The sequence below is a fragment of the Embiotoca jacksoni genome, unplaced genomic scaffold, assembly GCF_022577435.1.
Source record: "Embiotoca jacksoni isolate LCO1_2020_lvr unplaced genomic scaffold, fEmbJac1.0.p SCAF_3, whole genome shotgun sequence".
Lineage (NCBI taxonomy): Eukaryota > Metazoa > Chordata > Actinopteri > Embiotocidae > Embiotoca > Embiotoca jacksoni.
The window spans coordinates 14,288,247-14,432,425 of record NW_027185381.1 but is presented as its reverse complement, the minus strand read 5'-3'; the positions used below and the strand labels follow the sequence as shown (position 1 = coordinate 14,432,425).

General features: G+C 41.1%; 6 protein-coding genes and 1 long non-coding RNA gene across 11 annotated transcripts in view; 3 read left to right on the top strand and 4 right to left on the bottom strand.

Annotated features, from left to right (window-relative positions):
* Nucleotides 1–2,885, top strand: part of etfa (electron transfer flavoprotein subunit alpha) — a 7,940-nt gene extending 5,055 nt beyond the window's left edge. The window contains exons 10-12 of the mRNA XM_069163515.1: nt 36–101; nt 552–632; nt 2,427–2,885. Of these exons, the coding sequence (XP_069019616.1) occupies nt 36–101; nt 552–632; nt 2,427–2,462 (183 nt within the window). The 3' untranslated portion in view covers nt 2,463–2,885. The remainder of the gene's footprint in view (nt 1–35; nt 102–551; nt 633–2,426) is intronic.
* tmem266 (transmembrane protein 266) lies at nt 2,654–30,937 on the bottom strand. Its single transcript, XM_069163512.1, has 11 exons — nt 30,848–30,937; nt 29,278–29,386; nt 21,432–21,620; nt 11,240–11,394; nt 9,281–9,354; nt 8,345–8,401; nt 8,007–8,145; nt 7,169–7,284; nt 6,408–6,600; nt 4,723–4,785; nt 2,654–4,638 (listed from the first exon to the last, which is right to left on the bottom strand). Exons 2-11 carry the CDS (start codon nt 29,289–29,291, stop codon nt 4,001–4,003), a joined length of 1,638 nt encoding a protein of 545 aa, XP_069019613.1. The 5' UTR covers nt 29,292–29,386; nt 30,848–30,937; the 3' UTR covers nt 2,654–4,000.
* Nucleotides 30,938–31,236: 299 nt separating this feature from the next.
* On the top strand, nt 31,237–33,549 carry LOC138206664 (uncharacterized). The gene is made up of 3 exons (XR_011178953.1): nt 31,237–31,327; nt 33,187–33,289; nt 33,515–33,549. It is a non-coding gene; the product is annotated as an uncharacterized lncRNA (long non-coding RNA).
* A 2,111-nt stretch (nt 33,550–35,660) lies between these two features.
* On the bottom strand, nt 35,661–39,214 carry lactb (lactamase, beta). Of its 2 annotated transcripts, none has more exons than XM_069163513.1 (6): nt 38,767–39,214; nt 38,575–38,641; nt 37,408–37,598; nt 36,990–37,308; nt 36,734–36,899; nt 35,661–36,543 (listed from the first exon to the last, which is right to left on the bottom strand). In XM_069163513.1, the coding sequence occupies exons 1-6, from the start codon at nt 39,130–39,132 to the stop codon at nt 36,018–36,020; spliced, it is 1,635 nt and encodes a 544-aa protein (XP_069019614.1). In that variant the 5' UTR covers nt 39,133–39,214; the 3' UTR covers nt 35,661–36,017. The 2 variants fall into 2 exon arrangements, with proteins under 2 accessions (XP_069019614.1, XP_069019615.1); XM_069163514.1 differs by having other exon boundaries at nt 38,779–39,214.
* Nucleotides 39,215–43,126: 3,912 nt separating this feature from the next.
* Nucleotides 43,127–51,670, bottom strand: tpm1 (tropomyosin 1 (alpha)). Its single transcript, XM_069161929.1, has 10 exons — nt 51,434–51,670; nt 50,625–50,750; nt 47,216–47,349; nt 46,815–46,932; nt 46,212–46,282; nt 45,399–45,474; nt 45,102–45,164; nt 44,914–44,983; nt 44,230–44,308; nt 43,127–43,344 (listed from the first exon to the last, which is right to left on the bottom strand). Exons 1-10 carry the CDS (start codon nt 51,545–51,547, stop codon nt 43,341–43,343), a joined length of 855 nt encoding a protein of 284 aa, XP_069018030.1. The 5' UTR covers nt 51,548–51,670; the 3' UTR covers nt 43,127–43,340.
* Nucleotides 51,671–64,333: 12,663 nt separating this feature from the next.
* Nucleotides 64,334–138,645, bottom strand: tln2b (talin 2b). 4 transcript variants are annotated; one of them, XM_069162046.1, is made up of 58 exons: nt 138,540–138,645; nt 110,971–111,144; nt 110,786–110,883; nt 110,464–110,593; nt 109,619–109,774; nt 108,978–109,120; nt 103,977–104,104; nt 103,633–103,696; nt 103,323–103,427; nt 101,173–101,328; nt 100,426–100,527; nt 100,240–100,316; nt 98,881–99,064; nt 98,313–98,426; nt 97,795–97,903; nt 96,918–97,126; nt 96,573–96,671; nt 95,788–95,955; nt 95,159–95,453; nt 93,772–93,938; nt 92,865–92,993; nt 91,525–91,638; nt 91,206–91,319; nt 90,971–91,105; nt 90,648–90,776; nt 90,407–90,509; nt 89,143–89,351; nt 88,617–88,736; nt 87,794–87,991; nt 87,152–87,291; nt 86,535–86,628; nt 85,998–86,087; nt 85,765–85,887; nt 85,045–85,188; nt 84,675–84,836; nt 84,381–84,521; nt 83,511–83,692; nt 82,419–82,551; nt 82,204–82,305; nt 81,918–82,088; nt 81,011–81,157; nt 79,781–79,882; nt 79,533–79,652; nt 78,710–78,856; nt 77,645–77,811; nt 77,117–77,300; nt 76,538–76,663; nt 74,543–74,659; nt 73,791–73,976; nt 73,142–73,249; nt 72,049–72,159; nt 71,178–71,187; nt 70,700–70,824; nt 68,383–68,508; nt 68,225–68,287; nt 67,946–68,128; nt 67,738–67,863; nt 64,334–66,670 (listed from the first exon to the last, which is right to left on the bottom strand). In XM_069162046.1, the coding sequence occupies exons 2-58, from the start codon at nt 111,104–111,106 to the stop codon at nt 66,542–66,544; spliced, it is 7,650 nt and encodes a 2,549-aa protein (XP_069018147.1). In that variant the 5' UTR covers nt 111,107–111,144; nt 138,540–138,645; the 3' UTR covers nt 64,334–66,541. The 4 variants fall into 4 exon arrangements, with proteins under 4 accessions (XP_069018147.1, XP_069018143.1, XP_069018145.1 ...); XM_069162042.1 differs by lacking the exons at nt 64,334–66,670; nt 67,738–67,863; nt 67,946–68,128; nt 68,225–68,287; nt 71,178–71,187 and adding an exon at nt 71,230–71,249 and having other exon boundaries at nt 68,420–68,508; nt 72,054–72,159; nt 84,651–84,836; XM_069162044.1 differs by lacking the exons at nt 64,334–66,670; nt 67,738–67,863; nt 67,946–68,128; nt 68,225–68,287; nt 71,178–71,187 and adding an exon at nt 71,230–71,249 and having other exon boundaries at nt 68,420–68,508; nt 72,054–72,159.
* Nucleotides 138,646–142,049: 3,404 nt separating this feature from the next.
* On the top strand, nt 142,050–143,613 carry c2cd4a (C2 calcium dependent domain containing 4A). The gene is made up of 2 exons (XM_069163016.1): nt 142,050–142,103; nt 142,238–143,613. The coding sequence occupies exon 2, from the start codon at nt 142,267–142,269 to the stop codon at nt 143,611–143,613; it is 1,347 nt and encodes a 448-aa protein (XP_069019117.1). The 5' UTR covers nt 142,050–142,103; nt 142,238–142,266.
* The last annotated feature ends 566 nt before the right edge of the window (nt 143,614–144,179 follow it).

Below are 144,179 nucleotides of genomic sequence, written 5' to 3'. Positions count from 1 at the left end.
ACACTTATCCGACTGTGTTCTCTTCACGTCTATAGGAGTTGTACATCGCCGTTGGTATCTCTGGAGCCATCCAGCACCTGGCTGGAATGAAAGACAGCAAGGTAAAGGTGCCGGAGCCACGCGGGCAGAGATATCCCCAAATGCTCTCCTTACGTGACCTTTTTCTACACGACAAAATGTTCCGATTGTAACGTTAGGTTTACTGAAAATTGATAATGTAAAGTAACCGCAGCTCGCTGAGCTTGGTCACAGAGTTGTGGTTAAAGCGTGTTCCGATTAACGCAAACATGTTTGGACCAGGCAGCATTTGAAACTGCCCGTGCACGCACACGCCTTTCAAACACATCGGATGTTCCTTTACGGCCTGCAATCAAGAATCAAATGTTTTGCTATTTCTGCAGAACTTTATACAAAACCTCTCATTTCTGTGATATTTATGTTTAAATTCCATTTTTGACTTTGTGTTTTTCTTTTTTGGTGTGAAAACAAACACACAGTTAATGTTTTACTGTTGTATTATTTATTGTGCATGTCTTTATATTTTTTTTCAGATTATTGTCGCTATCAACAAGGACCCTGAGGCTCCCATCTTCCAGGTGGCCGACTATGGCTTGGTGGCCGATCTTTTCAAGGTAAGCATCTGGGATTCGTACTCGTACAATAAAGTCTCTCATTGGGGAACAACTGAGCATTGCCTGGACTTCCGTGTATGTTTTGATAGCCGAGAGTCTTGAGTGACAGTCAGAATATAACATTTGCCTTCTCGCTGATAAATTTTGCACGATGCCTTATTCCACCTAATGGAAATGTGCAACTGTTGAATTATTAAATTCATGAATTAATCCGAGGAGAGGTCTGGCTGCAACTTGCTGCGAAGAGAGAAAGGCATTAGCATCCCGGAGAAAATAAAAACTGATCAGCAGTTACGCACGTTGGCCTCCGTTTCTCATTCATCCTTTACTTGCCAGGCCGCTTATACGCTTAGTTGCGTTCTTGTGTCTAGCTGGTACTTGGGGATAGTGAGCCAGGCGTGTTGGCACGACGAACAGCGGAGTCCAGTGCTGCTTGTGAAAGGCTAGTAGGTTATATTTTCAGTTGTGTCCTGTTGGTCATGTTTTATTTAGCCCCTCAGGTAGTGTCTGAGCAGCCCAGGTGTCCTGACAAACTCTGTAGAAGTGATTAGTAATAATAGCTAGTGGCAGCAGAGTTGTGACCTACTGGGTGAGATCATCTTACATGTGATCACTCCTCAGATAACTGATTAAAATGGATGGGCTTTCTACTTTTTCCCCCAAATGGTCAATTGATACCCCCGATACCGACCGAGGCAGTGACTGATGATTCCGTTCTGACGGTGCTCGACTCACAAGGAGTCATTTGAATCATTTTTTCACAAAAGGCCTTTGAATCAGTCTCCTTTAAAACTACACACCTTGTTTTATCAACATCTTTATTTATGGGCCAGATATCTCGCTTGTTGAAACTCGCTTTGCGTTTAGCAACCTCGCAAACAATGATAAATGTTTGTAGACTTACAGCCGCCTATGGTCTTGATAAATCTCAGCGTGCTCATTTATACAGTGAGCCTCAACGCGCACGACGGTTTGTGTAAGGAATTCGTAAATGTACGAATATGGAATACGCCGTGACGGAAAATGACAAATTCAGATTCATATTTACCTTCATAGAAATGGTCTCGGCAGTTGTTAATGCAGAACAGAAATAGTTTGAATTCATGGCTCAATGGTTTCTTACGGGGTGTTGAGGTTTACCTAAGAAGCAAACATTGTGGAGCTGTGTAGAAACGTGTAGTTTTGAGTTGTCAGGATTGCCGTAAACTGCAGTAAGATACACTAAACAGAATACAAAGTGTGATTTAAAAAAAAAAAAGAAAAAAGTTCTGCAACTGTTCCTGTTGTACGTATTGCATCGAGCAGCGGTGAGCTATAAACGTATTCGGCAAGTACTCCCAAGCTCTGTTGCTTGAATGACATCAACACCTGTTCCACTCACTTTTGTGACCCCCAGTTTGTGCACATTTGTGATTTCGCCGTGGACCTGAAAGGTGAACAGACCAGAAGTTTGTGTCCAATTTTTGGGGAACAAAAGGAAGTCGCAAATGCGGCAAGGAGGAGGAGCGGTTGGAGAGCGACGATTGTAGGTGGGTGGGGGGGACAACGCGTCCTGAGCACATTGTCATGTTGGAGAACTCAAACGCCATCACGCCACAGTTCAGGTTCATTGCACTGAATGTTTTCCCTCAAAACGCCTCAGTTGAACTCCGTGTCGGAAGTCTGACCCCGGGGGGTCGGCACGGACCCCGAAGATGTCAAAGGAAACCCACCCGGCACTCCTCGAACATTTCAAGAAGCTTCCCCCCCCGCCCCCCATAATCCTGACAAATGTCCAATGTTTTTCCTCTCAAGGCTGTTCCTGAGATGACGAAGGCACTCGGCAAGTGAGAAGGAAGAAGCTTCCACCGAGGTTTCACCACGCAGCTGCAACATGCTACAAGAATAAATCTGAGAAACGGTCACCGCCTTAAAAAAAAGAAAATCTGAAATAGTGAGTGTGCAGAAATAATTTCACTATCAACAGCTCCTCTGTGACTCTTTCATATATGTACTGAATATGTTTTAAACATCAATAAATAAATTGTACTTACAATGTACTTACAGGGGGTAATTTTTTTTTTTTTTTCAATTGGTAGTACATGCCTAGTAATTTTTATTTAATTGTTTGGTACAGTAAAGAACACGTTTGGAAAAGCTAAACTTTGATTTTGTTGCCTGTAAGATGTAGCTCTTCATACTAACCATATCAAGAATATGTAGCGTTTAAGATGCTTTTGGAAAAATAATGTATTAAAATGAGACAACTAATAACTTGTTTCGCCATGTTTTCCCTTTATTGGGTTCATTTTGCAGTGCTCTCTCTCCATGATCAGGATAGAAAGTTCCTGTTGACAGTACAACAAACATGGTTAGTTTGCAGTATGGTGGAAATCTGAACAATTCATGCTATAATTTTATTTTCAGCATTTTATTGTAGCCTTAAAGTTCCTCACTATTTTTGACGCTGATGACCAAACCCATCCTGAAACTATTTACACAACTTCCAAACGTTAAAATCATTAAAAAAAAAAAAAAAAAAGAAGAAGGGTATTTTAGACCTGAATGATGTAATATCTATCATGTGCAGGTTTAGTTTTCAAAGAATTTGGTGCGCGAGGGTCATGCTGTAGTTTGCAACGACTCGCTGACTCAGCTGGGTTTGGTCAGCTTCCAGTCATGGCACCTGGATTAAAAACTCACGTGAACCATCCACAAGTCAAAAGGATTCTGCACTCGTTCCACTCAGAATTTAGATACAAATGTTAACATGAATATAGAAAGACAAAGATATTAGAAAGAAGTTGAGACTGATCCAATGTACCCTGCAGCAGTCCATCAAAGAGGACTGTTCTTTGTGAGATTAGAGACGCTAGACCGACTACCAAAACGGCTCCTACACCTGAACTTGTGGTGGATCTGTGCCTGGGCAAACTGATTCACAGTTTGCGTCTCGCCATTACGTCCTCATTTTAGTATCCCCGCGTCCTCCAAAGTGTATCGGAGGAACTAAGTCCTCAGCACCATCCTCTCGCTGGCTTCACTGTCGAGAAATCAACCCACAACTTATCAAAAGCCAGATTTTCTGCACAGGCCTGTTGTTTGAAAATGTTGGACTTCAGCCCCGTTTGCTGGTTTCTTTTGGTAAAAGTGTTTTTTTTTTTGTACGAGTGTCAATTCCTGATAAGTGTTGCCTGATAACGAGTCTGTCGTCCATGCCCTTTGTTTGTGCTGCTCCGGCCAGTTCATCCTCTCAGTCCCAGCAGTCCAAAGAGGATGACAGATGTACAGTTTATGTGCCGGTGACTCCCAACAACATGGGAGTTTAGTAGAGCATTAATTGTTGCGGCTGATCCGAGGATCGAGTCCTGTGAAGTTCCACGTGAGTCCTATGTCTCGGACAGACGGTTGACCGGAGCGTCCACCGGCCCCATCATCCTGTACTTCTCCTCTAGAAGAGGCTCGTTGCCCTGCAGATGGATGACTGTCTTAGAGTGGAGCCCGACTCGGCTCTCCTGGTTCCTCTTGTTGTAGATGTTGACCCTGTGCTCCAGCTCGGGGCTGGTTTTTGTGGAGCCCGTCGGGCTCGGCGGTTTAAGGTTGACGGGGTCCAGGCCCTTCTGGGTGAGGCACGAGTCCTCGGACAGGGAGGACAGCAACTCCTGCACCACAGCGCTGGGACTCCCTCGCGGCTGAGTGCCCAGTGCCAGAGGGCTGCTGTAGGGCGGAGGGTAACAGTGCTGGTCGCTGTAGTCTGTGGAGGTGGAGGCCTCGCGCACAGTGGAGCTGCAGTCCATGCTGGAGCCCATCGTGTGGCTGCTGACGCTGTGCTGGCGGGCGCTGAAGCTGGTGCGGGACACCGTGGTTGTGGAGGCTTCGCTGACCGAGCTGCCTGTGCGCCGCAGACGACTGGACGGCGCCGCGTCCGCGCTCGCCAAAGAGGAGGGAAGTTGACTGGGGTTGTTCGGCAGGTGCACGTCTATGGCTGCCGTGGTGATGACGCGCGCCGGGTCTGGGATCCCCATATCTACAAACACAGCACATAATGCACGGGCCTTTACACACTGTGGGTCCACAGATGAGACTGAAGCAGGAGGTTGCGGACGCTCACCGCTGCTTGGCTCGCTGTAGTACTGGCTGATATAGTTGTTCATGTCGTCTTGACCGTGGTGATCTGAGAGGATGGAAGTGAAACACGAGTGAATTTAGCGTGAACGTACGTGTTAAATCAGCGCGAGGTGTGAACAGTAACTTCCCTGAGATGATAAGACAGTAGTGACACTTTAACACTGTCAATATGTTATAAACCGTTTATTCAATGGTTATATATGGTTTTTAAATCCTTAATGGAGGCACTTACTTAGTTGTAGGCCAATAAAAGTCTTAATTACTGTATGTGTCGACAATTAAAGAGTCCCCTTGTGGGAACCCATGAAGCTGGAGATAATGAATGGATATAGATCAAAACACAGCTGTAATAATGTTAAACATGTCTATAGATGAGACGTTATAATACTGTACATTAACAAACAATAAGAAAGCCCTTGAAGGTGTGTACAACCACATCATGTGTTGTAAACTGTTCATCGCATGTTTGTATACTGCTTTAAAAATCTAAATAAGGGTACATAAAAGTGTTACCTTGAAAGCTTGTTGTACCTTAATATTGGGTTCCAACTGATTGTTTTTATTTTTCGTTCAATAATTCTAAATCTCTAAAATGTAAAACAATAGTTTGATTAAAAAGTGATGCCTTGAAATTGCTTTCTATTTCTCCGACAAACCAAACAGTCCTAAATCCAAGGTATTCATTTTACAATTATACAAAATAGACAGCAGCACATCTTCATACAAAAGTTGAAATGCAACTTATTTTCAATTTTTGTTGATCCATTAATATATTTATATAATTGTTTTAGCACTACCTGGTTGAACAGTTGAGGATGTTTCACAGACCACTCAGACCAAGTGTTTCTCCTCAGTGCAGATCAACGTCCCAAAGGACTGCTGTATTTATTTATGCTTGGATTTCTCATATTCATTTTATGAATGTCTCAACAGGGACCCCCCCCCCCCCCCCCCCCATTGTTCAGTCTAAACTGTGACCGGGAACATCCCCACATAATCAATACCAGTGTATAAGGTTCAAGCCCAGTTTAAAGGGAGGTCTGAGTAGAAACACAGTGACTCAGTGATTTATAGCTTTGATAAAGGAAAAGCCTCAGTGTTTTGAGCCCTGACATCACCTGTACTGGCGGTGCTTTACGTCCCGTGAGTTATGACCTGTCAGTGCGTGAGAGGTTTATAGTCCATCTAAAGGCGTGGCACCAGAATTTTGATGCGGACTCTGAAGATGGATGTTTTTGAGAAAAGGAAACCAACGCTGCCGCTGTATGACGTCCATTAATAAACTATCTTAACCTGCAAACAGAAATATTATGTCATATTTCAGACTGATTATTTTTTTTTTTGTTGCTTCTGGTAACCATAAAACTCTGCATTACATATTTACATCCACATATACATAACGTGCAGTACATATTACCAAGGACCACAGGGGATTTCTCATTCAAAATTCCCATCCATCTCGAAAGGCTTTAAACCTACGAGCTCTCAGTCAGGAACCAACTTCTTTTACACCACTTCCTTCCAAGGCATTGAATATCTCCGCATTCAGCCATCCATGTGTGAGTGTGGACAGGATTTACTGTGGAAAGCACAGCCTGAGTTCCCGCTCGTGCACAGAGGTCTTTGATAGCCTGTAATACAAAGAGGTTGGGTGTTCCGGACGGTTACCTGCGGGCCCCCCGGGCTCTCTGGCTTTGGCTGGCCTGTGATGCTCGGAGGCCCCAGGGGCCAGTCCGTCCACCTCCTGGAAACTGCTGCTCTGTTTACCCCACATATGGTGGATCTGCATGGCTGCTTCACGCTCTGCTACCAGATCCAGGTCCTGTTGGGCCAGGTGGGCCCTCAGCTGCCTGATTTCAAACTGAAAGGAAAGAATAAGAAGTGAGAGAACGGGAGAGAACACTTTCTTTTCTTCAGATATATTTAAGTAAGATGGGCAGAAACCTTTAGGACAGAACATATACTGTACATTGTCCTTAATATTACATCCACTTCTGTCCACTCATTTTTTTTTTTTGCATGTAGTTACAATTTAACTCTCAGACATACAGTGGACACTCTTCTCCTCTTCTGGGTCGACATACGAGAAACAGAGAACACTCAGTGGGTGCACTCAGTTACGCTTATAAAGTTAAACTTATTTTTCAGCTGAGTAACGTCACTTCAAAACAATAATTGAACTACGATTATTAAATTGTGAGTTTGCCCATAGATTGTCTTGAGATGATGTATAGTGGCTACCTGATATCGAGCCAGCTGTAAAGGTATTATCTGATGATGTTATGAGATCAGTTTTGTAAGTTACCGTCTATGTCTTTTTGAGAAAGGATTTCATATTTGTTTCTTGCTCAGCACTTTGCTGCCCTCTGCTGGTCACAGGCAGCTATATATTAATATGAAATAGGACTCGGGAGAGGAAGACGTAGTACCGCCTGTTCTTGGCAGATCTGGGTGAGACGATCAAGCTGTTCCTCCCTCACCGCCTTGGCCTTCTCATACTGCTGGATCTCCAGCTCCATTTCCACCTTCACTTGCAGCACATAGGCTAGAACAAAACGACATATTGTACTCAGTTTCGCTTCAAAACAAACATTTAACTTTGCGCATGTCAATACTAAACACTAAATTGATTTCATCTAGTGTTTACTTTAACCCCTGCAGAATTGTGAAAAAGTGTCCAAAGTGATTATTGTTTTGTTAAAGTAAAAGCCTGCAAATGTTCCATGTACATTGACACATGACGAGGGGCTTCTGCCAACAGAGTTTGTGACATAAAAGGCATCAAGAGTTTTATGGTAAGCTTTTAAGCAATAGTTTGTGGTGGTGTTTTTTTGGATTGCATTATATTCCCGAAACAGTTTATGTCTGAGGTGATACGTTCAAACCTTGCTCACAGTCAGTAATCATCCCTTTGAACATGTTCTGTACTATATTCTGAAACCACATGGGGGAGCAACATCGTTAAAATGAAAGGATTATTCCCATCATGCAAAATGCTCTTCATGCTTCTTTATGATAAAGAAATTAGCATTTTTGTGAACACTGAAAACCCAGGTTCACGACGATTGGCGACGTCCCACTATCAGTGCAGGTTAAAAAAAAAAAAAAAAAAAGAAAAAAAGGGAAAAAATAGGAAAATCGAATTGAGCAAACAACCTCCAGATTGAATGTAGCCCGATAGCGTAGAGAGCACAGTGGCGGCATCTATCTCTGTGACCTGACAGTAAAGGACAGGACACAAGGGACGTCAGCCCCTCCCAGCCTCACCGTCAATGATCCTCTTGACCCTCCAGATGCGCAGTGTGATGATGAGACCGATAGCATCCCAGGGGCTGCTGGGGCCGTTGGCCACCGTGGAGGCCACCATGGGGGCCAGAGAGAGTACGATGACAGCTCCATCAAACACCTGAGAAAATATATATATACACACACACACACACATATATATGTATATATATATATATATATACATGCACACACACACACACACACGTACACAGCGGGTTACGCTTCTAAAGTTGCCACACTGAGCTATGACATTGAGGGAATGACACTGCAGTGAAAGGGGCCCTGCATCAGGACTAATGGGACTCCCGGGAGCTTACCTCTACTTTGTTCTCTATGTAATCCCATATCCCCAACACCACGATCCTGAACACCGTCTGAGACAGTCAGAAGGACAGAGATGGAGATGGAGAGCAGGTTACACAGGGGAAGATGGAGGAAAACAAGGACAGCTTGACTAAGAGAGACTGGGAGATGGAGGCAGAGCATGACATTGTTAGTTCCTCCCACAAATAAACCTGATGGTCCCATTTATCAATGACATCATATTCATACACACATCATCCAAACAATTAGACACTGCATTTTACTCTCTCTGCGGTACACGGTAGGCACTGCAGAGAGCAAACAACCCAAAGCCCATTCTCATTTGAGATATTTAGGGTTGGACTGGAGCAAAAGCCGTCAACCTGCTGATTCCACTGCTTCAGTGCAGCACTGAGGAGTAGCCTCTCCTGCTAAATAAAACTCCTACAAAACAAAAGGCAGCAGTTGGGAGGACGAGAATAAGGAACTAAGACAAATGTGTCTGGCTGTAAAGAAAATGGTAATCAATACAGCCCACCCGAGGCCTCGAAATTATTTCAAACTAGCAGCCCAGGAAAGTTCCATCTGCATTTTAAAATGTTTGTGCTGAGGATCAATCGAAAAACCTGAGAGGGATCAACCGTGCCAGCTTCAAGGACAGCAGTTACACAAGTATTTTCAGAATATTGATGCAGATCTTTCTCGTATGATCTCTAATCTTTCGTTCAGACACACTATCAGTGGATATGTACACAAGATCACCTGCACTGGAGTGTCCCATCCTGCCGTGACAGAGGGCACGGGGCGCTTCAGGTTATTGTTAGTATTGTAATGAGAATCTGTCGGTGTACATCAGCGGCCGCACATACTGCACGACAGAGCATTAATCGACAGGCCGCTGCATCAGCTGTAAGTGAGACTGTTTTTGTGTCGAGCGGGAGAAGACTCACCTCAGTGAAGAACACCGAGAGGATGGCCAGGCTGATCCAGTGGATGATGCTGGCAAACTGGAATGCATTATTAACTGAGGGAGGAAGGGAGAAATAACTGATTGTTTTTGAAAGATAGCTATGTGACATGCAGTGGTGAAAAATGGACGCTGCGTTTTGGTAGGAATATATCAAGCAGTTTTTGCCAGCTGCATAACACTGACAAGGTGCAGTAAAGTGAATTCAGCGCATACTGTACATGCGTGTGTCTGTATCCTCCCGTCTATTCGTCAGGCTAAATGCAGACAGCCTCAAACCGCACTCGGCTATCTGCTGTGGCATTTCTCTTCACGCGCCACATCTCCCTCCCATCTGTCTTTGTTTGCTGTGTTCAGTGATCTGTCTATCAGTCTATTCATCTTCTGCCGGTCCTCCTCACAATCATCCAGCAGCCTGCTCTGTGCTGCTCGATTTCTTTGTCCGCCATCTCCCTTCACACATTTGTCTTACTTTTCCTTCGCCTGGTCAATCAGTCAGTCCCCGGGGAGCAACAAAGACTTGACTGCATTTGGATGCTGCCGAAGCAAGACCGCGTGTTTCAGCACTGTGACATCAAACGGGTCATCACCTCTGACCTTCCACTTATGGTCGGTGAGGATTTCTCCATCGCGCTAGATGATGGAGACAAAGGTGACACTGAGGTGACGTGGGTCCGGAGTTTTGACCACCTGACATTCTGTGTTAACTGTGGAATACTAATAGGAAGGTTGTTTCCCCAAGACTGTGATTGGTCAAAGCCTCGGGTCCCAGAATTGATCATCGGTGACATCATTATACAGTAGAGATGGTTAGCAGCTAGTATTTACGGCTTTCTGCACATGCTCACATACACATCACATTGTACATTCATTCTTGTTTCAAATAAAAAAAAAAAACGGACCTGAATTATATCCCAATCAAACATCATTAATTATACTACAGTATATTAAAACCTTTAACCACCCAAGCAAGGGATGGTGACATTGACATGTCAGCAATCCATTAATGCTGACATGGGAAAAAGTTATATCAATGTAAATACAAATAAATCTATATAGACTGGAAAGACTCATCTTTTTGGTCATTGACATCATTTAAAAAAAACAAAAAACACTTTAATTTAAACTTAATCCTGGTAAAAGGCAGAGCATGCGGAAATCGGAACATTATGTTATTTCACTACCTTTCTATGCAATGTTGCAGTCCATTAAAAAAAAAAAAAAAAAAAAATCGGACAAATCTTAAATCCAAATTTAAAGCAAGAGTCTAAGCATAAAACAAAACAAACAAACAAAAAAAAAAAATCCAATAATGTTATATTGTCTGACCACTTAAATTTAAATTTGAAAACAATTATGACTTTAATTTGGCATTGTGCCAAACTGTACATGAACTTGTTAATTATTTTTGGTGGACAAACAATGGAGATGTATTTCCAAATTACCTCCATCACATAATTCATTGTGACATATTAGCTGAGACAACATAAAACATCTTCAAAAAGCTAAAAATGGCTGATCTATTGCCCCGGTAAATTTATAGGTCTAGCACAGTATAATAAGAGTGTGCTTCAGTGTTGATTTTCTATGTTGTAATTTATGCAAACTAACCCCGTTTATCTTATAATTGGCCATAATAAAATAAAGGCATCTTCCACGAGCACATGATCTTTCAGCAGATCTGCTTTTATCCCAATTAAGGTGTAGTGATGTTGCTTCTTCGTCTCAGGTTTTTATATGTCAGTCCGTGCATTGACCCCACTGCCTTGGAATAACAATTAGTAAAGAATTGTGCCGAGTAGTCCACTTTTCTCCCTCTACAAGAATTAAGACGGTAAACAATGAATATAACAAACCACCTCCCCGCTATTATGTTCTCAAACCCCACACAACACACTGTTTCAAGAATCTCAGCCACGTTATGTTGGTTTCCATCACTCACACTGCAACAGCTTGGTGTCTATGAGCAGCTCCAGCATCAGCAGCAGCACCACCAGAATGACGCAGGCGACCAGGAAACAGTTGAAGCCAGCTGACAGCAGACAGACCTGCCACAGCGCTGCCCTTCGTCCACAGCATGGCTTCAGCCAGTTCGACCTGAGTGTGTGTGTGTGTGTGTGTGTGTGTGTGTGTGTGTGAGGAGGGGAAGGGGGGGGGGGGGGGTGAAAGACACGGAGGTGGGACGGGAGAAGAGACGCGAGTGTGAGGATAAATTATAGTTCGGGTTGTGATGCTATTCTGAATGTGATACTGGAGCAGAATGCAAATTTGACAGACAATATGCAAGGTCAAGTTAATAAAACACAAGAAACACAAATTCTGAGGTGTGTTCAACCTTGACTCTACTCAGGTTTCAGTCAGTCAACAATCTTCTAAATATTTTTCAGCAGAGGGCAGTGTTCTGCACACAAATCATACAAATGCGGAGTATGCATGAAGATATTAATTTCCCTTAAATTTATTGTGAAGCATAGATACATGTACTTCTAGCACCGAGATGAAATACGAGTATGAAGTAATTCTGCTCATTATTCATGGGTGTCCCCTTCCTCATCTCCTCATAAAAGCCTTCATTCTGCAACCTTCTCTTCAAATTAAAGCTCTCCTTTTTTTTTTGCCATCATCAAACGGTGTAGTCTACTGACTACAACAGCCATTAGTTTGTTTGAGCCTATTTATGGAAACAGATTATATGACATCTGTTATAATCCACATTCAGGCATTAAGTAATATTGTTTTGTCTCACCAGAACATGTGTATACATACAAATGGTGTATTTAATGCCTAAAACATCAGAACGTCCATAGAAAAGGTGATTTAATATGCGTTTTATATTCATATCAATGAAGTTTTGTCCTATAGAGATGAGTTTCCTGTGCTTGGTTCCCTTCCAGCTGCTTCACTGGGTGAACCAGAAGCGCTTCTGGGTGAAACTGACTAGCTCACTGGCTGGCTTCATGACTGTTTTGCCAACAACCTGGCTGGTAGTTAGCTTCTTGGCTATGGTCTTGTTTGAGCTGTGGATGACAGACTAGCACATGATGTGGCTCTCCTGGCATGACATAATGCTGCACGTGCACCTTCTGGAGGGTGCAGTCGCGCACAGCCAAAAAGATGTTACCGAATGACAATGCCTTCATCTGACAGTGTTTGCACTCTCAATTCTGCGTGCTTGGCAGAGAAAGAGTATCAGAGCGAAGGGATGAAAGAGAAATTTGCATCGGTCATACAGCTCGATCTCAGTGTCGGTATGTTACACATGCTGTAAATCCCACTGGTGATTCTGTTAGTGCTTTGCACAGCCTCCTCCACATTGTTATATTTTTTTCCATTAGCTCGGAGAGTGTCGGTGCCCCTGGTGTGCTCGCGCCTTGTCCGTGTACACTGTGCCTGAAGATGTAACCGCCTTAAATCCATCCTTACCCTCCCCTTCAAGTTCCTCCAATCAGAGCTTGACTGACTGAGACTCCTGGGGATTTATGGTCAATAAATAATGACAAATCTCCGAGAGCCACACAGGGCTTTCCCGTTCTTTTACAACTCTACATTCCACACGCACACTCGCCAGATGTACTCTGGAAAGGAAAGTGTGTGTGAGCGTGTGTGTGTGCGTGCGCGTGTGTGTGTGTGTGTGTGTGTGTGTGTGTGTGTGTGTGTGTGTGTGTGTGTGTGTGTGCGCGCGCGTGTGTGCGTGTGTGTGTGTGTGTGTGTGTGTGTGTGTGTACATGTGTGGGGTTGCTGTCCTTTCTCGGAGGCAACACTGAAAAAAGGCAGTATGGTCCTCGAAAATAGCAGCTATCTGTTGTCACCTGTCCCCCACAGGAGGAAAGCTACGGGCAATGTCTGTCAGAGGACAAGAGAGAATGCAATTTATTCTACACTCCTCTTGCTTCAGCTCAGAATGAAGGAGGCAAACACTGACAGTGGAAACGGGGCACAGCCAGTTCAAAGGCATTGGGATTCATCCAAAAGAGATCCGGAGAGAGAGCCAGAGAGGACGGCGGGGGGAGTTGGAGAAGGAAGTATGAGAAGGAGAAAACAGAGAAAGACGCAGATAGAGTTAAAGATCATTTTGAATTATTATACCTTTTTTTTTTTTTTTTTTGGTTCTCATTTAAGAAAGCTGTACTTCTGTTTTAGTCGTATTTGAGTATTTCAGTTTTATTTTTATGTTGTTTAGATTTTCACTTCCCCATCAATATAAGAGAAAGAAAAACAGGCGCATAAACAAGCAAGCCTTTATCGAAATAGTTGCCAGTGGATGCAGACTGAGTTGAATAACTAATTGAATCCAATAAACTAATTGTTTTGCCTGTATTTGGAAAGGGAAGAATGCAAACGGTCACATTATTACCCTTTAAATTAAGAATGTTCACGTCCAGTTTTACCTGCAAAATCAATGGTCCGTCTTTGCTGCAATGATGACTCGTTTACAACCTGCGTGACTGATTGCATTTATTTCTCGCCCTGTTCCCAGATCTCAAGAAGGGATCCTATATAGTGAGCGGCATCATTTTGCAGCTGCGGCAGAACCTCCGGTGTAACACAGCCACACATCCTCTCCATCCAACACCAAGGTCGGCGGAGTGTCTGGAGCTGGGCTACGTTTTGCCGATGCTCTCCCAGAGTTTAACCGCTGCTCTCAACCCTCTCCAGCAACCCTCTCTACCAGCCAATGCCAACAGATTGGGAGCGCAGCACCTGAGGTGACAAAAAGGTGGCGGAGGATAATGGTATCATTAGCAAATACCATAGATACTTCCCCGAGCACCGATCTGTTCCCAGGGAGCAATGTCAAACCCCATCTGCCAGTGGAGAGGAGCCAAGAAAAAGAAACATTTACCTAATGATATGCTGAACACACACAGTCGCAGGACATTTGTGGACCATTAGTTAAAAGATGGAATGAGCCGCACACACTCCAAGAGAGATACTTCACTTACCTTCAGGTTTGAAAAGCATGATTTAACTCCTACTGTGTGGAATCATAATTCATTCAGACCTTTCCCACAAGCCAGGCAGAAAAGGTATTAATTTAATAAACCTGTAAAGAAAAACCCTGACTGGAAGCAGAGTAAATGGCAGTGATGGATTATTCCAAGCGCAGAAACTTAATTTTAGGGAAATCACTTTAAACCTTGAATGCTGAGGACCTGAAATATTTATGAGGAAGTAAGGCTGCTTCGGTGTTGGAACAAGCCAAGGAAGAAAATCACCTCGCTCTTTCCCGGGGTCAAGGCAGGTTCGTATCGAATGGGCAACGCCTCAAGGATTGGTCATGCACGCATTTGTACATGCACGTAAAAACATTGCACACACAAGACACTTTTAAGGACAGTGTGTGCAGAGGAGATGAAAGATGTAGGACAGCGTGGACTGCGGACAGGTTCATAAAGACATCAACATGCCAGTGGCTGCAGCGGTATTCACTGAGGGAAGATCAAAGCGAGTCTGGCAGCAGAGCAGAGCGAGGGGATTAGATCATGAAACTGATCAATAGTGGCCTGCGATGGAAGTGATGGCATGCTGCACATGGTGCCGGCTGCAGAGTGGCCACTGCAGCCGGACAAAGACATTAAGCAGAAAGACTGGCACGGACAAAAGTGTCTGGTTGCTCTGTTGGGGCCCATTCACACAGACAGGACTGGAGTTTTGGCTCCATCCCCAGCTAAGTAACTCTCACTGAAATGGGGATCCTATCACGAGGAGCATCTCTTTCATTATACTGTCTCCTGTAATTGAGACAGGATAAAATACAATGTAAACTCATTAAGTGCAAGTTAAATGGAAATTAAATCAGAGGAGGTAGTGCTCTGTTTGTGAGTGTGTTTGTGGGTTAACAGATGGAGTTCGGGAGAAGAGGGAAGCTGAAAAGGGGGAAAATTCATTCAGAAGTAATGAGTGAGAGACTATCAACTCCTCTGAGGTATTGATTGTAACACGCACACATGCACGCACACGCACACGCACGCACGCACACACACACACACGCACACGCACGCACACACACACACACACACACACACACACACACACACACACACACACACACACACACACACAAACACACACAAGAAAGCAAACGCTAAAGTGTCTAAAAGGCTAAAATAGTGCCACTCCCGCTGCTGTTCCAGTCCTCTAAATAATTGTTTGGAACTCCTGATTGATATCTTTATTGCACCTTCACGAGCAACTTTACTCAGTGAAAAAGATCCAACACAGTTGGGTACAGACCTCTGGCAGTTACTGTACAAACACCATTAATCATGCCAGAGTTAAAATTAGTTGCTAGATCACTGCCTCGTGGCCACTCATTAATGTGGGCACACCTGCAAATGTCTGAAAAAAAAAGCAAATTATTTCTCGGGAAAAACTTAAAATTTGTTACTTTACGACCGAATTTCCAAACTGTTTAAAATGAAAGAACGTGAGCATTAATTAAAGGTCATGACCTCCGCAAAGTAGGACTTCAACCAAACTTCTGCCTCTCAGATTTATTGTCAGGATCAAAAATTTAACAAACACAAAGTTCTATTGAAAAGTTAGAAAAAAGAACTGATTTTTGTATAATAAAGATATAGTTCTTCTTTCTTGAACTGTAAAATCATCACGTGTGGCTCTTCTTTAACTTCAGGACTCTTTGGAAGAACCCAAAGCTCAGTGACATGCCTCAGTAAGGTGTTAAAAATTAAATGATACACACTTTCATGTAAGTGATTATTTTTTTGTTCTGGTTCAAGAGATGGACATCTTGTGAATGTGTTTGACAGCAAGAGACAAATGAGGAACAGCTTTTGAATCGAATTATTTGAAGGTGTAAAGAACAAATGGCTAATACTACTCCCGCAGTATTTTTCTAAATGATACTACTCGAATCAGGTTGTCTGTCTCCTTTTAGTTTCTCTCCCTCTGTTCTGATATCTATGCAGCCCCGTGGTTCCTCCAGTATAAACTCAAACCAATTCACACCAATCTGCTGAACTCAGCAGGCTTGGGCAGGGGAAAATGGACCACAACTGTGCGCCTGCCGGCTACTCAACAGCAGAGGTTGGAAGAATTCATCTCATTCAGGCTGTTCAAGCGCTCTACATTACTCCTGTTCCAAAACTTAATTTACACAGTTAAAGAAGCATTTAATCCCAGATACATGCGTGTGTTTAATTATTATTTTTATTTTTATACAAGCGGCCATTTCCTGAGAAAGCACAGGTGGAGCCACCGCCCAGGTTGCTTCAAAATCAAGATTAATGCCAACTTAACAACTGACTAAATCCATTCCTTTGTAACCACTGCTGAGTCATTTGTGTTATCGCAGCCAAAATAAGCAGACGCCCTGAGAGAGGAAACCAGCTAAGCGATAAAAATGCGGAATAAACTAAACTCATCACTGATCATTTTAGAGATTTCATTTCTTGATGCCATTAATCTCTTACAGTTTCATCAGCAAACACTTGCGGCTAATTAAGAAATCTAAATAAAGGATTAATCGATTAAATCTGCCAGTTAATAAAGGTAAGGTTCTACTGAGGCACCTGCATCCGTTCTAATCTTCTGTTTCAAGTAGCTTGCCAATGCCTTTCAATTGGTTTCTAAATGCAATCACCTAACATCTCTTCACTCCTTGCATCCTACACAATGATACCAACCAGGCAGCGGGGACTCGGCACTAGTCTCCGCCAGAGAAATGGGTCACAGATACTAAGCAAATGGAGATAGATGGGGCTCCATGTGCAGAGCAGCAGACAAGCTGTCCCTGATAAATGGTTTTTCACCAGGACACTTGATCTCTCTCGCTCTCAACCTAAAAAGCAATCTCACACTTTGCATGTCTGTGAATATTAACAAACCCTCAAACCCTGCACTCAAATGTCATCTATTGTGTCGCACATGGTGCCAGGCAAGGGAGCCAATTTGATGGAGAGGACTGTTACTCTGTGTGTTTGAAATAGAGTCAGAGGGGAGGAAAAAAAAGAGAGAAATCCCGCTTTCTTTTCAGGCATCCATCAACACAGAGCAGGTACAACATGGCACTGGTTCCAAAGCCCCCATGAAATATTGCTGCTTCCAAGATTCATACTTGACTCTGGCAACATCCTTCATAGCTATATTCTGCAGTCTGGATTTCTGTATTTATTACATCTTATTTAAACCTTGACCATAACCAACCTCGGTCAGATTATGTGTGTGTTGACATACGGCTATATTAATGCATTGTAGTGAGTGAAATGTGGCAATAGAACTTTATTTCACTGGGCAAATCTGAGCATCTTGTTCTGTAATGCAGGTAGTCCTGGATGGCCTGGGCACACTTACCTATGCTTATCTAATATCCAACATTTTACCCCTCACCATATCAGCTAGCAACTGTGATCGTCACCAAACAACACAGAAAATGGTTAATCCCACGCTTTTGTCCAACATGGACAGAAATGACATCCATTAAATGGAGTCATTTCTTTATGATCTACAGCTGGCAGCTTTGTGAATGAAATTATGGAGAAAGGTCATCTGCCCCATTCCTCCCGTCTCTTTATCTCCTCCGCCTCCTCTCCTCTCCTCTCCTCTCCAGTCAAAGCGGCAGGTTGACCCATATGAACCATCTGTCATTGCTGCAGTGCCGCACACCTCTCAGCTTGGCCCCTGGGGATCAGCGGCATATGTTGCTATTGCTGTGGACAGCACACTGATCTGGGGATGAGAACCCAAGACAAGCTCAGGGAGTGCAGCCTCGGGTCCAGGCAAGAAACTGCTCGCCAGGAGCCTGGGCTACGGTCGGTGATGTAGTAGAAGAAAATCTCAGTACACCACCTTGCCGCTGTACCACTGATATAACCAGTCACAGCTGGTTTTATATGTGTAAGTAAATGAGAATAACCTGTGATTGAACAGATGCACACTCCACAATGTTGCCAGTTTACTACAGCTTCCTGTAACAATCAAAACACAAAAACAGAAGTGTGATAATACTAATGTTATAAAGAAAAACATGTTGACTATTAAAAGGCTAAATCTTAAAACAAAACAAATGGGACAGTAATAAAGTCACAAATGAAATCACACCATCCTTACCTTGGACTTTCCAGAAAGTTATGGAGAAGGTTGAGCAGCCAAAATCTATTAATAATTCTAACCAGCTCACCGCTGCACATAATCTGCAAGTACTGTGTGCCCCTTAGTCCGCAAGAACATCCACCTCCTACATAATCACCCACGTCTCCTGATAGAGAGCCACGAGAAGCTGCTATGTGAGACTAAATGTGAATCTGTGGTGTGTATTTTTCTGCTGTTTTTTTTCTTAGGTATATGTAACAAAACAAAACAAAATCTTAACCATCAAAGAACTTTGGGCTCAGTTCACAAGTAATGAGGCCCTTTTCCACCATTTCTGATTACTGGTATAAAACTGTTCTGTTGTAGCCTTCACTGTGTGAATGTATGGGTCTGGGTAGACTCCATAAAGAATAGTTTCTAGACGTTGGATTGCACTCCGTGTAGACCTCGGGTTCATTTTGAAACTATTGGAGCCAATCAGCATTCAGCACTGAAACTCAACCACTGTTGCAGCTACATCTGGAAGAAAAAAAAAAAGCCTGACTGACTTAAACGACAGCACAGCAAAGAAATTTGGCTAATTCTAATTTTAGTGCCAGAAATCAATGTAAACTTTCCAAAATGAATTAAAAGTTAACTTTAAGTGTACCCGCTTAGGAATTTTTACAACCACAGGATACAACCACATCAAAAGAAAAGGGCATGACTAAGATACAGTATACTGTAATTTATAGCGTAAGAATGTAAGTCACAGAAGCTTAAGAAAACCGTCTTGCTAATCACTTCAAATGAAGCAGAGAACCACTGCAACACCTGTACTGGGGACGTGAATGCAGGTCCACATTCTTGTACACAATCATTGACAAAAAATGTTCTCACAGCCAACAGAGTAAAATAAATCATTCAAGTCAAGTGATTACTTTTCCATTAGGACCCTTGTTAGTCTTGATTGATCACGCAGCGTACAACACATCCCACCACTTTGTCATTCCTCGGCACGCGATGTAAGTCACAAGGCAGCCGCAAACCTGTGGCTCCGTCGCCTTTTCCACGGGCACTTCCAAGTGACAATGTGTCTATGACACGGTAATGATAGGTATGTCTTGGAATGCCTGTGACCTGAAAATCAGGAATTCCAATCTGAAAAGGTCATTGAACATCCTGCAACACTCACATGGGCAAGAGATTGCACAGTGTTTTGACTAGATTGCTGGATACTTCCGAGACTCTTGGCGTCTGAAGAGGAGGTTAATATGATCACAATAAATGTCCCCTTACTTTTCATGATAGAATATTTGCATTGTTGATTTGATAAATCCCCCAGAACAACCCAGTTTCGCACTAAAGCCAGTTCACTACGGCATACTGTGTTAGAGTCACGTTTTTCCTCGCCTCGGCCTGAAAAACCACGTGGCGAGGGTTAGGCCACCAAACTAAGTAACTCAGTAAGTATTACGAAAACATATCTTGAAAGGAATCCATTTGTTTTTCTCTCAGGCGTTGACAGACCTTTGTCTCCTAGATGAGTCCTGGTTTTGATCTATCAAACCACCTCCAACATGCCTCCCTCCTTGGACAATACAACTTTTGCACTTTGCCAAATGACCCCCATGTGTACTTCTCATAATGAGGCGACACAAAACACAACACTAACATGTTACTCTCTGATGGAGTGATGCGTGCGCACTTTGGTATGGCACTGGGCCATCTAAAGACATGTCTTGGCACTGTATGACTTTTCCACAGCACAATGCCACATCCCAGGGGACCAGAGTATCATATGATGCCATGTGAGGGTTCCCACTGTGATGATAATTTTGCTGGGTTGCCAGGTCCTGCCCTTTGCTGTGGCATTGCTATGTGTTTGGTAGCTGTTCTTTTTTGTGAGCATGAGTGAGGTCGGATGAGAGATTGGGTGTTTAGGACAGGACCCATCTGTCCCCGCCCTCCGTCCCGCAGAGCCATCGGCCTGGACCAGGCCAAACCAGGCAAAGTCCAGCCGGACATGGTCAGCTGACACACTGGGGCTTGGACGGTGAAATGCTGGATGCTCTAATTAAGCTTATGCTGTTTGTCGACTTTTTCTGCATGAATGCCAGCATCGCAGCACGCCAAAAGGGTTGTGAATCATGCTTCCCGAGTGGAGAGCCATGGACACTTGCTACAGGGTGCTCTAGGAGGGGTGTGTCCTGTCCTGAGAACACTGGGCCTGCAGCTCGGCGATATGGTGATAAGAAAACAACACGAACCCAGGACAAGCAGGCCTCATGGGCAGAAACAGTACCGCTGCAGGACTCTGACATTTCAGGAAAGCTATGGTGCTAACAACACGCATTGTTTTCTGCCAGAAATCAACACTGCGAACAGAAGCCTGTCTGGCGGAGAGAAATTGCTGTGTCATTGAGCTGAAATGAACACATCAGTGGAGACATTGTCCATTTAACACGGTGACACTAATAAATGCATTGCCAATATCCTCGACTCCAATATAAAATGAGGAATGATTCAATACGCCAGGTGTAATTACCATGTGCAATAACGAGCAATGGAGAGAGTGACGGTGGAGCTTTTCTCTGCCAGGCTAGATTATAGATTGCAGTAATTGCAATGCTGCCTTAATTATGAATGTAGCACTTTCATGCAAAAAAAAGCAGACACAATGACTCAGACACCATATCTCTGGTATCTTCTTAACTGTGGAGGCAAATAGCCAGAACATCAATCAATATGTAATTGCATTTTGGGCTTTTTAGTATACAAATTAATTATAGAGAGATTTCAGTGATAATCATGCCACTAATTTGTTTCCAGCTTCCTCGAATTGCACAATCTTTGATATCACTCAAATGATATGTGATAATAACAATAATTAAAGTGTTTAGGTTCATGTAACTTCAGAAGGAAATCACGAGCTTCACATTATTTAAATACAGAGCCTCCTTTTCTACGTGACCACACTGAAGTTGCTGTTTTGGGCTATAAAGTGCTCCTTGATTACTTAATCACCTCAACAGACTCCTTTACCATTGGTGGTCACGGTCAAAGCAAAAACAGAGAGTGAGGGGAGGTGTAATGGGACCTACCCCTCTCTGTTGTCGTCTTCATCCAGGTTAGAGATGAGCTGGGATCCGGCAAGGGAGATGTCCAGGGCTGCCAAAGGCAAGTCTCTGTAGGTGAAGCTGACCAGCTGGATGGGGGCCACACCCTGGTTGTCCTCCTCTACCTGCTGAGAGATGACCTCCAGGTCTGAGGCTCCAGCCTGGGGAGGAGCCCTGTGACACACAACACACACATCAAGCAGTGCTATAGTCAGAGAACTGAGGTGTCATCCATGGGTGGTTTTGCATGTTTTAGCTGATAATACAGTGGCTAAATGTGTGTGCGGTGTCACCCTGAGCTGCAGGGTGAGGTCTACAGTACAGACGGCAGAGTTGTTGTGCAAAATTGAATGAAAGTATGCTGTTTATTGCATCTGCTTGGAAAATGCCCCAGGCACTGTGATAATAATCACAATATTTAATTTTGTTGAATAAAAGCATAAATACAGTATGAAATTCCTCATTTGTAGTGTTCATCGGCACCCTCAACAAGAACGCATAGATTTGGTAAAGCATGGCAGGAAGAGAGTTTCAGGTTAACATGGTGATTTCCCTGTTTCAGACCATGACCTCCAGCATTCACTGGGGCGGTTTGCAGCCGAGTGAGAAGCGGCGGGGATGAGGGTTAGCATCTCCAAATCTGAGGCCACGGTGCTCTGCCGGAAACCAGTGGATTGCTCCCTTCAGATGGGGACGGAGTGCCTGCCCCATGCGAGGGGGTTAAGCATCTCGGGGTCTTGTTCACGGGTGAGGGTAGGATGGAGCAGGAGATCGACAGGCGGATCGGTGCGGCTGCAGCAGTAAAACAGGTGCAGCACCCAACCGTGTTGGTGAAGAGGGCGCTGAGCCGGAAGGCGAAGCTTTCAGTTTACCGGTCGATCTACGTTCCGACACTCGTTCCACCTATGGTCACGAGCTCTGGGGCGTGACCAAAAAGAACAAGCGGCCGAAACGAGTTTCCTCTGCAGGGTGGCCGGGCTCAGCCTTAGAGATAGGGTAAGGAGCTCGGACATCAGGAGGGAACTCGGAATAGAACCGCTACTCCTTCGCATCGAAAGGAGTCAGCTGAGGTGGTTCGGGCATCTGATCAGGATGCCTCCTGGGCGCCTCCCACTGGAGGTTTTCCGGGCACGCCCAACTGACAGGAGACCCCAAGGGAAGACCCAGAACACGCTGGAGGGATTGTATATCCCAGCTGGCCTGGGAACGCCTCGGGATCCCCCAGGATGACCCGGAAAATGTTGCAGGGGAGAGGAAAGTCTGGGCCAACTTGCTTGGCCTGCTGCCACCGCGACCCGATAAGCGGAAGAAAATTGATGGATGGATGGATGGATTTCCCTGTTTCACTATACAAATGGTTTATTGATAAAGACATTACATATACCAGCTTTAACTACAAAAAAAAAATCAACTCATATTCCTGCTTTCCGCAGCATTCATAAATGTAGATTGACTTCATACCTCCTAGGCAGCCCTTAGTTTCCATTCATCACTCCAGACCAATGACTTACATCTTGCATAAAATGAAAAAGTGTTCTGTTACAGTGAACAATTGTTTTTTGTTAAACTCATTAGTCATGCAGGCCCACAGTTACAATTCTAAAAACTAATAGTTCAGTCTCAACCGCTTGATATTTTAGTGTCAGCTACTGAAGCAGAAGCCTTTTAGGGCAACAAAATTTGGCTTTTTAAATGCGTAGCAAATAAACTCAGTGTTTGTCGGCAGATAATTCTCACATTATCGTTGTTAGAGTTTTCACTGAATGCTCAAAATGTGTTCCAAAAATAAATTAGAGTTAAGCAAAGATTCAATGAACAATAACTTTCTATTCATTAAAATGAACAGAAAACAATGTCTTCTTGTAGCAAATCAGTAGAGCAACGTGTGGTATAATCAGAAAATCTGAAAATGGTTGGGCTATAAAATGCACAGCTACCAATAAAACTAAATCTTATTTGTCAAATTTGATGAATGCCAAACTGTTTTTTTCAGTTTCCAACCCTTTGGTTTATCCACTTCATGGTCTCTGTGAAGTTAGCTATATTTGGCAGAACCAGACAAGGTGTCATTTATTTCTGCCAATGACTTCTGAAAACCTTAAAGTGTAGGGAGGGCTGTGATTCTCCGAGCTCAGCCAATAGCAGACAAGGAGAAGTCACCCTGGAACAGGACATTCACATTGCTTGGCTGCAGTCCCAGTGCAGCCAGTGTGGAGACATCAATAACTGGAGTACTTAACAGCGGAGGAAGGCATTGATTACAAGACAAAGGGAACAAAAGCCACTGGGTTGGTGAATTCTATAACCTCTGCGCTAGAGGTCAAACAGAGAGGGAGGAACCGGTTAGCAAAAGATCACTGAGCAGACCCTCCTTCCTGTTTAAAGTTAATGTAGGCAGGCCTGGAAAAGAAAATAGGTCTTTTGTTTTCTGATTTACGTCTTGACTGATAGCTGTTTCATGGGCTTTCCTAAAAGGTTATTTTCTTATTTTCACAGAAAACCAATAATCAGCTTAACTAAATTCTTGATGTTGCACATCAGGACAATATAGAACACAAACTTCCGTTATTCTCGTGTCCTCACTGCATAAAATGTTGCACCATTCCTCCATTTAAATCTCTGACCCTTTTGAGTCTGGCCGTAGATTTGTGGTTCAGCTTGAGGGTCAAGTGGGCCATATGATTGATTGATTGATTGATTGATTGATTGATTGATTGATAGATTGATTGATAGATAGATAGATAGTTAGATAGTTACTTTATTAATCCCCAAAGGGAAATGTTTTCGCTACAGCAGCATTTATAGATACAGGAAAGAAATAAAATAACAGTAAAAAATATTAAATATAAAAATGCACAGTATATACAATAAAATAGAATAAAATAAAATAGAATAATTGAATTAAAACTAACTAAACAATAGTGCAAAGTTGTTTTATATATATATATATATATATATTAACATACACAAAATCCCAGTGTTATCTGTGGAGTTGGCACCTTTGACAAGCTACAACAAGGACACTGATCATTCATGACAGACACAAACTGTTCAGTGCATCAAAATCACATTTCCAGACAATCACAAAGCAGGCCAGGAACCATTATATGCGGAGCCCAGAGGAGTGGCCGGTTGCCATCCTGGGGAGCCGGCGGAGGCTTCACATCTGAACGCTGTGCACCCTTCAACGATGCGGGCAAGGACAGCCGGCAGCTTGCTAAAGGCTAGGCTGTTTTCAGAGGCATGCAATATTAGTAAACGCCACAAGGAAGCAAAAAGGTTAACATAGGGCATGCATGGCTGCAGGGAAAACCTCACACCCGTACAGAGTAAGAGTTAAGGCTTACCACAAAGCCCAAAAGGTGACAAGAAATGCTACCCTGACCCGCATTACGTGACACTGTTCTCAGTCATATTTTAAGGCTGCAGTTACATCAAGTTGTCACAAGATGAAGATGTGTCTAGCTCAAATTTTCATGAACTTTCAGGTAAACAAGAGTTATTATAAAAATAAAAAAAAATTAGTCTTAACTGATAATGCTAATTAAACGAAATGTATTGGCCAGTGATATAAATGTTTGTAGGCTTTTGGATTTATTGGTATAAATATAAATCACAGATTAGATTTTGGTGACAGTGACCTCACATTTGTACCATTGTGAATGCGATATCTCAAGAATACCTCATGGGAATTTCTTCAGATTTGCCATATATGTTAACTTGGGACTGAAGGATGAAAACTTTTTTTTTTGGTGATTAAAGGTCAGAGGTCAAGGTTACTGTGACTTCACATTTGTCCCACTCATCTTCCCATTCTTGTAAACACAATATCTCAAGAATGCCTTGAGAGAATTTCTTCAAATTTGGCACAAACACTCACTGGGACTCAAGGATGAGCTGATTATATCACAAAACAAGTTTGTGGCCATAACTCAGGAATTGACAAGTTAATTGTGGAAAATTTTCACAATTTATTGAACTTTCACTGATATTATTGACAATGCCACATTTGGTACAATTTCCAAATAGTGACACGTGACAATATGCCCCAAAATCTCCCAAGACAACTTGCCCCATACTGCCATATTTGCTAACACTTGCCAAAATCTCTGGTTAGCTTTGCACATCAAATTAGTAAAAAGTATAAAAAGACAGTATATAAGCTCCTCTACAAAATACAAATATATTATTTGTAATATTCCTTACTGGAAGAACCAAACTACACAAATTGAAATGCACATGTTTTTTACTCAGGAGTGTGAAAAACAGTAAATTTGCGCTAACTTCAGTTCACAGCATTGCTGACAGCTCCCAGACAAAAATAATTGCATCAGAATGAGTAAATGCACAAAACCTATATACAATTTCTTAGTAGCACCCTCTAGTGTTGGAAATAAAAGCGGTGTGACAACTTACCCTGGTTTCCCCTATTATATGAGTCTGGACAGACATTGATGTAAACTGCGGGGTGGTAATTTCAGTTTATATCCTAGTTTATTTCAGTTAAAACAACACCCGATACTAAAATAAAAAATATATTTTACAAGATACAAGATCTACATACAAGAAAGCCTTCTTCCACTTTCCACATTTTCTATATGAACATCTTCTCTGAGATTTCATAGATCTGAAGTTTGAATGAAACTTGGTTTTAATCTATTCCAGCCACAGTTTTCTGCAGCCTTCTGTGAGAGAGGTACTCAATCCCACTGAAATCCAATACTGCTGAATTTAACAGGAAATAAAAGCGATTTAAAATATTTTTACTCTGAATACAAAAACACCAATACACACAAAAGATTTTCTGATGCTAATATAAAACCCATCGGGAGATAATGTGTAATCTGCAGCTGTGAACATGTCAACTGTGAGTAATAATGAGTTTGTAATCATGTAAGAAAAAAACTATAACAGCAAGGTTTAAATCAGAGTCAGTCCTACAGCATACAACTAAACACCAAGCACCCAGGTGTGACTGTAAAATAAGGCAGTGCTTTGCAGTAGGGGTGTATGTATGAGAGTCATGTTTTCATGCATAAATGAATGTTTACATAAAATAAAATCAAACTAAACAATGTACCATAATGCTAAGTAACCCACAACAATGATCAAATGCAGTACTACATTTTGTCATGTTGATAAAGGGGGAGGTTGTTGTCCGTCACTTCATATTTTAAATCACCTATTGTGAGCAATAAATTCTCTGCTTCTGTCACTTCAATACATTTGAAAGTGCTGCCTCAGCATGAACTATTGGTTTGCAGAGGGCATCGGCATCATTGACATTCAGAGAGCTCACTGCACTGGGATTTCTGGCCAGCTGTCTATAGCCCGGCTGCTCTGTCTTATCCAAAAAGCTTGTGTGTGGACACTTGGATGTACAGTAACTCATTGTACTGATAGCATCACAAGATCCTGACACAGTGGTGCGTTTGGAAGATCAGATATTTCTGACAACATCTGCACTTTGAGGTCAGAGGCGGAAATTGACAAATCCGCTGCACCGATGGAGAGCTGGGTTTTTGTTGTTGTTGATTTTTACTGTTAATAAAATGTTTCAGGTTTGAATCTGTCAAAGCAGATATTATAATTCCTGAACCATTATGATGTATTATGCAGATATCCCAACAGCAGATATATTTTTCTTATTGAGAAAAAGACAAATATAGACCAACACCAACATGTCCGACTCTTTGTGTTCTTGCTCCACGACTAATCTGTTTTCAGCAGTTTAAAGTTAATTTAACAGAAGTGAGTGTATTTGTTGGGGGACATGATCAGGTTCAGATTAATATACATTTTTGTGGTAGTGACTATTTACTGCACCAGGACAGAATGTGCGACTGTCTCAAAATACACTACAGCATCTAGGTTCTTAATAATGAAGGTCATCAATTCTGTCCAAAAACACCTCAGTCGTACTGTTGCACCAGGTGATAATCTATGGCACAGAGTTCATCAGGCTTTGGCTACTTAGACAATTAAGTAGGGACAAACCTTTTTTGTATTTTTGTTATTATTGTTTTGGTCTTTTCATGAGATTCGTGGACAATAAGAAAAAAATAAAATCGGCAGACACTTAAAACATAGTAATTCAGTGATTCAGTGCCATCTCAAACATTACATTACGTTTCATTTAGCTGACGCTTTTATCCAAAGCGACTTACAATAAGTGCATTTCAACCATGAGGGTACAAAACATGGATCTATGTTTGGAAAAGGACTTCAATATATAAGTGAAGATAATCAATAAATCAATTAGAATTGGAAGAATTGTCTTTGAAACTTGTTTTCACTGAGTAATACAATAAAAATTAAACCACAACACATTATAGCCTAAATTTTTTAACAACAAACGGTGTATTTACTGCAAATGCAGTGCATGCTATTCTGAGTTATTATGTCAGTAAACTAGAAACTTTATCTGAGCAACTTATCATCCAAAGGATTGTTAGTAGCTAGTACCTCAGCAGGCTCATTCTAATGGCTTCATTATACTGACAAATTAAGAGCAGCGCAGTACTGGATCATGTGACTCACAGGTTGGTTACAGTAAATGTTAACTGACCTGTTTCAAAGCCACTGGGCTCATCGGGGTGTGTTGTTCACTACTGGATGTATAACATCTATGTTTATGCAACTAGATCTATAGTAGGTGAACAGGATTAGCACTGCAACATAGATGTTTCTGTATATTTTGTGGTAAAATGTACACGTAAAGGCTGTGTACATTTTCTTTTCCAATTTTCTCTTGGCATACACTGGTTTTAACATAAACTCCAGACACATTTACAGAGATTTGACATTTTTCTAATTAAATTGCTTCGTGAAATATGGACAGATTGTTTGAATTTGTTGTATTCGAGCATCTAATAATGGCATAATGGCATAAATAATGTCCCATCATGCCTCCCACTGCTTCCAGAGCAGAGATACTACAGTGCCAGAGAGAGAGAGAGAAAAAGAGAGAGGGAGGGAGGGAGAAGGAGAGGGAGAGAGAGAGAGAGAGAGAGAGAGAGAGAGAGAGAGAGAGAGAGGATTTATAGCAACATCTAGTCTCAGAGAGCAGGGGTGAAAATAACTCCAAAGGCCTTTCTCTGCATGAGAGTTTCCCATCTGTCACTTCACAGAGAGTCACCGGCACTCAGCGGCATTAAATTGTACCTTTGTGCTACTAACCAGTCAACACATTCTCAGTATTATCTGGTTATAAATGGTTTGCACCAGTGTTCTCCTTCAAATGGACCCGTAACCAACCATCGGCTGCACTAATCTGGTCTGAGGCCCGGACGGAGGTCCCCGTTGGTGGGTGGCAACATCCTGTGCTTTGCAGAAGATGCAGCTGACTGAACCCATTTTGCATTCGCCTCTCACTCCACTCCACTCCACACTACTCCACTCCACGTCCTCCCTCTCGGCTCCGTTCCCCACCCACCCTCCCTTTTCCCTTCTCTTAGCCCCAACCGAGGCTGTCATCAGAATGCAGGGCCTGTCTGGGGGACCACACACAGAGTAATTATTAATAAGAGAAGATGACAAGTGAACATCCCTCCTGAATGCTAAGAGATGCCAGCAGACACCGGAGAAGGTTGGCCGTTCTCTAAGTCGCGGAAACGCTGGACCAGGCCGCGCTCCGCTTTCCCACTGCTCCCTGTTCAAAGTCACTCACAGGAGGGGCACGACAATACGCAGGTCCCGGTCTGCAAATTAAGTTCTACCATGCTGAGATTCCCTTGTGCGGAAGACTGCGTGTTCATAAATACAGATTTAAGATTTCACACTCTCTCACGCGCACAGTTTCAAACAAGACTCTGGCAGGTGTTATACTTACCGAGTGTTGCTCATGTCGAGGTCTCGTTGCTGCAAATAGACGTCCACACTAAATGACCCCGAGTGTGAATTATGATTTCACCACAGCAGAGACCTGGCTCCTTCCACACCTACAGAAAAAAGAACAATGTAATAACAACAGAAAAAGTAAATCATGGGGAAACTACTCCTGCTGAGAAAGGTTGTGCGATGGGAGCTCCAGAACAAAAACGAATCAGTCTTGTGGGGAGATTGTTTTGTCCACTTCTCTTCCATGATCAAAAGTAAATGTTTACTCTCAAAATTACAAAACATCTACGTGCAGTTGAATATCACAAATACGTCAAGAATTATCAATAAAATATCGGTCCTCGCGCTTTTCCTGAAGGCGCCCTGTCCTAACTCCAACTTTATGCCCTGTTCAACTATTTTCCTGGGGAGCACTAAACTGTAATGGATTTTAAATCTCCTCCAATATATGCTCCGCTCTGTGAATCAGGGGCTGAGGAACATCACACCTCTTGCATAGCAAGTACAGCAGGATGCTTGCTCTTTGTGCCACAGGATAGAGAGCCATTGATGTCTAAAGTCCGGTCAGTGAAAACCTATTCCAGCTGCTTAACAGACACGTCATGACCAGACAGCAAAGTCACAAACTGAGCCACTACAGCATGAAATATCCTCTGTTACGTTATCGGTGTGAAATCAGCTGACAACAAGAAGAATTAGAACTGCTCTGATCACATGTTGGTTTTTGCCTTGGTGATTTAGACAATATTTCATGACTTAAGGGAAGCACGTGAGAGAAAGCACATCGAAAACCTTTGGACTTTTAGAGGTGAAGAGTCAGCATTCACAGCCACAGTTAGACCACAGCAGAGTAATGTAGTGAAGCACAGCAGATTAAATGCTGCTCAGGATAAATCAGCCCAGGTCATTCAAGGGCTGAGAGTGATATTGTTTCACTGCAGCATCCCCCCCCCCCCCCCCCAAAAAAAAATGTGCTCTTTAGCATAATACTCAGGGTGGGTGGGGAGGGGGGAGGGGCAGTTGACGTGGCCGCACGATGTGCAGAAAGTCAAAGAGGTTAACACCACGGCTGTGCAACTTTGTGACTGTGAGGGATCACCGCGTAGAGGTGAAAGGAAAGACAAGTGGGATCAACGATGTGCTCGACTCTTTCTTGAGACAATTCACTGCACGCTAAAGTATTTCCAGACTTTGAGTAAATCACAGTATCGGAGAGGTAAGTATCTTGAGTTGTGCCCCCTTATTACTACACAAGTACAGCCTACAATAAGTGCTTCATCAGCGGAGGTCGGTTGTCCACAAGAGCGGCAGCTTTCCCTCTTTAACACGAAACAAGCACCGCGGGCTGTTTCTCTGCGCGTTTAACGCAATCAAACATGCATTTGCAATCGTTTCCCACTAAGTCACAGCCACACAAACAGTTACGGTGCTGTCAACACGTTCGCACTGTGCCTTAAGAGGCCAAACAGCCTCGGTCTTGTTCACGTTTAAACCAACGCAAACACATCGCCGCGCTTTGGATGAAACACTTGCCTCGAAAAGAGAAACGAAGACACACTAACCTCTTTTGTGTTTTCCTGCTCTACATTGTGCAAAGTGTTGTCGTGACTCCTTTGCCCTCGCAGTGATGATGGTAATATCTCCCTCCTCGCCGATGATGATGCTGATGCTGATGATCAGTGTGAGGGAAGCTCGGATCTTGCTGTGTGTAGGCTGCGATTACTCTCAAATTTGCGTTGGCCAAGCACCCGTATCGCCTCTCGGAAGACAGCGCACGACAAAAACACCTACTCCGGACTGGAAGCACCATCCTTCAGCGGAGACGACGAGGCTGTCACTGAATCAGGGAGATAAGGACATCTTCGAAGGGAGGCATACATGTGCTTGCAGGGCTTCCCCCCACAATCACATCGGGGACTCCATGTGCCCGATAATAAGACGACGAGGTTCACGACCGGGAGTTGTCCAGGTGCTGAAAACGGGATTCCAGCTGCTTACAGATGTGTGACGAGCGGCGCTGTCAACAACGCGCAGGAAAACGGGTAAGATTCACCAAAAACACACACGATAATATCAAATGACATGTACTCCATGTTGCTATGAAGCCAGTAGAGCCTGCAGACGTCCCTCTTTCTGTGCCACCCTGGAAGCGTCGACGTAAAAAAAAAAAAAAAAAAAAAAAAAAAAAAATACTCTCGCTTCACTTCACCTCTTGAGCTTCAGAGCTCCTCGCGATAACAACCCACCCGCACGAAAAATAAATAAATAAATAAATCACTAATACTCACAGTGACTTCAAGTGTTACTGTAGCCATCATTTCAATGCGGTTTATTAGTCTGCAGTGTCACTGTAATATTACCCCACAGCAGACTGGATGACATATTTAAGTTGTAACCTAAAATACAGTAGAGGAATTAGGCCCCGGAAACACACACACACACACACACACACAAAAGCCAATCCTTATGAAGGGTTTATAAATTGTCACCAGAAGGTTTATAAACGGTAAATGAATTTACTAATGCTTTAGATTACAGAAAAATAAAGAGTTCATAATTCATCATGACATGCCAATAAAGTCTACAGTTGTAAATGTTAAAGGTTACTTTCACATTTTTTCACGTCTGCCTCAAGGTATGTCCTTCACTGAAACAGGTTTGCTTTATGTTTATATACTGACCATTAAGGACACCTCTCAAATGGCAAAATCTTCCAACGTGATGGGAGTACAAATTCACAGTGACAGTCTTTTCCTTTATTGGTGTGGGGGGATCTTTTGTTTCCACTCATCGTGCTTCCTGACTGAACTGCAGTGGAGGGGTAGTAACACAATGAGGGAATTTTGTACAAAGATGCTACTTTCACTAGATACTCAATTCACTAAAGCTGCCCTTGTTAGCTTCAGATATACTTTAAAATATATTTTTGCACAGAAGGAGTACTCTGGCTTTTGCTCTTCATTACTCACACTGGAAAAGCAGCCTGAAGGGCTTCCTGTCTAAACATACGAAATTATGACAGCAAGTTAAACCTGTTTCAATGTGCATAAAAGGGCATCTGGAAGATAAAGCAGGTGTCATCAGCAAATAAATTTTTATGATACTATGGCAACTCTTAAGTTGAGATATAACTTATCTATAAATCATGAATTAATGCTGATGTTACGATTAATAACATAATTAGTTAGGAATTATAAACCCTTTGATGATGGTGCCTTGTTCGAAAATTATTAGCCAAATGAAATGTAACTACAGCAAGCCCCTATGTGGAGAGGTCATTAGAAGGCCGTTCCTAAAACGGCATTAAATAATCATACACTGAACCAAAACATCCTTAAAATCCATTTAACATCTCTGCAGTGAGGGACCGTGGCTTGTATCAACTGAGAAAATCCATCACTACATGGCTCAGAACATGTTATCTTAACAACAAAAGCATTATAAATAATTAAATATGACCAGCTGATGAGTCAACTAACGGTTCTGAGCAGAGAGGAGTAATTATTTGTCTGTAGGAAGTGGCCTGATGTTTATAGACTACAAAAAGTTCCCACGATTCCATTCATGCCTTCTTTGCATACCAGTCATTCAGTTGTGTCTCACCAAACCCAGAGAGCCTGAGTTAATGCACTGCAGGTGCGTTCCTCACCCACCATCCACCTGATCTCATGATTGCACTCAATCTTCAGGAACGAAAAACTAAATGTCATCTCAGTCTACATTTGATAAGACTCACACACACACACACACACACACACATCAACATTATCAACAAGACTTTTTAAGACTTCCGACAGCCATTGGTGACACACACTAACAAATTACCTACAATCAGTGGTATTCTGACGTTTAACCTGCCATTTTACAATGTGGACAAACTGCAATCACAACATTTTTTTAGGCTAAGGGAGGAACACGCCTACATGACAGCGTCTTCAGAGATCCAAGCGTCACAACGACTTTCATTGTGGATCTGTACTAACCACCTGGGAATTCAGGAGCAGGTAAGGACAGAATTTTTGACTTATCTTAAGCAAGAAGGTTGATGTTTTTTTTCTTTCACAACTCAATATTCCTTCATGATACCTTTCAGATTTAAGAAACTGTTCATAGACTGTATGTAGGTCTGTTTGCACTGTTGGCACCTGAAACTGGTGATTGTGACATGCCTTCCTCGGTGGTGAGATATTACTTCCTCTACCGTGAACACAATTTTCTTGTGTTTTTAGGAGAGAGCGACAGAAAACATCATCAATGATGGCAGGTAATAATGTTTAAAAATCATCCCGCAAAACAATAAGTCATTTTTTTTTTAAAGTCAGTATTGAGCCCTGTTACCATGTTGTTGCTGTATCTCTGTAGATCATGGAGGCCCTTGTAATGGGCAGGAAGCGACCTATTGCATGAATGGAGGGACATGCTACAAAATAGCTTCCATGAATACACTCTCCTGTGTGTAAGTTTAATCAAAAACATTTTTAATCATGTTTGATATAGGAATGAGTATTCAGGAACGTTTATGTTATATAGAATATAGAACAGATATAGAATAATATAATATATGGAGACTGAACAATGTTACAATATTGTTGGTAGATTTCCTAATATTTGTATATCATACTATCCCTCTTTAGGTGCAATGCAAATTACAAGGGCAGTCGATGTGAGCACTTCCAGCTCTTTAGCTTTTCGCCGAATGCAGAGGAGGCAGGGTTAATTGCAGCCATGGCCATTCTTGCCCTCCTCATCTTAGTGGTGCTGGTAGTCATTGTCCACTACGTACGCAAGTAAGTACATTTAGGATTGCCAATGTTGTTAAGGCATCTAAAAAAAAAAAAAGGAAGTTTTTTAGGTGTTATACAGTCTTGGTAAAACTGAACTTTAAACATTTTACAAAAAAATATACTCTTTTAAAGCTAATAATCATTACTTGTGTCTGTACACAGGATGTTGAAAGCCAAGGAACAGAGCAGACAGAACCATCAGCACGAGTATTGGAGAGTAAAATCAAGAGTATGACCTTTTCCTTTACTGTATATTTTTTTTTACCGTTTTGTTTTGGTTATGTGTAGGCTGGGATGACGAACTAATTCTAATAAGTGTCAACGATCTTGTTGGACTTGGCGCCATTTTGTAAATGACTATGAAACACTAATAGATGGAGGAAAACTGCTGCATCGACCTTGAAAGTCGAGGTGAAGAGCCGACAGCTGATTATTCCTCTCATGACATTTCTGGATTCCATGCAGTTAGCTACAGAAAGGTGTATTTCAGAAACGGGGTGTGAAGCAAGTGTGAGTGGGTGCGAATTGACTCACGCCTTGTGCAGTAGTTTTCTTTTAAACACAGCTAGTGTATGAAGCTGGCATTGTTGTCGTTACTGTTGTTAGATCACATTTCCATGTATGTGCTTTGTCTGAAATAGATTTACAAAGTCACGTAAAAACCATTTTGTGAAATGTGTGGAATTTCCTATTGTGTTTATCAATAAATATTCAGGATATGATATTCGTAAATATTTTGTGGTTGTGTAAATATATGATTTCACTGCTTTCCGACTGCACATACACATTCGTGCATTTGTTTACTTGCGAGATCCTAACTGGCTAGTCATTCCCTAACCTCTGCTAAATCCAACCATTAGCACACCATCCCTAACCTAAATTTTTAGCCTCTTCTTAACCTATAATCCCCAACCCTAATCTTAACCCTAAACCGTAACTGCGCCCCATGAAATTGTCCGGACTGGTCAGGGTGATATCACTTTTAAAAAATGTCTTCACTCTGCAGTTTTAAAATTGAAATTGGCACTCACAAAGTTGGACATGCAAGAACACACACTCATAGCAAACTCAGTGATAGACTGCGTGTAGGAGTCTGTATAATTAGCTTATCCCAAGCCATTCATTAGTTTCCTTAAAATCTAAAAACAGGAGCTCCCAGGAGCTTCATAATGAGAATGGTGCCATCAAAACTGCTTCTATTTAGTGAGCTGAGGAGAGAATTAAATCTTGCATTGGCAATAATTTGTTGGTCTCCCAGTATTTCCCCAACAACTCCTCCTAACAACCAACCATGAAGGGAGAAGCAAAATTTGGACTCCAGACAGCTGAGTTACTCTTTAAATTATATGTCACCATTAACAATAAACTCATTCAGGCATGAAAAGTCTAGATTGAAAATGTGGCGTTACATAAAAGTTAGCCACAGCATTAACTACATTGTGCAAGGGTCACCCTTTTTTTGGCTTTGGTTATTGAGGATGATGTCAACGCATAACCAGGTTTGTTTTTTTTCAGCATGTGTCATAATGCTATGTGGAAATATCTGGGCCCAGCAAGGTCCCATCATGTAGAAACTTTGGAGCCACCTCTATTTAATGTGAATGAAATGTTTTTATTTCTCTGAAATGCAGAAACTCATATTATGAAAGTACTTCTGTTGGCTTTTATAGAAAGCAATACATTTCCTTCTGTATGAAGCCAACAAACTTATCATAGCTCAAAGGCCTTCTTGTTGCGAGACGTGCAGTAAACTGCTTCCACCTAGTGGCAGAATGGCTTCTCTGCATTGTGTTATAATTTAAACAAACTACTTACTTTGTATAAATGTATATAAAATCCATGTTCAAGATGTATTTCACTTCCAAAAGCATAATCCAAAAATATTTCAAGGCAGTGTTAAAATTTCACAGGATCAGAGATTTATGTAAAACACTCTTCAATAACTTACTCACACACTTCTGGCTTTGTCAAACTCGTGTGCAATTTTCAGTGCTGTGTAGTTGAGTCCCACAGACTGCATGTTAGTGATGATGGTGACGACGACCCCTTGTGGGAGGAGGGGGGTCTCTCCTTGGCGCTGGGCTACCTCCTCATTGGGTAACACCAGAAGGACGCTGCTGGCTCCCACAGCGCCTCCTGTGTGTGACACGTAGTGCCTGCGCTTCCTGCACTGGCCATATTTCTGTAGTTTCTCCACTACCAGCCAGCCTTGGGCATACAGGCCATCTTTATCCCAGCTGGCCTCTGTCCTGCCAACTGGTGCCCACAGTTCAATGGCTGTGTTGGGTTTAAGGAAACCAGGGAGTAAGCCCTCAGTGTCCTTCAGACGAGCCACTTGATAACTGTAGAGCAGAGCGTTACCGAACAGCAGCAGGTCTCCCACTGTGGAAAGGAAGCCGCCTCCTGCCCATTTGTAGGAGTTGTCCACGTACGGGCAATTCACAACACGTCCTCTCTTGTTGTGATGGTAATATCTGTGGAGGAGCATCAGCAGGTTGGGACTTACTGAACACTCAAAAAAATACAACATAAACATGGGCAATCAAAGTCACAACAGATCTCGACAAACTCCTACGCTGATGATGCTGTTACAAATGCTCTGCACTTAAATGTGACTTTTTCTAGTAATTTGAACAGAGCGTGACACTGGTGATTATACATTACCTGGAGCGGTGGTAAATAATTGGGTCATTTTCATCAGGTACTGTATTGAGCATCCCCAGCTCGCTGAACATGTTCATCATGAGATCCAGGAAGAGTTGGCCGGCAGCTCGCTCTACAACAGCACTTAGCAGAGTGAAGGCATGAGTGGAGTACAGAAAAGTTGTACCTACATGTAGAAAAACAGGAATCAGACTCTTCAAGACATTACCATCTAAATATTTGAATGGTATGAGAGGAAATACAGTATGTGCTTTACCCGGTTTGAAAATGAGCGGGTCGTCTTTAAAAAGGTCCAAGGCCTGAGTGACACTTTCAAAGTTGTCCTTCAGGTAGTACTCCTCGTGCTCAAACTCTTTTTTCTTCTGAGCCTGACTGGCCGCTTTGTCTTTATTGTTCTGATCTGTTGTGGATTTCTCTTTGTTTTCAGATGAGCTCTCTTCATAATTTTTCTCTCTAGCTGCTGGTTTTAAAAGTCGCTTGGCTTTCTCCTTTTCCTCTTTCACTTTCTTTGCATCCTTTTCATAATGCCGTAGACCACTTAGGTGGGACAGAATCATGCGAGGGGTTATTGTGACCTGAAATAACAGAATACATAATATCCATGTGAGCTGACCAAAATAAATGAATAGGACAGGGTTGCTAATATTAACTGGAATTAACTTAAAAAGACTTACATCTTGTCCGTCATATTGTTTCTGAGGAAACTCGGGGACATATATCTGGACTGGAACGTCAAGATCTAGTTTCCCCTCCTCACACAGTCGAGCAGCAGCTGCAGACGTGAGGGGCTTACTGATGCTGGCAATTCGCATCACCGTTTCAGGAGTGCATGGGACGCGATTCTCCAAATCAGCATAACCGAAGCCTGAATTGCATAATGAACTTCAATGAATAGGGAATCTGTTTTCTGAGGAATGTGCGCATGACTCCATGTGAAACATTTCAAATGTAATTAAATAAAGCACTATTACGTATTTTAAGGGGCATTTCACAGCAGAGGAAACTGAATGGTTGGTTCACCACTTTATCTTGCCATCTGACAGCCCTTTCAAAAAAAGGGAACTGCACTTTTGCATTGCATTCTGAAACCCAGCGGACTCAACTATCAGCAATTTTACTTTGCAAAACACAGAAGCTGCTGATCGACCGCTGCCTCATTTGGTGAGTCATTTTGTTAAATTGTGAATATAGGAGTGTGTTCGCAAATAACCTTGGATTTGCACTGACAGCAAAGTCACACAATAATGAGATGATTACCGAGGAGGAGGAGGAAAGATAAAAAAAAAAAGAAAAAGAAGAAAAAAAAAAAAAAGAGTTCTGATTCACATATCTGTTTTGACTTATTCTTAGATTTTTTTTTTTAAGGTTTTTTTTTTTAGATATTGTATCATGAGACCATTTGAATTGTTCAAATCCCCATTTGATGGAGCTGGTAGTAACTCATTGACATCTGAAATGTGATCCAGACCGCAGACCTCTTTTTGTACGACCTCAGAAGACGAAAAGTTTAGAAACCTCCGGTTTAATCTTTAACAATGCGTTGTAATTTAAAAGCTTGCCATCCATTGTGTCAAATCTTCATCTTAAAAGTAACTTAAGCTGTTGAATAAATGTATCGGAGGAAAAAGTGAACCATGTCCCTCCGAAATGTAGTAAAGTGGAAGTATAAAGCAGAAGCAGTCTTACAGCGGCCGAGTTGAGTAAACTTTCGCTCTTTCCACTTCCACCACTGCCCTACAGAGACACAGTCAGCGTTTAGTAGCCCGACCAAACAATTTTAGTTTGGCTTGTATTGTGATATTTAAAAAAAAAAAACCTGTTTACACACGAGAGTCACCAACCTTCACACCAGACCTGCGCACCATCCACAGAGACCCCAACTACCAGCCCGGGAGCCCCGACCTCAGCCTGACAACAGACACACCGAGGTCAAACATTTGGCACTGAAGTTACCGTAAAAAAAAAGAAAAAAAAAAAAGGAGAAAACAAAGGGAGTCTGGTCAACGAACTACCAAACAAGAGAAAAGGCCTACCTCTGTGCCTACCTGTATCCGCTCCACGAGGTCTCTGCTGACGTTTATGGCATCTCTGTATCGACCAGTCCTCCCTGCTTCTCCAACTTTATCATCGCAGGCACCGTTGGCGGCGTCGCAGCCGTATTTCAGTCCGACAGCCAACGCGATCCCCACACCAACGCCGCACATCCAAATCCTGGACTTTGAACGGTATTTACAAAAGGCTACACCGCCGACACGTCGCCTCTGTTCCTGGGTAAAAACACCGGGCTTATCCGGCTGCTTGACTCGCGCTCCGGCTCGCGGCGTCGACAGGGGAGACCCCCTCGCCGCCAGCAGGTTGCATTTTGTGCAAAACCGACGAGGCACAAACGAGCTTAACATGGTTAGAAATTGTGTTGTGTTGTTGACACTGGTCACTGAACTGCTGTTGCTGCAATTTGCTTGCTTCCTGTTTGCATCCCGAACGAGACCGAACGAATCGAATCACGATTCAGAAAACATCGAGCGAGGGAACAAAGTTGAGTCCAGACTCAAGTAAGCGAAATGAGAACAGCACGACTGATGACTACGAGCTGTGTTTTTATGTGATTCTGGTGTGTGAGATTATTTGGAGCAGTCAAAGAAACGTGTTGTTAGGTCACCGATTTTAAACATTCTGTACTCAGTGGCTTACAGAGTACAAGCACACAACATAGATACGGCAGCATAATATGTTTACGCAGAGATCAAACATTACTCCAAAACTGAAATAAAACTCAAGCCCTCTGCATCTATTAGTCTGAGGCCCTTTGATTAACTTTATTTAGCCTAGAAAATTGCACCATAAACACAATGAAAAAAGGAAAGAGAAGAAAAATGCCACCTTGGCTGGTATTGATACTGAACCCTGATGCTGAAAATTCCCCCACAAATTTGTAATGAATGAAATTACATGCATCTAATTGACAAGCAGTCAATCCGGGTTGTAGGGCCCGAAGGAAGCTGCCCACTCTACCCAGTTTTTAATACAACACAGATTTTTAGAGATCTTGACAAATTATGCTGATATTGACTGCTAATTTTACACATTTATTTAAAAAGAAAACAGAAAAGAGAGAGAGAGAGAGAGAGAGAGACACACACACACACACCTCCCCACTGGTGTAAAAAATAAATAAAAATGACTTTACAGATACTGTAAATAGTATGTAGACTACATACACTTTGGAACAGTGGGCTGTAGTAGTTTATTTTTTATTTTTCACATTTTTAAACTCCATTAGATGTCTGATGGAAACACTATGTTCAATGCCAGGGATGGCTACTCAGTAAAGTGAGGTAGTTAACAAAATATACAGGCCATGGTAATATTATTTATCACAAGGTCATAATCTATCATAGGTTGTGTAAAAAAAATTGCATTAATACCACATGGTTTAGCTATTGTGAAACTGAACTGCAGTGAACGAAAGAAACACATGACAATGTTTTCTCCTTCAGCTGGAAGTTAAATTGAGGGTGAAGATAAAAGGAGCCAGAAATAATGCAATTGAGCTGCAAAATGAACATGTCCAATTTGTTCTGAAAATTCAACACAGTCTAAATATCAATGGGGAAGATTAAGCCTATTAAATAAGTTTTCTTTTTCTTTGCACTACATCAGGCTTCAGTCATTCCCCCCTGTAATTTGGGTCACCACTAGGACGAACAAAAAGACTGTGTATGTACCACAAACAAAGTTAGAAAACTTTCAAAATGTGCTTTTATTTATGTTCAGAATTTGTACATTTCAGGTATGATAAACACTTGAAACATCTACATTAAAATAATGCTAAAACAATGCACAACCAGGTGACTGAAATCCTACTTCAGAAACAAGATGAAAAGATGTTGAACAATGATTTAAAGAAAAATTAAGAACGAATATACTGTAATGCCTTAGCATATTGTCATTGCTTAACAACACAGTAGCACCAGTATACATACTGACAGGCGTAGCCGATGTATAGTTACACTTGTGAGGATTCTGTCTGTGTGTGTGTGTGTGTGTGTGTGTGTGGAGGGGAAGGGGAAGGGGAGGGTAGTACGATGTGTCTTTTAAACTAATATGTATAATGCTGATGTTTCACTGCAAAATTTCTCCACCTTTTCCTTTGGTATGTGCATAATTGATGTGGAATGGAACGTACCACATCAGCTTTAATGCAGATGAAGAACACAATTTTTGTAACCAATGCTACATGTCATTTTAGCAGATGATTTGTCCCAAAAAAAATTTTAAAAATAAAAAATAAACTATTTGAAGGATTGCAAAAGGCTGTTCCTCAGTTTAGGCTTCATCAAAGGGAATGGTTACGCTTTACTTCCCCTTCGTTTTGCTCCTCGGTTGCGTTCCGCTGAAGGCAGGGCGGTGCAATAAGAATAGCATCTGGCTGTTTGTTCTCCACCATTGGCAAGAGAAGAGGGGGTTTATGGTAAGCAAGGTGCGTGGACAAAAAGCCAAAACCACAGTGCGTGGGGGGGTCAGACCGTGCTTTCACAAATTATTCAGTTCCATTAGAGTCTGGTCCAGCATCTGGTGCATATCGAGGTTCTCTTCTTTAGCATGTGACAGTTTCTCTGTTAGAACATCAAATGAAGAAAGTTTAATCTCACACAAGCGAGCAGAAGTGAGTCAGTTGGTTAGCTTGCATTAATAATCAAACTGGCTACATCATTCGGGTCAGTCATTATATTTGAGTGCTTTTTAACCTGACCGACACAACACTGACAGAAAACAAGAGAAAAACACTGGATGAATAAACTCATGTTATGATATGCAAGCAACCATGCAAATATACAACAAAGTTCTCACTGATGCACAAAAACACAACAACAATCGACAGAATAATTATTATTGTTTAATATTGTAATAAAATATGAATGTTAAAATGCTTAATTAATAATAGAAAGTTATATATTTAAGATAATCCCTGATTTTCACTGTTGTAAATACACTTCCACCAACAGCAACATAAACTTCAAGCATTGCAGGCATTGTATGTGGACAATGCAACCAGAAGAGCTTTGGATCTTACACTGGATCAGATTGTCAAACATACATCACACACAAAACCGTAACAAACACATTAAAACATTCACACAAGTCAGTCCTCATTCAAGGCCACTCGAATTGCATTAGTGAGAAGGCGGTTTTTCTTAAATTGCTGGTAGAGGCGATCTTTGCAGTCAGAAAGCAAGTTGAAAAACAGAGAGGACAGAAAGTCAGAGGAAAATAGGAAAAGAGAAAGTGCAAGGCCTTTTGAAACCTACCTTCACTAGAATAGATTTACTGAAGGTTTTTTAAACCTTTGTAACACAGTGAAAATATCTGAACAGCCATTAAAGAACATGATGAAAAAAGTGTTTTGATGTTCTTATTTCTTGAGGAGATTTTGGCACTTGCATGAGATTTTTAATCTGAAGTGTACAGCAAGCCAGGACAGTGTGAAAAGTACAAACAGAGACCAGAGAATGAGCAGACAGAGGCAGTAAACCTTAATGCTAAAATAAAATCTTTAAAATTGTGTTATGTGGAAATAAAAAAAAAAATTGAATGAAATCTGTCTTAGCATATGCTTAATGTGGCTGATAATAAAATCAGCCATTCTGCAGCCAAAGCTCATTTAAAGAGTTTAAGGATGTAGTTCAACTACAGTTCTGCAGTCCCATCTTAATAATGACGTCTGAAATTACACACACCAGAAAATTGATCACCTCCGTATATCTTTTGGTGTCTGAATTTATGGCAATGACTTTAATAAAAAAGACTCAGAATGTGCCATTGTATATTTATTTAAATATAGGACAGGATACTGTGTATTATACAAAGCCCATTTGTCATGATCACTGATATGATCCCATTTTTCCAGCACCAGATGAGGCTCAACAACTCTTATACACTCTTCTGTACTCAACCACTCCACCCATCACTCTACTCTACTACAATCTTCCTGATTACATTCCAGCACTAACTCCACCGATTCTCACATCCTTCCTGTCAGTTACTCCTGCCACAAAACTAAATGTTGAAAAGTGTTCACGTGCATCAGTTGCACATGCTAAGAGGGAAGACAACTCGGCTCAGCTTTCAGTCAAGTACCTTTTAAGTTTCTGTGCTTTTAGCACAGCTGTGATATTCTTCATATCTCAGCTACACAGAACAGTATTTGAAGAAAATAACAAGAACATTGGTTGACATCTATAAAACAATGGAGTGAGAAGGAGCTAATGGTTTGTGGAGATGGAGAGACAAAATCAATAACATAAAAATCAAGGCTTCCTGGTTTTATTAGAGCCACTTGAAAATAAATAGAAATTAAAAAGAAAGAAATGGGACAGAGTAAAGAGATACAGGTTACATAGAAGGAAGGATGTTTATTTTTTTTACACAACACAGAAAGAGTCTAGGATTCTGTACAAGTGATGGGATGCAATTAACGATGACATGAAAACATGAGGAGGACAGGAAAGCAAAGACAGAGAGGGACGGGAAAATAGAGAGAAGGCTGGAGAGAGCAGACAGATGCTGCTCAGCCGGCAGGAGGCGTCTTTGATGAGGTGTAAACAATTTATCTGTGTGGAAGAAAAAAGGTACAGTGAACCACAGGGGTCGGCGTGGGACCTACGGAAATCTGAGCACCACAATCACAGGTGTCACGGGACTACACAGCCACAATGCACAATGGAAATGCATTGTCCTCCTCTTCAATGAGGAATGACCAAATGTTGAGGGACAAAAGTTAATTTAGCAAAACCGGGTGCTCAACCACAGTGATGCTAAATCAAACCTTCACATAGTGTATTAACAGAACAACGGGGGGATCTCACAAACACAGAGGGAGCCTTTCTTTTGGACAGACCATATTAATCGGAAAAGACAAGGGAAACCGCAACACACAACTTTGAGTTCCAGGGAGTCAAACCGATTCATCGAAATGGTTCCTTAATACAGTCGTTGACATTTGAATTGACAACTTGCATGCATTGCTAAAGATGTCAAAATATCATGTGAAATACCATGCATATTTTGAAGATCAGGAAAAAAGGTAATGCAACTCAAAATTAAACAGGCTAACATGTAAACAGAAACCCATGCTGTGTTCTGTTCATGCATGACACTCGTTCCAGTACGGTTTACAGTAGTGTCAAACACCAATGATACTGATACAAATGGCACACAGTATCATTAGAACTACAAAAATGAGGAGGTATGAGAGGCCACCACAGTGTGTTCTTCAATTACACAGATTTTGGAATACCACCATGTCTGTTGTAAGACATTAACCTTAACAATTATATAAAGACATAGCTTCATGGGTATTTATAGTTGTAAGAACAGATACAAGAGATGCATCTAATAGTTCTAGTGGGTGCAAGAAAACATAAAGGGAAACAAAGGAGATGCTGGGGACAGGAGGGTGATGGCGGAACAAGCAGGTGCAGCAAGTTGAAAATTACATGGAAGTCATGTCGTTGAGGGCGTGGTCCAGCTCCTCGCTGATGGCCTTGTACTTCAGTTTCTGGGCATACAACTCATCTATTGGTGGGTGTCAGGGGTGAAGGAGGGAGGGGAGTTGCAGTGAAAGAGAGCAAAGGTGGAAGGGCACATGACAAAGAGGTGAACGGTGAAGCATCCAGACCACAGACAGAAGGGGAGGAAGACAGGGAGAGGTACAGAGATGTTGAAAACAAGGGGAAAAGAGGAAAACAAAGTTATACCACAAAATGATAGAATAGAAGTGCAACAAATGTGAGGGTAAATTCCTCAGCACCAACAAGAAATAGACCGGGTTTCACTGCCGTAAGGCTCTCATCCCATATCTCTCACTATGACTCCTTCAACACTAAGTCAACACCTGAGCCTGCTTTATGAACTGAACATCAAAGCCACTCTTTCCCACCTTAGAACTCAAAAACAAACCAACTAGACTTAACAGAGAAAGTATCAGAGCCACCACAACAGAAGTGTGATGCTGTCTGAAAAAGAGCCGTGGTGAAATTAGGATGAAAGCAGGATTGAGTTCGAGAGGAAAGTAAAGAATGGGCTGAAGAGAGCACTTACCCAATTACCATCACTGACGCAATGAAACATTTCAAAATAACCAGAGTAGCATTTTGGGTTCAGAGGCAAAAAAAACATACCTTCCAAGTCATCAATGGTCTTCTCAAGCTTGGCTACTGATCTCTCAGCAAACTCAGCACGAGTCTCAGCCTGCATTACAGACACACATTTATAAGTCAGTCCAACACTTAAACTGTGACACAGCACCAGTGACAAAATTAACCTGTAATCAGAAACCCAGATAACATGAGCACGTTTGAAACTGTACCTCCTTCAGCTTATCAGTGAGGACCTTGATCTCCTCCTCATACTTGTCCTCCTTCTGTGAGTACTGTGGGACAAAAACAATGACAATGGCAAGGAGTCAAAAACAAGGGCATGAACAACTCTGGATGTTCTGGTGTATTCAAAGTGATGCCTCACATGTTTTACTTCATTTATAGAGATCAAATAAAATGGAAGTGAAGACAGTCAGCTCCCCAGACTTTTCTGATCCTCATCCATCAAGTCTACTGGGAAGCTGAGGGGTTTGACAGCATGCACTCGCCCTGAAGGTCACACTTACCTTCTCAGCCTGGGCCTCCAGTGACTTCAGGTTGTTGGTCACAGTTTTCAACTCTTCCTCAAGCTCAGAGCATTTGCTGGTGTTTTAGACGAGGGGATAAAGTCACCAAGGACAAGAAGAGGGGAGGTGGAGGACGAGGAGGGAAACGAGGATGGGCAGAACCCGACGTGGACACAAAACAGGTCGAGGGAAAGTAAGAAAGAGGGGGAGAGGAAACAAATTATATAAGAGCTACAAGGATTTAACAAGGAGGGAACCCCAAGTGCCTTAAAAGTGCTTAACAGAGCAGGAGAATAGCAATGTGACTCTTGAAATCACGCAAAGAGTAGTGTTAAAATAGAATCAATAATTTGAATAGTGGCACTTCAGCATTCAAACATCATGCTTCTCTAAGGTGTTATTCTTGCTCAACCCCTGCCATGTTAGGCATGAAACAATCTAACAGACCCAGAACAAAAGAAGGAAAAGCACAGCAAGCAAGACAGAGCCAGCATGAACAAGTGTGAAGAGCCACTCAAAGACAGAAGTGTGTTAGAGTTTTTGTTTGCAGTACCTGTGTGACTGAGGAGTTTAGTGATTTCATGCTTTGCTCCAAAACGCTTAGCTCATCCTCCCCTTTTCGAGCACGCCTGTTAGTGGGTGCGGTGCACAAAACCATTCAAACCATGATGAGCATGCAAATAACCAGCACACATACAGTAAGAACACAGGTCACTCTGTTCAAACAGAAACAAGTCCTTTACTTTGTATATTATCCAGCGTACGTGCAAGTGTAAGTGCAGGTTTGGAGTGTGCAAAGCTGAGATGTCTTACCCTTCTGACAGCTCAGCGCGCTCCTCTGTACGCTCCAGGTCACTCTCAATGATGACCAGTTTACGGGCGACCTTCAGGTGCAGCACAACAAAGTGTTACGCCGGGACAAACACTTGCACACAAGATATTTTCACTAATGTCACCCTCAAATTACACTTATTTCTTTAAACTCAAATTTATGTTCAGAATTTGTCAACAAATATAATTTCTGTCCAATGATGACAAATTTACAATTGCACTTTACTGTATCGTCGTTTGACAAACGTTTATACACCAGCCTTATTTTACATCTATTGTCCAAAACTTGTTGCCACTATATCTGCTTATATTATAATACATAAAGTGCATATATTATATAAACAATGTGAATGCAGATTTTGGTATAAAATGTCAAAAGTGTTGCTGGAGACATACACGGGTTAAAACCCTTTCTCATCAGTAATCTAAACATACAAAACTTACAAATAATAGAGTCAGATATTGATAAACAAATAAATAGTTTTCAAAAATATGTAAATGTATCAAGAGTCTGTCACTGAGGTATTGATTGCAGTAACTAAGTAGGCATGTTTGCTGTTGGCCACCAGAGGCTGAAAAACTCGCCTCCTCATATTTGCGGTCAGCCTCCTCAGCGATGTGTTTGGCCTCTTTCAGCTGGATCTCCTGCAGCTCCATCTTCTCCTCATCCTTCATGGCCCTGTTCTCAATGACCTTCATGCCTCTGTGTGAGGGAACAAACAGTCAAGGGAAGTTAGGAATCGGGCACCGAGATCTGGCCTGAGGACAGATGTCTCTGGTGAACAGTAGTATTGGCTAGCAAATCTTCAATACGGCTACTCCAAAGGTGAAAAGCTAATTGTTTTCTGACATGAGGAGCTGTTTGTAGTCCATACAAATGGATGGAAACACAGCCGCACAGCCTATCTATCCCCTTCCAACGGGTCTCTGTAGTGAGACATGGCAGAGACCAAAAAGTCTGAGCCGGTGCTGCTTAATCAACCCACCTCTCACTCTCATCAGCAGCCTTCTCAGCCTCCTCCAGCTTGGTCAGGGCAGTAGCCAGACGCTCCTGAGCACGATCCAACTCCTCCTCAACCAGCTGGATACGCCTGTTAAGGGAAGCGACATCTCCCTCAGCCTAAGGAAAGAAGAAGAGCAAATGAAGAAAATTTGGACACCACCTCCTTTAACACACGACCTGGAAATCACACATCTACACACATAAGTCAGCCCAAAGAGTGCAGGTAGTTTATCTATTTTTTTGGAGCAGGTGTCTGAATGGTGCATTAGAACATTGTTTTAATGCCTGGTGGGGGAGTGTAATCAGTTGTTTAAAAGTGTTTCTGTGTGCCACCTGTTGGGAAGAGCCCTCCCAGCAGGCCTGCCTGTGTTCCCTTCTGACTATGTGTAATAATAATGATCATATCCCAAACGGACGGGAGGTTGAAAACCCTGGCTCATTATTGGGCCCCTGAGAGAACATTAACAAGGTTCAAGTCAACAGGCCTGACACAATTACTGAACACTGAAAATGACGACTCGCATACAACTACAGAGAAGGCCCCCTGGGTAGCTTACAACTGTCCGAGACATTTAAATAATATATAACTGGTCACATTTGTAACATAAGGATTGTGTATCTTTAGAGAAAAACGAATGTGCATTTATGCAAATGGAAATAAAGCAGGTCTTTCCAATGATGACTCAAACTTGTAGCTACTTCCGCTTTCTGATGGGCACTCAGCAGGTATGAGACTCGCATTGTCATGAAAACGCAGAATGAAAAGAGGACACCAGAAGTTTGTCAGACAAAGATCTTTTCCCCTGCAACTCATGTTTGAGTGTGCAGTGCTGGGCCAAAGTGCATCTCAAGTTGTGAAGCATGACAAGGAAGTGTTGAATAACCTGTGAAGTAAACACTAAACTCTATCTAATACAATCACGATTGATTGAGATGAATTACAGATTAACTGGGCCTGAGATCAATTGTGACTGCTGTAAGCCTGTGCAGAAATAATTCATTCCCCTCTACATAGCTGCCACAATGCTCTCTCTCTGAGACTGTAAAAACCTGTTGTCCTTATATGGACAAGTCAAAGAGCAGGAGCTGACAGAGCAGACTGGCACCTTAAATGTACCACAGGTCACACGTAACTTCCTGGTTGTTAAAAGAAAATATATTCAAATGTTCGGCCTTGCGCTGGACTGGCAGCAGAATAGAATTAGTCTAGTTTAGTTTTCCGGAAACCAGGTTGACTGGGGCCGTTGGGTGCATCAGAGGGGATGCAAGGGAAACAAAGTACGGAGATGAGGTGACACAATGAAACACGGTACCACGGTGGCTCAGCCGCCGGGTCTTCAGTGGCCTAACGTTGCCAATTATAAGCGCTTTAAACGGACTACCAAACCAGACTTGTGGTGGCACTGCATGGAGCCAAGTAAAGCTCAGCTTCCAGCGCTGCGGTGCATCAAGATAAATCCCGCTATCTCACTGCGTTTCAATTCAAACTGTCAACCCTACATGAATCAAACATATGCACAGGAAACGCTACAAGAATGTGATGTCATGTGAATGTTTCAGGTACTGTTTGGCTGTCAGCGCTGTAAACATGCTTACTTGTTCCCTGGCTTTCCTCTGCGCATGCAACTCCTGCTGTAATCTTTCGGCTCTCTCTTCAGCACCGTCTGCCTGCTCTTGCAAGGATTTGATCTTTCGTTTGACTGCCTCCACCGACGCAACTCCGGCCATTGTTCAATGTACTACTATAAAAAAAAAAAACAACAACAGACTAAACTATGAGCTCCCGCTCGATTTCCGAGAAATTGACAAGAAACGAGATGACGTACTTTACAGTGCTGAAAGCTGCGTAAAGACACTGGTCAGTGCGTAAGCTTTCTTGAGACGCGCTCAGCAATGCCTGATATTCATCCAGGAAGTACCGCTGATTTCAAAATAGACCTGCAAAAATTAAGTATTCCGCGGGATTGTGGAAAAACTTCACACCGTGGAAATCTGATGCACCGTCAAATAAAGTAATACCATGTCATAAAATCCAATTGCTACAAATAACAATGCCGCTTTAATGACAAGAACACACCCAATCTGACAGTCACTGAAGTAATGATGCTTGTAGGGAACTAACAAGGCTATAGCGCCCTCTGCGGGTCGACTGAGAGCAGTACATACGTGGCAGTAAAATATTTATAGACTCCAGGCCATTCAATGAGTCTTCACTGAATACAGTAATTACAGCCTTTTCAAATATCACAGAAGAACCGTCCAAAAATATGAGAAGGGAAAACAAAGCCATAAAAACACTAAGTGGTAGTTAAACTCATTTGATCACCCCAGTCCTACTCAAACCTTCCCGTAGGCTATATATATAAAAAAAAGCTCACAGGCAAACTGTAGTTGGGTTACTGCAAGAGGTTAAAACTCACTACTCTCTGATACCCTTTGGCCCATTTAGAATCCAATTAAAGGATTATTACAACAGGTTTTCCCCTCAGAGGACGCTTATAAGACAGACTGCAACCTGACCCCTGTGATTGACTTTAACTAGCTGCACTTGAAATTGGCCATCTGTCATTAACGGGACTCTTGTCTGAAAAACATGCGATCAAAGTGTGTTTTGTCCGTTTCCATCGGTTCACGGCCTTTAAGTGCCTTTTAAATCTTTGTTTGTGGGTCATGTAGCCTATTTCTAGAAATGGGAATAAAACACGAGAACAACAAACATTTAAAATGGAAATGTTTATCTAATTATCAGTAAATAAGCTACATTTATTTATTTAGATTCAGTTTGCAGTCTGGGACATTTTGATGGGAACCAGTGTGTTTTTTTCCCCCTGTGGTAACCAAAGAGCCCAGCCCGCAGATGTAAGCTCTATCTTGACCATATAAAGCAGTGGGCTATATTTATCCAGGCGCACTTGGGAAGACTGCATATTAGGCTGCTTCACTTATCACACTGTAAAGGGACCTCTAAGACTGGACAGATGCAGGCATAAAATAGAATAAATTCATACAATATCGTCTTTTGATTTTTGACAGGAAAAGCCAGGGGGGCAGAGGGGGGTGAATAGAACTTTAAAAAAAAATGTCCCGTTAAATAGGAAATCTGATTTCTTTGGGCTGACTTGTCAGTGATTGTGCATGTGATATTGACAAACTATGAAGCGATAGTTCAACAATAAATGTTTGATCAAGAAGTCATTTGGGAGTTTTGGATGGTAAATTTTCCAGGATGGGCAGAAGTGCCAAACACCCTTACGCGAGAATTTCAGCGATGACAGAGAGAAAATTTGGTCTCTCGGTGGTGTTGAACTGTCGTTCTTTACAGATGAGACAACGAAGATGTGAAGAAGCGTGGTGCAGGAATGGTGCCATCGTGAATCCCTTGCTTTACTTACATCGGCGGCTTTCTTCTCAGCCAGCTCAAGTTTCTCCTGGGCATCTTTAAGAGCCTCAGAGTACTTGTCCAACTCATCCTCAGTTCCCTTCAGCTTCTTCTGCAGAGCTACCAAATCGTCCTCAAGCTGAGTTGCAATGCGGGACAGTTTCAGAGGTGATCAGCGCAGAGACGGGAGTTGCGTGAGCGCGCACAGGCGCGAGAGCGCGTACAGAGATAGAGAGACACACAGTGGACAGGGGAAAAAGAAAGAAAAGAGAGGAGAAAAGTTAGGGGAGCTCATGCACTTCACGTTCAGATACCTTGGTGGCGACCTCCTCAGCAGTCAGCAGCTTTTCCTCAGCAGTTTGGAACTCCTCAAACACTTTATCTCTTTCGTCTTCAGTTACACGCAATTTCTTTTCCATCTCTCTCATTTCGTCCTCTAACTATTCATGCATGTAAAGAAATTATAACGTTAAACAGAATATTAAATAAGCATGCAATTATTAGTATATTATCTAACAATATTTATTTTTTATTTACATTTTCAAGATCATCAATATACTTTTCCAGGTTATAGTTACATCACCAGTTGCCTAGAAAGAATGATTTACATTGCTTCCTAAAGTAAACAAATTAGATAGCATAAAATAACAAAAAATGGTAGGTTATTGTTAAATTAGTCCTTAATTGGGATTATCCATGAGAATAATTAATCCGTATTTGGAAGCGGTCCATTTAAATTGCAGCACCTTTATGCTGGTATTCCTGCTTTTTTTTTTTTTATGAATCTTTGAGGTTTTCCACAAAACAAAAAAGTCAGCCGACCTGTTTGCTTCTATCCTCTGCTGCTTTCTTGTCTGACTCAGCCTGCTCAGCTCTGTCCAAGGCATTCTCCTTGTCGAGCTTGAGCATCTGCATCTTCTTCTTAATGGCATCCATGGCTGCTTATTGCTGTTCGGCGGCTCCAACAAAACGTCCAAATGAAAACCAAGGAGAGAGCGGGAGAGGGGCTCGGGCGTCTGTGCCTAACTGAATGCTAAGCTGGAGTGCGGGCTCTGCCTGACTCTGCCCTGTCAAATATGTACTTTCAAGGGGGGGTGACTGGATTCCTTTGGACATACAATACTTTTTTTGGAGGAGGCGTGTGCGGGTGCTCGGGCGTTTTTTTTTTAAGGATCTGCTTGGCGATTCGTTGCTCCCAAACATTTGACTTTTGATACGCCTTTATATGGGGTGTGACAAGTAGGCATTCTCCCACAGGCAGGCTTCCTGATGGTAATGTAACAGAAGCCATTTAATGTACAGAGAAGATGAAGACCACCTTTTACTGGATGAAAACATCTCAGTCTCTCCTGGGTTTGCATTTTGTTTGACCACATTGGCAACTTATTTAAAAGCAGCATGTGGTATACTTGTCTCTTTATGGTACCCTTTAGTTCACTTTCCAGTAGCTATTTAGTGAAACCTGGGAATTTTTTCAATTTTCATGTAAATGATTTTCAGTATCTTCCTGTTCACCAGTGTCTCCTTGTGTCTTTGAACAGGCAGAGAGTGGGACCATGGCCAGCTGCAGTAACAGTTTGGTCAAGCTTTAGTCAACTAGCAGCCACAGGTGTCTCTCTCTATCTCTGTCTGAGTGTGTTTGGATGGGTGGGTGAGTGGGACCTCCTTTGGAAAAATTTGTAATGGCTCGAGTCAAGTGTGCTGTATGAGAGGACGTGCTTTCGGTAAACCAAGTGAGCCCCAGAGGCATTGTTCACAGTGTGTCGGGCTTAACACAGGGAAGTGTTTACCTGATAATGTATCAGATATCCCTCCCATAAACTGTTGATGTGTCATTTGATTGCAGCAGCACAGCATACTGACAGGATGGGTTTTATACCTTGATAAGCCAACAGGCAGCTTAGTCGCTGATTGGCTTGCCATTTCAGAAATGTTAACTGCTTTACAAACTTGAAGAGAATATCTCAGTTTATGCTGTATGCAGTAATTATGAGTTGCTTTAATACATGAAAAGGTAACAGTGTTTTATATGTAATTATTCTGTTTATAAAATTAATTAATTAATTAATTAATTAATTATAAGTGAATTTGTTGACACAATAATCCCTCTGCACTGACCAAATGAAAAGTTTAAATCCAATACTGACTGTGACTAGTGACTGAGGACAGCCCAAGTGTCTCCGGGTTTTCAAAACGATTCTCAAGGATATTTTTAGGATCGCCTTCTCTTTCATGCACCTGCTTTGGTCAGTAATATAGATCTGAGACACTGTGCCAAGAGTCCAAGGTCTGACGTTATTAGATATGTCTCTTAAAATACTCCTTGTCTTGCTCAGGCTTTGGTGTGTTTTAAAGATTATTGTTGCTACGCCTGGCAGACTCACTCATGCTTGTAGGATCAAATAAGCAGTTTAGTCTTCAGACTTTTGTCAATAAGAACAAAAATATGACAACACCAGAGGCCGATAATCTCAGGAATGATGTTTACAAATATCTCATCATATTGCTTTGGTCATTCTCCTTCTATATCTGGCATCAGACATTTCAGGATTTGACTGACAGGCACAGTAATAAAAAAAAAAACATTTTGATGATCTGGGGTCAGGCCATGTTTTAATGGACTGCTATTTGTGTAATTGTAATTGGCAGTGAAAAACACTGGGCACAGGCTGTATGTCTGCCTGCTAGTCTCTCGCCCTGAATCAGAATCAGTTTTAGGTAATAAATGGGATTTTAGAAAATCGTCTCAGGAAAGCAAAATTATTAAATATATACAAGTTTGGAAGATACTGCTGCATTCAAATGTCTTCTCGGAGTATTTCAAGATGGCTTTTTTAAATTAAATCTTTTCCTTTATTCAGTGCTTCTGGTGTGCATGAAGGTCCACCACATGGTTAAAATATAAGATATGATGTATTATATATACAATATAGTTGCTTTATACAGTAATAAAGCAGCATTAAATGCTCTTTATATCTTCAGTTAGATTAAATATTTTCCAAATGAATATAATGTTCTTGAAAAGTAAAATGGTGCTCCTTCTTGAATTTGCAACTTGATCTTAATTATGCTAAACAGTATTTTCATTTAAATGGCACTCTGGACTTCCTGTGGCACTATGGGAGTGAAAATGTACCCTATTATGATGTTTTCCTTTAACACATTGGCACAGTAAAAATAGCCCAGCGTCCAATGTGCTTGTTTTGATTGAAGCCCAGAGATTATTGAAAAGCTACTGCGTTCCAACGTACATTCCACTGGGAAATTACAGGTACTCCCACTAAGACAGAGCTAAAGGATATGAAGAATACATTTACTACGTTATATGCGTTATGAGAAAAGTAAAACCTCTTTCAATATGTAAGGCTTAAGGCATTTAAGAAAGCCACCAAATCTCTAGAAAGTGTTTCTACTTCATGGCTGCTGAAGCTAAAGAAGAAAAAAAAAAGATGTAGACATATAATTTAGTGCTCTTTGCGAGAAAAAAAAAAAATCTGCTTCTCAAGTTCTTTAAATCCTCTAACCAGAACAGCAGCTGAAAACATCTGAAATAAATTTGAGCCTATGTTCTTCCATGGTCATTTTGTTGCATTGAAACAAGAAAATTCATTTAATCTTAAAAAGGGAACATTATGAACTATGATCAAATAAATGTTTGGAATTTTACTCTCACTATACTTTCTTCTCTCTTAAATCTTTGCCAACAGTCACATTAGGGAAGTCTTTATTGTTTTCACAGGGCTCTGTGCTAAAAACAGTGAATACATGAACTCATTTAAGAGCTAGAAATCTTCTTAATATTCATCCTCAGAGACAGAAACAGCTGAGGGAAAATAGTCCCACTTCAGTGAATGAGGGATTCATTCCTCACACTTTCTCTGTGATAAAACAGACGTGCCATCAGACAACTGTTGCCCTTTTTCTTGACGGATCTGAGATACTCTGACATGTTGGTTGTCTGCATGAGGTGACAGCTGAGTGGGACAGGTGCAGCAATGGCCAGATATTCCCACTCACTATGCTATGGCACACATAGTTATAAACAAGGTTGTAAAAATTACGATATACAGAGTCACATTCAAACATGCAACATCTCTGAGGCCACAGAAGTATTTACAGTGATATGGAGAGTAAATATAGATGTAAAAAGGGCAAAAAGATGGCAGAAAACCAGTTCAAGTTTCACTTTAAAAATCACGAAGACACTAACTGTGGAAAAAACTCTCAGACTTTCAACTCTGTGGCCAGGAGACAGCAGCACAGTTTCTCATTTTTCTACCTTTAAATAACACAAAACAGCCTTTCCCAGTACGTTAATACAAATTCTAATACTGTACCACAAGTTAATCTGTCAGGCCTACAGTGACAACCCACTATGTATGTGGAATGTCCGGTTCTCCTCAGTCACCGCTCTGGGAGGAGCTGAGCTTTACTTGGCTGTTGTGCCTCAAATCATGTTTGCATAAGAGCACCCTTGGGAGAGACCTTTACAGTTCACTCATGACTTAAATGTTACAACATTAGAGAGAGAATCTGTCTATCGTTCTTGTGGCTTAGTCACAATGCCTCTCGGATGCAAAGAATGACAAGTTCTCACTGAACAGTCGGCCCTTTACCAAGGCCATGTCATATAATATTCCAACATATGAATGGTTATTTTCCAATTATATATTACTTCCAACAGTGAGGACATTTCGAGGGGCTGCTCTCCCTCCATGCGCTGTCACTGAGTCAATCTCTGAGAAGTAGTGTTGGCAGGCTCAGGCTCCATCTCAAGATTTCTGCAGACATCGTCCAGATATATATAGAGAAAACTTCTTAGCTCTTTGGAACGGCACCCCGGTGATTAGATAGCTCCATGCAGGGGCATAGTCATTTCGCGAAGCAAAAAACGGAGGGAGGGGGCGGGGGGTACAGTGAGGGTGCAACCCAAGCTGTAACACAAGCTCAGCCCATGCTCCACTGACATATACTGGTAAGTCGTAAGACTCCAACTAGCATATTAGAGAGCACAGGTGGATATCTAACCACAACCAGTTCGCAGAGACAGTAACAGTATTTTACTTGATGGACAGTTGCAATAAGGTTGTGACAATTTGACTCAAGCCGTTCTGTGGTGATAAATCTGTCGGTAAAGGCATGAATCACACAAAGGTGTTCTTCAGTCAGTTGTAATTCCATTAAACTTTCTTTTTAAAGGAAACCGAGACTTACATTATGAGCTGACTCCGTTTTTTACCCCTCCCATGCTTAATAATTTGACGAGTCAAATTCCTCAGGTATGAAGGTCAACTATTTCAGCTGCAGGTGCTCCATTGAAGATGGGTAGCTTTGTTCCAGCGCCAATATTTTACTACAGTACAAGTAGCTGCTGTTAAATGAAAGGATCAGTCATCTCTCATACTGTAAAGATCTGTAATAAATCTCTCACAGGCCAGGAATGGGGCACAAACCTTTTAGCTCTATAGAAATACTCATGAGGTCTCCAGTGGCTGACTTTAGAGAAAAGTGTAATAAATATAATAAATTCTTGAAGTAAATGTTTCAAAGCATTTTTGAAGTTCAGATTTTGAACAGATACATTGTTCAAAGCTGAGATATAGATGTCATTTTCCAAGTTTTAGAGAAGTCAGTTTGCAGAAAAGCCTGTGACCCGACAAGTTGAGCTTTAGAGAAAAAAATGCCCAAAGTTAAAGCTTCCAGTGCTGCAAACACAAATGTGGGTAGAAGTTATAATGGGGGAATATTTGTGGCCTCTGCAGGGCTCTTCCCAGAAAGTTTGTTTGTGTTTTCCCTCAGATGGGGACACACGGAGACGAGATTGTCAGCCATATCTGATGCTGCTCAGTCATCTTAGACTAAAAGTAAGGGGGGAGGGAGAGATTTGGGGGGGGAACAGTCACGATTCATTTCATACTCATGTGGGATGCCATGCTGCAATCCTAGTGTAAAATTAAATTCTCAAAAGGCCAGACATGTTCTAGCAGGAATACTGGAACAAAAGAAGTCAATCTGTATGACATTCATCTCTACAAGTCTCTCTTCAGTTTAGAAAAATAACACTTCTTGCACTTTGTTTATTTGTACAGAGACGGGCGGGGCGTAAATTATTGTTTACAGGCAGCTTGAACTTCTCCCAATTCCAGATAAGGAGTCCAGAAATTCCTCCTTCTGGGATCAGAGGCTGTTGAAAGATCTGTCTAAACCATTGACTTAAATGCTCACTGTCCTTTGCTTTGATCTAATATCTTCACCCTTGTTTGTACTAATTGTTGTTGCTTGGCCTTTCTGATTTTCTAAGTCATCTCACAGCTGACCAACATCTTGAGGATAGCTCTCTTCAAATATTTGACTTCAATCTTCTGCCCCTTGTGTCACAGGGCTAGAAGTTTCCGTGTTTGCACACAGAGGAAAAATCTTTCATATATGTGTCCATATATGGGCTCTCTGGTGTAAGCGAGGTAGACAGAGGAGAGGGCTCACTTGCGGGGGCTTTTTGTGAGGTCCAAAGGCATACTCGATATTTCTTTCCATTCCTCGGGGCTATAAAACTTCTTGGTATGTACTTTCAGGTCAGCCACTATTCTCCTTGTTAAAGCTGGCCTGTTGGAGCTCACAGAGAGATGAAACAATGGCAAGAAGAGGAGGATGCTGGAATTCTGTGTCTCCACTTTGTATGTTTTCTACATACAAACCTTTCCTGATGCATCTTCTTGTTCTCTTCACAACAACAAAATCCATTAAAGGTCAAAGGTCAAAACACAAATATATTTTTGGGAAGATAATTTTTTTTTTTTTTTTTAAAGTTTTGTAAATCTGAAATAGAAAGAATGTTTATGAGTTCTAGACCCCAAATTGACCACATCTTGTCTGAAGAAAATCCATAATGTGAAGTGTGTGTGAGAATCTATGGTGATGAGACATTCCAATGTGGTTCAGAGAGGCTGTTTGAAAGCTCGCAGCCTGTGTTCACTATGACTGGGTCACAGTGGTCTTTCTGCAGTGAGGAATGCCACAGGAACCCACAGCTCTGCGTCACCTGCATTCTCATACCAAAGCCTGTCTGCAGCCCCATGTTTGATCAGATGCCATGACAGTTTTCTAGCCAGGCTAAGACTCACCGCACAGCTAGGGATCTAGATATAATAGTTGCGCATAGCCAGGACAATAAACACACATCCGTCTGGTGTGGTCTGGTTAGTTCCTGCCCTGGGGCCTTGGATGTCTGAGATAACAATATACAGTACGATAAGTGGGTAATTGTGCTCCGAGGCAGCCTCAAAACATTATCACTGCCATCAAAAGAACTGCAAAGACCACTGGTGGGAGGAATATTCTTTAGTTACGGGAAAATACCTTCACATGAAAGTAAAAATACTCCTTTGGAAGTAAAATTCTTGCATTTTTAAAGCCTACTTTTGAGTACAACTATTTAGGTATTCTCAGCAAAATGTACTTATAGTACTGATCCCTGTAAATAGCATTTTTGAACTTTGTCCATGTGGTGTTTTTTGATATGCTAGAATACATATCATGCTGTGGCAGAGCATTTCCACTTAGGAGCTGCAGCATCACTCTGACAGTCCCAAAAACATGGATTCAGGCAGCCAGGGTTTCATACCTTACATTCCTAAGGAACCAATCCATCAACTTGCTGGGTGGGGCTTTCCATATCATCAAGCTGCAGGCCTGCAGCCGAGGGGTGGGTGGAGAAAGAGGCAGTACTTGTATATTCATAGATCTGGGACTGAATGAAGGCAAAGGTGTAGAGTTACATCTGGGGCACTTAAATACATAAGGATTTTTTTTGCTTGCAAAAACTATTGACTTCTGACTCAACTGTATCAGAACACTACAGAGATGAATGAATGACCATTTGTCAACATCCAACAAATGCAGTCGCATTTATGGACAAAACCTTACAATATGTTTGTATTCAAGATTCCCAAATAATAATCATTTGATATATATTGCAAAAGACACACTTTGATAGGATCTTTACCTTCAAAAAACAGCCATTAATACCCAGAAAACAACCGCTGTAAAACAGTTCAAGGGTAAAACAAACAAATTGCTTCCTGTAATGAGGTCTCTGTTCCCCAAAATCCTTTGCGCTCACAGGTGTGCCCAAAACGAGCAGTGCCATCTGGTGGCTTTACTGAAAATTGGAATATCTTGCCCTCTCTGCTACATTATGACAATATTTGATTGCTAATCCTGAAATGCATGGGTCATTTCTTAAACACTTTGTATAAGGTAGTCTAGATAAAGCCATTTAAAAAAGAAAAAGAAAATGGTTATTGAGCAAAGTATTGCTGGTTGGCTGAAGGAATGGATAGCCTTCATGCGGTATCTCCAGCATTTTTGTGGGGTTCCTTGACCAAAGCTGTTCTGTAGCTTGACAAAATAAAGACGGCACAGGCACCTCTTTTTTTTCTTCAGGCTTAATGCCAGAGGTTAGTGGCAACAAGAGAGCGCTCTTGTGAGATCATCTGACTACCAATGTTGGGAAGTTGGCCTGGAGCACTGCTTGCAGGCTACTGTAAATTTATAGGAGCAGGGTCAGGTGAGTTGATGTATCTATATGAGATTCCCTCATCAGTTCTAACCTTGAATTTGTTTTGACCAGTTATTTAGAGCCTCTTTTACATGCTCTGAATGGCTTTGTCATTTTCAGGCTAAAGTTCTGCTTTCAAATGCTTTGATCCATGAATGGTACAAACTCAAATGCATCTTTTTTTGCAAAACTGTTGTCGTCAAAAACCCTCCAATATCAAAGAAAATGCTGCTTTGGATTGCACCTGTAGCTGCTCTATTACATTACTGTGACAAAAATCCAAACAAACACACGCCTCTACCATTGTGTCTGTTTCAGGGCAATTTAAAAGTAACACTATGAGGTCAAACTAGATATTACAACATTGTTCTCTATAATTTCTCTTCTGCGCACTGTTTTTTTTTTAGGAATTATATTTTATAAGGTGATTGGGTTTCTATATGTCAAATCTTAATATGAAATATAACTTGTGACTACAGCTGTTATACATAAATGTAGTGGAGTAAAATTTCCATAATTTCCCCTGAAATGTAATGGAATATAAAGTGCCATCAAATCAGGTAGACTACCTCAGAATTGTATTTACAGTGCTTGAATAAATGTACATTGGTACTTTCCACCATTAGGGATAACTAAGAAGGGAGGTAATCTGAGCTGAGTCTTTGGTATTAAGTAAATACAGCAGAAGAAAAGCACACAGGCAAACTGTCCATGTCAGACATGTTGTTCTGTGGACAAAATCACCTTGATCGTTCATCACACCAAATCATCTTGTTTGGTGTCAGTGTTGAGAAAAATCTGCTGAGCCCTAAGTGGAGCTGGTGTTTATTCAGCTTTCACACAGGGCGGGGAGGCCGCAGGATTGAGAGGAGAAAAGGAGCCAAGGACTTTTTTCTCCGCAGAAATGTGGGCTGTCATCTAACGAGTGTGAAGCAAAGTTTCCTTATTAAGACAGAGGGGTTTGGATGGACGAGTGTTAGATTTCATTCTAGACAGCTTAAATCCCAGGAGACACTGCAGATCAGTTCCAATCGGCAGCACAGTCTGAGACAGTCAGTTCCTCTGCTCCACTGCTCACTCTCAACTCTGTTTCAGGCATGAGCAAAACCGAGAAAAATCAAAGCAAGTCACTGAGGAAAACCAGACTTTGGAAAAACGTGTTTGGAGTCAGACGATATCATTCAATAGATATTCCTGACGTTACTTGCAGAGTTGTCCAAAATTAGCACCCAAGTTTTGAGTCTCAGCTCAGTCCCAATATAGCCCTGCTGTCATTGCTGACTGAGAAATACTGTGCCTTCCTTACATGATGACTAAAGGAGCTGCTGTGCCGTTAGGGGAGAAACAGACAGCAAATATTGGCACTTAGCAGCAGATGAAGCTGACTGCAGCTACCTCACATACCTACTTCACATGAAAGCACCTGTTATCGCTTGGAAAGGATTGAATTCTGTCTTCTGTACTATTACATAAAGGCCAGAGTACAAGACACTTCCTGAAATTTGACACTCAAAATATTACTTTCATGACATTTGGCTGGGCAGCCAAAGCATAAAGCATGTGAATCAACTCGGTTCATCATCTTTCATAGAAGGCATGACTTTAACTTCATCTAAAACTCCCAGGCAAATTCTGTCCAAACGAATAAAATCAACCACTACATCATTCAGAGCAATAATACTGTAACCTTTTGAGTTTTAACTTTGTGACACTACAGCTGACAGACAATATCCAGCTCCAAGTTATGAAAACAACGAAGACATCCTCAACAGGCCATGGTAACTATTTTCATTAAATCAGTGGTTGCACAGTGATGAGTTATGGAGCCAACATTTTGGGAGAACCCCACTGATGACCTAAAATAGTCATGTGCTCCAGACATGAGTAAAATGCTTTTAGATCCATCAGCTGCTGTCTCCCAGGTTTATGTTCAGGAGCACTGCTTCTCGGAGCAGGTAGACGGGTGGCATGTGAGTATCCTTAAACAACAGGCATCCTCAACACAATGACCTCACCCACTGTGACCGTAATTCACCGCTATATTCAACAGTGTTTCTTTTCTTCAGCCTTTTCAGGGCATTTAACTGCCAACACAGTGCAAGTGTGTTTACATGAAGATCATCCTCTTCATGTACACTTTACACTAACAGCATCCCCTGGCACATGAAGTGCCTAACAGTCGTACTGAGGGACACTTGGATAAAGACAAACACAATTGTCAGGTCAGTCGTAAAAGTCGTGATCTTCAGGTACAGGGTAGAATGGTACAATGGCAAAATATGACTAATACAATTAATGTGATATAAACAATCCAGAAAAGCAAACTGTGTGAAAATTTCAGGGAGGAACAGATTGTTAAGTATATTCTTGCTTCTCTGTACCAGACCATCTTTGGGTCTGAACCACGTGAAACAAAATGGACTGAAGCCAAACAGCCATTCAATCCATAAACAATGCTGGTTTCCACTGTTTTATCAGCTTGAGCAACCTCTTCCTTTGCCGTCATTGTACTGACAAGTGTAATGAAATGGGATTACAAATTTAAAATATGATTCCTGTAAACTTTTATACAAATTTTGAAGAGCAGGTGTGCTGGGAAAGCAGTCAAAGGAGGAGAACATCCCTCACATTGCCCAAAGATTACTGGCTTTACCTTGTTGTTCTCTGATCGTTTGTTCTGACGGAGAACTGTGAAAGATGCTGTCAGGTTGAAATGTTGTCTTTGATCAAAAGAAAAAAAGGGGAGAGAAAGAAAACAAACTCGCTGCACACTTTGGACAAATGGTCCAGCCCAAAACCCACAAGCTTTTCCTGATGTGCATTTTTTCCAAACCTCACTTCCTCTTTCATCACTTTTCTCTAAAAGCAGGATAAAACTGGCACAGGGCAAAGACTGTTTCCCTCTCTCTTAACAGTATGCTTTAACACACCCGTATGCCCTCTCAATCAGTTTAATAGTATTAGCCTTACCAGTAATGTGTTCCAAACAAAAATAAAAATATACTGTCCAAATTTATGGTCAGTTCCCATGGAGATTTCTTGTGCTGGAAGATTTCATTTACATATTTATATATAAAGAATTCACCAATGTTATGTGATATAGCTTACCGCAATTCCTCAAAAGGCTAATTGAGTATCTGGCAAACAATTACATTTCAAGGAGTATTATTAACATATAACTTTTCCAGTGTTGACAACTCTCAGTTTCACTGAGGCTGTTCTTAGCACGAGCCATGATGCCATTCCTGAACAGTATCATTTCTGAGCAAACAGTAAATTGCCAGTTATTAAAACTTGGAAAATTTGTATCAGCCGAGTGCATTTTCCGTTGCCCTGCCTCAGTCTAAACATTGTGTAGGTTAGTTCCAAAATGATGAAAGTGGAGAGTTGACCCAGTGTCATTTGGCTTAGCCACAGGATAGCATGGCTTCATTTTTGAGAACTTGAGCGTGTAACAAAGCCTGAACTAAATGGCTGCCAGGCTGCGAGGATTAGATATGGCACAAGCCACAGTGACTGCAAAACAAACTTTCGAACACAGCAAATTTAAGACATTTAGGATGCCACAGATTTACACTGTTGGTGCTAAGGATTATGTGGCATTTAAAAACTCCAGAAACTGTTATCAGGTTCTACTGCTTCATTTAATCCTTTAGATGAAACAGTTGAAGCAACAGTTTCGAAAATTTTACTGCCTGCACAATTATTTCAAACAACAAAATTCTTGATACACGAATAATGCACATTTTCCTATAATTACGGATGATTTTTTTTGCATTTTTGGAAAACTTGAGATCTTGCTAAGAGCTTTGGAGGTTTTGATTAGTCTCCACATGACTTTGTAATGATAGACCCACCAAAGAGTCGGTGAGGTTGAGGAGGTTAATGACAAATGCCATGATGTAAGAGATCAGGCATCAAACCTTGTGGCCGACAAGGTGCAGGTGGAGCACACGTGCAGGAAAATGGCATGTGACATGCAATTGCTTTAATGCCAAATGACAGAAAAACACACAAAGCTTGAGAAATCAATATAGACTAAGAAATGAACAGAGAGGTGGTTGAGTGAAAAACCTTAACCTTTTTTATTTTCATTGTAACCATCATGGTTGAAATTTTGCAGAAGGCTATAAATACACAAGCTTTTTGGACACTTGCAAAAACAGAAGGTGTTTAGTCTGAAATCACAAAGTTCAGGACAAAAAGAACTGGACCAGACCATTTCTCTGCTTTACCTCACAAATTTACTGAGGTTTTGATAGCTCTATACAAATGCCAGTTAACCAGACAAATATCCTGCTGGTCCCAAGGACTGAGGGAAAAGGGAGGGAGACAGAAAGAGAGGGTGAGCAGTGGATGGGCACTCCCTCTTAAACACATGGCTTCAGTTTTCCCCTCTCCACGCATGAGACCAAAACACTTATACAACCAAATATGGTGTTCATTAGAACGGTAGTGTATTGTACCGGCCACCTCAAACCATCCTTCACTCACTCTGCTCTCATACGCTGCTGATACAGAGAGAGCATCGGCTTCAGCATGAAATAAGTAAAGCATCCCCTGAGCAAACTAAAAGGCCAAGTAAAGCCTGACTGATTGCCAATAGACGAAGAATCAGTAAACATGAGGCTTCTTTTTAAAACCCTTGTAAAGGTTGTAGCTGCTTAACTGCATCTCGGAGTACAAAAACACTGTGAATTCTCATTCTTTACCAAAACATCTAAATGAGGATCACTGCATACTTCAAGGTCTGGTCCGTGAAGCAAGAGGGAAAAAAAAGTGCATTCACAATGTCCATATTTGGTCTTGCTAACTTTGCCAATCCTTGCAGTAGGACATATTTCTCCAAACATCCACTGACCCCCTGACTGAACTATGAAGGATTACACTGACATCTGCTGGCAAGAATGCAGAATGTATTATAAAACATGTTTTTTGCTAATTTATATAGTTTGAAAAACAAAAATAAAAATGAATGTCATTTTTTGTTTCTCCTTATCTGGGACCAGATTCAGAGTGAATTTTACACCACTGAGTTTGTGGAATATGAGTAAGGAACTGGTGAAGTAGAATAAACAGTGCAGGCAATGAGAAAGGAAAGCAGCTTCTAATCGACACATCATTTATCAACTAAGGACAAAATAATCTTAAAGCGACTGGTTGTTTTAAACTCTTTATTTTTGGTGAATACAAAAAATACTTTCGTGACCAGATAAATATTATACATAGAGCATCAAATCATAAAACTGATGCAGTCTGTTAAAGAAAGCACGACACCTATTCATAACAGAGCTAGTAACTTTTTCTATTTCCGTTAATACTCGGACAAATCAGTTAGACAATATACTTTAGGGTAATTCTTACATTTACTGATAAAGACTCAAATTTTTTTTATTTTTTTTTTTTATTTTTTTTTTTTATAGTGGGTAGACAATGAAACAAGGAAGTTATTCAGTTCAACATTTAAGAGGGACTCGGCATAATGAATTTCAACAATTTCTCGGCTTCAGACACAAATTGCCACATGCTCATTGAATGCAGTCTAGTGTTAATCTCTAAATCCTAAGGTATCCACAGATGCCCTTTTACAGTATATCAGCATTATAACATTGTCGGCAGGTAGGCCACCAGCCAAGGCATTGTATTGTATGGCAAAGGACTTGTTTATTAAGACCCCAAGAGGGATTAGACTGGCATAATGTTCTGATCCAGAGAGGACAAGGCTCAGGCTCCCACCTATTCTGATCATCAACTGCTCGCAGGGCAGAATCAAGTAAGGCACTAGTACACAATGCAGACCAGACACAGGCTTAGACAGACTGAGGAGATGAGCTGCTGAAAATTTCAAATATATTATACATTATTAAACTGAAGGAAAAATTATAATTGAATCAGTTTTCTCAATCAGAGCGTGAAGCTATTTCCTTCTATTTGTGTTAAGAGAATGTCCCACATTTAATATAATGGAAGCTTTGAATTGTCTTCTTCAGTGCATAAAGTTACAAGCAACTTCAGAGCATAATGTATGCTCATTTCATTCAAGAGCCCAAAGCCCAATATCATCCCACATGATTTATCTTTCAACCAATAACAGCGCCGACTCTCAGTATTGTCTCGCTAGAATATTCAGTGTAACGTATTGCTATAGACGAACAGTCAAAAGTAAAATGACTTCGCCAAAGACAGGGCAGTGACTGGTAGAAATTAACTGCATGGGAGTGTGTTTGTGTACAGTTCAGCGGGCTCCTGAACATAATCTGGCCAGTGTAAATGGTGGAGGAATTAAAACATGAAGACAAGAGAGAACAAACATGACGATGAATGTAAACATATGTATTCCTTACACAGCTCTGTGTATGTGAGGGAAGAACTGGAGGGGTTACATGGAGGGACTTAACGTACAAGCAGCAAGACATATTTGGTCACATATAGTCCAGATTCTCTGAATAACACAGATTACACCAGTCTGCTCTATAAGAAGTACTTGCTTCCAAATCGGTTAAGAATAAACATCTTTATAGCTCGTGCTGGCCAGTGGTCTGTTATTTTATTACTTACTCCAGTCAGAGCCCCTCGTTGTTTGGCATCAAGCTGAACAACTTGATCTTTAAAATATTTGCTCGTCTAACAGCAAACCCCAAATTCACATTTTTAGTAAAATACAAGTGCCTTTCAACTCTATACTACTCTATTGGTTAGTAGCTTCATTGATATGTGTAGACATTATGGTGCATGCAAGCCAGTGGTGAAGTGAGGCATCGCCTTCCTGCCGTTATTATTCCTTTGAGGTTGTTTTTTTTTACATTACAAACTATGGACCCTTAGATTTGTTCTGCCAGCTGCAGAGGTAACATCAGTTCATTTCTATTTGCTCTAAACCTTCAACGATTACAGAACATTCAGTGATTATAGAGGATTTCTGCATTTGTAACATGTTTGATTCATGATTGTAACAGTCAGTAAATGCTCATGACGCAGTAACACCCACAAAGCAATGATACGTTTATCATACAACATAATCATACTGTCTCAACTTGCTTGTAGTAACAACCTTCTTCATGATAAAGTCTCAAGGTCAATGGCATTCACTGACAAATACATACGCACATCACACACACACACACACACACACACACACACACACACACACACACACACACACACACACACACACACACACACACACACACACACACGCACACACAAATACACTACAGAGCACAGGCACTTGTTTTTCTTACCAAACAGGCCTGTTTCAAGTGCTGTATAGTCCTCAGTTATATGAGAGTAAAGCAGCCAATAATCCATCGGCATCGTCTCCCCATTACAAGAAGGTCTCATCAGCGCAGCACACATCCTGTCTGCTCAGTCAATCAGCCCTCATCTTCCCTCAGCTCACTGGGCAGGAACTTGTACTGCTGCTGTCGGATCTGAGCCAACTTCTTCCGCGCTTCCTCCAGCTCGCGCTCCTTCCTCAGCATCTCCTCCTGAGCCGCAATGATCTGAGGAGAATGAGAGCAGCTGACAGAAAATGTGTCTTCCACCCTTCACTATCTAATTCCTGTGGATTGCTTGGTATGAAAAACCAATAGCTGCACTGTGCTCAGCTCACATCTGTAAAGCTTGTTAGCTCCACGGGGAGAACGTACACAAAACAGCAGAATGATTAAAAAAGTGTAGCTCATTTGATAAGACAAAGAGAATCTTTAGTGAAGTAGTGAAAAGCATTTAAACGTTACAGGCAAACAATATTTCAGGGAATTTAAATGTACAATTGCTGAAATAGCTGAAAATGTGTTTCAATTCGTTCCGACATGAGTGAATGTAAAAAGCTCCTGAACTTGGGGGATAGGTAACACACAAGAACGAAATGTTCTAAATTCAGGGACTGCAGATGGAAATGAGCTAGTAGGTAAATCTGGTACAAAAATGTCACATCTTTTCTGTGACTTTTTGCAAAAAATATAGTGTTGGCTATATTTTTAAAACAGCACAGGGAAGAAATCACAGAAATCCTCACACTGTCATCTCACTAATTGTTTTCAGATAAAAAAATTCATTATGATTGTGAAGAAATCCCTTAGAAAATGTATTAGAAGGTATGTAAACATCATATCACAGTCTAAAGTGGTTAAAGAAAAAATGTTGTCCAAAGTTCCCCTCAGTGTGACAACAGTCAGACAGGAGGGACTCAGTGAGCCTCACTGAAAACTTCCTGTGGCACCGCAGAGTTTTGAAAATAGACACTCATCAATTACTGTTGACTTTTTTTTTTGAACAGATGAAAAGGAAGCAATTTCTCAGGTGTAACAGAAAATGTTTAAAGTCTTGTGTGTGATGTTTTTCAGCTGCTGATGTCGAGCGAACCTGATAAACAGCTTTGAAAGAAAGCCGACAGTCTGTTTATCCACAGCAGGTCATCTCAGTTTCAGAAAAACAACTGTGGCATTTCGGCATACCAGCAAGAGGGCAAGCATTCAGCAGCCTTCAGTGAAAAGGGCACGCAACGCAGTGGGAATGATTTCTTCCCCAAGCTTCAGGAACACACTTTTCGAGGAGTTTGTCTCACCTGAGCTATGCCTCCAACGAATTTGGTCTTCACTACAACACTGTCATCCTCAGTCTTGTCGAATGCTGCTTTCTGAGCCGCCTTGACCAGGTTGTCTGAAGCTCGCTTCACGGCGTTGCCAGCAGCCTTTAGAAAGACATTCTCAAAGTTAGCATGCACACAATTCCCCTGTTTCCACTGACTAATTAAAGCTGTGTTTCAGTGTTACCTGCAGTCTCCTCATGGCCTCAGAATCCTGGTCTGCCTTCACCTTGCAGGCCACCAGCAGCTGAGCTGTGGAGGCCGCAACCTGTTTGGCTGAAGAGATGAGCTTCTCCTCACTGGCGTGGCCCTGCACTGATGCGTTAGCTGCCTCACAAAGGTTACTGGTGGCTGCTGCTACCATACGCGCCTGCATTAAGCAACAAATTCACACACACTCTTGGTTTGGGTTTACATTTTTTGTTTGGTTTTTACATCTGGATTAACTTTAAATAAAGCAACTTACAGCTGATATGAGACCCTGTGACCACTGGCCATCGTCCACTGCGTTGGCTAGATTGGATCCCACCTGAGGTAGAGTTTGGGAAGAAATTAAAATATTGAGTTCCATGATTAGATATTTAATGTACCAGTGCCTAAGCGTCTGAGGGTTCATACACTGACCTTGCCTTGTGCCACCAGTTCTCTCTGAGCTGCAGACGCAGATTTAACAAGAGCACTAGTTGCTGCAGCGATGGACTTCGCTGCTTCTAAGATCTGCTCCTCAAAGTCCAGCGTCTCATCTGCCTGCTGGAAGGAAAACCGCACATTAACTTATATGTACAAGTTTAGAAACGATTATTGTTACAGCTGAGATGACAAAATCTGGAGGGAAAACACAGAATGTGTTAGAGTCAGAGTAAAGTAATAGAATGTATGCACATTACTTTGTAATCAGCTTATAAAATATCCACCAAGTGCTAATTTTTAGTTGCATATGTAATCTCACACACAGCCTCCTAAAATCTTTAAAATCCCCCAAAATCATGAAGGACATGACCTCAGTGTCCTCAAAGGTAGCTATGGTGATTTTTGACAGCATAACCTATAATGTTCAACCTTATCTTTCACACAAAGCACAATCGAAAGTGACAGCAGAGCATCATCTGAATGTGTTAGTCCATTTCCCTCCACCTCAACTAAAAAGCAGTACGAAGATCACAGGGCATCGGTTCAGGGAAATTTATCAAATGGCCATCTCTGCATCAGCAGTCAACAGCTTGTGATTGACCACAGACCTCCATAAACACATAAGGCACACGTGGCTGGAGACAGGGCGGGACACTGTAGGAATATGTTTGATATATAGTTGGACTGAATAACAACCTAATATATCAAACATATCAGACAGAGCCCTGCAGAGAAGGCTTCCAGGTCTACAATGGCTTGGGGGGTGGAAGTGGTGGGGGTGGTAGGGGTGGTGTGGTGGGGGTGGGGCGAGGAAGCATGCTGGGAGCAGGAGAGGCCTCCCTTCTTACTGGGGGTGGGAGGGATGAAGGAGCAGAGAGGAAATGAAGTAAAGAGAAACAAGAAAGAGAATCCAAGTTTTAGAGGAAAAAATAATCACAACTTAACATTTGTTTGAATCTGAGGGCGACTGTAAAGACTGTTTCTTGCCTTCAAGAATTATATGTGCTACTTTCTTAGCTCTGTCTTCTGTCTGTCTGTCTCAGAAATAGAAGGGATCTGGGGTAGATCTTTATCAGAATTAAAAAAAAAAAAAAAAAAAAATCATATATATATTTACTTGACACCACTTTGTGGATTTAAATAACAATAATCATGTGTTCACAGTCACAGAAAAGTGTTTTGTTTAAATTTTGTCCTGTGCAACACTATACAAACACAAATTACAAATAGGCAGTATCTTACTTGGTTTTTAACTACAGGGGATAATAAGCCATGGTCATGAATAAAAACTGAACTGTCCTCACATGAGGAAAAACTGGATTAAAACGCAGTGGAATTCTCCTTTTGAATGGTAAGGCTAGCTTCCTGTTACATCACTAGAGGGAGACATTGACATCAAAAAGAGGAAAAGCCTTTCACCCACTAATCCCCTTTCATAATACAAAGGTCCTCATGAAGGCAGTCTGCAGCTGTGGAATTATAGTATGAGACAGAGCATTATATGGTCTTTATTAAAACTGGGGTGACCTCAGTAAATGCTCTTTCACATCACACAGACAGAGGGTTGAACTGACAATCACATGTACAGGAAGAAGTACAGAAAAAGGGGGAAGCACTAGAGGCACATAAGGAAAAGCACTAGGATCCAACTATCCAGTCTCCAGAGACAGATAAACAACACAATCATGCAGAGCACATGACAAACACAATCCTGTATTGCATACAGAACAACATAAATGTAATTTGTCTTTCCGAAAGCACTTCCACCACCATCTATTTTCTCTGCGCTTTATGTGTGGAAGTTGTTCTGTTTTTTTAGGCAATACCATAGCCTGTGGGAGGGGACGGGGGTGAATAACAGGCTGAAAGAGCCTCCCTTAGTATAGTTTAGAAATGAGGAACACTGCAATAAAACAAAAGAAATAAGTTCAATAGACAGAGAACCTGTCTTTCACAAAAGGTCACAACAGTTCATCACACACTTGAACTCCCTCCAACACAAGCTTGAAGACCCAGCAGTGTATTTGCGTCTCCTGGCAATGGAACTCAAAATAATGTCCAAAAGTACCTTTGAAGAAAAGTCAGCTGACTGAACCAGCTGTCTTGAGTCAACACAGAGCATGTAACAAAGAATAATTTTCTTCTTTAATGATATCACAATTGCAGCTCTAGTACTGAAAAAATATGACTCCACTTCAAAGTCAGTGTCACCTTTTCCTACCTACGCCCCTTACCGTCTCCCTGCTGATTAGTGGCAAAAGCTGTGTGTGGGTTTGTGTGGGTGGAAAAGGGTTGAGAGGGGCACTTATACCTTGGGCTTGGCCCGGGGTCTCAGCTGCTCCAGTTTCTTGGCAGCAGCTTCAATGGATGCTGCTGCTCCGAGGAGCTCAGTCTCAGCGATGACAGTGGGGTCTTCAGGGTCCACACACTCTGATCCTGGACGAAATCACAACATAGCCAAACATTGATTATCACATGATCTTCTTTTTTTTATTTTTATTTTTTATTTTTTAGCACAGACTCAGTACCAGTACAAATACTCTGGTTGTAGCATTTTATTTGATTTAACAAGAGATCAAACCAACAGTAATGCCTCAGAGTTAAGTAATATAGACTAAAGTTGGACAAAATGCACATTTGATGGATCATTGTCTTTTTATGGGTTTTTAAGTGCCCATAAAATGGAGCTGTTTGGGAACAGCTTGGTAAAGCAGATGGAACGATGTTTTCGTAGATTATGTCGAGCTCTAGGGAAATCTGTTCTGCACCCCCAACCCCCAGCCGTCTACTCTCTACCCCCTTCTGACTCTATGAAAGGTGATCTGAAGGAACAAAACACACCATATCACACTTACCTCCATCTGAGGCAGCACGGAAAGAGCAAGGGGAGAGAGAGGGAGAAAGCACATGGGACATTAGAGAGGTGAAGTGGATAGCCCCGCTGTGTCTCAGGCTATACACTGAAATCTAATTCTCATCTAAACACAATCTATTACTCCTGTCAGATGCAGCAGTGCAGCACTTACAGGAAGCACTCCAGTATGTTTGTGTCATAACCGTCGTACAGAGCTTAATTTGGAACACTTTGCACAGCAATCACTCTACGGGATGATTTCAATATTCTAAAGTGATTTTCATGATTTTCATCTTTATTAGGGACGCAGACAGGTTCGGTGGCTTGACTCACTACCTAGTGCTGGTATTAATATTATTCATGCACAAGAGGATTAGGGCTCCTTTGACTAATCTCTAACATCTCCACAATCCTGTCATGGTTTTTCAATTTTTTATCAAATTGAGTTGGCTCCTGTTAGGAATCCCCTAGCTACAAAATCAATGTATTCTGCAATGTCAGCTTTGCCAGTGTTACACTGCTGGGCCCGTAATGTTATTCTAAAATTAAAATCTTTTGACCAAATCTTTTTTGGAAAGCACAGACACTTCAATAAAATTCATGTCTCTTTATTAAATAATATCATACTGCTTCACAGAGTCCCACAAGCACTTGCTATGCTAAGAATACGTGACATCCTTGTGTGTTACATGGTCCATAAAATCGTTTCGTCAGTCGGAATAGGGTCACCAGTAACTAAAGGTTGTCAAATTTAACTCTTGCTCGTGTGTGTTGTTTGTGAGTGTGTGATAAGCAGTGTGTGTGGCCTCACCTTTCATGGCCTCAGCTGTCTGGACGAGCTCTGTCACACATGCTGCCACATGCTTCGAGTGTACAGCAAGCTGCTGCTTCTGCTCCGGTGTGGGCTTCTGCAGCACCTGAAAACACAAGAGCCCAACACACACACACACACACACACACACACACACAAGTAAACATAATGCAAAAGGTGAGTCACAAAGGTGATGGCTGACCAAAAAAAGCATGCATGTTTGTTCTCGCATGTTTTGAACCTTCCAAGATCCCGTTACCTCGGCAACACTAATAACTGATTGACTGTAAGAGTGACCACTTCCTTCCAGAAAGTTAATTAGTGTTGCAGATTTATTTTTCAGGTATTTTTCTGACTAGTTAACTGGCACAGTTGCAACAGAACACAGTTTCCTCCATAAAGGAAACCACTGTGTATCACAAGGGACTTTGATTGACTAAAGTCCTGCCAGACTCATGATGTATCCATAAATAATCATGCAAATGACTTGAGTAATTATAATACTTAATGCATTAACTTGTCACTTGTCTTCACATACCACATGGAGAGGGATTTTATGAACTAAGGAGTTTCATGAAAATACATTTTCTAATTAATATGTAAATATATTCAACAAGGTGCTCAGAAATTAAATTCGATTTTACTGTGTGTAAACACTTTGGCAGAGGACATTACATTTGTATCATTCAGTATTCTTGAGTTATAATGTGTGGAAGAATGTGGTTGCATAGAAATAGAAGCAAATTTCAAGTATTTAGTCTTTATTTATTCTAATTAATATGACTTAATTTGTCTTCTTTCAGTTGATGGTTGTGCTGCAGTTAATGCAGTGACAGGACGAGTGACAGGAAGCCAGGAAAGATTTGTCAAGCAGAAGAAGATTAAATATTGTATGTAAAACCTTATAAACTTCAATTTGTACAGTAATTGTGAAGATCATGACTCACCCATCTATAGCTAGAGACATACACGCGTGCGCGCGCGCGCACACACACACACACACACACACACACACACACACACACACTCTAATCACTCTAATCACTTCCATCCTTTATTTATGAGACCTGTGACTGCTTCATTCCAACCTGCAGCACTTGTTCCAGAAGGTTGATGTATCCAGTGGTGCACTCAGAGCCGTACTGCAGGGCCTTGCTCCTTAACTCCTCGCCCACCTCCGGGTGGTTTGCTGCTTGCTGTAAGGGTAAGAACACATGTAATGGTAAATTTAAGTGCACTAAAATTAAAAGATGTAAGAATGATAAAATTTCTCTCAGGATATCAAAGTGAAAATGTGTTATGTGAGGTCAGGAAGAGCCAAGATCATCGGCTCTTTAGATCATTTTAAAAGTTCCTATTTGCATTATCAAGTTCCAATCACAAATAAAATTCATAGCAAATACAAATTCAAACTCTTCAATTAATTTGTCTGTGATGCCTTCATTTAAAAAAAAAAAAAAAAAAAAAAAAAAAAAAAAAAAAAAAATATAGCCCACAGTGCTCCCTCATCTATCTGATTTTGTCTTGTTCCAAGTGCTCTGCAGTAGCAGAAGGACACCCTGACTGATGCTTCACTGCACGACTTTGAAAAGTGACTGAGTCACTACCAGCGGGAGCAGCCATAAAGTAGACTAGACTCTGTTTTATCTGCTCTCAGCAGGCTGGGCTCACATGTTCCCTGGCAGCCTGGTGGTGTCTGTGTGAGGCCCGCTTTGGCAGGGCGGTGTGGATTAGTACCTTGCAGGTCGTCAGCATATCAGAGATGGCTTTGCGGCTCAGGTTGGCAGTGGCGATCACGTCCTCCTGCTGAGCAGAGTTGCCTGCGGCCACTGCCTTGGCTGTTGCTACGGTGATGCCCTTTGTCATGCGGGTGAACTCCTCGGGTGAGGTGGACTTTTCTGGGACGTCCTTGGACCGGAACACCTGATGATGATGATGATGACCCACAAACACAGGTGGTTAGATATCAGCATAGGGCTCGGACATAGATGAACAAGCACTTGAACATTTTCAGAGAAGAGATCAATGTTGTATAGCAGTAGAAACTGTTAAATGGTGAAATGGACAGGAAATGTTTATGAAGGTAGCAGTATAATTAGGAGTTAAGTGGACTTTGTTGAATTCGGCTTGGACTGCAGCTCATGGTGAAGCCTCCTCTCAGGCTGGTGGTCCCTCTGATGAGGGCTAGCCGTAAATTACAAAAAAAAACAAGCTCTTCAAATCTTCTCTCTTTCTCACTCTGGCTGTGTCTGTTAGCCAGACCTGATAAGAGCTGTGGGAAACCTGCAGGGGCTGAGAGAGAAGGAGGAGGAAAGGAGCTGGATAGAAAATAAAGGGAAAAAAGAACAAAAAGCTCCTCTGTTTTGTTCCAAATAATAGACATAGATATCCCTGACCTTCTTTGAGCCAGCTTTGCAAAACGGCTGTGTCTCATCATTTAACTCCCAACAGACCATAAAGAAGAGGTTTGGCCTGTCAGGTGCTCTTACTGTCAGCTCCTGCTTGATGCACTCAATGGTGGCCTCCAGTGCCCTCGTCCCACGAGTGGCTTCATCCTCCACGGCCTTCACTGTTTTTAGAAGAGACGTCACGTTGGTCACCATGACCTGTCAAATAAAGAGAGTAATAATGAGGCTCACAGTCAAACCAGGAGGTGGAGCTCTTTCCCCTCACAGGCAAGACATTATACTACAAAAATATTTTTGCTTTCCCCTCCACTGATTCCTATACAGTGAATAATGGTGTTGAAGATGCTTTTCAAATGGAAATTAAATACAGCAGCTGGTTTAGAAAGAGAAGACTGAGTGATGCATTTTAAATTAAAACAGGGTGATTTACTACTGCTCATACAGTTTATTTACTGACAAACGGGATGGAAAAACAATTAAAATTTCACTGATTCATTGTGACACATTGTCCTCTGTCTGTTCTGCATTCAGCAAAGTGTACAATATTGGGTTTGGAATTTGGGAAACATGATCACCAGGAGTTTGAGAGGGTCCCATTTGGAGGTCACCATATGTTGGAAGAACAGAAACAATCTGTCAACATGACTATGTCCATGGGTGGCCCTAATTCCATTTAGATGAGAAAACACCAGAAAGTCTATGCAACATTTAGAGCAACATGCTGTGGTTAGTTAAATAAACAAAAAACATTTATGTTTACTGAGGAAGTTTGCACAAGCATTTTAGACAAATCTGCTTGAACCGGTTAAGAGGTACAGTTTCTGAGGGTCTGTTACTTTAGTAGATTTTCTGCAATCCATCAAGGTTACATGCAAAGTGTCTGAACTGTGACAGTGGTCAGGAAGTGAAAAAGTTAATAACAACTCTTTCCTCTGTACGTGTAGTCTATCATAGGCAACTGGGAACTGTTCAACATCTTTTCTTTGATCTAGATCTAGTTATGATCACACATCTGTCCCAAACATTTGGGCTAGTAGGGTCTACTAAACCCACGAGTACGTTCAGGAGGCTGTTATCACCTAATTACTTCACTGATCTAATATTCAGACTCGGCAAACAGCCAAATGTTACAGAAGGTTACATTTAATGCGACTTCTAGAGGCTGTAGTAATTATGATGGGAACAAAGGAGGAAGTCAGGTGACGTACCAAAAAGGTTGGACGGATTAAACACAGGACTGTCTTCAAGACCACTGATGGTGTCCTGTGTGACAACACACGTCAATGTTGACAGTGCGTAATGTATTTAACTAACGTAATGTATTTAACTCGCATAACTTGCACAGGTAATGTAGCTTTTTTTTTTTTTTTTACCCAAACAGAGATAAACCTAATCAAGTAGTTTTAGTGCCTAAACCCATCAAACTACAACTGTGTCACAAGTAACCATATTTGTATTATTGTTACCATGACAATGAAGGCCTGGTTTTAACTGCTAATTCAAATGGTTTAATAAGAGTCAAACCAGGTGTAATTTTTTACTGTTGTTGTGCATATTATCCTTCATGTATTTTATATTATGTAGTACTTTACTTTTAAAATGCTCTATGTTGTGCATAAAATTGTTAGGCTTGATTTTAAATCAAATCATTCTCGATATTCAAGCAGATACAAAAACGTATAGTTCTACTATATTTCTATACGATATAGAAAATCATATTGTTTTAGATAGTTCTCAGTAAAGCACACCAATCCTCTTGCTCACATAGACAAATGCATGCACACAATAAATGTAGATCTCAGTGATGAGTCTAATCCCACAGACATGACAGAAAAGACCTTAAACACCCTGATAAGAACCGTCCTATCCTTCATCTAACAATGCTCTTTACTACCAGATCCATCAAACTAGGCATAGCAACAATACCGAGAGCATTTGCAGAAAACATGTCTACAGCGGTATCCGCTCAGTGAGGGCGCATCAGCAGAATAATAAATTGGAGTCTCATGTCGCTGAAATCAATACCCAGCTAAACCAGGCATGACAGAGGTTTGTTTGAGGGGTCTATTCCTTTACCTTGGCAGCGCTCTTCAGCTGATACATGGATGGGTCGTCAGCTGGTTTGCCGGCGGCACATTTGGTGGCGCCGATGAGTTCGGCCAGAGCCTTGGCCACATCTCGCACTGCATTAATCAGAACCACCTGAGGAGATAGTGCTGGAATCAATACGGCACAATGGTCGGAGTATAGGTTTATCAGTTGTGCCTTTGGGAGAGGATTTAACACTGCAGTCCTTATCACTCCGACCTAGTCATGATACTTCAGACTTAGCGGAGGGCAGATATAGAATCATACACACAGGGAGAGAAAAGACACACTGTGTATCAGATGAAATAGCAATTATACAGAGAATCCAACATGGGGTGCACAGAAAGATAGAAGATAGTCACGTAGATGACTAATGTTAGAGGACAGTATAATGATAATGGGATATAAAAGCATGTCGAAGCTCCATGCAGGTGAATTAAAAAGTACTAACTAAGCCTCGTTAAAGATTTAAATCTTTTACAAAATAAAAGCTGTGACTGCATATGACCTAAATATTTGTGACTGTTAGACACTCTGTAGTGTAAGTGTGTTTGGGATTTTAATTACCTGTGTTTCGGGGTCCTCAGAGCCCATGCTAGTTGCTCCCAGTTTGACCACCTCAGTGAGTTGAGTGATAGTCTTGGCTGAAGACTGGGCAGCATGGGCCAGTTTCTCCTGGCTGGACGCGGCTCCAGCAACAAGCAGCTTGGTGTCCTCTACCAGTGCCTTGGCTGTCTTCAAGATGCTTTCCCTGAGGGACGGGACACATTGTGTCACAATCTGCTCCACAGTCACACTCAAGTACCAGCAATATGAGAGGAGGCTGTTTCTGCTTTTCTGAACTAGATGTTTATTTGTTAACAATAATGTATGGACAATTATCAATTTATATTTATTATGTGAAATTAGCATTTAGTTTTACTCATTTCCTCTGAGTGAGACATTTAAAGAAAACAGGAGCAATGAGTCTGAGAACACTGTGAAAACCTAGGAACTGATCTTAGTTAGTAAAAAAAAGTCCCTTTGGTGATAACAGGTTTTTATTTAACACCATGTCTTGGGCTGCTTGTCATGTTTATGGTGAGGTCAGTGCACCTGTGATCAGCAAACGACTCCTCATTCTCAGGGTCCAGGGTTCCAGCTGAGGCGAACATGATGGTGGTGTCCAGGTCAGCGATAATTCCAGAAACGGCGCTGGCTGCTGTGATACAGGCCTGGGTGCCTTTGTTTCCCGCTTGCAGTGCTGACAGTACCAAGGACACCTGAAACATGTGATGCATTGCATTAGATATACAGAAAAGTCCTTCAAATATGCTGATTTCAGGAGTGTAAAATGGCTAAAAGGAATCCTAGTTTCTGTGGGAAGTGCACATGTTTAATGATTTTTTTTCCTTATATATTATGTTGGCAGAGCCTTTTATAAACCAGGTGAAGCAGGTTGCAAATGTTTAGAGTCAAAAACCTAAAGGAAGCCGGGAATAAGAGGAGAGAGCATGGCTAAACATGCATTAAATCAGAGCGTGTTGCACAGTCACAATCAGTCAATGAGCCTGACGCTGCAAATCACACAGCTCCCTTGATGTCGTCTGTCTGCTCATCCCTCATAAACAAATGGAAAGTCCTGAGAGGTACATTTCAACAAGGCACACGCTTCACAAATCAGCAAGTGGGAGACTACAAATTATTCAAGTTTGACATGAGTGCTGAATCAAATCATTGCCTCAGTGTGGCGAGAGAATGTGTAAGCAGCGTGGCCAGAGGCTGCGAGAGTCAAAGCTTGGAGACATTAGTAACATTGTTAACTGCACAGAGAAAGGATGATCAGAGGAGCCTGCTCTCAAAAATAAGATTAAAGATGAAATAAGATACAGTCCTCTTCACACCTTATATAACCTCAACACTTATGTTCTTTATAACTGCATTTAAATATCTATACACACATAATACTGAAATGAAATATAGAAATATAGTTTCATAAACATACTAATGCTGAATTGATGTCGCACCTAACCTTCAAATAGCTGAGATGGCAAATTATGTCCAGCAAAAATAGACCGCCTTTAAAAACGCCACATAATAATAATAATAATAATAATTAAAAAAAAGCTTCCTTCTGCATGAGTTAGAGATGCTGGACTAGTTTCTGTCCTCGTATCCTACCTTCTCGGTGACTGCGCGGGCACACTCAATGAGCTCCCTTTTGGAGAAGCTGTCTGTGGGGCTGAGCTGCAGGGCTCCAGCCTTCTGGACCAGGTAGATACAGCCATGGCCCAATTCTTGCACCCGCGTCCTTATCTGGAAGCCAACCTGAAAGCGTAACCGAGCATCAAGTTACACAGCATCCATTGTCTCATTTGTGCCACTATACCACACAATCACAATCATTTCCTAAACCGGTGTATCTCTAAACCAGCGGGTGGGTGAAAAATTATTTCAAGCACCCTCAGAGAGGGAAGGCTGGCACTACACCTTTAATTTCCAGATTGCAATTCATGGGTGGGTGGTACTTCATTACAAGCATCACTATAGGCTTTTAGACTTGTAGAGGCACAATGTCGCTATGGTAACCAGCAGGGTTTCCAGCAGCCTGTTAAACACAAGATATTGATAAGAGCTGTGTGCTTATTAGTGCAATATTTCCATGCACTGCTGTCCTCTGGACAACACAGAAAAGCTTTAAGTAAAGAGTATGTGGGTGCTGAATGAGATGGATGCGGGAAGGGTATATTTCCGTTTGATCTTGTATTGTTGGTGCAGCATCAAGGTAGAGGCTTGTATCAAAGAACAGCAAGCATCTGCTCTGATCAGAATGTGAGCAAATACATCCGGAAGCATTTTGGTGTAAAATGCAGACCTAAGCTGATATATTAGTCTGACATGTCTGCAACACAATTGCAAAAAGATTTATGGCATAATCTTTCATACGAGTATATTGTTTTTTCTCCCCCATGTCCTCCATAGGACACAGAGCACTGCTTCTCACCTCCTCTGGCTCCGCAGTGGCTGCAGCAAGTCGTCCTTGGTGTGCTAGCTGTCCATAGTCCACAGTCACCTGAGAGGCAAGGCCACCGAGCTCTTCGGGGCAGGTTACTGATTTAGTCATCTGATTGCAGAGAGAACATACATCATCAGCAGAAGCAGATTTATGTTTCTTCAGCCCCACTGTCAAATATTGTCAGTGAAAATTGGAAATGTAATGGAACAAGCGTGGATAGTGCGTATACTACGCACCATCTCCTGTGCAGTGATTGCGATTGCCTTGGAGAACTTCACCATGGTGGTCTGGTAGTCCACAAAGGAGCCCTCGGGTTCAGGAGGTGTTCCTTCATCCAGCTGTGAAGATCAACCTTTTAGTACTAATATATTTTAGGGCTTACATCACTATCCAAATGGATTTTTACACTAGCCTATTGATTTAGTTTAGTTCCAAAATACAGCATATTATAAAGAGTTTTGAGAGTTTAATTAATTGTTTTATTAACTGATAATAATTATTGCACCATTTTTAAAGGCCTGGTGTAACAATACAAGCCCATGGAAGAATCCTCCAGATTTGTGAGCTATCCACACATTATTTTTCACTTTCTCGAACATTGTAAGATGGGGCATTAGGCCAACTAAATGCACCTTCTTTGCATTTTGAAATGCAGTAGATGTTACTAAAGTTCAATAATGACAAAACACAGACCATTATAGAAATACAATGACGCCATATAACAATGCATACTCATGGGTAACAGTAATCTTCTGGAATACACATGTACTTGCTTAAACAAGGCAGTCATTATGGAGTACTCAGGGACAGTAGTTTCACAGGGGAGAACTGGAACTGGTACAGCAGCAGATGTGCTTGGCACATATATTTTAACAACATTTTAATAGTTTTGGAACTATATCCTGACATATGTGGTGGTTGTGTTGTAGATTTGCATATCATAGCAGTATATTGCTCTTAGCGGAGGTCTGTGCTCTCCATGTGCCCTTCTAGTTTAAACATTTGTTAATAGTGCTTCCATTTCATATATGCCAGGGAAGTTTTAATTCATGCTTGCTAAATTTAAACTCTGTAAAAAAACGTGAGGGATTATAAAACTGAAAGCTAAAATCAGAGTCAAGTGTGTTAAGTCTGAGTATGTGCAGATTATCGTCAATTATTAGGCGCACTGTCAACACATCGACATGTCCCCGAGCGGGATGAGTGACAGCTAACATCACCCGTGGGCTGTGGATTTAAAACTTGTCATTTACTGGAGGAATGAGAGTCACTGACAAGGACACACCCTATGAACACCCACTTTGGAATTATTCTTCCCCAGAAAGCTAATATTGCCTTTAGACAAATAAGAGGGAATAAGAGTCGACCTGGAATCCATTCAAACCACCTGAGAAGACTTCCCGGGAGACTGTAGCCCACGTACATATATTCTCTATCAAAATGCACACAAACACACCCTTACTCACCCTGCCCATGGACTCAGCGATGGACTCTATCATGCCCCCAACCATGCCAACCTCACTTGCTGCCTCATTTAAGGTCACCATGATGTCGTCCACTGCCTCTTTCATCAGCTGGGCTGCTTCAGAGATGGCATCGTGGGTGTGGGACGCCTGAGGACACAGTCAGCTGATTACCCCGACTGTGACACTGTCTTGTTTTAGACTTAAGAAAATTCATCAACTTAACAACCGCTTCAGAGTGTCCCTTCAGCTAGTAAGAATGCAGTGTCTCACCAGGAAACACTAGTATCACCCCTGTTTTTCTAATCATTTAAACTCATGGTTCAAAATTTAAAAAGGCTACACGTTATACAACTGTAATACATAACATATCAGAATGTTGTCATAAAAATAAAAGAGTTATAAAAAGCTGGTGAAGTCAGGAAATCTGATAAGACAAAAAGAGTTCCTCACAAGGTCATTTCACTATTTTATGGCTCTAATGATGGTAGTTGATTCTGAATAAAAGTATAATCACCTGAGAACAAGATCAGAAGCTGTGCAGTGAACAGGTATGGAAAAAAATATCACTAAAATCTGTCAATTCTAGCACTAATAGAGAGCCATAAAACATAGTAAGAACTCCCAGGGCTTTGTTCTGCTCAGTTTGATACGGACACATGATTTATAGCTGAAAGAAGAACATAATGAGATATGAGAATTACAGAAACGGAGGCAGAGGAAATTCTTCATGCTCAGCAGTAATGGATTGACTCTCTTTAAAACAAAGCCCTCAACTCAAAAACACCTGATTGAATTAGTCTTCATCTGCTCATTAAAATTTCACCTACTATTAGAGGTCACCTTTGAAATAGTGATCATGAAAGTCGAAACACACTGTAGCTACATGAACATTATGACCCACCAGTACCTTTGGGTTTCCACCGCCTTCCTTTGCAGCATAGAGCATCTGCAGGGCAGACTCCGACAAGGTCTTGGTCTGGTCCAGGATGGTCATCTGCTGCTGGTGGTCATGCAGCTTCGAAGCCAAACCCACCGATGCCACAATGAGTGGATCAAAGTAACTGGCCAGCTGGGTCACCTGTGTTTAAGAGATCTGTCTCAGAAAGCGCTGAACCACAACACAGAAAACAGACAGGATGGGTTTTTCTTTCAAAATCCAGAGGGGATGAAGAGATAAAGGGTCAGGCCAGCACCTTGTGTCCTAGTTGGGCAGCTTCGCCTCGGGCCGCTGTGGAGACGGGATCAATCAGATGACCAATCTCCTGCACAGAGGATGTCAGCTGCTCCTGGAGCGCCTGGTGAATTACAACGGCAGATAATTACAGTGTAAGTCACAACAGAAAGACTACAGATCCCATTAAGGTCTTTCTCTCACACAAGATGGAGCTGATGGGGTACTTGAACTCACTTCCATGGAGATATCATCTCTGCAGGGCAGGGTCTGTCCAACTGCAGCTAGAGAAGCTTGCTCAATGTCCCGGATACACTTATTGATGTTATCAATGGAGTAATCACACTCCCGCTGTCCTGGTGCCTTGTCCCTGTCACCAGAGATGATGAAAAACAGAAATACATTTCTACAGGGTTGTGCAAATAAACAAAAAAATAAAAACCTTGGTATATAATATCCACATTCAATCGAATCCCATATTTTGCTTTCTATCGATAGTAATAAGAACATTTATACCATTCTCATGTCTGTACAGCAAATATCGAGCTGAAGCTGGCAGACGATTAGCTTAGCTTAACATAAAGACTGGAAACGAGGGGGAGCAGCTCGTCTGGCTCTGACACAAGGAGAAAAAAAAAATCCACCATTCACCTTCCAGCACCTCTAAAGCTCACTGATTAACACTCGCTTGTTTAATCTGAAATCACTATTTGCTGGGAGCAGTGACTTCCTGGAGTCACATCATCCCCGAGGTTAGCCGGCAACCAACAGACACTCATACTGCTCAGCTTAGCTAATTAGCTCCTGGCCTGAGATTTGTATGTAGTGTACATACATGAGACCGACATCATTTCTCATCTAACTCTGCAAAAAAAAGTGGTAAAATAGTATTTTCTCAACTGGTGAACCCCTAAAAAAAAAAAAAAAAAAAAAAAAAAAAAAAAAAAAAAAAATGCTGTCAGCAAGGTAAACTCAAATGTTATATTAAATGTAGTCCCCTCGTTGCTGAGAACTGTGTAAGCAAATAAATGAAGGATGATGATAAAGGCAGAATATGTGGGATACCAAATGGTGCATTGTGTTTCAGATTCACCGCAGCAAGTCTCATCACTGTTTTATAGTGTTCACTAATCTATTACAAAGCAGTTGGGGATCTCAGCAGCTATAAACTAATGTGGCAATTTACAGCTCAGCTGAACAGATATCACTGAATAAGCGCTCCAGTTCCAGAAAACAATTTTTCCTCCAACTGTGAGCAGACCTTTATAAACTTTGATTGAGGATAATCCTGCAGAGACAGACATGGTCGTGGGTGAGATTAATACCCACCTAATGGAGGTGATGAGACTCTTGATGGAGTCAGAAACCGTCCTGGAGTGGCCGGCTAGTATGGACCAGGTAGGGGGATCTTTGGGGTTGAGGACCAGCGAGCGGGCCGTTTCTAAAAGATAAGTGGAGCTGTCGAGCATGGAGCGGGCTGAACGCACAATTGGCTCCTGTGCTGCTGAGCCCTGTGGAAATGAAAAGATTAGTGTAGGTGAAACAACAGCCCAGGTAACAGCTCAACAGCGAAGAGCTAGCCACATTGTTCTGACAGACTTGTTAATATTCCTTGACTACCTTGGAGAGATCAAAGGTGCAATCAAAGGGAGGGATGAGATTAGAAAGGCAGCTTTACACAGAAGCAGGAAGAAACACCTTCAGTCTTTATGATACGAGCCAAAACCTCCCTTGACAATTAGATTAACAAGCTGAAGATTAGAGCAGCTGTGCTGAGAGAAAGTGCCGTTAAACACTGCCCTCCAACAGATTACAGCCATAAAGCTTTTAGGGGACTGTGAGAACTGTTCCGCTCAGATTGAAAACTAAAAATCCATCTTTCTTCTCAAGCCTTTTCTTGACATTAAAAGAGAGGGGAAAAATTGGACCACTATTCAATTTCCACCATGTTCACTGAACAAACCTGTCTGTGTTAGCCCATATAACAGGCTGTTTCAAGTGCAGTGAGAGCACAAGTCACAAACATATTAATTTGATCCCTCTGAAGCTGTAGCTTCAAGATCCTCTGTAAAATGAGCAAAAACAAACTGAGGACAGTGGATCTCAAAAAAGATTTGTATTTCTTTTTTTACTCAATTAAGTAGTTAGCAAGTGGACAAACAGTGCATTACAAAAACACACATCAAAATGGATGAATACCTCATTGCTAATCTGAGCTGGGATGCTTGCAAACTCAGGGTTGTTGGCAAAGGTTGACAGGTTTTCTACAGCTTCAAGGAGAGGGGTGGTAGCAACACGGCACCGGTTTCTGTTCTCTTCTGAAAAATCTCCATCTAAGGCCTGAAAGAAGACAACGCCATATGAATATTTGTCCAATTTGGTCACATTTTTGCAAACGACCGAATTGATACACACATCTGCAGCTTCTCACTCGACGAAAAATATTTCTGTAACAAATTTACACTCAACGTTTTGATCGGTTGGAGAGTTGACCTTGATGGTTTTGACGAGGTTGGCTGTGGTGTTGGCCACCTCTTTGGCTGACTGGACAAACTGTCTCCTAGCCACGGGGTTGGAGGTCTTAGAAGAAGCCATGCGGCAGGCGTTACAGAGAGCGGAGGTGTGCTTGGCTACAATTGTTGCTGCGGACAAGACCTAATAAACAAGCAAACAAAACAAAAAAAACAGCAAAGAGGAACAGTTGTATAAATTGAGGCATTCTAGTGAGGGTACAACATCTGGGTCAACTGAATGCTTTTCCAACATCTAATTAACACCACATGACATCTATAGTAAATATATACACAGTGCTTTTCTATGTGCAGTCGTGTAATGTTTTGCAGCTTGTGATTGACCTTCTTACCTGTGACGGACTACTGGCTGGGTCCACTAAGTTCTGACAAGCCATCTGTATAGCTTGATGGGCCCGTGCAAACTGAATAGGATCCACCAGCCCCTCATGGCCTGACTGACTATTGGGATCAGAAACCCCTACAAGATAAGAGGCCTACCGGGGGTGGGGGGGAAACAAAAACGGAGTTAGTATTATAATTATTATAATGTTTTGTTCAATACCAACAGCTTCCCCCAAGATCATATTTGTTGTCACAGACAAGTTAAGATCCACCCACACATAGTCCACACTCTGACATAAATAAGTACATAAATACATGAATAGACGCATACAGATCCAAACTATATATATATGGTCCATAACAGGGGAGCTGCCGGAGAGTGGATAAGCAGAGAGAACAGAAGATCTGTCAGAATGTGCCTTTTTCTAGAAAAGAAAATGAATCTAGCACTTAGATGAGGAAGTTATTTTACAGCTTTACGGCAGGAGTCTGTAAAACTTCCAATGAAACCTGGCTCAGAATGCCTCACTGTCATGGTTTCCCCTGAATTTCTATTTATGTACTACTTATTTAGAAGGCTACATCAACCTTAAAAAAGATGAACAATTTGTCTTCCTAAGGAAATTTTATGATTATATCTAAGCATAGAATAAAATATAGTAAACAAAATACAAGAGTGCAAAGGAGTAGACACCGGACATTGAGCTAGTTCAATGCTACGATCTCACCTGTCCTCCAGCCTCTGTCAGCCCACACAGAGCTTTCGATGCCAAACCCACGCTATCCCCAAAGGCGACCACGTCACCTGTCTTACAGTGCTGAGAAATGCCTGCCATCGACTCTCCGAGGACCTGAGGTACATGGAAACAGGGAAAATGTGTACAAATGAGATCTTCAGCTGCCGACTAGGTAAAATATCTCTGACAGTTCAAGTAAATGCAATTATTTAAAAAACCTTTACCTTCGAGTTCTCCATGACGCTTTCGATGCAGTCAAAGTAGGAGAGTTCACTGACAGGCTCGTTGGGGTTTTCTAGGAGACCTCTGACAGCCTGTATATAGACAGAGATGGTAATAACTCAAACCACAATGGACAGACCATTGACGATTTCTGCTATGATACCATTGCACATTTATCAGTCTCATCACTCAGATGTGAAATAGCAAACACTATAAATTTAAATAAAGCTGATTGGAATATGCGGCCATAATAAATCATGATAATCAAGTCCTTAAAATGAAACCTTCTTGTCATTTTCAATTATGTATAGTATAATAGTATATTACAAGTGAATGTATACTTCAGAATGCAAAATGCTTGTGTTTAATTAGTGTAATTTCCATCTACAATGAGGGGCTCTGTGAGAGTGATCAAATACAAAATAGACAGAAGGCAAAAAAAATAACCTTTACCAGATGAAAAACATACAGTGCAGACATGTACAGAAAATAGGACTTAAGAGAAGAGGTCTGTGTGTGGTACAGTGTTCGGCAGCTACCTCCAACTCCCTCAAGGCGTTGTCACACTCCTTTTGTCCTGCTGCTTGCTGGGTACAGAGCGTTATCAGCTGGTTAATACTCTCTGTCACCGCCCTGAAACACACAGGCAGCCTCTTTAGCTCCTCACATGTGTCCTCTGCATGCATTCAAAGGCTGGCTTCACTCGCATGCTTTCAGCTCCCCTATTCAAGCATGGCCCCACAGGCTTCTCACTACGATTGGATAAAGCAGCGCACAGGAGTGCCGAGATTTGTCTTGAGTTTGTGTTCAGCCTTGCTGAGCACAGACAGGCTCTAGCCAAGGCTTCCATCTTCCTAATTAGACAGAGAGAAGTCAGTCAGGCCTAAACCCCTGCGGGACAGGCTGCTTGGCTTTTCTCCACTAAGGAGAGGATACATACTCCCTCTAGCAATGCCGAAAAGACACATCGTAGGAGTGGCATACAGATGCAGTAGAGAGATGTCTTCTGTGTCCATCATAACCTGCTGCAGGTCCAACTCTGGAGCAGGATTCCTTCTCAGTACAGATTGCTTCATTTTACTTGCAAATACAGTATTATATTCATCAGAAACAACTGAAAAGAATATCTGTTTCTTATCAGTAAAACTTATAATACCTTGCTGCCACAGCCAGAAGATTCTTAGCATTGGCTGCCCCTGGATCCACAGACAGAGACTTGGCAGCCAGTAGCAGCTTACTCGATGCCATTGAGATGTTCTTCAGATTACCAATGACTTGGATCTGGTCGTCCTTGCTCTGCACATGCAAGAAAAAATTAAAATACAAGTGATTTTTAAGATGGTTTAAAGCTGTATTAAATCCAGTCAAAATTCTAAACAGAATTTACAGTATTGGCAACTTTATCAAGGGATGAAGAATTGTAAAGAGAATATTTAAGTGTCTGTCTTTTCTCACTAAGCAGGCCTGTTTGAGTGAGGTTAAAGCGCTGGTGTCATGCTACATCAATAAAATAACCAGAACATGAACATCACAAGATCAGATTACATCTGACAGGGTTAGTGCTCTTGGGGATGATCAATGTGCCTAATTGAATAATATGAAAAGGTCCAATTAACAAATGACTTAAATAGATTAGTTAATAAAGTCACACAAAGATGCTCTCTGCATTTAAGGCTTTTTACGTTTAGTCCATCAAAGGTTTAAAGGCTTCACTTTGTGTGTAAAATGCTGGTGGCAGTGGATTACCATTGAACCGTTTCAGTGGAGCGTGGAGGGGTTGTATGATCATGAAACCTACTTGGGTGTGTCCTGCCATCTCAACGCCAGCATCCAGGAACTCATCAAAGTCTTGGCTGAACTTCCCTGAGGCCGCAGCCAGCTGGCTGCTGGTTCCACGAGAGGAGTGGACGACCTCGCCTGCAGAGTGGTTGAGTTCAGCTGCTGTGTGGTTCAGATCAGTCTGGGCCTCTTGGAATGTCTTACTGCAGGGAGGGAGCTTCAAAGACAAGACACACAATTGGGACATACTGTAGAATATCAAAACTAAAGTCAAATGGAAATGGCCTTTTCAGCAAAGTTCCCATATTTTGCTCTTTTCCTGGGCTTTATTTGCAGTCCTGATATACAAAAAAAGAAAATGTTTGCGTGGTTTTCAGTACCAATAACCATATTAATATAGTTTTACATCTCTCTTAAGATTCTCTCTAGTGCTCAACAAAAAGCTGTCTGTTATGTGTTTTTAAGGCTCTTTTGGAGGGCTGTGCAATGAAAAATTTGCTTCCTGACGTTCAACAACTGTGCAGCATTTCCCTGATAGTTCCCTCTGGTTTTGTAGCTCGCTATCTCTGCAAGCAAACGCTTGTGACATCGCAAAGTTACAGAAGTCCAAACAGCTTGTTTAAAAGCACAGTTAATAAATGGACTGAGCATTTTGATACTTTCACAGTATTTATGTAGCACCCAGACCTGCTTGATAAACAAAATAATTTTGAATATCTCTTTCTTTATTATGGGACCTTTATGGGGGGATATTTGAATGCAATACAATACACAGTACAATACAGATATTTTGTGTCAGTATGCAAACATGAAGTGTCAATAAAAGCTTGAGCAGGACTCACAAAGTCTACCAGCAGCTTCTTGCTGGCCTCTCCGATGCTCCTGAGGGCCATGTCAACGTCCTTCTGGCCCGGCAGGCAATTCACACAATTATTTAAGGAGTGTGACACTGCTTTGGCCACCTGAAACACAGCACAACATCTGTCAATGGACTGCCATTAGTCATTCTAACAATGTGCCACACAACAAAGCCTCAAAACAAAGCTATATGGGAAAAAAAACATCTCAAATGCAAATTGAGCTCACAGCGGTGCACAATAATCTGTGTCACTAATTTATGCTGCTGTCACAGATATATGCCAAACAATATGTTAGTCCCCTGAAGGGCTGCAGGAGAATGAACAGTTTTACTCTGGCACTCCTGAGAGAGGAATACCAGGCAAGAGAGACACCGCAGAGAGAAAATAGCAACGCTTAGAGGGGATGATTGTTATGGAAAAAAAGAAACGTTTACAAATCAGTAGAAGAAGGAGAGAGGGGCCCGAAAGAATAATGTGATTACTGCATGAATCCCGGGACCGATGCTACCTGTGCCAGTCTCTGCTGACTCTCTGCATCTCCTGGATGGACCAGGGCCTGATGGGCTTCGTGGATCAGCATGGCCGAACCCTCCATCACACACTGGGCTGAGTCCAGCATTGCAGCTGAAGCCTGAGGCTCTTTGGTGCTGGCTGCCACACCTCTGGCTGCTTGAGCCAATGTCCTTAAAGCCTGAGCTGTTTCTCTAGCAGCAACACCTGCAAACAACCAGCCGCACTTTAAATGGATAATTTTGGATCGCAGGGTCAAAGATAGAAAGAATATCATTAGGAAAATTAAATAAGTATAATAAGACAATAAGTAAATACAAGTAGGGAAGATACTGCTAGTCTATTTCATGTCTATCACAGATTTCTACTGGAATAACAACAAATGTTACACAAGTGCAATATTATTCAAATATAGAGGAAATATGAGCTGCACATCCTCCTTTACTGAACGTTGATATGTAGTGACAGTAAGTGACAATGTTTCTTTAGAAATCAAAACTGACATTTTAATGAAAACTCGTTAGTTTTACTTTACAGCAGTTGTATCTAAGCAACACAAACTGAGAGGTATGTGTACTTCCTGTCTTTACTTTAACTGTAATATCACTGTGCTAATCAACTGGCAGGGTCAAGCAGCACCACACTGTGAATGCTGTGATGCTGAAATGCCCTCCTTGTTTAAATAAATGAGTTTATATAATAAATATGGCTCCCACATGGGAGGTGCCCTTAACTTGTTATACATAGAGTTGAGGAAAAAAAGGCAGCAAATTGCATCAAATTGCATTAACCAGCAGAGTGGAGCCATTTGCTGATGGAATGTTAAATCCAGTGAAAAAAAGATTAATGAGTATTGAGCAGCACCCTGGGCCACAGCATGAAATGCTCCCTGCGAGCATTTATTGTTAGAAGTTATTCTACATACTTGTCTGTAAGATGTTATTCTCTATCTGTCTTCATCTCCACTCCACTGAGACACTCATTTCAGCCAGAATTGACGGCAAAAACCGCCAAGCCATGCTGGATTCCAAGAGTTCAGTTTGAGGCTATGGTGATAGCACAAATAAAATAATATCCTTTGCTTGCTTTATCTTCAAGCTCCCACTTGGTGCTTTTTAGAGAAATGATTTGTAAATAAAAATGACAGTCTGCAATCCACATATATTTATTATATCTGTCCACTGCAGCAAAGTAACTAATCTGGAAACAGAAGTAAATTCTTCTCAGATTCTCAGACCTGCTCTCTGTATAGAATACACTACCTGTATAATGTTCATTTCCCTGTGCAGCACATGTCAGCAACTGGGCCATGGAGGAGCCCACAGTCTTCGATGTACTTCCCAAATCCTGAGCACACTTTTCCAGCTGTGTGAGCAGCAGAACACATAAATAAACCAATTGATTCATAGTTGTGATCTTCTCATTGTGTTGGCATCTCTACAGCAGGACATCTACAGTGTAAACTTTCAGTTAAGCCTCATCAAAGATGTACTATGTACTGACCGTTTCCCCAGGAAGAGGTTTGAGTTGGCCATCAATGACCGACATCTTGGCATCCTGAAGCTCGCTCTTGAGAGTCTGCACAGTTTTGAGGGCTGAGTCAATCTCCAGAGGACCACAGGCTTCATGGGCCTTTGAATAATACACAGACATAAAAGTTACACAAATTCAAATATGCAGAGCGCTTTATGATTGAGATTTATGAGATTTGGCATCTCTGGATAAAATGAACAAAAAACTGGATTCACATAAATGCAAGACAGCGACAAATTTCCTGCATCAGTGAGATGAATCCTGCAATCTCTAACAGTATTGTTAACATATACCTTCTGGGTAGCAGTCCTGAGCTCCGCCAGCCAGGTAGCTAAATTCTTGGCACACTGGCCCAGCTGCATAGCAGCGGCCTGATCAGCCACCGTCGGAACTGCTGACTTTGCAGACACCACCATCTTACTTCCAGGCTGAGAGGTGGTGACAGACATATGGCAAGAAATTCAGAAGCACTAAAAAACAAGAGTTTTGTGTATCTCTTTTGATAGAAGGTTATTATAAAAGACTAACCTGTAAGAAGCTCTGGCTGGCCATGATGAGGGCGAGCTGAGGGCCGAGCTCCTCAGGCTGGGCCTGGCTGCTCCTCATCCCCTGCACCAACTGGGGAATACTATCTGCAACCGCCTTAAATTAAACATTACCATAATGTATTCCTCATATGCTTCACCATCATGACAGACAGAGGAAAAGTGCTGCCATGGTTCCCAAAGAAAACACATTCTATGACAATACTTTATGTAAGGATTTTGTTTTCTAGTACACAGTGTCCTATTTAAAACAGTACAGTTGTTGTATAAAAGAGTATATAAAAAAGTCTACATCATCATACCTTGCAGCTGTGTACTAACTGTTGGTGTGAGGCGGTATTTTTGTTGGAAGCAGCAGCATTTTGGGCAGCTGCGATGGTCTGAGTAGCAGCAGCCGCTGCCTGCTTTGCAGCTATCTGTTCAGAAAATACAAATGGAGACAATTAGTCTTAAGTGAGAGAGTGGTTGCTTGGCGAAGAGGAACATTCACTTTTTCTCTGTGCAGTATTATGCTGTCATGTTCAGTACTCAGACACAGTTCTAATCAGACTAAGATGGGTCACAACTTGAATGTTTAGCGTGAAGAGGCAAACAGCCGGGAGTGCATTGCTCAATCCCTATTTCATGAGTTGATCAGTGTTGCTATGTTTCCCCAACTAAAGCTAAAAATATACTGCTTAGCTCACAATAATTCATAGACACCAGACTAGCTTTGAAGTGATGGCACGATTGACAAAAGAAGACGACTCTTGTTGAGTGGATGTGGAGAGGAGGATGATGCAAAAAAACTCAGAAATACATGATATAATTATTCAGTGGGGAAAAAAGGAGACTGAACTGCATGTAGAATTCACATTAGGGGTATGAGTACTTCTGGCATTCTTTTCTATCTATTGTGTAACCATAATGTGCTCTATGTATTTTCAATATTCAATAATACTCTACACAGAACAATAAAGGGATGTGCACATCTGAACAGCAACTGAATAACAATTTGTCTGGACACAACAGGTCAAATTAAGGGGTCTTAAGGGGCTTAAATGTGTCTGTGATGATTGCTACATGCACACTAGAGGATTTAAAGCACTCTGGTCTTCACCGGCTTCCATGCTGCCTTGATGGGGGCGACCATTAGTACCATTACTGTGACCATCTGATGCAAGGAGGCGGACTGAGATGCATGTCTGATAGCAGACTGATCCAAGCCCTGGGTAAAGCACAGTTTATGTGCCTGGGAAATTGAACATTGGGTGCTCCAGAGCAGAGAAGGGGTAGTCATTAGGCACAAACTGATACCAAGGGCTAAACAGAGATCTTTACACTCAGATAGCTCATTCACAGCACTAATGGGATTTATAGCTCACTGCTATGGCAAAGAGAAACAGCACAGACAAATAAAATAAATGGTCCGCAATTGTACAAATCACTGCTGAAGCATTTCATTATCTACATTCTGACACGCGTTTCCTTTTAATGTCTAAGCTCTCCATTTATTTCTAACAAATGTATACTACAGGATTACAAAAATGTGGTCAGGAAATGTTTGTGTGATATCTCTGTTGGTCAGGAGACGCAAGGAGAAGGGTTACAGATCAAGAGCAAACAACACAAAGATCAGAACAAGTTGACTCCTGCGACTCACCTCCAGCCTATTGACTAGTTTTTTCTTGATGGCGTTCTGAGCTGCAGCATTGGTGGCAACACGGAGCCCCTCAGCAGCCTCTCTGAGCCTCTGCTGCTGGTCTTCATTCTCTGGGTATGCAGCCGCTCCCTTAAGGCACATAATCACACATTCATTCACACATGTGCAGATGTGCACGCACAGGCACCCATCGGCATGATACATGCCGTACATAGAGAATATAACAATAGCTTCAGATCTCAGCAATAAAACTTTGACAACTCAAATGATACAGGTTGTACACTAGATGCAAAGAGGCATTTAGCTCGGTCTGCTTTCTGACAGTTTCCAAAGAACCATCAGTGCCAGATCCTCACTTCCTCTTTGATAATGGCAGTGATGTAGTGATTAATGTGTCACAGATTAAAAAAAAAATACTCTAACGAGCCATAAGCAGCATTTCATTTGCCTGGGTATTTCTCACTGATAATATCCTGCTCGACAGTGCCAGGGGCTCATTAAGAGCCGCTGATGCTGCACCCTTTTATTTTGGATGTGAAATGATGCTGGTTGCTAGCGCATAAACTAATGCCAAGACTTGTTTTCAGTAAAGCAGTTCAGTTCTTTAACACCACATCAAATCCAACATTACACAAAGAGTAACAGCAGTGCAGTGATACTGCTGATTAAAAGAATGAAAGAAATGAACTACATCAACAACCTGAAATAAACTGATTGATTGTAATTAGGTTAAATTAATGATACATGTGTCAACTGCATTAATTTGAAATAAATGACTGATCAAGCTCCAGTAAACAAATGTAGTTATTTCAGCCTCGGTTTGTGCAAATAGATGTTGTTAAATCATCAAAGTAAACAGTCATTTTTATTGCATTTATTTGTGAGAATAAAGCTGATACTCTCCTACCTTCGCAGCCTCCACCATCCGAGCTGTGGCATCAGCCAAAAGTTTTGCTGCAGCGAGCAGTTTCTTGGAATTGTCAACATCAACTTCTGCCTCTGCATCTGATCTCATGGCATTGACCAAGTCAGAGGTGGCTTGGGCTAACACCCTGGCCTGACGCACCATCTCACCTGTTGACACAAACAGGCAAACAGCAGGTAATTGCATAAACCCAGATGTTCTGCACAAATGTCAAAATGATCTACTACACGGACATTATATGTTGAAGCTATAATGCAGATCGTGCTGCAAAGCTGGTTTTGTTCCCTCCATTTAGACTTTTTTGTTTTTCAGTGAATACTGTGGATGATCTGCATCCATTTTGACAGCCACAAGGTTTTGACGGTGATGTTTGGACTTCTGACGAAAGTATTTCCAAAAAAGCTTTGACAAACAGCATCACAAATTTGTGTCAGGTCAGTGATGGATTAGTGTGTCTGCACAGTAACACTTGAACTGCCAACACCTCCTGATTAATATTCACATATGTACGTCAAAGGCATATGGGATTAGGATAAAAATAATATAGGTGATTTTAGGTTTCAGTACTAGTATATATCTACAGTAAATTGTAAAATATAACATGTTTCTGGATAGTCAAATCAGACTGTAGAGATAAAAAAAAAAAAAATCTAATGGAAAGTCTATTTTTAGCTACACCTGTTAATTAAATACCTAAAAAAGTCATTTGTCTAATTGATGTAAAACCCCCTCAGTCTTAAAGCTGAAGGTTTCTGCTGAGTCATCCTCTTTCTCACAAATGAAACACTGGGATATATGTAACATCTCCCCACACACCTGCTATAAAAAGCTGTGTTTCCCAAACACCCACCTCCAGCTGGAAATAACTTACCTAGAGAAGTCTATGAAAGACATGTATGTGCTTTACAACCTACATCCTATATCCTTGGGCATCAACCAATACTCCATATACAGAATGACCTCTCATCATTAAATGCTGATCTATCGCTACAGATTTTCATTTATTTCATGTTGATCTATAGAAGAAAAATGTTTGTCCTTCCAAAATATGCCCAAGTCATGTGTTTCTTGTTAAATTTCAAAGCCTCTCTGATACTGATTGAGACCAGATTGAGAACTATGTAGTGGTTTTGGATGACATGTTTCCTACAACCTTTTGAGAATTAACTGGGTTTAAAAATTCTTCAGCTTCATGGTTCAAACCATAACAAATAGCCTGAACTTTGACAATGGATAGAGGATTTTTAGGATCACTTAACATGGACACAAATGTAGACAAGACCCGATGCAGTCAAAACACATTGGAAAAAGTCAGGTCGGTATTTGCTAAAGAACAACTGATTGCCTTCAGTCCTTATTTTTTCCTCACCAGCGTCTCCCATTGAGGTGAAAATATTTTCAGTCACGTTCATAATCGTATCTGTGGCCTGGTCGTAACGGCCGATGGGCTCTCCGCAGCTGGCATAGTGGCGGACGTGTTGCAGGAGGTCGCTCAGGGCCTGGCTCACCACACCAGCTGCCGCCCCGACTTGCTTCAGAAGCTCGCCGTCGTCGCTGGCCGAGCGGCAAGCTTTGACGCAGGTCTCCACAGAACGGTCCACCAGCTTCCCAGCCTCAACAAGCTGCTCCTGACACACTGGGGAGCTGATGGTTGGGCTCACCACCTGCAGCACACACGGACGATGACAGAAACTCAGACCAATCACGAAATAAGAATTGAAGACTATATATACTGACTATATGTATTCTTTACCCGGTTCCCCGAACCAAGCACGAGTCAAACTTTTAAAACAAAACATATTACTGCATACACATATAATAACATGACACAAATACTTGTTTCTCTTATTGAAATAAGTTCAATATTGCATATTTTCAAAGTAAACTCTAACCAAGCTAAAGCGAACAATCTCATATATTCTGTTTGGATCATTTCCTATCTGCTGGTATGTCCTTTACCTACTTGGCTGCTGAGATGAACAAGTTTTAGATCAGTACCTTGGTGCAGGCGACCAGCTGTGAGGTGGACAGGGCACACTGAGTCGCAGCTGCGATCACCCGGTTCTGCAATATGGTGTCCTCAGCCACCTGGGCCACGTTCTTGGCCTTCAGGACTAACATAGCAGCTGCATTGGCCACTGCTTTGGCCAGATTCATCAGGGTGTCCTGCAACATATTAATCAATGTCCTTCACTGAAACACAGCACAGCTGCACACATGTGACTGAAGGTTCCAGGAAAGTAAATGTTTGTTATTAATTTTGTTCAGTAGATATAAAGTGATTACTGCTCAACTAATGCACAAGGAGAACAACAGGAGAGTAAGAGCAAAATGCAGGAGCAATATAGCGATAATTAATTTTAGGATCTGTGTTATTAAGTATAGCAACTGAATACTGGCTCAAGGTCATTGAGACCAAGCATGTGGATGATTTAAGAATCCTCTTCTTCAGGCATTAACACTAAAAAGGGTCGTATCAAAGCTGTGAGAGGACAACTACACTGAGGTGTATGTGGCAGGTAAATTAATTTCACTATAAAAGAATAAATGAGGCAGATAGTGAAGGCTGCTGATAAGCTTGTATTAATGGAGGTCTGGGACACTGCATTGTCATTTTACAAAAAAAAGCTCTCACTAAAATCCACATAAAATGACAGTCTAATAATAAAGCCTGAGGTTATTATGCAAGAGTACATTGACATTGTTAAAGGGGGCCAGATAATATGTGTGTCTTCCTGTTTGGCCGGCAGTGTCATAGGAACAGTGAGTGGGTGGCGTCCAACCTGGAACTTCTCATCAGTCTCGCCCTCCCCCATGTGACGAAGCAGGTCCCCACTGGCCTGTCCAATGCTTCCTGCTGCAGTCAGCACCGTCTGTCTGGGCTGTATGGAAATGACATCACCACATTCATTACACAGGCCTGGCCGGTCCTCACAGAGGCCCCCACAAATTATCTAAAACAGACTTCAGGATCAAAAATATATCCCTAGAAAAACCTTCTACAATGCATCGTCTCTGGGACACTAATAAAAAGGTATGCAGTTCAACACTGCATACGCCTTTGTGACTACTGAGATTACAGTTGGGGATGAAGTCCAAATCAGTACAATAATCAGTAGGTGCCTCACCTCAGCGGCTGCAGGCTCAACAGATCTGAGCAGATCTGACACAGCTCCTGCCAGCATCCTGGCGGCCCCCATGAGCTTGTGGCCACTGCCCACCTCATCATCCATTAATGCTGCAAGCAGCTTGACACCCTTAGACATTTCCGTGAGGTTGGAGGAGATGGTGGTGATAGCACAGCCCACTGCGGTGTAGTCAGTTTCTGTGGGCTCACCTGCAGAGAATTGATAGCCATCATTACAAACTAGATCAAACAGCCTCTCTGCTGCGCATCTTAATTTGTTATGCTGCTGCCACACTGATTCAGCCGAGCCACGGGGCAGCTTGCGTGTCATATGCTGTAACACACACATCAGCATCAGTGTCATAATTAGAGCCTATTTGAGATGGTTTCACGGAGATGAGCATGCTGATGGTGCAAGTGGCCGTGAAGAAGAAAAACTTTGTATTCAATAGTAAAGGGAGTACAAGTGCAACCAAACAGATGGCAAGGTAAGATAAAACCCTGCAAAAGGCTGGCTGGACCTTGACTGGCATTGTGCCAAGCAACATGGGAAGCTGGGAGACACACCGCCAGTAAGCTGAGCTTCAGGACAACAAGTTCGAGATTTATTAATCAGTCTAAATATTTATGAAGGATAACTGGGACATGCCCCTTTGTTTATCATCACTGACTTGGAAAACATGTATTGATTCATACCTCGGGGTTACAATAATGCAAAGATGAACAATACTTGGGCCATTTACATTTAAGCTGCATCCAGTGAATTCATAAACCAGAATTCTATTGTTGAAATAACCTTTTTTTTTTTTTTCTTTTTAAAAAAAAAAATGATATTGTGTTCCATCCTTAAGCAGTTCAGCATTCTCCTGGCCACTCACCTGCAGTGAGATTGACCACAGATGCTGTTCCAGCGGTGATGGCATCAACCTGAGAGTGGATTTCATGTTTGGATTCGTCCACTTTGTTCTGAACCCAAACCCTGGATGCCTTTTGGTGGAGGAAAATGAGAGCAATTGGCATTCATCACAGTGGGTGATTTTCAGCTCCTATCAATGTTCTTGTGCGAGATTAAAGGACGAGGGCAGCAAAACACCTATGGCTTTGGAAACACTCAAGCATTAAATACAGCCTCCACATTTGCAGTCACTTCTACATTTGAATTATATTTGAGAAATATGATGGACTTTGATGTGATTAGATTGCTTGATTTTTTTTTAAGCCATCTTTACTTTGCAAATCCACAGGCTGTAATATCAGACAGCACACAATTTCCAGTGGGAGAAAAGTGGAACTCAAGGGGTTGCTGTGATTGTGGAAAGATGGTGGGGCACTCTATGCTGCATCGGTCCTAAAATATTTTTCTAAAGTGTGTAGGCACTGGTGTAGTATGACTCACCAAGTCGTGGCCCAGTGGAGGCAGATTATCTACATATCCCAGGTCAGCCTGGGCTTGCTGCACAGCCTGCATACTGCTGTTGATGGTCCCCATCAGGGCCTGCTGGGCAAGACTCTGACAACAACAAACAAGACAAGACACACAGTGTGCAAAAGAATAATCAAAAACCATCTATACAAACAACTGTGAAACCTTGTTTTGCAGTTAAATATCCATAACGGAAGGAGACCAATGGGTATATGAGGAGGGTTTCATCCCTTAACTCACCAACCATATCGCTCATTGTGATGCTTTTTTACTGCAGGGACCACAGCTAACAGTTTAAACTCAGTGGATCAGATTTAAATAAAACATGAGCAAATATAATACCTTAACACTTTGTTCTGATATTGTAAAATTGTAAAGGTGCTGCATTTTGTTGTCATCCTTTCATGTTAGGATTTCTTTGGTTCACACAAATTATTTTTACATTGTGGCAATTGGCTCAAAGTCAGACACTACAATTTTACAATCAAAGCCAAAATATGGGTGGATAGGGGGTGATACGGGTGAAAATGCTTGTACTCACCAGTGGAGGCATGTGTCCTCTGTGCATCTGCCCTGTGGTGATTTGCTGCTGGGCAGAGGGCATCGTACCCATATTGAAGGTGTCGGGGCCGCCAATAGACCCCGACCGAATTATACCTGGAAGGGCTACTGAACCGTGCTCCACGCGGCCTACCCGATTGAACTGCTGCTGCAAAATTGTGGACCTTATACAGAGGAAAAAGAAACAGAAGTCAATGATGAGTTTCATAATTAAACAGGCTGTAATGATAAAGTTGTATGATTGTGTGCGTACATTACATTTAACATACATGCCTAGCATGTATGTAGATGCATTCAAACGTATGACCCTTAGTTATGTGCAAAAGTAAGGATTTAAATGAAAGCATGTGTGTCGTGGAAAGATCAGGAATATAAGGTAAAACTACATGAAACACTGCCTTGACATCAGGGCTGGTGACTGTGTAATGATGAAAGCTGCTTTTCATTTTCATCTTTAATCCGATCCATTTTAATTTAAGATTACGGTCTGTACATCAAAACCAACTACTTACTGACATATGGAGGAGTTTTGGATTGTATTACTTGAGAAGATCTTTAAATTTGGATTATTGTTTCAGATGATGACACAACTATTACTAATTTAGGAGACGAAAATTACAAAATCATAATTAAAACAATTATCACGCACCAATAACTGTTCCCACAGTGAGCAGGCATTGTCAGAAGAAATACTGTGCTGAAAAATATGTTTTTGTGCCCAGCTCAACAGATGCTCCTGACTCCATTGGTTAATTATGGCTTGTTTTGAGAGGCAGCAATTATGTTTTTGTACTGAGAACCACAACATGAGTCAATTGGCCCATAAGCAGCAGGAATATGATGCCCCATTCTGCCAGAGAGTGGTTTCACTCAGAGCCATGTGGATTTCCACTGATAACAGTGAGCGATAGAGCCGTGGTCCATCAGCTTTATCTTAATTTTCATCCGTCACTAAGGTACACGGGGAAAATCAGTAATGTCAGTAAGCAACCGGGTGAAGAAAATACTGAATAAACAGCTTCTAACAAGCTTTCATTTTAACCTGTATGATATCCTAATGTCCAAATGATGCAGCTTCCTTGTGTGAAAAAAGATTAAATTGTAATAGCTTTACCCTCAGGCAGTTTTTACAAAAAAAGTGTTATTGGTATCTAAAAATTCAAAGTGCTCTTTTAGTGTTTAATTCCAACACTACCTCTCTTATAAAGTACTACACTGGCCATGCAGAAATGTAATTACATGCACAATAAACAGTGAGGTTTAAATTTATGAAGACGTGTTCAATAAATCAGAATGGTCAGCATTTTCCTACAGTAGATAATACATAAACACTACTCACTTCTTGGGGGAAACCGATTCCTCCAACATTGTTGATTCCTCATCTCCCTCAAGACCGAAACGATCTTTACTCTGCTTCTGTTGAAGGAAGAGTCACAGACATGACTGTAAACATTGTAGGCTAAATGTATAGAGGATTAGATGTATTTTGTATTTAGTCAAAGAGTTTGAATTTTCAGGTACTTGCCTTTTTAAGAATAATGTCAATGTATCCAGCAATAAGTTGAGATATCTGCTCTCCCTCTGTTGTCTGGACGGAGTAGTAACTTTCCTGGTACTCTCCGAAATCCTTAATAACACAGTGAATACAGCAAAGATTCAGGGCAAGCCAGGGGTACTCTAAATCACAGCATATTCACATAAACTAGGCAGCATCTTCATTATTTCTACTCCTAATGAAAAGAAAAATCGACTGGCTTTGGTGAAGCATCCTATTTCTCCAAAGAGCTGATAAAAATCTGAAAGCTGCTCACTTCAAAGCATCCTACAGAAACACAAGGGTGAGTATTTTTTTTTTTTTAGTTTAAATCAATGTTAGCAAATATACCTTAGAGTACTTCTCAAAATCTGCATAATCTATTAATCTTTGAATGGGGGACCCCTCTCCAGTAGAGGAAGAAAACAGCCAACAGCTGGTAAAGAAAATTGAGAAAGCTTTCAGATAAATAATACATCCAAATTCTGCACACTGTGCTCAAGGAATCTATTGTTAACTCAGATGAAATAGCTGGCTAGGATGCTAAAGGCATTCAATAATGCAGTTTGAGGTCTCAACAGTTTTTAGGATGCTGTTTGCATTGGAAAATTGGAGGAAAGAGTAACTATGGGATGCAGAGCTGTATAAACTAACACATGCATAGGATTAGGAATGCAAAACATCTGACACTGTAATCTAAGTAGTGCCAGGGACTTGATGCAGGGAGTCACACAGTACCAATGTGAAGCTCTTGGGGGAGGCCGCCCATCTCTTGACGGTTGTCAGGGGCCATTCCTGCACCACATCCTTCGTCTTCTCATCCACTCGCATCACTGACTCTTTGGTTATCCCCAGCAGCCGTGGGACCAGTTTATTTTTACCCTTCATCTTTTCCTGTCAGATAGGAAAACATCAGACAACATTTATGTCGGTGCTAAACACCTACACAGATGATTCATTCAAGGCGAGAACGCAAAATCATTGTGCCATTCTGCTGGTGCTGTCGAAATACACCCACTGCGCCTGTGGCTCGAAGCCCCAAATGGAGGAGGAGAAGGGCAGCTGCGAACTGACCCAGCAGAGTTCAGCCTTGTTTAACTGCTGCTTTATTGAACAGGGTCTCCACAGGCTTTAGTCACTGTCAGCACAGCAGCATGATACTTCCACCAGCTCTCTGCCTGACCAGCTCCGCTGCCCTTCACTCTCAGCCCACTGAAAATCTATTACAGCTCACTTCAGACGCCAAGCCTACACTTGGCTCCCCTCCAGGAGTGCAGAGGACAAAACTAAAATTAGCAGCGTGTAGTTGAAAATATGCATATTTAATATCTCCAAGCATTTTTAATTTTTTTTTTTTTATCTCAGGGTCAAATTGGAGAGGTCCAAGAATTGCACAAAGGTCAATAAGTAGAACAGCTTTTAGGTTCAGTGCGTTTACACACAAGGACAGATAACATTATTCCAGCGTTCATGATATCTTTGCGCAAAGGTTTATTAAAAACTTCCATTGTTTTTGGTTACAGTACTTGAACATGATAATGATCAAGGCTGTATTCAAACAGGAAGTGTCTTTTTCTAATCTGACGTGGAAAGCTGAGGTATAATATTATCTTAAATGGTATAACCTTGGTTATTGTTGGGGTAAATCTGATTGTGCAAGACAATGCAATGGAAGGGAGGCTTCATAATGTACACACCTGCATTTTTGTTTTTTACAGCGATTCAAGGCTTGCAAACCTAAAATCTGCAGTGATTAAAGACTGACAGATGAGAAATGCAAGGTTAGAATAAATGCCTCAACAAAGCCAGGTCTGTGCTTTTGCTTTCGCAAGCATCAAGACCAGAGTGCAGCTGGAGTGAATTATTTAACAGAGTCTTGGAATCTCCATTACTACATCTCCTCATTGAACACAGACAGTGCTCGTATATATAGGTGCACACACACTCTTCTGGACACACACTTGCAGATACAGATAATTTGAACCCTGCAGTGTGCTTTAACTACGCGGCCAAACATTCCATTTATCGTCCATTAAGGTTCCAGCAGACAACTGCACTCTTTCCTTTTTTTTTTTTTTCCTCTTTCCTGCAACTATGTGGCTAAATGAGCTACTGTCAAAGAGCTTTTACAATACCTGCTGGTGCAACTTCATCCCATTCACATGCTGCACTTCCCCTCTACTTTTGTGTTCGCCAAACCAGAACAGAACAGAATTGCTATTGTCACAAGTATTTCATAGCATCGAGTGTGCTGCTGAATGGTAAGACACTAGCTTCCTCTCTGAAGCTTTTGATTTGTTATGATAATGGGGCTTTTGGTGTTTTCAACAAGCTTTCATACCTGTTTGACAGCACAGTGTGGATCAGCACAGCTTTCTGATCAAAACTGCTTCTCGTTTGTACAGAAGAAAGTTTTTCATGCCTGATATCGGTCAGTCATTATTTTAGGACATCACAGGTTATATTTTAGTTTCTTTGGTCCACATTTGTATCAGTTATGTTGACTGTAAGTATTGAGTGTTAACTGCTGAGATCTGCAAATACTGCAACATCATGATAACAGAGTTAAATGGGGCAAGAAACACCAACTGTCAGAATATCACACTTGTATACAAGCCAAATGTTTAGCAAAATGATCTACCACTTGTTTTGGAGATAAAACCAAAAGTGAGCGGCCCCATAAATGCACAATGATCCCTCATTACATGCAATTAATGTGAGATCAAAGTTGTAAAATGATAAGAGTCCAATTTGTTTAGTGAACGTGAACACATTCTCTGCCTTACTTACAGTATGAACCCAATGCAAGCAATACATTTGTGAATATATTTTCTACTTTTTCACAAATTTACTGTATTGGAGTAAAACATCATGGTTTTACTTCTTACCTTCACCAAGAAGAAGGACACTCCATATGTTTGCAGCGACCTGGCCAGCTTCACGTACTTCACTTTGCCCTCAATCTCTGTCATCTCTCCACAGTTTTTATGTTCCTGGACAAACAACAGTTACATCTCCAACTTAAACTGATCATCACATATGTTAATGTATTTGAAATGTTGTGGTCTACATGTTATGTATGTTTTGCCAATTTATGCCTCAACAGAGAACAAATGACTATAATTCCATTCGACTCCACACAGTTTCAAACACATTCTTTTTTTTAAATGCAACACTGGAGCAATGTAATGTACATACTTGGAATATTTTCTTCTCGGACCCTCTCTGCTTGATGTACTCTTTGGGTAGGAACTCCTTTAGGCTACAGAGATAAATATCATTTTTATATGGTTACTTGTTTGAGCTACAGGCATTTCCTTTCCTGTTAACATACCTCCACATATGAGGTAATTCTTGCCTTACTGTCTATATTATCAGAAAACAGTTGTAACAGCTGACATCACCCTTGAGCTTTCCACAAGAGGAAGTCCCTGAAGTGAAAGCCTGTACTAAAGCAGGCAATCACTACTGTACAGCTGTGAGCTGAACACACTGTACAAAGTTGTCCTGTATGTTGATAATGTTTGATAAGAAAAGCTTACTCAAGGAATCCAGGTTTATGTTTGTGCTCCACGTGGGGTCCGAACTGGATTTGAGCCTGGATCCCTGCAAACTCACAGCCTTTATCAAAGGAAACCGGGTGGGATCCATTCAATATATCATCCCGAGCCTGGAGGAGATACGAGAAGGAGGGGGAGTAAGTGAGAGACACATGTAGAAAAAAGATAGAAGTACAAAGGCATGAGAACTATCCAAAATTCACCCAACGGAGCTAAGTAATGATCACTTCATGGTGTGCTTTGGATGCACTGTGGCTTCAGAAAGAATTTGTTCTGAGTGTATGACAAAGTGTATATCTAGAACACATACAGTACATCATAACTGAGACTCATCCACACAGGGGAGCCAAATGAGATTTGTTTGTAACAATAAAAGTGATTCTGCCAGCTTTCAAATATAACAGCTGCAACAATTTTTCATCACGGCCCATTATGTGTTATTAAAAAGGAAAACATTACAGATATGCATCAGTCTTTCACTGTATCCCATCTGCATTACAGAATGGCCCTCACTACGTTGTTATGAAGACTGAATGTTTTTCTTGAGCCTTGTGTCTGTTTCGCGCTGTAGAAACATCACTTATGTTTCAATGCATTTTCAGGGAGTCTGTCTACATTATCTCTCACCATTTAGGTAGATAGAAAGGAAGAATACTTAGTTGACATCTCTCAAATGGTTGTCCCTGAGTGCTGTGTTTCTCCAGGGGGCAGTCAGCTCTCTGCTCTCTCTGCCTTATCTCACTCCCTCTTTCTAGTTCACTTTTGGAGCCATTAAATTTGCAGCAGTGAGAGAGGCTCCATCAACGCTTTTAGCATTAGCATATCAGTGCACAGCGTGGACGTGGCTCATTCTTACGTCTCATTACATCAATGAAAAACTAAGCAGCAGCTTAATGCTGTAATGAGGACAACAATCTCCCCTGCTCACAATCAAGTCCTTTCCCAAGTGCGAGTCACTGTGGAGTGCATAAGCTTTCACTGAACACAAGAAGACACTCTAAAATTAGCCCTCACACATGCCATTCACTCTGATACACACTGCTCAGTAGCTGGTACTATTCTGAAGTAAGATGCCGGGGAATAATAGGAGCTCTAAATGCTCTAATTTTAGAGCAAGTGTTGCTTGATATGCAGATTTGTTATAGAAAAAAATGAATCTACCAATGGGGCCCAAGTATATAGAAAAATTATTTAGGTTGCAGGAGCCTGAGAAGCGTGTAGAGAGAGAGTAAAGTACAGCACAAAAATACCAGGTTTTTTTTTAGCACATAAATCTGGTTTCAGAAAATGTGGACAAGCATTTCCTGGTTTAAGAAGCTCAAATGTGCTAGTACCATTGGATGTTGCAGGTGCATACAGGTCTTCCCAGTGCTTTGTCAGAACAATATGATGATAATAATTGATGTAATGATTGCCCATACTCTAAAATGAAAGTGAAAGTTTAATGCCATTCCTCTCATCTCCTACTACTGCTGATAAGATCCAGCTTTGGTAAATGCAATAGTGGTCAGGTAGCCAACAGCCAAAGTGGGTTCATCCGCCACTGCTGAGTTGCCCCACAATTGATAGCTTGACACACAGATGATCAGCAACCTGAATATTAGTCAACTAGATTCTCTGTGTTCAGTGTAAATATAGTCTTCCCGATTTACGAGGGAGGAATCGAGAACAGGCTCTGTGTTTTGACGAGGTGGGAGGGGTGAGGGGAGCTGCTCAGCAGGTGGTGATCGTCTGCGCTATCATCACAGAAAAATGAGAAGTGTAAGGTTGTAATAGTCACAGTGTACACCTGCATGAATATTACTGGAAGATCGTGAAGCATGAATGAAACAGCTGATACTTATATATCATATTTTTCTGTTTGAAAGCTGTTATAATTTGTATTCTGCAGTAATCACACACAGTATTCATTCATTGGCTACCTCATTTCAGATCCATCAGAAAACCCTATATTAAGCTGTGAACTTATAGGTACATGTCTTCATTTTGTCAAATGACCAGCTAGATATTCTGCCATGTTTGTCCAGCGACATAACAGTGAAGACAGACCCTGAATTTCTCATAGCCAAAAATGGCAAGTGATACAAGAACTGGTTCTAGGACATTTTAATAGAGCTGCATGAGTGTAAGTGAAGCACAAAACATCAGAGGCTGTGACACATTCAGCCGGAGGCAACAACGCTGAGGTCAACCAGTCCAACTGCAGAGCACAGCAAGTATAATGCAGCCACAAAAATAAATGCTGACATAGGGATGCATTAAAAGCCTTGTCTTCATCTGTCTTATGGCTGCTAAAGAATCAGTAAGTAAGGGAATATTATTTTAATACCAATTAAAGAATAATACATTTTTAAATCCTCCTTCTCTGTTTTGGTAATTTTTCAGTAAAACAAAAAGGCTTCATAATCTTTAAAAATACTGTCACCATGAAATGATGTTACAGTATTATTTTGAACACGAAATATTGACCTACTTCTGGTCTGGAATCTCCTGCCTCCCAATACAAATAATATACTTTAATAAATGTGTAAGAATAAAAGCAAAAGAGCAAGACTCACAGGGTGATACTATTGCTATGGAGATTTGTCCTGGTCTTAGAACAAATACAAGGGGAGTGGCCGAGGAGTAAAGGAGATTAGTCTGTTACTGGCAGAGCTTCCATTATGTGTGTATTTGTGTGTGTGTGTGTGTGTGTGTGTGTGTGTGTGTGTGTGTGTGTGTGTGTGTGTGTGTATGTGTGTGTATGTGTGTGTGCGTGTGTGTATGTGTGTGTATGTGTATGTGTGTGTGCGTGTGTGTGTATGTATGGGTGGCTGGTTGGGTTTGAAATTATGGAAGCTTCAAATGAATATCTCAGATCATTGCCAAGTTACAGGGGCGCTCTGTCAAAGAACTGCCAGCAATAATGTCATCATCTGCGCAATATGAATTAAATTACTCAATACTACTGAGTTCCTGAGAATGACTTTAATTATGAATGAGGGGTGTTTCACAGGAAAATGGACTGACTAAAAGGCAAAGCAGAGAAAGTGGAATGAGAAGACTGAGGTATGTTCCACTCTGCTAAAGATCCCTCTTCTGGCTCTGTTTGGCTTTTTTAAGGCAGTGACAAATTAGAGCCACTGCAATGTGAAGAGTCTCTGTGATCTGAGTAACAATCCGAGTGTGTGTGAGAGAGCGACAGAAAGAGAACGATGGAAAGATAGATGGGGAAGGGCAAGGGCAGGGGGTGGAGTTGTTATTGTGAAAGGAAATATGAGTCTGTGTTGAGAGGAGACCATGATATGCAGAGTGCTGTAATGTGTGCCAGGGTAAGAGGGTGGGGATGTGTGTGACTGTGTCAGAATGTGTAAGAGATGGAGAGGGAGTGGAGGCAGGAAAAATGGAAGGGAAGGAAATGGAGGGTAAGGAAAAACAGAGGCAAAAACAGGAACAGACAGATCGATGAGAGGAGAACATCTGGAGCAGACAGTGGGGGTGGAAGGCTGGATGTCTTTTACGAACATATTGAAGAACTCGCGAGGTGGTAGCGATTGGTAATGAGTCAAATACAAACAACTATATATACTTCGGACACAATATATATCGCTAAGTGAGTGCTGTTTTTCAGTGATTATATGTTTTGTGTGGGAGAGCATCCAGCAGTCTTTGTGTGATTCATTTTCAAATAATGTTATGCATTCATTTCTTTGAGTGCATTACCTCTCCTCTCTCCTGCCCATGCTTCCCCTCTATCTCACGGCGTACATCTGTATGTGTGTGTGTTGGGTTACTTCGCTCTGTGCTGTTTAAGTACAGCTGTCAGTAGGGATATCTCCTCCCCCTGGCTGGAGGGGCTAATGTAAATGCAGATATGTGTGCAGTGAGCAAACCCTGACTTGTGCGGTACTAGACTCACGTATGTATGTATGTATGTCATGTATGCATGTACAGTGAAAACTGTGGTTATGACAGATTTACATTAATACTTAAAGAGTGGTGTGATGATGGGACTTAAAGAGAAATTTAAAGCTGCATTAATCAATATTTTATATTAACAATGGATCAAATTACCAGATAAGGGGTTGCTTGTAGTGACAAGTCTTACCCAAATCCTTTGATAATAAGCATGCTGCACATCACAGGACTAATTTAGTTCTGATGTTTTTTATTTATTTATTGAACAAAAAAAATCATAAAAATAATGAAGCTTTACAAAACAGTTCTAGTCGATCTGCGTTCCCTCCCTCACCTATGGTCACGAGCTCTGGGTCATGACAGAAAGAACGAGATCGCAGTTACAAGCGCGTCGACAATTGCTCGACCTGCGGCCACCGTAACCCAACGCCGGATAAAGCAGAAGAAAATGGATGGATAGAAAATTACTTCATGCCTTAATATTTTCAGCAGAGCTCCTGTTGAGGACATTTAGCAAAATTGCAAGTTCCTGCAAATATTGCGGATTGCTTGAATTTGGGTTAATTATTGCAATTGCAAAATCTCAATTTTCCTGGAGGGGCTGATAAACCTTCTAACTAACACTAACTAGCCAGCACCAATCAACAGACAGACAAAGTTTGTGACCAACAGGTGAAGGATTTAACATGACTGTAAATGTGTGCTAATACTTCCATTTACAACTTGCTCTGATGCACTTAGCAGCCGGGCAAAATTCAGCTTTCAACATCTGGCATTAAAGCTTTGCTGTCACGTGCAAATACTTATATTGTTGTGCTGTTGTATTCTCTGAATGAAGAAACAAGTCAAATCTGAATGGACCATATAATTTCAGTCTGTCGGGACCTGGACAAAAGTGAGGTACAACACAACTATAGTCTCAGAACAGTCCTGTCTCGACTCCTGTTATGTCTCCTGTGTCTTCTGAAAGACATTATATAAAAAAAACATGGCTGCCTGGTTCGGCTGTAACAGCAAAAAATGTAGGCCCAGTTCACTCTATCGCTCTCCTGTGTTTTTGCTACGCCAGCATTAATGTGTGTTTACCTGGACATAGAGCAGGTTTAGCTGAACAGGGTCCCGTGAGTCCACGTTCTGGTCCGAGTAGAAGAACTTGCGCCTGAGCAGCAGAGTCTCACTTTCCTCCACTCCCTGCTCTCTGAATGTCCTGCTGTGGTCCAGCCAGTTCACTGCACAATCAATATACACACTCAGTTACCACATGCACCAAAATAAAATGACGTTCACTTTACGGAGTACATTACTAGAGAAGGATAGTAATGGTGAGATTAACCAGACAGTTTGAGAACAACGGAGCGACAGACAGATCAGCTTTGACAGAGAATCTGCCAAATTTATCAAAAGGAAGTGAAATTCTGGACACAGTATGAACGGCGGCATTTACATTTTTTTCTGCTGAGACGACAGCTTGTTTTCAGCCGAAGTTGCAGGGTGATTTATGTATTTTCATGTTTCAAAATGTAATTGGGTGTCCTCTGGGCAAAAGATAACTGGTAATTTCCTTTAACGCTCATATGTCCATGTAATAAATTTTACTTGAGTGATGAAGAAGTACATGTCCAGATGATGGTGTTGAGTCGGATTTGTTAATATGAAAATAAGAAATTGCTGTAAAGCCATCAAGATATTGACAACACTTCTGGAGGCTTTAGCACACTTGCACTCACAATCATCATCTGTGTGGAGTTTGGCTTTGAGCTTCTCCATCTTCCTCTCGTCTCGTAGCAGTAGGGTTCTGTCTTTCTTCAGTGTCCCCATCCCATCCTCCTTCTTGTCTTCTGTCACCTCTTGAATGAGTGAGTACTCCTCATAGTTGGTGATTCCTGAAAAGTTATCCAGGGAACTCTCAGAGAAGGAGATGTTTCAAACCGGTGCGATAACTACTACCATGATAGGTAGAACACCTCTGCAATTCCCTTGGACTGTCTTTTTTAAAAAAATGTTTTTATTTTTTTTTATCTCTTTCTCACTGGTCTCTCACAGAAGTGAAGGAAAGCTGGTACAGAGCCAACAAACTAAAATAGGAGCCGAGGAGGAGATGAAGTCAGGCAGTAAGCCGTACTCTAAATAAACATTTTCCTATAAAGCTATCTGCCAGACACACATCCCTCTCTTCCTCACTCAATTAGGCTTGGTAGCAGCCCATTATAATTGAAATATACAGCTTAGGGAACACCTCTGTGACAGGCAGGGATGGCATGGTCTGGGCTTCAGGAGGAAGCCTTCGGCATTTATTAGAAACAAGTTCGCTTGAGCTTGACAAATCATGCCCATCGTGCTTTACACAAAAAGTGATTAGGACTTTATCAAGCATACATAAATGCTATAAAGTGCTGAACAAATGCTGCTCTTCAAATATGAATTTAAGAGCACATAATAACACTGCCATAATTCAGCTCAATATGAATTCAAGTATGCCTTGGACTAAAAATGAAATAGAGTGTGAATAACTTAAGCTTTGGATGGTGGCTTGACAAGATTGATTTTCTCAGAACTTGTAGCAGACACTTGCCTATTCTACTGCAGATGGTGACAAGCAGCTCGCCAACTGTTTTTGAGTCATCCACCATGATGGTTTTTACTGCACCGTCCAGCATTTTGATCTTCTGTGGCCTTTGTTTCTTCTTGTACTCCAAGACGTCCTGGGAGAAGAAGAGAGGAGGCACAATGACATCTACAGCCTACTCTGATCGTTTTTAACAGTAAACTGCCGGCTCTCCCAGCGAGCAGGGAGGCACACATTTCACAGGTCCAACTGGAAAATGTAAATCACTTTAAGAAATGATAGGAGACACTGACAGCTCTCCACCCTTGACTAAATGACTTAATCTTACTCCATTGCGCAGCATGTAGTAATCCAGGGTTCTTCCAGACTCAAGCCAGATTCCTTTCCTGGGATCATCGTCAGACAAGAAGAGGCCGTAATCTGAGGCTGAAACACAAAGTGAAACAGAGCATGCAAATGTAGATGCCAATAGATTTTCATAATGTAACTTAGATTCACCAGTCACCCTCCAACCTTGTCCTGTCTGGGCTTCTGGGACTCTCTCTCTGATAATTCTGCAGGCGTCATACACAGGGGTGGATGGTTCAAACTGCATCGTCTTCACCACATTGCACTGGCGTACGCAAATCTTTAATGACAAGGCCACCATCTTGGTGGGTAGTATAACGGCCTCACCGACCTATACACCTGTAAAAACACAAAAGATGAGCACAGTCAAACCGCTGACCAATATCCTAAATAAATGGTCTGTGTTATGGCGGTTATCAACAGGCCATTATTAAAATGTCCTCTCATAAAACAATCAGGCTTGTAAGTGTGAAGAGGAAGTCTCTGAGGCAGACTATAACGCCACAAGGCACAGAACAAATCATCACAATTATCTCTTCGGGGGACATTTTTACCTGTGCAATTCAATGTGAGCTATGCTTCACGTCTGCCTCAGCAGCTCATCATTTTTCAGCTGTTCTCATGTTAAAGGGTTAGTGTATGAGGAGCTCCTGCCTGATTGCAGTGTGTGTAGAATTAGAAACCGAACCTTTCAGCAGAAAAAAGGAGAAAAAAAGAAAACAAAAGGGGAAATCTCTGTAATCGGCAAGAATAACAGGAGCCGAATCAAAACACATTCCATCACTGCATCATTATTCGCTCTTCTCTTCGTCTGCATTCTCGTAACTTCACTGAGACAAATCAGTGGGTGTTTTATCATATACTGCAATTAGAGTGAATCAATCCTGGTATTCTCAGACACAAATGTGCAAAAAAAAGGAAAAGGACTGATACTGCGGAGGTTTTTACCTCTACCTTGACCTTGGCTTCAACACAGAGAGGGATGAAGGAGATAAATGGGGCCATCTACACCTGTGAGGCTCTCTATCTCTTCCTTATTATAGATCTGAAATTTAGTTGTTCTTTTTGTGTGAGCAAATATTAGCCTGGAAAACATTTACAGTCAGCTTATATTTTCAGGAGAAGACATGTATATCAGTTTTGATGCCCTGGTATTAATGTTACTATGTACTGGGGCTGCAATTATTGTCATTATCAATTAAACTGATGATTGTTTTCTCAATAAATCAACTGATCATTTGATTCAGAAATGTCATAATAGTCATAAGATTCAAATTGCTGATCTAAACCACAAAGATAAGACAAAGAAATCCATCAAATGATTTGAGACACTGGAAGTTCATTGCAAAATGAAAATGATTGTCAAAACAGGTGTATATTCTTCTTTTTTTGTATCACTTCACCACCATCACCATGTTTTAGCTTGACTCTATTCCAAATTCTAAAGTAACAGCAAAAGAATTTTTGTATTTCACTCCCAGTTCGGGTATGAAGGCAAAAGTTCAAATCTTCACACTGACATGATTCAGATCTCAGCCACACTTGGAAACAAAGAGTTTTTTTGTGCTCCAAATTCACAGCTCATCCACAGGCCCCTTTTGAACCAGAACAGAGAAAGTCTGAGAGGTAAATTTTCTATAATGATGGAGTTCTGAATGAGCCCGCCTATGATGGTGCCTCTGTCATAGCCGTGGCTTCCTCTCCAATAGCCCCTCTCCTTTCCTGAGTTTTTTTTTTCCACACAAAGTGGGAAAGACAAGCACAAAGAAGAAGGGGTAATGGCGCTGCATGAGCTCTCCTCTATACAGGCTGGCAGAGAAGCCCCACCGAGTTTTTGTTATCCAGCATTTCCACAGATACTCCCTTCTTGACAAGAGCTAGAGACCCCAGACTGACAATACAGCAGGCCACATGGGCATGTATGGTGGATAACAACTCTCTCTCACACACACTAGATTTATAGACTGTTCAGAAAATGTTTGTATTTTTGTGGAAGTTTCCCAAGAATTTCACACAGGTTCATCGCAGCCAAAAAGCACTAGTCACTTCAGTATCTGTTGTCAGTATCATCAGTCATTTTACAGAGTAAGTACTGCAGAAAGCACATGATGAAGCCCAGGAGGATAATGATAATCCCTGAGCTTACAGTAGTGTGAGAGCACATTTTTCACTAGTATCCTCGTGCAAACACTCCAATGCAGCCCACTCCTCATTAGCTCTGCTTCCAAGCAAGGATGAGACATGACTCGCTTACAGTATGTGTCTCTATTCTTGTATTTTATTACACCTACGAGCTCACGAGGGTAAATTTAACATGTAATTTAATCTCTCATTACTATCAGAAAAGAGTCCTGCATCAAATCAGGGTTGTTTACTACTCCAAATATTAAGACATTAAAATGGTCAAAGAGCAGCAAACTGGGGGGTCTAAACATCAACAATCCAATAGAGACCAGGGAAGGCAGGAGCCATCTGGAGAGGATACAGCTCTAATGATTGACTGTAATACCAGCGGCCGAGCATAGCCCGAGAGCAACAACTGCTGCAATTATGGCACCAGTCTGTCACACAACAACTAAGGAGGTGGCTGGACCGAAAACAGAAAACAATATTGGTTCAAACTTGATCAGTATGTTCGGACCAGTCTTACAAATGCTGCCAAACGGAACAACAAGAATTGAAGCAGAATGACACTCGAGAGAAGTACGAATGCCATTCACTGATGGACACCGTGTGACAATGTGGTACAGGAGTGTTTCATTTCTGTGTTTTTTATTGGATCAGTGTGTGTTTCTCATGCAATGTGGAATTGACGACACATGCAGAGCACAAGAAAAGCCAGGATCAGATGTTTGCTTATTATTCAAACACAGTATGCCAGACACATTTCTCTGAAATAATTACTCATTTATTAGGATGACTAAATCTTCCTGACCCACTAAAAAAAAAAAACAATTAAAAAAAACTAGCAAAGTGAAAACAGATCATGTTAACATATTTATAGTGTCTGCAATTTAGTGTTCTTAAAGTGCTAAATTTGAACCATACCCTCGCGTTGCAACAAGATTTTAAAGGTCAGGAAAAACGACACTGATTACCTTGTAAACAGGGCACTTCACACTCTTTGTGCTGCATTTGTCAACAGTCACCGAAACAGTGATGTAGATACAAAATTTTGTATTTTACTTACACAATCAGCAGCAATTACTGTGAATATAAAAGCAGGCACTCTGGGATAAAATGTAGATTATACGGCAACTCAAAAGCAAGTAAAACTATTGTAAAGGCCGACAATTAGATTTTAACAAGCTGTGATGCAACTGAAAAGAACTCCAAAGCTCAAATGTCAGTAAAGGAGCAGGAAAATACTGTAGCTGTGTACTACACCATATTATCTTCAGCCTGGCAGACTATTATTACAGTGAAATTTAAGCATGTAGAATAAATGGAGGGCCGAGAGTAATTCCGACCTCAGCAGTTCTCAGGACTGTTGAGAACAGCAGCATTAAAGCATGTGCACACTGTGAATATATTAACCAGCTAAACGGCTCCACACCACACCTCCTCCGCCTCCTTTACATTCTGCATTGACACTCTCAGCAAAACATCAGCCTTTTATCCCCGTCTGACTGAAAGCAAGGTTAGTTTTCCTGCAGGTCAATAGTATGCGTCTGGGTAACATCTGGAACACAGACGATCCAACAGTGGGGTCACGTAGCAGCAAACAAGGTTTGTTCTGATCAGCTAAGTATTTCAATTCAATATTGCTGCAGCTCAGGATCAAAATTCATGTACAACTCCACAACGGAGAGACAGGTCAAGGTCAGGTGGGTTATTTCCACCAGATGTGAATGTTGCCTCAATATGTGATCACTGGTGGACTATCATTTTGATTATTTCACATCTTCAGCATACAGAATGTGAACATTAATCAGCCACCATGAATACATCTTTATTATGAGTATGAGGATGCAAGATTTACAACAAACACAAAGTATTTAATAGCCCATGTAGTCACAGGACCATCCTTCAATTAGCCTGCCCTCACCATATTAATAATATGAGGAGGAATGTGATTATGGTACACTCAAATATTTATAAGCTGCCAAAAGGATGAGGGATGGAGCAGGTTTATTCTTTTTAAAAGGGGTATAGTGCAACAGTTATTAGAGTACTGATAATTATCGCATCTTCTTTTCAGTAATTATGCTCACTGTTGCATGTAACATTTCCAAAAGTCCTGAGTTAATTTCCCTGTAAAGAGCACACACTGAATTTGGAGCCCACCTGAATACAAGTCAAATAATAAATAAGTCAAAGGCCTTTCACCTCCACTCTTATCGCATCCTCCATATGTTTCATAAATGAATTAGTCATTGCTCCTGGAGGACAGAGCGATCACCGGGCAGCATGATGAAGCAGAACTGAGTCTTGTTATATAAATTCAGCAGGATTACTATGATCAACCTGTTATATTATAAGATGTTTGCAGAGTATTATTTTACTTAGCATGGTGTTAGCGAAGCAGTGGATCCATGCTCTGTATTCAAACCCACTTACAGTTACACTGACTTATTTTTTTCAGCAACATTACAAATGAACATCGCTGCTGTGACTCCATCTTTGGGCTACAGGGTCTGCTCTTGGCCGTAATGCAGTTCATGGGTATAGATACTGACAGAAATTATTAATCTTGCCCTTGTTGCAAGGAGGGAGAGAACAGTTCCTCTTACACTAAAAATATCCAGTGAAGTAGAGAGTCTTCCAGCAGCACTGCTTCAAAAGGATCCACAACAGAAGCACTGCAATACATGTATCAGTTTCTTCATAGTTCAGTGACCTGGCAGCAGATTAAAAGCACAAATTCTTTATCAATTCCTAATTATTTTGCACCTGTTAAAGGTTAAATTGCAGTCAGTAAATTAGCCAGTAAATTGAGATATTATAAGAGTGGGTATATGATTAGTTTAGGTATTACAATGTACCAGCCCTCATTTAGAGATTTGAAGAATTGGTTTACTAATTTATGGAGGCAGAAACTGCTACTGGAGGAGGAGAGCTCCACCCAGTCAGTCAACCAGTGAGCTCACCCTTCAGCCAGTACACACTGTGGTTTGACCTGCCTTCTGAGTCAGTCCTCTGTGGGAGTGGTTAACTATGGATTAGATAAATGCTGCATAAACATTTTTATTTCATTACATACACTGATGGATGTAGATCAGTCCCAAACAAGAAAACGAGGCAGATCATGATGATTTCATTGTCATTATCAGTCACATTTTTAGCCATAAATCTCCTGTTAAGAATTTACAGCATGTGGCCTGTGGTCCACCGGCCTACATCTGGTATTGGACTGATACCCATGACACACAACGTGATGTAATGATATGAAACAGGGACTATGCTTGGAGTCGATAGTTCAGTATTTTGGAATTTAAAATAAATCTCAGTCCAAAGAATTTACAAAAAACCTTAACACAGTACTTGCTGTAAATATTATTAGCTACATAATTAGTTGCTTTAGAAACAGCCAAAATTAAAATCTACTTTTAAGCCCTCTATTACTGAAATGCACTTAAGGGTGGAAATAACATCACAAGGGCAATTTATCTTCTATTAACACAGTCAATTCCTTTATACTGTATATTTATGTCATCCCACAGAAAAAAAATTCTCTTTTATGATTCCTGAATTTATGACTGTTAAGACTATAAAAGACTGAACAGGTGTTTGTCAAGTGGCTTCAACCACTCACTCCACACAGGTTGGCCTATTATGTACTGCTCACAGCATACCATATGGAGAGTTTGAGGGTTTCCAGTTGGAACATGCTTCAGTATGTTCAGTCTGGAAAGCATTAATTTCCCACAATTACATCCATATTACAATTTCACATCAGTAAAAGTGCAACAGAGTTCTAATCTTTGTTTTTAGCTCACGTTTATTCTTATCCATTTGATTTATGCCCTGTATAAAAGGAAAAAGGGAAGCTTTGTCAAATAGCTTTTGCCAGAGAGCTCATACAGCAACACAAAGCTGATCCAAATGGTATTACTATCAGTATCATTACGTGTGCATGTTTTCCCGCTCAACTAACATACAGTATATTTGTATGTTGAGCTGTCGTTCATGAAAAACATATCACTGCCTCTGAGCTTTCACATCAAAAGTAACTACTGCATCCAGTGCATTTGAACACCTTGTTATCGGTACATCATAACTGATAATATGAGGGATCCCCACTCTGGGCCTATGAATGACAGCAGCAGAATGGGCTGTCATTTCTGGTCAAACAAAAACACAGCATAGTCAAACTATTTTTCACAGGGACCCCTGAACAATCTGAGTTGATCGGGGTCTGGCACTTGATAGACATGTAGGCTTTCTTCATCACCTCTCAGTTTGCCTGTCATCTGAGACACACAACCCGTGTGCAACGAGGCAATCAGCTCCTCTATGCATGACAACTGGTTCACACAAATCGCATGGGGAGATACGTGTGGAGATTACACATTCTTCTGTATTTACTGAGGTTCACTCATTTTGCAAGGGACAGCACGAAGTGAAAACTTAACCACCTCCAAAAAGTGGGTGCAGATGTGGGCGTAATTTAAAGAAATGTTGATGGTAAAATAAAATGTATACAAAATGATGTATGTTCCACAAAAATGGATAAAAGCTAGGTTGGTTAATAGAAATTGAGACACCTTTTTAAACAGAAGAAGAGATCAGTAGAACCCAAGAGCACAATAGTAACAAACTGTGTCTGACATGTTAATCATATGAAACAAGGAGGACTGATGTTCTCATTCAAACTGAACTCAGCATTCACTGAGTGATGACACCTTCATCCTCTAAATGAAGTATGTATAACTGGAACCATTCCCTGAACAAAAGTTATCATCATTGTATCAGTAACACAAAGGCCAAGACACAAACATTTTCTCTGTTAACCTTTGTCAGCAGTAGTGATTGTTTTTTAATGTTATTATTTCATCTAATGATTTGGCCAACTTCAGCATTACCACATTCTCATAAATCCACGTTTCTTTTTCTGACGGGTGATAAGCATGCATGGGGGATCACAGACAAATCCAAACCCTCAACTGTAATTTGTGACCTTCAGCAGTTGCGAAGTGTGTAAATTGATAGCCTTATACACGACATTGACACTCACAGAGCTAATTTACATTAACAATTTAATGCACTATAGTTTTCCATTGCAAGAAATCCACCCAACACAGTACACAACCTACCGAAAACACGAGATATTTTAAAGGCAGCAAAGTCAAACCACATCAGCGACAGTGTCCTCTTATAGATTCTTTCAGCCACTTGTTCAAACCATTAGGGAGACATAATCCTTGTGTTTCCCCTCTCTCCTCGTCTACTCACTGTGATAGCAGAATCATGTGACAGCAATACACTATGACATCATTGAAATGCTATTTTATCAAATGTAGACAGACAGCTATGGGAGGAGTAGCAAGGAAAAGACTCTGCAGATGTGACAGTAATTAGTGGAGGAATATGTAAGCACCAGCTCACGAAATCATTGCATCACAGTTACAAAGGTCACAATTAAGATGCCAATCCCACTCTCAGTACCCCGACATTAGCCTCCCTCCTCCCTCTCTACAGTACAACAACACCAAACTGATGCAGCTTTTTCCTGAGAAAAGAAGCTCGCAGCAGCCGTCTGCCAAAGAGCCCTTCGTTATCCGAGAGATTCTGACGAAACCTGTGAAAAATGAACAACACACTCTTTAATTAACTGTAAAATAAATCATGTGGGAGCTAATGTTAGAGATTGTAGCACAGGCAGATACAGTACAATAGGTAGAAGATGGCTGAGGTCAATATGGGAGTTTGCCTGCATGACAGCACACACAGCAACACACCCAGACTCCAAATACACCCAACATCAAATGAGGATCACCCGGTATTGGGCAGCAAACATGAGTATCAGATAACCGTCTGAAACCTATGATCAGTATATTCTTCCTGGAGTACCATATCCTCCAAATCAGATGACTCCAATCTCATTTCTGCGCTGCCTCTCGAGCACCGAGTCTCTTCCTCGTACTTCAGTGGCCGACTGCCTACTACCACTTGCATGCTGATTACAGTATCAAGAGCAGTGGAACGGAACATATGCTGGCTTCGCTCCAAAGTGTGATACACTGAAGGACTCTATCAGCGTTTTATATCCTCTAGCATGCTGTAAGGGAACTATTCTGACTCACAGTGTTGGCGATTTGCTGTTCTGGCTATTTAAGCAAAACCAAACATTTAGCTAGGGACACATAAGGGGGCATATCAGCTTAGTTGTAAAGTGTTCCTATTACTTTCTCTTGCACATTGTCTTGTGTTATCAACTGTACTCTCTGAAAACTCAGTGGAGCATTACAAAAGGAATCCCTTACTAATATGGCAATCTATAACAGTATCAAAGTGGTCTTTGTAACAATAAAATCCCTTGTTGATGGTCAGTGAGACTATGTTGTTGCATGAGAGGAGGTTCAGGGAGAGGCCATGTTGTTGGCCCATTGTTTCCAGATCAGCAACTCTGACCACAGTTGCCATGACTGCTGCTGTGCCCACCTTTTCCTGGACATATAAGGCTGGACAGCCGCAGCAGCCACCTCCACTCTGCCCTGAGGTGCAGGGCCACAACCCTCCTCCATGGTCATCTGGATGTAGGATACACTCTGCAGTGATAAGATTTCAGCTAAAGTCAGCTTTTAAATGTCAAGTAGACGAGGTCTGAGCGAGAGCTTTGACAATATTAAAGGCTGCTTTATCTGTGTACATGACTGTACTATTGTGGCGTGATCCACAGGGCCTCACAGCTATCCTGTCACAAGTACATGGAAATATTCAGGAGTAAAAGAGATTGAGGGAGCTGACGTTGATTCACTTTGATAGAGCGTGTCTGAAAGATGAAAATACCTTTCTGTGAAAGTGTCACTTCAGTTTCGCTGCTTTGTTAAAGGTTCTGCAGAGGAACTTCATGTAACATTTTGTGTGGAGCGCTCCACTGCGAGAATGAGAAACTGTGTAATATTGCCTACTGGTCCATTGATCCCTACAGCGTAGTGAAGAAGATACACATACAAAAACAGGCAGACACAGACTGTACAAAGGGAAGCGCTTAAGCGAGAACCTTTTCCCTCCAGTCAATTAGCAAAACAGCTTTCTGGAATGTGTTCCCTCACAAAATGATAAATGATCGGTCAACATTTAGAGTGAACGATAAAAGTTGAAAGAAACTGTACGAGACCCAAACAAGCAAAAAACACCATTATTCAGTTAACTTGGGAGTACATTCCAAGTGCAGTATCATTGTGTGAGTCCTCACAGCTTTGTTGTTCTCTCAGCAAGGACTAAAAGCACTGGAGAGTCAAATGTTTAAATTGGCTGAAGAAGGTGTATACAACAAGCGGCCCTCAGACAAATACTGTACACTTCAGAAAGCTCTTCAAGCAGAGGCTGTGGGCAGGTCTGCTGACAAATGGGGGGAACTTTTCTGAAGAATGTTACAACAGCATAAATGCAACATGGTATTTATGGTATATCTTGTTTCTGTAATCCCAAAGTGAGAAGAGGTGCTACTTACAATATGCATTTCTCATTTTTACTTGTCCATTTAAATAGGAATGTCCTTCTGAGAAAACAGCAAATTTCAGTTTAAAAAAAAAAAAAAAAACATTAATAGAAACTTCGTAGCTCTACAAAAGGGTGCTCTTCGTAGCTCTTCCTTCACAAGAAAGCATTTTAAATATTGAAAGCAAAAGAAAAGGTTCAGTCTGGATTTTGCCATAAGAGTAGAGGTGTAGACTATTCTTTTCCCACCCTTCTAACTGGATTTCCACCCCTAAACTAAAAATGTTTCTAATTACTCGATACAAACATCTCTGGCTTAAATCTGCCTCAGAAACATCTGGTCAATTTACCACCCACCCATGCACAGTGAGGATTTTCTTGGCAACAGGGTCAACTGGCGAGAACAGTACTGACTACTTGACGGTCTTTTTGTGCACACCTCCAGCTCAGCGCCATGGGGACAGAAGGGAACTGCACTATACCTCTGGGCTTACACTTGCAGCCGGACCCAATGTTTAGATAGGGGGAGCCACATGATGCAGAGTGGAACATGTAAAGGATGCTGCCATACTTAGTTAAGGACTCACAGGCTGGCTATTTCATGCTCTACATCTGCTGGTTGCCATAGCAACCCTGGTTTTAGGCAATTCCCAGGTCAGGTGGCTTCTGTCAGCTGCGAAGAGAAAAAAGTGGCCCTTTTATAAGCAGTGCAGTTTGGAAAAGAAACCAATGCATGATAAAAAACTACTTCAGATCAACTGTTTCTGAATCACTTCGACTGAACTGTTCTGTTGTTTCTCATGAGGCCAAATAAAAAGACTGAGTGGATTTCAGAAGATATTTCACTACTGAAAAAACATTTAAAATAAATAAAGGTACAAACGGGAGGGGCAAAATGCAGTAAAATCACTATCATTACTGCTGAATCACAGCTTTTGTGACTCAGCTTGTGACAAGCTTCAAAACAAGAAGGAACAGTCTCATATACAGTCAGGCTAAAACTGTAAATAGTCACAGTTTCACTGTGCTATTTTTGTAGATTTGTGAAGACAAACTAAAGTATAGTCATCTGTTTTTCATCTGTGCTTCATTGTTGATGCTTCTGCTGTCCAAAAGCAAACTGCAGAAAGCAGGATTTGCTACTCAGTAAATGTGTTAGTATGAACCACAATAAATAGATCAGGAACTCATGAAAGAATGGGTGTATATCTAAATGGGCTTTACAATTACAAGCTGGTCATTATGACAGCATGGGTGCAGTTGAATACCCCAGTGTGGGTTTCATACAAACAGAAACAGCAGGAGCCGATCATTAGGAGCAGGCGTCTGCAGGGCTGGGTCCCACCAGCTCAGTTGGAGCCTGTGTGAGAGGTTCTCCGTCTCGCTGGGGAAGTCCAGAGGAAACATGCTGTAGGCCAAGCACTCCCCAGTTCCCCTCTCTTTAACCTGATTACTGTAATGAGCTTAAAGACTGTTGGATGCACAACATCTAATGTGGATGCAGACAAACACAATACACTCCCTCACTCATTCACTCACTCAGTGACTCTCAGTGCCAGCTGAATGCAAAGCACATCATCAGGCTCGAGCCCTCTACAGCTACAGTAGATGGCTCATTAGCCAGAAAGCGTTGGAGTAACGGATGAGAGAGGAAAACGCAATTTGTTTGTGAAACAGGTTTAAGAGGTGACTCAGTGAAAAGTTGCCAAAAACAGGGATGCCAGCCAAAAAACAATACTGTCCTTGGGTGAAATTGCTGCATAAAGAAGCCCACAGCCACCTATCAAGGGTTAGGTTAGTAGATTCTGTTGACCTCAAATTTCTCAGGTGAGAAAGATGACGAACACATTCCAGCTCAGTTTCTGCATATTTATATATTCTAAATTTAGTTTATTAGGTTATTTGAGTCATATAAACTCAAAAATAATGAATTTCAGCAATGTCGTCCTTTACTCTTTGAATAATTATTCTTAGCCAATCTAAAAATAATCTACAGATACCAATTAAAGGTTTGAACACTGAGCAGACTCTCTCTACAGGGTTACCATGTGTCATGATATCCGGGCACACGCAACAGCTTTTAAGGAACATGAAAATCAAACATTCCCCTAACTGTCTGGTATGTAAAATGGTATACACACATTACATTTAGACGTATCAAGCCATGCAACCACACAAATGGCTTATGGCTTAAACAACTGACACTGATGGATTCATTGTTTTCCTTAGAAGTACATTTTATATATATATAAAAAATAAAAAAACTGGTGATTTCTCACAGGCCAGATCGCTTCAAACCTTCAAGTTTATTATTTGATTTGTATAATTAATGTCCAAGAAGCCTGTAGTCAATTTAATATTCATGTAGTAAGAAAACGGAATTGAAAGTGTACATATTTAATTACAATACTTCAGCAAAAACACAAGAACATACTGTGCCATACCAGGAAAGAACAAAGATTGCAAGTTTAAGGCACAATTAGCCATTTTCAGAGTTACTGTGCATAATTACTTGAAACAGCAGTGTCGGAGGTCCTTGGCAGTCACTGCATTCTCGTAACTTTCATAATATTCGGTATTTTTTACAGTGTTAAAATTTTTGCACAAGTGCTCAACCTCAGTAAGGATTTTACCTCATTTGTTTAAAAATAAACAGCAGGTATTTTTGACCAACATCCAGTATATTTCACAGGGGCAGTTATTTTACTCTCTTCAGTCAGAGTGTAATTAAGTCTTTTATTCAGCCTGTTGAGGACAAAGGATTTGACAAAGGACAATGTGACAAGAACAGTCGAGTGTATCTTGTTCAGGAAGAAAAATTATCTTTATGGCTTACGCTGTGCTCATTAAAGATCCATGGAACTGCAATGATTCAGATAAGAGCCGAGCTGTTCTTGGTATGGGCTATATAAAGATACACAAGTTACTTCCTGAAAGAGCTATTAGGGGTTTGATTGATACTAACAAGCAAAAATGGAAGTAGCTACTGACTGACGCCCATTTGGAAACGATCTACAGATCTCACGGTACTGGTGTACACTGCATCCCTTGAACTACACCAATCACTATCTCCAAGTTCTGCAGCTTTCTTTTACCCTATCCTCCAAAAGAGGAAAATGATTTCTGAAAGGTTCACGAACTAGAATTACTGCCTCATGGTTGTTTGCCTCCATCAACCAGTCAAGTAGAAGTTTACACCAATATCTGCCCAGACTCATAATATATATGTACTGAAGAGTTTTGAAGGAATTTGGTCAATGAAGCTGATTCTGATAAAACACAAAGTTGCAGCCATGACAAGTAGACAATGCTTCAATTATGGTTGTTGCTGTAAAAAAAGATAGTAATTCTAAAATGTAGATGCGTCACATCTTCAACTCGACAGCACAAAAGATCTAAACAATCGTCACAGATATTTAGGGGGACACCCAAATGTGAAATTCACAATCCCAGATTGTGTTATGTTATGGCATTGAATAAAAATTGAATAGAAAAAAAATCGAATCACTTCATGCTTGAGTCCAAGTGAATGTTTGTGCCAAAGTTGAAGAAATTCCCTTAAGGTGGTTCTGAAATATCACGCTCACGAGGATGGGACAAACAAACCGAAAAAAATGCCTCTGGGCTGTTGCAGGTGTGGAGGCATAAAAAAAAAGATCTATTTGTGTGTCAATTGTATTATGCGGTGACACACAACTAAGTCCAGAGACGGTATGTGACATTAAGGTTAGTGCAACCTAAAGCTTTCAGGAAAAAAAAAGCTCTTCTCTATTTTGGTATACCTCCACTCAGTGAGCGGTCAATGACACATCCTGAGGGAATGAAAAGGATTCTTGGTGCACGGAGCAGACTCTCCACAGCAGCGATGTTCGCAGAAAAAGATATTTAACCCCTGAGATCTTACAGTGGGGCCACGTTTGCAGTGACATTACACCTCATCACATTCATGTTCTCCAGTCTTTCCGTAAGTTGCATCAAGACCAATACAGTCAACATGAATTTCTGTTGCTTTACTGCAAGAACAGAAAAATAAAACAACTTCTTGCTCGTCATGTTAATCTAATGCTAGACTATTTTTTTTAGTCATGCTGTGCAGTCAGTCCACTACTTATTTCATATTTTGTTTTTATACAGGATACATTTTATAAAACACATTTTCTCCACTAACTTCAGAGAAACCATCCGTCTCAGATCGTTTTGTACAGTATGCACTGAACAGCTTATTTAGAGGCATTGACTATAGGGTGCAAATACTTAATGCAGATGACTATAAATGAAAGTGACTTTGATGTTGAGGATTACCAAACTCTCTTTCATACACCCATCATCTGCTCCTGATTTCTGGCTGATACAAAGTTAATTGCCCACTCAGCTGAACAGATTTTCCAGCACACACATGCAGCAAAACTGACTTTACGTCATGTTTCATGTGTCTATTGTATTGTGTGGTGACACACAATGAATTATGATGATACATTTTACATTTTCACGTGGCTGTCTGTCACCATCTGCACACCAACAGTCATTTTCAGGGCTGCATATTGCTTATTGCTGTCAGTTATGGAATAACCAACTGTATTGCTCAGCAATTCGCCATTGAGTGTCATGCTTTCAGAGACTCACTAATTGGCTCAATGAATTCTGCCACCATAGCACACAACTCATTAATGCTGACACAGACTTCTAATTACTTAAGTGGGGGCACTGGGCAAGCTGATAAATTGAATACTTATTATTTCTGCTTTTTGAGTAACTATAATAACATTTCATTATCTGCACTAAACACAACACCTCCAAAAATTGCACGTTATCCACACCCTATTCAGACTACATGTGATTTTCCCTGACAGCTTTGGGCAATTTATCATGAAATGACAAACGCAGCAGCGGCACAGATCAGGACATGGCAATCATCTGCCACAAAGAGAGCGTGTGGATTTGAACTCCGAGTAAAAAAAAGTACACCAGGTGATAACAAAGAGCTGGGGCATCCAAAGAAACAAAAAAAACTCTTCACACACAGCACATCAAAGAGGTGATTATCTACCTTTGCTAAACATCAGCATTTTATCCTATGCATACTATTTATCCTGATTTCAGTTTATGTTCTCTTCAAAACGGTGTAACAATTACTCGTCTCTTGATCTACTCTGAAGAACAACTGGGCATTATCAGCTTATCATTCCATGCAGCGTTATTCCCTTGGAGATCCATAAAGTTAGTAATTAAAAGAATGAACTGGTCTCCACGAAGATTTAATTGGCTGTTTTGTCTAAAATATTATTTCTACAAACCTATCATCCTGGAATGGGAGAAAATGCGCTCAGTAGTCTCAGGAGCAAAAAAGGAGAAGTGTGCAATACGGATGACAAGCTCCTATTTGAATGTCAAAGATAGGGAATAATTAAACTGTAAATTAATTTGAACGTATTATGTCTTAATTTCCAATTATTCAACTAGTTTTTTGAAATAGTGACAACCCTAGTGGATGAATTGTACATACTAGGTAGGTAGGTAGGTAGGTATATACTTTATTAATCCCCGAGGGGAAATTTTTTACTAGCTTTGGTGACGCAGCTTTTAGATTTTAACATCTGACCCACTGGAAGAGCCTCTGAGGATCTGAGCGCAGCTGAAGGTGTTGAACCTTTTAGATTAGAAATGCAATCATTTTATTTGATCACAAATTATATCGTATTCATGTTTTAAAATGTTCTGTTCACTTTCATCTATTTTCTTTTTTCTCTGTATTCTCATTGCTCTTCACAATTTTTATATTTCATGTGTCAAACTGTTTTACCATGTACATTTGGACTGTTTTTTATCAGCTTGTCAGTCACCTGTAAAGCATTTTGAATTACATTGTTTTTGATTGAGGAGGCAGAGTCAGACTAATAATTTCACCATGTCTTGTTAAATGTAAACGCATATTTAAAGCAATTTAGTGGACTAAAGGTTGAAATTACACGAGGTAAGACACTTTCCAAATGGAGCACATGATTGCAGAGACATAATAGCATCTCTCACTGTGGAAATCAAAGTGAGAGATGGCAGTTTAAAAATAAAAGCCTTAAAGCATTTGCAATATGTAAAACAAGCGATGTGCTCGAAGCAAGACAGCATAGTTTCCAAATCTTAATGTTCAAATGTACTGAAGGCATTCCAAAGCATCTGCTCCAAACTTGACTGGGCGACTGAATTGCATCTGTAAAACACTGCATTCATTAAACAACGCACTTTATTGTGTCATGTAAAGTCAAGAAAAGGTCAAATAATTTATTTGAAAATACACCCATAGTTAGTAAAAGATTTTTTTCATTCTGTCCAGCCTTTTTTTTCGACATTCTATCCCTGACAGGAAAAGATGAGCACAATGGATGAACACATGGTTTTAAAAGGCCGGAAAGCATCCAGGCGGGCAATGAATTGTGCCCTCCTCTGTTCTATAATAACTGGACAACCCATCTATTTCATCGTTGCCTCCCCGCAGATCTCTGACAGGGGTAGCATCATCCGATTCACTGGCAGAGATGCGTGGGAGAGAGACAGAGAGAAAAAACAACAACCTTCAAACCTTCACATCAAGTCTGGGTTAACAAGACAAAAAGTTAAACTCCAACCCTCTGTAGGAAAAGAGAGGAAGCCCTTGGTACTGAGCGCCATCTCTGCTGCTCTCTCCTCAACTTTTGTATCTAATTGTGAGGCTGAGCACACAGCTGTGACGCTGCAGTTGGATACAGATTCTTTAATCTCTCCTTTTATATGACATCGTCATGTAATCTCCATCTAGCTACCCGGGGAGCAGGCAGAGAGGCAGGAAATGAAATCAATGCCGTGTCTCTGCACTGGGTGTTACTTCATTAGCATGGGCACTACAGATGTAGCAGTAAATCTGATTTATGAAAAGGATGACAACAAAAGAACCTCAGATGAAGGGTCCATACCAGATGATAGGGACACCCAATGTCCTGTGTTTTAACACAGCTTTACTAGTGTTTAACAAAGGGCACAGAAAGACAAACAATTTACCCTCTGATGTATAGAATAGTTTCTGTGCTACAGCATTTTAGATCCAAAGTCATGCTGTACAAAATATGATTGACATTTAATTTTCACAGCATATGGGATTTTTATTATGAAAATGAAGAAAATAAAAAGTATATTTACTGAAAGCTGAACAACCAGGTAATATATTACCTCTAATTACTAATAATCACAAGGCATGCATTACATAAAAATCTATTATGATTTAAATTTCATTGTTAATTTGTCACTGTGTTGCTTTTCCTCTCTATGCACAATTTAGATTGTTTAAATTGCACTGGTTGTTGGTGATGATGCTTTACGTATGCCAGAGTAGTTAAGTAAAATGGGTTTAATTGGGTTCGATGCTTATTAGTCACTATCCTTCACAGCATTTAACAGTGTTGGGCATTAGTACTCTCCTCTCCATATCATGGGGCAAGAACAGGTCTATTATTCTAACTGTTTCCCAAGAATATTCCAGTTTGTAATATCCTCTGAATGTATGAATGAAATATACTTACACACACCTTTCAAAACAAAGAAACACAACCACTTAACCAACACCTTGAATTAACGTTTCATTCACAGGACAACAGTGCAACTGTTCGGGGTACATGTGAGCACCAGCTGTGATGGAACCACAACATTAGGAGGTCAATAGGTTAAAGACCTTCTGGAGCGCCGTTATCTAATCCTAGCTATGGAAATGTTATGGAAAAATTAATGACAGAGGCTATACAGTTGCTTGATCATAGGAGAGGCATTGATACACACTCCCCTCCCCATTTCTGGAAAAACAGAGATTCCAAATGATTAGTTGTGCACTCCCGTGGGACTTAGAAGCTAAGGAGGGGGATGTGTAATTCAATTAGTCCCATGGTTCTGCACCAAAGGGAGGCAGACAGACCAATCCATGTCATTGAGATATGCGGGAAGCGCAGGCCTGCTGTATGCAGAAAATATTGGCAGCACATCATGCTCTTGGTCTGAAATAGTCAGTGTCGCTAAAAGACTGCTGGAAAAAAATAAACTCAGGAATCTTTCTACAAGCAACACTGAGCAGTCCCTCCTTAAATACCCTGAGCAATCATGAAAAACCTTATCTATACAAAGAGAGGGTGAATGAGGAGGGTTTCCAGGCTGAGGCTAACAGAGAGCAGAGTGAGCCGCCTTACATGACAAGCCAGCCACATTCTAAGCAATGCCTCTGAGCTTGTGCCATGAGTCGAGGATGCTGTCTCCCACTGAAGTTGCATACAGATCGCCCTTTCAGAGCACAGCCTCCTCCACTGTCTCTTTGTCCCTCCTGCCAGTGGGGAATTTATAAAGCTTCACAGTGCCTCACTCCATGAGATTCCTGTAATTTATGACAGCCTTTTCCCAGGCATAGAGAAATCAAATCAAACTGTAAATATAGTGCATTTTTCCCAGTACGAGCTCTTCACATAGACCATAGATCACAAATAAATGCCAGAGATCCTGACAGTCATTAAATAACAGCATCAATAATCCCACATGTGGCAGCAGTACATTTGATTTTGGATTATGAAAAGGGCAGAAAGCATGGATAATGAATGAGACACACCGGAAAAAAAAACAGAGGAAATGAAAAATTACCAGAGGCGTCAAGCAGCATATCAGCCCGTTCATGCTGTTTTCAAAGGGAGGATAGCCAGTCGTGGTCATTAGTACTAGAGTGACTCTTGACCTCAGAGTGCCACACGCACCTGGCATCATTATATGACACCATCCCCACCAGACTGGAGGAGAGGGTGTCATCTCGAGGGTATAGTCACGTAGGTGTAGCATGTCCACTGCGGGTGTGTAGCAACTCCTCCATTAGCTGCTGGTCCATCAATCTCTGTGTCTATGGAAACTGAAGACTCAATAGCAAACAGCTGCCACATAGTGGACCGGACAGATGGCAGCGGTGGCAAGAAATTAACACCATATCATCTTAAACTTCTACACAGCACCTCAGTTTAGACAAAGAAAAGATTTGTGTCTGCAACTTTAACACTTTTAATATTAGATCTAATAAAAAGGTCTTTCTCAGGCTTCTGACTGTTATCTGAAAATGTTTTTGCATTACATATTTTCTTACAAATATTTGGAACAGCACAATGCATGCAATATATTCACATTTATTGACGTGTGAAAATGGTTTGATGCTTACTTGATTAAAGTGTCTATTCTACAAGAGCCTACTCGTTTAATTAATCTAATTCAGTGATGTATTTTGTCATTAATGTCGAACAATGAATGATTGAAAAGGCAGACAACATGAAAGTCATTTCTTGTGCTAAAACACTTGACATGATTTAATATATTCTCTATATTGTATTCACAGAATATACAGAAAATGGGAAGCCGTATGTGAACTGTCTGTTTACACCAAGCGGCAGCCAACAGTGTTGTCACCCATTGTTTTGTGAACTGCCGTTATGTAGCCTCAAGTTCTGATTTTGGCCATCGCCATCTTGCTAGTTCAGAGTGGTTGGGAACTAGAAGTGACCATATTTGGACGAGCTGGGGAGGAGTGAGTGGTGGATCTGACTCGATCTGATTAAAAAAAAACAACAAGGAAACGAGGCCCCGCCCACCTTTAGAAGAAACCTGACTGCACCCGAGCCCTGTCAATCAAATCGACACACTCCAAAAAAATGCAGCTGATCGAAACTTAATTTCTAATTATTGACAGGATTACTTTCAGAAGGACTGCAACAAAATAAACAAGAGGGAGGGACTTTAACTAACAACACCATAATCATTTCGGGAAAACAATGTATTGACTTTGTATTTCATGAATGAAGTTGAATGGGAGTCTGTGGAACCGTATATTTTTTAGAGCAAACCCCAAGCGGCCCTAATTGGTATTGCAGTTTATTACATTTATTGAATTTCTCATACCCAGAAGCTACGTCCATTTTTATATACAGTCTGTGGTTTGCACACAAGCAAAGCCATGTATACTAGGCCTGTAAGTCATTCTCAAATTCTATTGAATTAGGTACTATGTGTCAGCACAGTGTCCTTGGAGATCCAGATCAACAGCATCCTATTAACTTATGCCAACTGCATTGAGAGAAATATGAAACATATTTCTGGATTTCATTGGGATGTTAACAAATCTACTGTGACGCCAGCAGCACCACAGCAGTTGAAACTGTAAATGTTATTAACGTTCCTTGAAGACTGCGGCTGAATTTGACAAACTTGATGATATTCTCCTAGATGCATTGACATGTCAAAATTAAGAGTGCCAAATCTAACTGTATACTTGAATGAGTCTAGTGTTCATGACTTATAACATGCACAACATGTCCCTTTATAACAAAAAAAAAAAAATCCCTTATAGTTTTTACATCAACTATACTGGTAGCACAGAGGGCAGCCTTTTTTTCCCAGAGGAACTGTTGTCTGACCAGACAACAAAGAACATTAGAGTAAAGGAATCAAAGCTGCTGAGCCATTCCCTTCTCCATGTAGCAACGGCTTTATCCAATTAATATTGCATAGCAAATAAAAAAGCAAATCTTAGAGCTAGAATACTGAGGAAGATGCCTGTGACAACATGGAAGCAGTTGCAGTCGGCTGAGAATGTTTGCCCTATTTATTGCATTTTCGAGATTATGTTTCATCTTACATACAGTAAAACCAGTCTTTTCATGTTGTTCTGTATTGAACAGGCAGGACATCATTGAAACAATGACCGCTTGTTTTGATGATTTTGACAACATGATTCAGAGCTGTGGATTCAATTTAATAATGCTTCTATAAATAACATAATCATTGTGCTGAGTCACTGTTTTACCCCTTTGTACATGTTCACCAGCAGGAAACCAGTGTCACAACTAAATAGCTATAGAGAGGAAACAAGAGAGCATATTGGAAAGGAAACAATCAAATCGGTAATGTACACACGATATGACGGGTTATTTTTGTGGACTGTACCAACAGTTCCTAAAGCATGGACTCTCTTTCCTTCTAATCTATACAGGTCAGGTGATGTGAGAGCTACTATTTTACAAGAGATGAATGTGTGCTAGCTTTTGCTCATTATCACACTGTACAATATTACAATGATTCTGTTAAAAACAAAATCACACAAGATCCAGAAGGTGTTCCTGAAGGTTTAATCCAGCTCCCCAACATATTAAACTAAACCAGAATTAAATGTCATGCAATGTCACAAACAGGCCAAGATATATGGATATAATGATGTTAAAAAAAGACATACTGAAAGACAATTGTAATCTGCTTTAGAGGGATGTTGATTCCTCCCCATGTTAGTGGCTGCTGACATAGTTCCAGGAAATTGAACACAAACTCAGTCGTTTCAAATCAAATCAATCATCGGTTCCATTTGCCAGACAATTCGTGTTCTGAAGAAAGTCAACATTTATATTCAGCTCTTGTTCAGCTCAAGGAACAACAGCGCACTAACAAATAAGGTTACAATATAAAACATCAGAATTTTGTATAATTAATGCCTGCCTTGAATTAAAATCTCCTCATTTGCTAAAGATGTTGTACCATCAGGCCAGGTGTACAAATTCCCACAGCAGTAATTTAGGAATTATGTTGCACTTGACCGAGAGGATCAGCATAACAACAAAGGTTGTAACAATACATTATGAGGTCAGAGTACTGTAGCTGTTATGAAATTAACGGATGTCAGAGATTTCTTTAAGGGATATAGTTCACTGTGGGAGCCTTGTAAAATGTTTGTGTTACAGTATGTCTTCTCAGTGCTTCATGCTGCATTTTAGTAGAGTTAGTCAAATTATACAGTCATTAGTTACTCAGACTGAGTTTAATTTAACCATTTTTTTAACCATACATTAAAAAAAAAAAAAAATCAACTAATCAAAAAAATATTTCTTATGACTCCTAGCCTAGTTCATTTTAGTGAAGCCAAGTAAGTGATTTTTGGGAGGTATTAATAATTTCAGGTCAAATTCACACCTCAAAAGTTGCTGTATGCATTCCTGACTCAGCTTCAACATTCCATCTCAAAAAACAGAGCAATGAATGTAAACCTAGATATTGTCTTCCACTGAGGGTAACCAAAAAAATCTCTGAAGGTCACTGTACTGCTGATGAGCTGAATATACAAGGCTACAGTAACACAATCACTGACAATGTACAGCTTCTGGCTGCTAAATACACTTCCGCTAGGCTAATATTAAATAATTTTGACACGAGTGTGTCAGAGCAGTCCACAGTTCTTCTTTGAGGAGAACTGAGGTGCTGACACTACACAGCCCTGAGCCAGGAGAGAGAGAGAGAGAGAGAGAGAGAGAGAGCGAGAGAGAGAGAGAGAGAGAGAGAGAGAGAGAGAGCTTGGTCAGCAACCCTCTCAGCCTGCAGAGGATCAGAACAGAGGATAGCAGTAATTTCGGTGCTGCTCTTCAGACAGGGCAGTCCTTTCCCCCAGGCAGTCACAAAAACAGCCTGACAGCTGCTATGCACACAAAGACCCTGGCAGCCCACAATTAACCTTGATGTGAAACCACTGCCTCATCAATGCTCCCTTAAAACAAGATTTCCAACTCCATTCAACAGCAATATCATTTCATTAATTTCATCTGTCTCTTTTTTCATCTCACTCACCTTGAATTCTGTGTACAGATCTGGATGCCTGTCTTAGAGCTGCTTAGATAAGTTGTCTCTAACTTGTCCCTGATCATCTGACTGAGATGCGAAGTCTTGCTGTATTTTTTTCCCCCCACTCGGCACAGCTGCACGATGCTGCACCTGCCGTACGTCAGAGTCTGTGAGAGTATGCCACTAATGTGCTTTCTTTGAGGTGACCATGGAAAACATAACCAAAGCAGAATAATAACTACATCACATAAAAAAAAAAAACTCTGAACAAATAAACTGGATTGTATTTAAAGAAGTAATTACAGTTGGCAATATTATTATTTGGCTGCCATTCAGAAAACTGAAAAGAAGAAGGAGAAGAAGAAGAATTTAATATCCTTCATATTCTTTTGAGTGTAACTTCAAACATACTTCTCACAAAGAAAAGTTTTTGGCAAAAGATGCTCGGCGCTCCAGCAGTGTGCCCACAATAGAGTAAAGAGAAGTTAGGCAGGTTACAACAAAGTGGCTATTCAGTATTTATTGGGCACACAAACCCATTATAACTTAACAAAGGTAACCAGGTGATAAACTGTCTGAAGCAGCAGTTTGCTCTGGAAGAACAAAGAGAAAAATACTGACATAAACACAGTAACACACAAATGCAATGAAATCCCAAATGCACTGTGTTCACTTAGTAGACAAAAGAGCATTAGTTCAGGCACTCTCCCCTTTTCAGACAAGGCTATATATATCACATGATCTTTAGCACAGCTATCACATGATCTTTGCCAGTGATAATCAGTTTGCTTAAAGTAGAGTGGGTCATGTTCTTACACATTCCAGTGTTCCTCTGTAAAGCCACAGCAAAGATGTTTTACTTTAAACTACAGAGATTCTGTGTGTATCTGCAGCAGTAATACTTTTGCCAGCAAAATCAAGTCTTAGTCATTGCACACCTATTAAATGTCACCTTACAAGTACAAACTGAAGGCTAGATGAGTCAATCACACAATTTTCACAACAGCAAATTGTTTAAAATTGTACCACAAATACTCAGAAAAGCACTCACTGCTGAATTAAACTTGAACAAAATAGCCAAAACTCAAAATACACACACGCCTAAAGCGATTAGGTAGAAGAATATCAATTACCTTTTGATTTTCAAATATTTATGTATAAAAGCAGCCAAAGGTAAGTTGACAGTTATTTACATAAGCTGACAGCTGGTGCTCAGGAAACCCTTAGATCACACGTCTTTTCTTTTATGCCACTAACCCAATCGGGGACCATGCACTGTGTGCATGACAGTGAAGTCAAACCTGCTATGTGCTGCTTCAAACTGCCATCTAATTTGACCTGCTGATGAGGAAGAGCCACAGGCTGTGCTGTGACTGCCACTGACCTGAACTGCACCATGCCAGCATCTACTGACCCACTTCTTTAGTATGCTTACGCATCACTGGTACAGCTACAGCAGTTTAGACTGCATGTACAGTAAATAGTTGGTATGCACTGTATCAGCCATCACTGCCAACCTTGTGTGGATCATGTTCAATATAGTGCCATTTCACCTACTGCTGGTTTGTTTTAATAGATGTTGTGATGTCCAACTTATGTCTGCTCAGTTGATCTGATCACAAAAGGGAGGTAAGAAATCCTGATGAACTGCAGTCTGCCTTTCAACCCGAAGTCAAAAATGAAAACCAAAAAATGTATATTAGTGTACATGTGAATCATTGTGCAAATTAAAAACAATAAAATAAAACCATATTAAAATACAACACATTGCCGGATCAACAACTGAGTGACCTGTGGATGTGCTGATTCTAAATGTAATTATGTAAAGTCCATTATTACCAAAGTGTGCAGCCAATTTAATCTGATCCCATACAATCTTTAATTAAAAGTGAGATCAACCTTACTTTAAATCTGGAAGCAAATTGGGAGTCTGGTCAAGCGTTGACTGATAAAAAAAAACAAAAAATCATCTGCATTATGGCTTTCTTATCGACTGCCTGTGACATTCATCTATTGGGAAAAATACAATAAATTATGATTTCAGATTGATGCACTTGTGGAGGTGTGAGAATGGCAGCCAGTTTTTACATCCACTACTTGTTCTATAGAAACAGATCTGGAGCCAGGCCAGGCCCTAAAGAGGCTCTGATCACAGAGACAGCGAGAGAAAACATAGGGGCGATCTATTTCCCTAGTAAACACAGAACACAAAGGCTGGGTCACAGCGACAGCATGGGGTGTGTTTTAGTTTCCACCTCCTACACACTCATGCATTATGGTTGAACAATCACACTCTCCAGTGACCCTCAAAACCTTTACTTCCCACCCTCCGACTGAACATTTCCTGGGGAATTCCGACCAGGAATGTATTTTTGATGACAGAGCAACTGCAACAGCTGAGAGGAAAATCACTTTCTAATGAACAGAACGTAAATACAGTTGAGGCCTTGGCTTTAGCGACTGCTTGTTTTCAACACTTTACTTTTTTTTTTTAAATGCTAACTTGGGAATGCATGACCTTGTTATTGTGATTTATGGAGCAGTTTGAGGATTGCATATTTCTTCCTGGATTGCAGAAATTTGAAAGAACACGGACTAAAAGCCATTCATGAGTGCATGCAGTTCATTTGAAGACCATGTTTGACACATGTGGTTCCCAGGAAATTAGGCAACGAATTGAAAGTGTGAACTAAAGTTGCTGCCTCAGAGATACTACTAATAGCTTCCCATAATACAAATCACTGGGGTAATGGCCTCTTCAGTAGCTGGCATTAAGTGGGAAAAAGCACCATATAATAGTGCTTGGCTTTAATTACCACTGCCAAGTGAAATTTTACTATTTAATATTTTAAAAGCCTATATAGGAGAAAGTATGAAACCTGTGTGGGATCAACAAAACTGTGCTACTTTTTGTTTTTCAAATTTAAAGGTTTTCTTATATGTTTTGGCACAAGCTCACAAAGTGGCCAACACTGCTTCTATAACCTTGGATCTTGTGAATAGCATCTCGTGTTTTGTTTGATGGAGCAGTCAGTTGCCGCTGGCAGATGCGTGCTGCATGTGAGCTTGTGACATTGGTGGTCCGGTGATCTAATTATATCTGCGTACTGTGTTGTAGAGAACAGTACAGAACTCACTGAGAAGGTCTCTTCTTCTGTATCAAAACCTGGCAAGCAAAAGGGCCCATGTATTGTGAACCAACAGGTGCAACTGCAGAGATTTAGTATTTCCACAAAATGAGATATCGAAAGGCACAATGTTATTTGCTCTTACTGCTGCAAACATTGTGTCCATCTAGGGGCAGCAGAACAAACACATTAATGCACACACAATGAGCAAATCTGTTATGGCTAGTCGACACATAAACACATTAATCCTACTGACAATCCAGCTCAGTTCCATTATATGAAAAAAAGGTATTTACAATTTGTAAAGCCTTTACAGCACTAGTAATCTGGAGATTATTTTCTTTTGGCACATTTTGGCAATCTGCCATTCAACAACCTCCTTTTCTATACACTATAAGGGATGCATGTGTTCCGCTTACTTTACTCTTTAAGAAAATATGCAGCTACATATTCCAGGGTCCACAGAAATGGGCGAGCAGTCATCCTTATAATAGCATAGACTATAGATAAAGTACTTAAGACAATTAAAATATGTTGGCATTAAGGGTAATCGTCAACATTTCTGATCAATTTGAATTGTTTCAGTATTTCCCTAAAGGTACAGCCACTGACTAAGACCTTGATTGATCACAATTGAAACAGACTTCAGAATCAAAACACAAGTTTTGATGTCTGATGTCTCCACCTGTCAACATCCAACCTATTGAGCTTTAGGACACAGTGTACACACTTTTCAGAAAGATCAAACAGCATTTATCTGTCTACTATATACATTTTAAAGTAAGACCAAGAGATCCCATGTAGATACAAAGTCAAAGAGCAACACAAAACATGCTGTAAAATCAAGGAATGTTTGCATAGTTTGCATGAGTGGTGATTTACACACTGCAAATACATGGTTGGCAGATGCTTTTATCCTACACTTATGGTGCCTTACAGTACCATAGGGAGTGCACTTTTAGGATGGGTGCTACCAGCTGGAATCAAGCCCCTAGCACTGATGCCTTCCTGTATAAAACCATCCAGGATCACAGCTGCCTGCATCATGCTGAGGCAGCTCAACCTTTCTAATTACATCACTCAGGTAAAACATGTCACTCTCCAGTTTTGCCCCCCCCCCCCCCCCCCCCCCCACCACCACCACACACACACACACACACACACACATATCTCGAGTATCCTTGAACTGACCCTAAATATCAAAGATGCCTCTCATAGTAAACACTTAGCTTATCATTACTGTAAAAGGGTGGGGTGGAATTTTTTTCAAACACTTTCTCATAGCAGCCAAAAGCTTCTTCAGAAGACAAGTAAGTCAAAAGAAGTCGACATGCAGCTAATGTGGTTGGCTATAGTGAGTCAGTCCGACACTAATACATTTGTTCCACAACCTAAAACCCTTTATGGTAAGATACGTTTACTCTCTGACCTATTCACCCCAGCCATTGTGTTGAAGAAACATTTACACCCACATGTCATACAGCTCCAAAAATATCTCTCTCCAGCACATAAGCTTCTGTATGAGGCCGCCTGGCTTCATAGACATGCCCTTCACTCAGAGGATGCACAGCCTCTGTGCTGGCATCTTGGAGAAAATAAGGGCGATGTGCACTCTGACCTCTGCAATCAGGCAGGGGAATTTTCCCTCTGGAATATATCAAATATCAGATTTGTATAACAGTGGGGAAAAGCATATCGGGGCTCGCAAGCGTTAACATACTGAGCATTATCCTCTTCCCTACATTTTTTTTTTTTGGCCTACTGTAAATCACCAGTGGTTACATCCCTGCATGCGCACTACAGTCTCACACCGTCAATGTCAGCTTTGATGTTGAGCCGATCCAGATAACATTCAGGTCAAGTCTAAGTTACTGTACAACACATTTCCTTGCAGAGCAGCGAGGATGCTGGAGCTGGAGCAGCATTAGTTTTCTATTTAGCCTACTTCTGAGCACGAAATTTGGCTTGCCTAAATATTTAACATGTAGCAACAACGCCAAACAAGTAGGTCAGTCAAATATTCATCTTATCTGTCAATGTCAAAATTTCCGTCACATACGAAGCGAAGAAATAGATTGGGCAGTCTTATGATAACGCATCAGATGAAGCAAATCGACTGATGTCAAATCCAAAGAAGAGCAAGGAGACGGCAGAGTGGAAAACATCACACTAATCATCTGAAAAAGGTCGTCTGCAGGCAAGTCCATATGAAATGTTGTCAGCGCTTCTGCTGAGCCAACACCGAGCGGTAAGCCTCCCCAGTAGTGAGACCTTTTGGGAGACAGCACCTTAAACAAGCAGCGCCAGGGTTTAAAACGCACCGGATGACATCTTATGAACAAAAAAATGAAGGCGAAATCCTACCTGATGTCTCTCACTCGTTAACGCATGCGAGCTGACTTGGACGTAGGCGAGGCGACACACACCGCAAGCGGGTCAGCTCAGCCAGCCAGCCTGCCTACCTCCTCCACGGCATCAAGCCCCTCCTCGTTTATCGTACAGTGGAGAGAGATGGGAGAGTGAAAAAAAAAAAAAAAATGAAAAAAAAAAAAAAGAACGAAAAACGACCACATATCTGTCCGCCGCAAAAAGGAAGCGGCGTCACACTCACGCATAGTGCCTGATGATTAGAAACATATAGCCAGATCAAGATAGATTTAAAGCCTCGTGTGTGGGTTATTGATTCAGATGTGTAATCCTGAAGGATAAAAATGAATCTGACAACCATGTAATGCATGCGTGCGTAGGGATGAACGCACGAAAGATTTGAATGACTGAGTTCTCTTATTTTGAAAATGCTTTGAATTTGTTCAGTGAAGTGCACCTGCCAAAAGCATGTTAGAAGACCCAACCATCGGCGTACGAGAAGTCCACATTTTATCCCAAAATCACTGACATGGTATTCAAAGTCTACATTTGACGATAACAGAGCACCATGCAGTAGATGTCAAACATCTGGAGAGCGTATCTTGAGATTTGAAAGGAATGCGGGGTTACACAGAGGCCTTTATTCAGATGAATGATGAATCCATAATAAATATATTTTAAGAGATACATTTATAAGGATTTGTTGCAAATCTATTGAATCATTTTAGATATAGGTTATTTAATGTATCGATCACAATAACGCCCCCCTCTCAACCGTTGTTTTCTAATCATATACTGCCCTCTAATGGAGATATGGAAGCACTCACGCTGAGGGACACGGGCTCAGACAGTGGAAAAAGAAGACATATGCTTGGACAGGGTTGTCAATATTTAGTGTTTAGTTATTTATTTATGTAGGCTATTGTGTTTCATATTCAAATAGGCTATCGTAAGAGGATTGATTGGTTGTCTCTGCTTATGGAGAAATCAGTTCCAGTGCGTCCTTTGCTCATATATTGGCGTCTGTATCGGCCTGTATAAGATTCAGTACATACAGTAGCTATTACATTTTGAATTTCTACAGTGGATAAAGAAATACTAAAAAAATATTATAAATGTTCACACCATAGATGTATGTAATCAAAGAAACAATCCAGTAAAAGAGTGATAAGACTATTTCAAAACCCAGTAGCCTACATGGCTGGGCCTTGTATGAAACGCTGGGGGGCTTTTAATATGAAACGGAACCAGGGATTTCTTGCATTTGGCCGATTACAGTAAGCCACATAGTAAAATGTAAGTACCAGTGAGTACAGGTCCAATTGGAGCACTGTGTATAGTCTGTATATTTCGAACATTTTCGGTTTGCTCACACTTCTGCTCTTCAGAATTTCAGAAAATGTTGAGCTACAGTTTGTGAGAACCAGACAGCAGTAAACTTTGGAACTTACTTTTTTTTTTTTTTTTTTTTTAACCTGACAATTATTATGCATGTTATGTCAAAAACAACTATATTCATGATTTTAATGCTTGGAGGTACCCCTATCTGTCAGATAATTGTTTTGGAGAAATGGTGTTGATATTTTCTTTCGCTATAATTTACCTCAAATGTATTATATTATTTCTGGTTGGCAAGATATAGGAGTTCAGATGGCACACTTGAATTAGTGATGTGACCTGAACATTTTGGAAAACATTTCTGAGAAGTACCCCATTAAGGACACCTTCCTAGTATATGGTTAGCACTGACATCACTGTGTCCTTAAGTGCCTGGTAACACATGGTAACCAAGTTACTCCACTTGAACTTTGTCCCGTGCAGATTGGAGCTCTTATCTTTATTTTCTGGGATTTTACCACTTTTCAATATGGAAAGACAGTTAAAGCCAAATTACAAAAAGACTGATGTTTTTATTTTAGCAGATCACAAAAAACAGATTCAGCTGACAGAAGTTTATTTTTTTTCTGAGCCCTTTTTTTGTTTTGTTTTTGAATGATTGCAGTAATTTCCAAGTTATATTTTTTCACCAGAGCTGCCCACCAAAATGAACCTTAAAATAAACCTTAAAAGAAATTGTCAAATATTCATCATTCACAATACAGCTGCTTCATGTCCCACCACAAGAGGGTAGCACTGACATAGGATTGTGTCATTACATTACATTACATTACATTTCATTTAGCTGACGCTTTTATCCAAAGCGACTTACAATAAGTGCATTTCAACCATGTCAGTAAAGGTTGAGGACCTAAGGAAGATAAGAAAGTAATTTTTATTCTTTTTAATGAAAATATGTACATTTCAGAAACCAGAACTGTGATTAAATGAAATGATGTTCTGCCCCACTAAGATTTAAGTAATGGCAAAGTGATGGGTGATTAATGAATACAATCTCTGTGTATTATGGTGATCTACATAAAAAGAAATGTGTTTATGGACTAATTTAATTTCCGTTATCTTAGACTGTCCAAACTGTTATTTCATTATCAAATAAATGAATGTAATAACAAAAATCTGCCTCAGAAATTATTGGTCCTATATTGTTTATAATAAAGAACAATATTGCAATTGCACTATATTTTTGGCTAATTTAAATTTCACAGTGACTTGCATTTATTTGCATCTTTAACTGACACATTTTAAATTCTCCAATGTAACAGATGATTCCATTTATACAAATCCAGAGTCATATTATACAGACACCCAATGGTGAAATCTCCAAGATGTCATTTTAATCAAGTAAACATCCAAAGTATTCCCAAGCCAGAACATGTGCTGGCCTCAGTTTTGGGGACATGTGTTTCATGAAGCAAAATGCATCTGCAATATCATTATATTACTTGATGTCCGATAAACAAAGAGCTGGAAAAAAAGATATATTTTCACCTGGTTCAACCAATAGCACTTGCCACATTTTTTTTAATACAACTTAAACTTCAGGGGAAAGCTAATGACTTGTTTTCAGTGTTTTTAGTTTTCAGTGAATCTCTTTTTAGACTGAGACCTGACTGACCTGAAAAAAAATTCTCCTGCACCTAATATAAGAGGCCAGCTTTGTTTCCTAACTTTTGTCTTCAAACATTGGCAGCAACAAGTGTTTTAAAATTGCTCCGATTTTTTACCTTATCAAACAACATGTTTATATTCACAGAGCAACATCCTAGACATAATCTAAATTGAATAAATGGAAAGTCAAACACATGTATTAAAAGCCTGCCATTTGTTCAGAAGCAGTTGTTCACTTTCAAAGTAGTATGCTTATCTTGCTCAATGGTACATCAGCTACAGGGGCAGTGAGCTCTGTTGTGGTTTGTATATTTCCATGGGAACCAGTGGCCGAGGAGAGGGAGGGAGGGTCCTGTTTGAGCCGCACAGGAGGCGTGTATCAGATCGATTGGTTTCTTACTTCATTTAAACTGCCTGCGTTTCTCAAACAGCCACAGATTTGCTGAACCTCCATCTGCTGTCAAGAGAGCCTCACAACTTCTCTGTCTCTCAACTGCTATCATTCTACCCTGCCAGGAACAACCTTGTGGATTTTCCATATCTTTAAAATATAAGGTAAAAATGTTCTCTTTAAGGTTAACAATTGTAGGTACTATAACATAGATTGTTTTTTTTTTTGTAGACTGTTTGAAAGTGTGTTTGATCTCAAAAGACAATGCACAAACTCAAGCATCCATTTTATTTTACAGAGAGTTTCCTGATTCCTACCAGAGGACCCATGTGGGTTGTGGAGAAGATTCGCTTGTCAGTGGAGAGATCAAACCTGCCTATCCCCTCAGCACAACTCGGCTTTAAAATTAGTGACATCATGTTGGGAGAAAAAGCTGACAACTCCAAAAGGATTTCCCTCTGTCCTAATATCATTACCCCTGACAACATCCCAGAGTTCTGCATCCCTCCAACAATCCTATCCCTGCAAGAGATGAAAAATACGGAGCAGAGCCGAGCGGCTCGTATTATTAAGGTGTCTCCCTGTGGGAGGGCAAGCCCTGAAACAGATGTGACATTTCATGAGCCGTTTAACCCGCATATTATTCAAGTGGAAAGCGTGGATGAGAGTCCCTATGATGGCTGCAGTGATGAGGAGACCACTAATGCAGATCCCCAGAGCCAGGCTGCCTTATCCCTTCCACACCTGGCAAAAGCCCAGACCAGCTATGGCTTTTGCACCCTACTGGAGAGCCCCCACACCAGGAGAAAGGAGTCCATTTTCCATTCTGATCCAGGCTCCTCTCCCCTGCTGCTGCCCAGGAGTCGATCCAGCATGTGCTCCAAGGTCTCCCCTGCCACCTTGCCCTCCTCCTCTCCTTCCTCATTCAGCCTTAACAGCCTGACCTCCAGACTTTCCCCGAGAGGCTACACCCTAAACTGGCAGGCCACTCTGGACAGTGATACAACTTCCTCCACTGAATCCTCTCCTTTCAGCTCGCCGCTGCTGACCAGGTGCCCTGCCAAGTCTTCTCTCTTCAAAGCACTGAGCCATGAACTACTGTTGTCAAGGAACATGAGGAAGGCAATGGTGTCCAGGAACAATTCCCTGTCCACAGATGAAGGCAGCTCCACCGACAACAGCCCCAATGTCATGAGGAGGGCATCAGAGGGGTTAGTTGAGGCCCTTCCCAGGAGCTACAGCCTGGCACCCCCCACCATCTTTCCCATGGACTTGACTCTCCACAGAGAGAGAGCAATGAAGGAGAGAATGGTGCCCATAGGAAAAGATGGCAGTCTGAGACTCTCAGCAGAATACTGTTCAGATAACCAAAGATTACGAGTTCGACTGATCAGTGCTGAGGGCCTTTATCCCCTGTCTGTAGACTCCAAGATTATCAACTGCAGCATCAGCCTCTCTCTGGTCCCTGGAAAAGTCCAGAAGCAACGCAGCACAGTCATCAGAAAGAGCCGTAATCCGATTTTCAATGAGGATTTCTTCTTTGATGGTATCTCAGAGGAGGACGTCAGCCAGCGGTCCCTTCGCTTTAAAGTAGTGAACAAAATGTCCACCCTGAAAAGAGACTATCTCCTTGGTGATTGTGATTTGCCTCTTTCAAGCATTGTAACATTATAAATTTAAGTACTTCTTTAACTGTTTATTTATGTATTGAATTATTTATTTTAAATTTTGTATTGTATAATTTTATATTAATTAAATTATGGAAATCACTGATGCTATTTGTCTTTAGTACATTTCAAAATAAGACCATGTTAACAAGTTCCACTGTAATATCACCAACTCAGGATACAATTTATTTTATGAAATGAAATGAAAAAAGGTTCATCTTCACTTTAACTTTAGCTTATGAACAACTACAAACATGTTAAAATAATCATTTATAGCCTTTTGTTTCTGGGTTTGTTAATGAGACTGCATCATCAGCCGGAGTGAGACAACCGCCATCTCATATTTCTCCCTAAGCCTGTTGTTTTCTTCCTGACCTTTCCAATGATTAAAAATATCACTGGAAACCAGAAACCTTAGAGGGGAGTTCTCATTGTTGAATATGCATAATTTTCAGTGAAACTCTGTTTCTTTTTTTTTAATGATACAGGGCATTTATGTTAATGTTCATGAATATCAATTGAAGCTATAAGAGCAAGCTATATACTTAATAGTAGATATATATCCTCCCATTT

Coding starts and splice junctions, on each gene's coding strand:
- tmem266 (XM_069163512.1), bottom strand. Junction 11,395..21,431: donor GAAGACGACAACAGAGAGGG/GTAGGTCCCATT, acceptor ACACACACTCAG/GTCGAACTGGCTGAAGCCAT. Junction 8,146..8,344: donor ACATAGAGAACAAAGTAGAG/GTAAGCTCCCGG, acceptor ATATTTTCTCAG/GTGTTTGATGGAGCTGTCAT.
- lactb (XM_069163513.1), bottom strand. CDS start 39,132: ATGTTAAGCTCGTTTGTGCCTCGTCGGTTTTGCACAAAATGCAACCTG. Junction 38,642..38,766: donor GGATACAGGTAGGCACAGAG/GTAGGCCTTTTC, acceptor GTCTGTTGTCAG/GCTGAGGTCGGGGCTCCCGG. Junction 37,309..37,407: donor AACAATATGACGGACAAGAT/GTAAGTCTTTTT, acceptor CTGTTATTTCAG/GTCACAATAACCCCTCGCAT.
- tpm1 (XM_069161929.1), bottom strand. CDS start 51,547: ATGGATGCCATTAAGAAGAAGATGCAGATGCTCAAGCTCGACAAGGAG. Junction 50,751..51,433: donor CAGAGGATAGAAGCAAACAG/GTCGGCTGACTT, acceptor ATTGCAACTCAG/CTTGAGGACGATTTGGTAGC. Junction 46,283..46,814: donor CTGACCGCAAATATGAGGAG/GCGAGTTTTTCA, acceptor CTGCACCTGAAG/GTCGCCCGTAAACTGGTCAT.
- tln2b (XM_069162046.1), bottom strand. CDS start 111,106: ATGGTGGCCTTGTCATTAAAGATTTGCGTACGCCAGTGCAATGTGGTG. Junction 98,427..98,880: donor GAGGACACATGCCTCCACTG/GTGAGTACAAGC, acceptor TGTTGTTGTCAG/AGTCTTGCCCAGCAGGCCCT. Junction 74,660..76,537: donor AGCTGAAGAGCGCTGCCAAG/GTAAAGGAATAG, acceptor TTTATTTGACAG/GTCATGGTGACCAACGTGAC.
- c2cd4a (XM_069163016.1), top strand. CDS start 142,267: ATGTGGGTTGTGGAGAAGATTCGCTTGTCAGTGGAGAGATCAAACCTG.